Source organism: Stenella coeruleoalba (assembly GCF_951394435.1).
Source record: "Stenella coeruleoalba genome assembly, chromosome: 3".
NCBI lineage: Eukaryota > Metazoa > Chordata > Mammalia > Artiodactyla > Delphinidae > Stenella > Stenella coeruleoalba.
The window spans coordinates 132,198,997-132,328,734 of record NC_137148.1 but is presented as its reverse complement, the minus strand read 5'-3'; the positions used below and the strand labels follow the sequence as shown (position 1 = coordinate 132,328,734).

General features: G+C 39.3%; 3 protein-coding genes across 5 annotated transcripts; all 3 read left to right on the top strand.

Moving 5' to 3' along the window:
* Positions 1-6,225: 6,225 nt before the first annotated feature.
* MED7 (mediator complex subunit 7) lies at positions 6,226-13,208 on the top strand. The gene is made up of 2 exons (XM_079916841.1): positions 6,226-6,310; positions 12,118-13,208. The coding sequence occupies exon 2, from the start codon at positions 12,135-12,137 to the stop codon at positions 12,834-12,836; it is 702 nt and encodes a 233-aa protein (XP_079772967.1). The 5' UTR covers positions 6,226-6,310; positions 12,118-12,134; the 3' UTR covers positions 12,837-13,208.
* Positions 13,209-27,449: 14,241 nt separating this feature from the next.
* HAVCR2 (hepatitis A virus cellular receptor 2) lies at positions 27,450-66,624 on the top strand. Of its 3 annotated transcripts, XR_013827608.1 has the most exons (8): positions 27,450-27,523; positions 28,554-28,892; positions 29,782-29,865; positions 36,757-36,797; positions 38,484-38,610; positions 42,640-42,676; positions 44,340-48,353; positions 66,406-66,624. XR_013827608.1 is itself a non-coding variant. In XM_079916840.1 (7 exons), the coding sequence occupies exons 1-7, from the start codon at positions 27,469-27,471 to the stop codon at positions 44,497-44,499; spliced, it is 843 nt and encodes a 280-aa protein (XP_079772966.1). In that variant the 5' UTR covers positions 27,450-27,468; the 3' UTR covers positions 44,500-48,505. The 3 variants fall into 3 exon arrangements, 1 of the variants encoding a protein (XP_079772966.1); XM_079916840.1 differs by lacking the exon at positions 66,406-66,624 and having other exon boundaries at positions 44,340-48,505; XR_013827607.1 differs by lacking the exons at positions 36,757-36,797; positions 38,484-38,610.
* Positions 66,625-66,749: 125 nt separating this feature from the next.
* HAVCR1 (hepatitis A virus cellular receptor 1) lies at positions 66,750-91,411 on the top strand. The gene is made up of 8 exons (XM_079918657.1): positions 66,750-66,958; positions 68,822-69,217; positions 72,334-72,702; positions 75,844-75,942; positions 79,447-79,502; positions 82,506-82,620; positions 83,479-83,515; positions 91,137-91,411. The coding sequence occupies exons 1-8, from the start codon at positions 66,913-66,915 to the stop codon at positions 91,237-91,239; spliced, it is 1,221 nt and encodes a 406-aa protein (XP_079774783.1). The 5' UTR covers positions 66,750-66,912; the 3' UTR covers positions 91,240-91,411.
* The last annotated feature ends 38,327 nt before the right edge of the window (positions 91,412-129,738 follow it).

Here is a 129,738-nt window from a genome sequence, read left to right as displayed (position 1 = left end):
AATTAAAAGGGCTTACCTGCCTTTTTTTTTGCAGGATTCTACATCCTTTTAAAGTTCTTCAGCCTGCAAGAGATAACTGACATTGTTTCTCAGTGGGACTCATATGCGGGGAACGCATCTTTCTGTTATAAAACTAAGTGTAAACTGGGGCTAGTTCCCCAATGCCAGGGTTACTGCTGCCGCCTGCTGCTACAGAAAGGTGTAGCAGGCAAAGCAAACTACGGACATCCTCCTGGCCCACCTGCTGCACACAGGTCTGGGTTGTTGAGATTATTATTAGTGATAAGGTCATTAGTACCCATGAGACAACAGCAACAGTGAAAACAGTGATTAGGAATTAAAACTACACAGCAGACTGCAGAGAACAGTGCATTAGAGATGATTCTCACTCAAAGTGCATTGTTTAAACAATATAGATGAGCTGATAAGTCTTTTGACAGGAATAAGCAGAGGCTGGAGATGAACGATTTAATTAGCTAGCTTCCATTGTTTTTCTGTCTGGGCTTTTTAACAAGCAGAGACACAATGTAATTTACTAATAAGAGTTCAGAGATTATTATTTATGAAGCTGTCTACCAATGACAAACATAGTAAGACCAAAAAAATCAATAGGGTAAATGTGCTGGAACATTTGGACTTTCGCATGCTAAAAGAAATCTTCTAGAAGAAAACACAAGGGAAAAAATCTTTGTGACCTTGGATAGGACACAAAAAGCATGACCCATAAAAAAGAAACAATTTATAACTAGGACTTCATCAAAACTAAAAAGCTCTGCTCTTTGAAAGACACTGATAAGAAAATGAAAAGATTAGCCACAGCTTGCAAGAAAATTAAATATAAATAACAAAACACATATCTGATAAGGGACTTTTGTCCTGTGTGTGTGTGTGTGTGTGTGTGTGTGTGTGCTCTTACAACTCAACAGTAAAAAAGACAAACAAGCCAATTAAAAAATGGGCAAAAACTTTGAACAGAGAGTTCACCAAGAAAAGATATGTGGGCTTCCCTGGTGGCGCAGTGGTTGAGAGTCCGCCTGCCGATGCAGGGGACACGGGTTCGTGCCCCGGTCCGGGAAGATCCCACATGCCACGGAGAGGCTGGGCCCGTGAGCCATGGTCGCTGAGCCTGCGCGTCTGGGAGAGGCCACAACAGTGAGAGGCCCGCGTACCGCCAAAAAAAAAAAAAAAAAAAAAAAAAAAGCAAAGATATGTATGGCAAATAAGTACAAAAAAGATACTCAACACTAGAGAAATGCAAATTGAAACCACTACATAGCCATTATAATCGCAAAAAGGAAAATTGCAGAGGAGGGTACAGAGCAACTGCAACTCTTACAGTTTGCTGGTAGAAATGAAAAATGATATAGCCTCTTTAGAAAACTGCTTGACACTTTCTTATGTAGTGAAACATATACCTATTATAAGGACTTGCAATCCCTTTGCAGTGACTCGAAAAAAAAAATGAAAATCTTATGTCCATAAAGGATATGTATCTGAATGTTTATAGGACTGGAAACAGCTGAAATGTCCATCGACTGGTGAATAAATAAATGAATTATGGTGCATCCATACAATGGAATCCTCCTTCAGTGTAAAAAGGAACAAACTATTAATACACACAACAATGCTGATGGACCTCAAAACTTTTATGCTAAGTGAAAGAAGCCAGACACAAAAGTCTGCATACTGCACGATTCCATTTATATGACATTCTGGAAAAGGCAAAACTATGTAAACAAATCAGATCAGTGGTTACCAAGGGGTAGGGGTGAGGACGGGGATTGAATACTAAGGGGGCACAAAAGGAATTGCTTGGGGTGAGGCAAATATTCTATATCTTAATTCTGGTGGTGGTGGTTAGATGACAGTATATATTAATCAAAACTCACTGAACTGTTCACTTGAGGTTAATTTTACTGTATGTAACCTATACCTCAATAAACCTAACCTTAAAAAATCGACAAGGTGGAGAAAAAGTGTGACTATTTCTGCTTGCCACTTAGGATCAAGTGATAAAAATGATGTTCTCTATAATGTGCCAAGCTCCTAAAACAGGCAAGATGCTAGTTATCATGTACTCCTGCCTGTTACTGCCCCCTCATCTCCTCCCACTCTCCCTTTGCTCGTTAGTTGTGGAGCACACAGGCTCCCTTCCTGTCTCTCTAACTCAGGAGGACCATGGCAGCCTCAGACTCTTTGCACTAGCTATCTCCAAGATATTTGCACAGTCGACTCCTTCTCATCACTCATGTCTTAGCTCCAAAGACAGCTCCTAGAAGAGGCTACCTTGATCACCTTCTAGAAAGAAGCTACCTGCCAACCCACCTAGCTACCGCATTATTTTGTATTATTTTTCTCCCGATAGCCCTTATCACTATTTGAAATTCTTATTTGCTTGCATGTTGTTGTCTGTGTCTCTCCATTAGAAGGCAAGGCTTTTGTCTGTCATTTTTACCATCTAGGGCAGTCTTTGGCACAGCAGATGCAATAAAGATTTGTTGAATAGATGTAGTCCTTGTTAAACTAGAGAAGACATCTTTTTTTTTTTTGGCCACGCCACGCAGCACATGGGATGTAGGATCTTAGTTCCTCAACCAGGGATCGAACCTGTGCTCCCTGCAGTGGAAGCGTGGAGTCTTAACCACTGGACTCCCAGAGAAGTCCCTAGGGAAGGCATCTTTAAGGAATAAACTTCCTATTCAGATTCCGGAAGTATAGCCACCTAAACAAATGTTTATTATACACCATATTTTCACTAGTCCCTCCCATGATGTGAATTTCATACCATTATTCATTTGTAGTTTATTGTAAAGAACACTAGACTGAGAGTCAAGGGTCCCAAATTCTAGCCTTGATCCTGCCACTAACTAAAACACTGAAAATTTGGGTCCAAAATTCCATTTCTAGAAATTTATATCAAGGAGAAAATTACAAACATATACACGTGCACCAGGAGCCAGGATGCTCATCCAATGTATTCACAATAGCAAAGTTGGGAAGAAGATAATTTCACACAATGGTTTTGGCTAAATATACCCTGGTTTATCCATCAATGTCACACTGTGAATTCATTTGAAAATGATGATTATTCAGTATTTATTTTGCTACTTATTCAATAGATGTACATGGCGTACTTGCCAATTTCAGGTACTGTTCTAGGTGCTGAGGATGTAGCAGTGAATGAAACAAAGGCCCTCTTCTCATGAATCTTGTATTTTAATGGGGAAGAAAGACAATGAAAATAAATCAACTACATAATATGATATCAGATGATAACACGTTCTATGAAGGAAGGATAATGCATAGTAAGGGGATTGGGGACATTCCCCAAGAGAATGACTGGGGCATGCCACTTGATATAGAGTGACCACAGAAGACCTCTCTGACAAGGTCACATTTGACCAGAGACCTGTATGAAGTGAGGAGGTGAGGCATGTGAATATCTGTGGAAACAGAGTTCCAGGCAAATGCAATGGGTCTAAGGCAGCAGTAGGCTTGAAAATTTCGAGGGAAAGAAATCCTGTAGCTGGAGAAGACTGAGCATGGAAAAAAATGGTAGGAAATATTATTATTGGAGAAGTAGCTAAGGACTAGATTTTGTAGTGCCTTATATAGGCCATGGTGAGGACATTAGATTTTATTATAAATGTGATGGAAAACCTTGGAGAACTTTGAATAGAGTGGTTAGATTTTTTTTTTAATTGGGGTATAGTTGCTTTACAGTGTTGTGTAAGTTTCTGCTGTACAGTGAAGTGAATCAGCTATATGTATACATGTATCACCTTTTTTTTGGATTTCCTTCCCATTTATGTCACCACAGAGCATTGAGTAGAGTTCCCTGTGCTGTAGGTTCTCATTAGTTATCTATTTTACACATAGTAGTGTGTATATGTCGATCCCAATCTCCCAATTCATCCCACCCCACCTTTCCCTCCATGGTGTCCATACTTTTGTTCTCTACGTCTGTGTCTCTACTTCTGCTTTGCGAATAGGTTCATCTGTACCATTTTTCTAGATTCCACATATATGCGTTATTATACGATATTTGTTCTTCTCTTTCTGACTTACTTCACTCTCTATGACAGTCTCTAGGTCCATCCACGTCTCTACAAATTACCCTGAGTAATATTGCATTCTATATATGTACCACATCTTCTTTATCCATTCATCTGTCAGTGGACATTTAGGTTGCTTCCATGTCCTGGCTATTGTAAATAGTGCTGCAATGAACATTGGGGTGCATGTGTGTTTTTGAATTATGGTTTTCTCAGGGTATATGCCCAGGAGTGGGATTGCTGGGTCATATGGTGATTCTATTTTTAGTTTTTTAAGGAACCTCCATAGTGTTCTCCGTAGTGGCTCTATCAATTTGCCTTCCCACCAACAGTGTAAGAGGGTTCCCTTTTCTCCACACCCTCTCCAGCATATTCTGTTTGTAGATTTTTTTGATGATGGCCATTCTGACCAGTGTGAGGTTATACCGCACTGTAGTTTTGATTTGCATTTCTCTAATAATTAGTGATGTTGAGCATCTTTTCAAGTGCTTCTTGGCCATCTGTATGTCTTCTTTGGAGAAATGTCTATTTAGGTCTCCCACCCCTTTTTTGACTGGGTTGTTCAGATCTGTCTTATATTTTAAGACAGTGTGGTAAATAGGCTAAGGAAGGACAAAAGTGGAAGCAAGGAAACTAGCCTATTTCATAAATCCAGGGGAGATTATGGTGGCATGGACTAGGACTGAGGCAGTGGAGATGGTGAAAATTAATTATATTTAGGACTTTTACTTATTCCCAAATAGAAGTAATACAAAAGGCCGGTATGGTAGTTTTGAATGGAGTACGTAGGAGAGAAAGAAGAGTAAAGGTGAACCTTTAGATTTGAGCCTTTGCAATTGAATAAAGATGTGGGATAAGAGGGTCTGAATGCAAAGGAGAGGGTGTTTCCAGGGCCTGGATAGCATCTGGCTATTATCACCTGGATGACATCCCACTAAGAACTGATAACTGAGTCCTGGGGCAATTCAAAAGATCAAATGTGCCAAATGCTGCTGAGAGTAGAATAAGGTGAGTACTAAGAATGCCCACTGGAGGTCACAGTGTATGTCACATTGGTCTCAGTGAAGGGAGAAAAGCCTGATTGGGGTATGCTCAAGAGTGAACAGATTTCTTCAACAAATAAACTGATGGTGGGGATTGAGGTGGAGGAAGGAAACTATAGATTAAAGGATAATTAAATGATACATCATCCAGTTACAAAGGGGTGGACGTTATCGGATCCTCAGATAATTGGTATACAAATACTGACTTGATTTTGATGATATTAAATACTTATTAATTTATTTTAAAATGAGACAATAGTTCTCTGGTTCCACAAACAAACAAAACGAGTCCTTACTTTTTAGAAATGCTTGATGAACTGAAATAATGTCTATCGGTAGATAATTGTTGAAGTTGGGCGATGAATACACTATTCTCTCTACTTTCCTGTATGTTTGGGAAGTCTCCGTAATTAGTTTAAAAAAAATCAAATAATCTTAAAGAGTTAAAGTTGAGAACGTTTATCAGAATAACAACCTTATTTTTGTAAGCGCAACATGCTCTTGGAAGATTCCCATAAATTTAGAAATGTGTAACATTTCTTACGAAAATAACCTCCAAAAGAATTAAGTGTACCTTTTTTTTTACACTTGTAATTTGTTGCCTGGAAATAGAATCTGAATTCGTAAATGAAAATAAAAGTGAATAGATGGTAAAAAAAAAATGCAAAGTAAGAATATATTATTGATTCTCAATCATGTTCACAAGTACTTCCAGCTTACAAAATACTTAAACAGCGTATAGAGTCCAACCTCATATTTTTTAATGTTATTTTTGACAGTGGGGCTACAGTCGATATCATTTCTAAAAATATCTGCTTACTGTATTGTCTAACGTTTACGTAAGACGTATGGATGCCTCAATTTTAAGCGTTGAAAAAAAAAAGAAAAAGAAAGGAACGAGCTACCAGCTGCTGCTTTTATTGATACAAAGTACAGAAATCCTCCGCGGCTGCAAAAGCCGCAGCCGCAGCCAAATTGCCAGAAGGCGGCAGGCTGCTCGGGGTCGGTGAGGGGGTGGGGGTTGGGGAGGGGGGCGTGCGCAGGCGCAATAGCAAGCCATCGGTCAGAGGCGGGCCTAGAGCCTCGGTTAAAGGACAGCTATTTCAGCCAATCAAGGGACAGCGTCAGAGGCTTCTTCCTGGAAGAGGAGGTTGGAAGTTGGGTCTCGGCGGTGGTGGAGAAGGCAGCTACCAGTGTAAACCCGGGGCTGAGGTGAGTGGGCGGCGACGGTTTGGTGCCCGTTCAGTGTGCATTTCTTCTTCCGGACCCCGCGACTTCCTCCGGGCGGGCTGGGAATGGGGGAGGCCTGGTGCAGCGTACGCTCGCCCGCTTTCCTTTCCCGCGCCGCTCGGGGAGCGCGGCCTCCCCGCCGCTCGCTGAGCCCCGGGGTGAACCGCTCGGCGGAAGGTGCCTTCCTTGCGGCGGGCTCTGGGCTTCCTTCGAGTGGGGAGGCCGAGCCCGGCCAGAGGTTGGCAGACCTCAGTTCTAGTCTCTCGCGGCTGGTTTGCTAAAGTGGGTGGCCTCGGCGAGTCCTTTGGCCTCTCCAGCCTTACGGGATAACCAGCCTTGCTCTTCCTCCTCAGGGAGCAGTCCTGAAATCAGAAGAATTAATGGGAGGCGGGGAAGGAGGTAGATGCCAAGCCTAATCATTAGATCATCTGGAGAGGTTTTAAAAACAACATACCAGCGGCCCCATTCACAGTAGACAAAACGAGTCAAAAGTCTGGGGATGGGACCCTAGAATACCTTTCTTTTTTTGGTGAAATACCGCAGAACGGAACAAACACTAGAAGATGGATCTTGAGTCTGATAACCGGCTATGATGCCTGGCGCTTGTTTTACTAAAAACCTCCATCGCCTTTGACAAGTTTAGTCTAGAGAAGTGATAGGGAGATAAGCAGGATTTCTGTAATACGTCAGTTTCCTTTTGTACTGTTAGATGCTTCATAGTTTACTGATTTAAGGGAACTTGTACTGTGTACAAGAACCAAGGTTAAGAATTCCTGCAGTGCCATTTACTAGCCTTCTGATCTGGTTGCAGACACTTCCCCTTGGTGAGACAGACTTGGGATCCTCATCTCTAAAATGAAATTGAAAATACTACTTAACTCATAGAATTGGTTTGAAGATTAAGAGAGGATGTGAAACAATGGTACCTGTCACTTACTTGCCCTTTGGGGATTGGCAGCTAAAGTAGAGGATTACACATGGTGCTGGGAGGCACAAAACTGGGCTTCCAATCTAAAAAGGCTTGAGTGGGGTGAAACCTGGGCTGTCTGAAATTTATTTTGAAGTACCAGATCATTGCTAATTCTCTGATTTTGGTAATTATGTGGTCATAAGAGAACATTCTTATTTGGGGGATACCCACTGAAGTATTTGCGGGTGCGGAGATGAGAGACCAATAAGGCAAATGAGGGAAAATGTTAACATTTGGAGAGTCTGAGTGAAGAATATGGAATATTCTTTATACTATTCATACAGCTTTTCTATAAGTCTGAATTGATGTTTTTGGAAGTTTTAAAAAGTTGATTATAACTATTTGCAACTCGTGTGTTGTAAATAAATGAAATGGTACACAGTATTTATAACCCTCCATCCCATGCACTTTCACCTCTTTTTTCTTAATGGCTGTGTTGTGTGTATATATAGACACTTTATCCAGCCCTCATATTGATGAAATTATGGGCTGTTTCCAGCTTTTCCTGCTCTTTTCAAACAATGTTGCGTTAAACATCCTTAAACACACTTTTGAGTACTTGTACCAATATTTTTGTAGGATAAATTTCTAGAAGTAGAATTGTTGGGTCACACAACATTGTTGATCAACTATACTCCAGTATAAAATAAAAATTGAAAAAAAAGAATTGTTGGGTCAAAGAATATCAGCATTAAAAGTTTTGATACTGTCAGGTCAAATTCCAAGTAAACATATTCGTTTCCTTTCCTGTCAGTTGTGTCTGAGGATTCCCCATATTCTCTTGGCGGTACTGGCCTGCCACCTGAGAGTGTTATGTGGCGGCTGTCATGGTGGCTTCTGTGAGAGCTGCGGGGAATGGATGCTCTCCACCGCAGTAGGCTTCCCTGCAGGGCCAGAGGAGCTAAGAGCCTGCTTCTAAAATTGGGATGGCCACTCTGAAGAAACTGAGAGGAAGGAGAGTGTGACCTGTGCTGGAATCCAGGGCTTGCCACATAGAAGGTGTTCTAACATTTGTCAGATGATGGAGTATGTGAAATCTTGATAGTCTGTTAGATGAAAAGAATCCTTTTTAAAATTTGCTTTTAACAGTGTGTTTGTCTGAATATTTTCCTGCCTTTATTCAGCATTTGCATTTTTCTCATCATCTTTTGCCTATTTTTCTATTATTTTTTAAAAAATATATAAGTTTAAAAAAAAACTCTTTCAGTGGATCTTTATTGAGGATTTAGCACCTTCTAGGCATTGTTTAAGGTGCTGGAGGTAGAGTTGTGAGTAAGACAGGCAACTGCTGAAGTCATAGTGCTTTTCTTGTGGGGATGGAATCAGAAAATATGTTTTAAAAAAATCAAAATTAAATTTCTAATATTTGCCCTTGTTAGCTTGCAGGCATTCTTCTCCCAGAAAAATGGGATTGTCTTTTAATTTTGCTTATGATATATTTTCCTATATGGAATTTTTAGATTTATCTTTGGTAGTCAGATCTGTTGGTCTTTTGTAGTAACCTTAAAACATGTAGTTAGCTATTTGTCTGTTTTCCTTTATAGATTGTAAGCAACGCAAGGATGGAGGCCATGTTTATCCTTGAAAGATAGTATGATGTAGTGTTTGAGATCTTTAGGCTCTGGCTCCTTCCTTTACTCTGTGACTTTACGCAAGTGGATCAACTTTTGTGAGCCACGGTGATGGTGATCTCATCTCTGAAATGGAAAGAGCACCTTTCTTTTCTCAGATTTCTCGCAACCATGAGAAAAGTATTTAGCACAGTGTCTGGCACATACTATGTACTCAAGTGTTGTCTGTCATTATAATCATCATTGCCGTATATTAGACAAAGAGTAAATATTTGAAAGAGTAAATAAACATTAAAGATGTTTATACCTACTTCCAAATTCCCATTGATTTGAAGCCTTCTTGAAATGAATGGAGCTACCAACAAATACTAGAAGACAATATGCTAGGATGTAAGGGGGAAGGAATGTGGTATGAGAATTAGGCTGGCTATTATATAGAAGAACTGTAGTGAAATCAAAAAGATCCCTGGGAAGCCATTGTATTCCAGGTAAGAGGGAATGGTGTCTTGATCAGAACTGATGAACTTGAGATAGTGAGATAGCGAAGTTTTGGGACTTGATAAATTTGGCAGTGATGGTGAGGAGAGGAGATTGGTAAAAAAGGAGAATTAAGATAACCGTTAGGTTTCTGGCTTGAAATACTAGGTGGATAATGGGGACATTTTACTGAAACAGGAAAGAGTAGAAGCTATGAGAGGAACAGGTTTAGGGTATGTGTATTTATGGTAGATGGACTCAAAAGAACTTTCTTTTTTTCTTTTTTTTTTTTTTAAGTTTGAATGCCCTGTGAGACATCCAGGAGCAGCCCAGACGCAGTCTGGACTGGAGATAAAAAGTCAAGAGTCAAGAAAAGAAAGACAAATACTATATCACTTATATGTGGAATCTAAAAATAATACAAACGAATCTATGTACAAAACAGACTCACAGACAGAAAACAAACTTATGGTTGCCAAAGGGGAGAGGGAGAGAGAGAGGGGCAAATTAGGAGTATGGGATTAACGGACAAACTACTATACATAACATAGGTAAGCAACAAGGATTTACTGTATAGCACAGGGAATTATATTCAATGTCTTGTAATAACCTATAATGGAATATAATCTGAAAAAAATAACTGAATCACTTTTCTGTACACCTGAAACTAACACAATATTGTAAATCAAGTATACTTAAATTAAAAAAAAAAGTCAAGAGTCATAAATATAGACCAGGGTTTCTCCACTTTGGCACAATCTGTTGACATTTCGGGCTGGATAATTCTTTGTTGCTGTGCATTGTATGTTTATAGCATCCCCAGCCTTTACTCATTAGAAGCCAGTAGCACCCCCTCCCTGGTTGTGGCAACTAAAGGTGTCTCCAGACCTTGCATATATCTTCTGGTTGGCAAAATGACACCTGGTTGAGAACCACGGATAGAAATGGTATTAAAAGCTATGGAATTGACTGAGAGCATCCCAGGGAGAACATAAAACAGAGGCCTAAAACTAGTGGCCAGCAGACCACAAAGATTGTTGGAGATAAATATTTTTTGACCTCACAGTATTTGACAATTTCTGCAATTAATTGCCAGTATTTTTAAAAATTGAGAAATTTCACATAAAAATCTGGATTTTTTTTGCCCTTGAAAAGTCAAGACAACGGAACAATGAATCTTCATTCGCACATGAATGCTAGTGGCTGGAGGCTTTGAGGTCTGGCTTGGAGATGCTCAGTTCTCCTTCGCTCTTTATGTTGCCTGCCTTTTCCCTTTGGGTTTTGAGTTTGTGAGTCTCTGAGGCATGCCAGCATTAAAATTTGGCTAGAGAAGGAGGGGCAGTAAAGGAGACTGAGAGGCAGCGGCCAGTGTGGTAGGAGGAAGACGTAAATGTAGCATCACAGAAGCTGAGGGAGAAGGGGAGTGTGTTGAAAAGGAAGAAAATGCTGCTGAGAGATTAAGATCAGCTTAGAAAAATGTCCATTGGATTTGGTCATGTGGTGGTTGTTGATGGCCATGATGAGCAGTTTTTGTGGAGGTAGGAGGTTGACGCCAGATTGGATAGTGACAAAAATGAATGTGCAGAAGGCTAGTAAAGCAGTGAAGTGTGGGTTGATAGAGTAACTCATCATGCCCATGGCCACTGACAGACTGATTCTCAGCAGCAGCCAGTTCACTGCTGTGGGTTGGTGGAAACTCAGGGCTGTCCCACAGCTGCCCTTATTACCTCACAAATTCCAAGTATAAAACTGCCTCCAGGGTATTACTTGCTATCTCTCATGTTGGATGGTGTTATGTTATATCTTGAAAATCTGGTAAGATCCATCTAAGTGAGCACTCGGGATATTCTCATTTTATGATATACCTAAGCTTCACATGGAGTAGATGGAGGTTATTGTGGCTATTGAAGGTATAGTTGAATTTGAAATTTCTGTAGTAGATGTAGAAAAGTTAATGAGTCTATAAAAAATTGTAGAGTATATTGTAGGAAAAAAGGGAATGGATGATGTGAGTTTGTCTGGAATATAGTAATTTTAATTTTGTCAGAGTGTTCCTTAGTTATAAGTGTTTGCTGTTGGAGATCAATCTATAATATAAAACGAGTGATTGTAACGTGAGATGGGAAGGCAGCATGTGTAGTTTGGCTGTAGGGAGGGTAGAGAAGTGAGGCATAACTGGTGAGGGGTGTGGAATCCAGATGATTTAATTTATAGATGAAAATACAGTTGATCCTTGAACAACTGGGAGGTTAGGGGCGCCCACCCTCTGTGCAGTTGAAAATCTGAGTATAACTAAGAGTTGACCTTTCGTATCTGCAGTTCCTTCATATTTGCGGTTCTGCATCTGAGGGTTCAACCAACCATGGATCTTGTAGTACTCTAGTATTTACTATTGAAAAAAATCCACATGCAAGTGGACCCGTGCAAGTTCAAACCTGTGTTGCTCAGGGGTCAAGTGTATACTACAGTATATTTTTTGTGCCAATGAAAGTATTAAGTAGAGCAGGAAAAATACGATGATTGAGTATATATTGCTAATTAGAAAAGGATGCAGCCTTTCCCTGTTGTAAATGTTAGTTTTAGAGACCAGGGAGATCATTTTGTCCTGGGTGCCAAACTGCCAGGGGAGAAAAAGTAAAATGTTCTGTCATTAGTCGCTGAATGTGACAGGTTTGTTTTGTAGCTCCACTCTCAATCTTTGGTCTATTTCTGTGTGTGTGTGTGTGATTTTTTTTTTTTCTTATTTTTTGTCTGATGGTCCATTTCTGTAGGTTCTTGATCTTCCACAATGGGTGAGCCACAGCAAGTAAGCGCCCTCCCACCCCCTCCGATGCAGTACATCAAGGAGTATACAGATGAAAATATTCAGGAAGGCCTCGCTCCCAAGCCTCCACCTCCAATAAAGGACAGTTATATGATGTTCGGCAACCAGTTCCAGTGTGATGACCTTATCATCCGCCCTTTAGAAAGTCAGGGTATCGAACGGCTTCATCCTATGCAGTTTGATCACAAGAAAGAACTGAGAAAACTCAATATGTCTATCCTTATTAATTTCTTAGACCTCTTAGATATCTTGATAAGGAGCCCTGGGAGTATAAAACGGGAAGAGAAGCTAGAAGATCTTAAGCTGCTTTTTGTACATGTGCATCATCTCATAAATGAATACCGACCCCACCAAGCAAGAGAGACCTTGAGAGTCATGATGGAGGTGCAGAAACGTCAACGCCTTGAGACAGCTGAGAGATTTCAGAAGCATCTGGAACGAGTCATTGAGATGATTCAGAATTGCTTGGCTTCTTTGCCTGATGATTTGCCCCATTCGGAAGCAGGGCTGAGAGTAAAAACTGAACCAATGGATGCTGATGATAGCAACAATTGTGCTGGACAGGATGAACAACAAAGAGAAAATTCAGGTCATAGGAGAGATCAGATTATAGAGAAAGATGCTGCTTTGTGTGTCCTAATTGACGAAATGAATGAAAGACCGTGAAGGATGTTTGTTTTTCTTCTTTTTTTTTTTCCGTTTCAGTAAATAGCATATATATTAGTTAATTCACTTTTAGAGCACCTCAAAAGAGAGAGCACTAGAAGTCTTGCAAGCAGCTTGACTCTCCAACTTTCTCAATTGTTAGACGTCACAGGCAGTTTATGTCATTTCACTTTATGGCAAGCCTAGGTAAATGAGTACGCCTACATTAAGAGTAATCACCTTAATAAAAGCAGTGTTTGCCTCTATTGTGTGGAACATCCCTGTTTTCAGAGTTGCAGTAAACTTTGAAGATATCCTCAGTAATAGTGGGTTTTCATCCCTGAAAAGTAGATTTGTCATTGCTTTAAGAATGATAGATAATAAAGGATATCAAACTTTATAAATATGAAATTATGAAATCCTTAGATTTATTTCACTTAAAAATTTGGTTAATCTCTAAAAAAGAATAGTGTAACATGTTAAAAGAGAGGAACCCTGGAGAGTTATAAAACAGCAGTTTATTTTTCCTCTGGGCTGCTCCTGCAACAGTCTGTCTCAGCCTCTTGTCCCTATCCTGGATGGGTCCCAGAGCTTTTTTACAGTCACTAAGAAGTCCTTTGATCACTTTTAGTCACATTCATTATAATAATTAAAATGTCTGTGTAATTACCTATACATTTCCTAAACTCAGACTTGCTTAAGGCTGGAAGCCTGCCCTGGGAAGGGGCTTTGGTGGCAGAGACTGCTGGATGTCCACCGAGATTCTTGCTCGCCTGAGATATGCTGCCCTGCTAGGGACTATGTTCCCCCATTCCTCTTGCATCTCTGTGAGGCCATGTAACTGAGTTCTTACCAGTGGAATGTGGTGTAAAAATCCAGGCCTGCCCCATAAAAATTTCTTATCTGCTGGTTTGATGGTCACACCCAGGAAAACTTTGGAAGCCACTTGAAGATGGCAAAAGTTCAATCATTTTGGGTCCTTGAAAGCCTGAAGACTAGGCCCTCCTTTCATTAACTCCACCCTCTCCCAGTCCCCATCCCCACCCCCACTGATGTGACTTCACCACATGAATAAGAAGTCAACCTGTTTTGAGCACTGAGATTTCATTTCTGCACCTTCTCTTTTCTGTTCTCCAGCCTCTCTTCCGGCAAAATCTTGATGGACGAGTCTGCCTTGTATCTGAGGGTGGCTGCCAGCCTTTCTCTTAATAAAGGCCAGTGGTTCTCAAAGCGTAGTCCTGGACCAGCAGCATTGGTATCACTTGGGGACTGGTTAGAACTGCAAATTCTCAGGTGCACCCCAGACATCTTAAATCGAACTCTAGGGGTGGGGCTCAACAAACTGTGGTTTAAAGAGCCCTCAGGTGATTCCCATGCAGGCTCAAGATTGAGAATCACTGATAATGGTAAGGCCTTTTGCCAGATAAGCTGGCAAAGTCCAGTTTAAAGTGGCCACAGGCCAGTTCTATATGTGAAACATTCATGCATCCTTATCTTTAAAAATCTGGGGAGTGTAGGCTGTTTCCAAGTAGACAGCCCCTCTGTTAGGCACTTAGTTGGCAAGTCTCATTTGTTTTTTCCTGATATGTGTTTGGTATAGAGTTTTGGACTCCAGAGACTTCAGGAGACACAGTCCAGGCTCTCTCGAGCTTAAATTAAAGGGGGAGGGGAACCCCCTCATCTCCCGGTGGCGGGGCAAGGTAGACATTGCTCAACACTTGAGCGACTCCGCAAAGGAATCTCCTTTGTAAAGGAGACCTCAATCTTTTTACAACCTTGAGGAGGGTGCTGGGCTAAGAGGTACAAAACCAATTTTTGGCTGCCTTACAATTCGTTGCATGGAAAAAACTAACTGAATCACATTATCACATCCTTAAGAGAGTCACGACATCATTTGTATATAATGTGTGTTTGTTGGAGAGAAGGATTAAGAGATTAAAACTTCACGTGGAATCTTAAATTCTGATCTTGGGAGGACCCGATCTTGTAGGTCTGTGGGTGGGACCTGGCATAAACTCTAAAGAATTCTGACGTGAACTCCTGGTATTATAATGGGTTGAAGGAGCACTAGTGGTCTGATAGTTGTTACAAATTTCAAAGTTTATATAGAGATTCAGTCTATGAGGATGAAAATACATCTCTGCACACCTGGTCATAATGAATATTCCTGATAGATTGATTCCTCAAAGTGAAATATCTGGAAGAATAACCTGGGCAACTCTTGAGATTACCAATGCCTGGGCCCCAGACCACCAGGATTCTGGTTTCATTGTTCTGGACTGGGGCCCTGGTATTGGTTTTAAGAAATCTGTAGATGGCTCTACTGTGCAGTAGGATAAAGGAGGATTACATTAGTCAGTACTCTCTATTGAACTAGTTTAAGCAAAAGATGAATTTGTTGAAAGGATACTGTGTTACATAAGTTAAACATCCAAACCATGAAGGACTGGGAGGGTCTCTAGGGCAACTGGGACTCAAACCTGATCCAGAACCCTCTGTCTCTCCTTTCTGGCTTTTCTGTTAGCTTCATTCTCTACAAACCAAATTCTTTGATGGTATGGGTGCAGAACATGGCTGCTAACGATTCCCAAGTGTTAGGTCTTTCTATACCACTCTCTGGGAGTTGTCTCTCAAAAACGAAAAAAAAAAAAAAAAAAGGTGAAAGGCTAATTAACCAGTTCAGAGGGAGGAGTTAGGGGTGGCATACCTGATTCCAACTGGGCCATTCAGCTGGGGGCAGATTCTGTAAGAATCTGACAGACCCCAGCATGTCAGTGTGTGGGGGGAGGAGGTCCACCCCTCCCTTTAAGTTCATTTATTCCTTGCATTCATTTAGTGGATATTGTGTTCCTCTCTATTCCTGATACTGGTTTAGTTGCTGGGGGTATGAGGAATGGGAAGGAAAATGGAAGAAAGATAAACAGGAAAACAAATAGGTTAATTTTTGAAGGTATAAGTTCTTGCTTTAACCATTCAGCCATTATAACAGAAGAATCTTGCTTCCAATTATATTCCTATTTCCTGCTCAAAATGCCTTGTCCACATTATCTTCTCTTTTCAAGTTATGTTTCTATGTTCACAGTTGTTAAGGGTGTTGGAAGGCCATTTCAACTGTGCTGTGTTGTATCTGAGAGAAAAGACGTGTCCTGGGTCCTGAGGTCACAGGAAACAGCAAGTGCAAGTGTCTCATGAGACAACTAGAAGTTGGCACGATTTGGGAGGAAAGGCTATTATGGCCGCAGCATAGGGAGGGAGGAGGTTGGAGCTAGAGAAGCAGATGGAGGTCAGGTTACAGGACTTAGAAGGCCAAGGGAAGGAGTTTGTTATATCCTAAATCTGACGGGAAGTGTTGGAGAGAGAGAAATTTCCCCCTCCACCCCTCTCGAGTTCTTGTGGTTGGACTAATAATAAAATTGACGCAAGACAAATTAACAGGAGAAGAGACATTTTAATTCTTATACAGGGAGGTCTCATAGAAATGGGACCTAAGAAGTAGCCAAAGCATATATACTCTTTAGACAAACACTGAATTTCTGAGGAATTGACAGGACAAAGAAACTTAGGTTTTGGGTGCTCAATTAGTGAAGAATCTAAACAATTTGGGCTTGGGGTAGTAAATTAAAGAAGTAACAAGGTTTGTATAGGCTTCTTGGCTGAAATTCCTTCTCCCAGGCAATAAGGGTGTCCTTTTACCTTTACTGCAGGGAGTGCACCTTTCATGGGAGAGGTTTATTTTTTGCTTTGGGGGAAACAGAAAGTGGGGGTCAGAGTGTCCCTCTTGCATTGGCCATTTCTTAGTTCAGTATGCCGTCATAGCATATTTTGGGGCTGCCTGCTAGCACTTCGTTGGCACTGTTCTAATCACTTTATGTACAAAAAGCCATTTTTATCCTCAAAACAACCCATTGAAATCATTATGATTCTTACACCTATGTTACAGCTGAGGAAGCAGAGGCTCAGAGAGGTGTCATTTACCCAAGGTCACCAAGCTAGTGAGTGGCAAAGCCTGGATTGAAACATTCTAGTTTCAAAGACTAAGCACTCAACCTTCATACTCTGTCACCTCTCTACTGCATCATATAGTTAATAAATCATAGGTAATAAGTAATGGAGTCAAGTGGAATCTGATATTTTGACCCTAAAATCCATACTCTTTTTTTTTTTTTTTTTGCGGTACGCGGGCCTCTCACTGTTGTGGCCTCTGCCGTTGCGGAGCACAGGCTCCAGACGCGCAGGCTCAGCGACCATGGCTCACGGGCCCAGCCGCTCCGCAGCATGTGGGATCCTCCCGGACCGGGGCACGAACCCGTGTCCCCTGCATCGGCAGGCGGACTCTCAAACACTGCGCCACGAGGGAAACCCCTAAAATCCATACTCTTATACACTACATGATACTGGACTGAGGAAGGAGATTTGTAGACAAAGATTATGAGCTCCCTTTGAACATTTTAAAGCATTTTTGTCAGAATTCTGCTGCTATCTTAAGGAGATGCTGTGCGTATAGCACTAAACTTCCTAAAACTCCCTCTTAGTAGGTATCACCGCCACTTTATGAAAGTGGGGGTCAGTTTTGTGGTTTGCTCAGGTGGTGTTTCCAGATTAGAATCCAGGTCAGGAGTCAACAAACTTTTTCTGTAAAGAGCCAGTTAGTAAATATTTTAGGCATTATAAGTACTCTTTTATATGGTACAAAGGCAGCCATAGAAAATATGTAAACAAATGAGCACGGCTGTGTTCCAGCTTTAGATATGGACACTGAAACCTGAATTTAAATAATTTTCATGCTATGAAATATTATTATTTTGATTTTTTTCCCAATCATTTAAACATGTTAAAATAATTCTTAGCCTGTGGACTGTACCAAAAACAGGCAGCCAAATGGATTCGGCCAGAGGTTCTAATCTAGGTGATTGGCTTCTAAACCCTGGAGTGTTTTCACAAAACCACTTAATAACCACAAAATAAAAATTATAGGTTTGTTCTAGGGCCTAAGTGAGATTATGGCTACAAAGCACTAAGCCTAATTTCTGGTAGTTAGTAAGCTTTCAAAGGTTAACTGGTACCTTCCCTGCTAAGTCTTTTGCATTTGGCATTTAGAATCAAAGATTTAGGAACTGGTTTCAAACTGTAATGTGATGAGTCTAACAGTAAGTGGCAGTCTTACCTCAAGTTTAGAAGCTGCAGCCAGGTGGCAGAGGAGGAGATTAAGGTGGAGAAACTCACAGGTGCTGCTTGTAATACTGAGCTTTTTATTCAACAAGTGAGACTTGCTGCTTGTGTCTGACTGTGGCCTACAAACTCTTTTCTGATGGAGAGAATAGGGTGTAAATTTGTCAAAATAACCAGTACTGTGTTGCAAATAAGAGATTTTTGGTTAGAGCTTTTCTCCCAGGACTGCCTGGACAAGACCTGAGGAAGACCTCAGGCACTGTTGGTTAGTTCTGAGTACATGAGGACAGTAAGATGCTTCTCATATCTGCTTAGCACCAAGTTCTGTGAAGCTGCTGGTTCCCTGCCCCTGCTCTAGGTTTGGAGTAAGGGAAGACTTTGAAAGGATGGGTGTCAGGTGGGGTGATGTGACTGGCTAGGAATGCATTGTATCATAACTATAAGGAAAGATGCCTTTGGGGTCTTTATTGATTTTCACAATTATTCAGTCATTCAACAAACCTGAAGATCTATGAATACCATCGTTAAGAGCCATTAAGAATGAGAGTACTGATGTGGAAATACATTCTATATATAACAGAAGTTGCTGGGTATAGGCTGAGTCCACATTTGTGTCTCTCTGTCTCTCCATACCCAAATTGGAAAAATATATTAAAAACTATTTTATGGATGAGGAAATTGAGACTCAAAAATGTAACTTGCTACACACCGAGGACACTTGGGCTAGTAAATGGCTGTTAAAACTCAGATTTAAAAGAAAAGAAACAGAAAAAGAGTAATGCGTGGTAGAATTTGGGCTCCTGTGTTTACTAGTAGTTTCGCCTTGGTTTGACCTATTAACCTCCATGACACTCGATTTGCTTAACTATGATAACTATGGACCCATAGTATAGGGTAGGTACCATTTATGTTGGGAATGAAAGAGAAGGCCCATGCTGATTCTTTCTGAAACTTGTTTGTCCCCAGGCAACATACTCAGAATCATCTGTGCAGAAACATCTGATCTGGAAGGGCCGAGGGGGTATCTGAAAGGCTTAAGTGGTTCATAAGCCTGAGGGGTTCTGACTCACTACTACTTAAAGGGGAGAGTGGTTAAAAAAAAAAAAGAAGCCACAAATAATCAGTAGCAGAAATGAAAAAGGGATATTACTACGGATTTTATAGACAGAAATAATAAAATATTATGAATAACTTTATACCAACAAATTTGAAAATTTAGATAAATTGGACAAATTCTTAAAAAATTACCAAGGTTTAAGAGTAGGAAACTTGAATAGCTTTCTGATGATTAAAAAAAGAAAAAGTTGTCAAAATCTTCTCAGAAAGAAAACTTCAAGTTCAAATAGCTTTGCTGACAAGTTCTACCAAGCACTGTTAGAAAAAAAAAAAATCTTATACAGACTCAGGGAATAGAAAAAGAGGGAACATTCCCCAGCTCTTTTTATGGGACTGGGATGGTGAGTGAGTACCCTCACTTGTTCAACAAATGTAACTTGTTCAGCAAGTTACAGTTTTGAGTCTCAATTTCCTCATCCATAAAATAGTTTTTAATATATTTTTCCAATTTGAGTATGGAGAGACAGAGAGACACAAATATGGACTCAGCCTATACCCTTCCCTTTGGGAGGTACAAAGGACCCAGAGAGTCAAGATACCCTTTTTTTGGCCATGCCACTCAACACATGGTATCCTAGTTTCCCAACCAGGGATCAAACCCATGACCCCTGCAGTAGAAGTGCAGAGTCTTAACCACTGGACCACCAGGGAAGTCCCAAGATACCCTTGATAAAAGAACTAAGGGGAGGATTTGCCCTGCGTGACATCACCATTTCCTGTAAAGCTGCAATAATTAAAACGATGTATTATACTGACAAGAAAGATAGGAAAATATACTATTGGAACAGACTAGAAAGCCAAAAAATAGATCCATGCCTGTATGATTTTTGAAATATAACAGAGATGGCATTACAAAGTAATGGGAAAATGCTGGAATTTTCAATTGACAAAATATACAAAAATCAATTATGGGAAAATTAAAGGCCAACAGTGAAAGAAAAAACTATAAAGCCTTAAAGCTTTAGGTGAATAGGTGAATATCTTCATAATCTCTGGGTAAGAGAAGTCTTCTTAAATAAAATACAAAAAGTACAACCCACCAAAGAAAAGGCTAGTACATTTTACTACATTTGAATTAAGAAATTGTGTTCAAGAAAACATACCATAAATAAGTGAAAAGCAACGAAGTGGGAGAAAATATGACAGATTAAACCAGCAGAGGACTGGTATCCTGAGTATATAAATTATTCATATACAGCAATAAGAAAAACTGAGAAACCCAACAGAAAAATGGGCAAAAGTCTCAAACATTTGCGCTCCTCCCCTTCCCCAAATCCAAATGGTTCACAAACAAAAGAAAAGGTGCTCATTAACCTTGTTAGCAATGAGGAAAATGCAAAGTAAAGCTGTAGAGAGAGGCCATCATATCCTTTACCAGTTTGGCTAAAAAAAAAAAGTCTGGCAATACTAAGTGTTAAGGAGGATGTGGAATAAGAGAAACTTATACTCTGCTGGTAGATGTCTTGGAAGCAGGCATTATGTAATAAGGCTCAAAATATGTATACCCTCTGACCCAGTAATTGCACTGTCAGAAATATGCTCCAGAGAAACTCCTATATGTGTCCACCTGAATCCATGTATGAGAATGTCCAGGATGGCATTGTTCATGAAAACTGAAACAGAAGAAGAAATGTTCACCTGGAAATAAACAATTTGAGGCATATCCAGTCCCAGGAAAACTATTCAGTAATAAAAACAACCCACAGGGATACAAAGTAGCATGAATGGATCTCACAAATACACTGTTAAGTAAAAGAAACAAAACACAAAAGCTTATAGACAATTTGATTTCACTATATGATGTTCAAAAACAAGCAAAATTATATCTGTAACTTTAGGATGCATTACCTAGATGGTAAAACTATTAAAAAAAAAAAAGGAAGCAATTATTGCAAAATTTAGAATAGTGATTGCCTGTAGGACAGGGGGAAGGCTTTGTGATCAGGAAGGGACATGTGGTCTTGGAGTGGGGGTCAGAGGGACTTGAGGAGATAGGCCATGTTTTATTTTTTGTTTTGGGTCCTGGTTACTTGAGTGTTTGCTTTCCAAGTATTGGTAAACTATAAATTTAAGTATGCAATGTTCTGTACATCTGTGCCATTTTCCGTTAAACAGTAGTTTAACCTTAAAACCATATTGTGACATCATCATATACTCATATAGGAAAAAATTAAAAAGTGTGACAGTCCTGATACCGGCAAAGATGTGGGGGGCATCGTAAGAGTTCTTCTTACTGTCAGAATGTAAGCTGGAATAAACACTTTGGAAAACTGCTTATCATTCTCGGGTAAAGCAGATGGCCGTGAGACGAGAGAAATGAGAATGTGCGTCAAGGACAAAGTGGGGAAATAGTAAAATGAAATAAAATAAGAGAGGGACCTCACTGGGATTGATGAGGAGTACGTCCGTCAAACTGAGGATGATTAGCTTCAGTATCTGAACCTAGAGCCAAAAACTAATAAACACAAAGAATCGCCATACAGGAGAACATGCTTGGGATGAGTGACCACTCACAGCTCCCCCACCAGCGTCGCCCTGGAGGAGACAGTGGGACTGCCATTTTCAACGCCGATAGGAGTTCCCACAGTGACTCACACATAGCTCAACAGAATTTTCTTGATGGTTTTCACCCTTTTCAGTTTCGTCACTGGGAGCCTCGGGGTAAGTTATTTCACACCCCTCCCATGTCCTCCACTCTGAAAGGTTTGATTACGTGAGCAGGAGCAGCACTGAGCTGGCTCTGGCCTTGGTTTGAGTGTGGCCTCAAGCTTAATCTCTCTGGCACTCATCCAGAGTTACTCAATATAAAGACTCTCTAAAGACACGAGAGCTCCTTGGCACCACCGCAGGGTTGTGAAGAGGGCGTCCTTGTAAGTTAAAAAGCACCGTATTAGCTTCCCTGGTGGCGCAGTGGTTGAGAGTCCGCCTGCCGATACGAGGGACACGGGTTCGTGCCACTGTCCAGGAAGATCCCACATGCCGCGGAGCGCCTGGGCCCGTGAGCCATGGCCGCTGAGCCTGCGCGTCCGGAGCCTGTGCTCCGCAACGGGAGAGGCCACAACAGTGAGAGGCCCGCGTACCGCAAAAAAAAAAAAAAAGCACCGTATTAGTAAAATGTCGTTTTTGTAAGAAAAAGAACCATCCATATTCGGAGGGGCAAGTTTTCTTTCCCCATCTCCCCACCCCTTCCCTTTCTGGGAGGGGGTCTGTACTGGATATTTGCTTCTTCTGCCCAGCATCCATTTCTCCTTCTAAAATGCACCATACTTTTTGTTTGGGGAAACCACCTTTCTCTCACTTTCAGAGCATGAGATTGGGGATGTGACCCAGGGCTCACCCAATTAGTCCTTTCTGAACCTATGGACACAGATTGTTCAGGAATAAGTCTGTAACCCCGCGTGGGTGTTTGAGGGGATGTGCATCTGTGGGCTTGTGTGGGAGTGGCCAAGAGATGTTCTTGGTGTGCAGATACGTGCTCTGCAGGGACAGGAGAAGGACACTGTGTGGAATCTGCAGAAGGTGCCAACGCCAGGACAGCCAGAAACCAGGTCCCTGCTGTCCTCACTGGGGCCACTGAACCAAGTCTTGCCTGAAGCTAGACTTTTCAATAATGTCAGTCAATAAATCTGTAGTTTAAGCTAGTTTGAGTTGGGTTTTCTGTCATCTGCAACATAAGTAAAGTATAGGGTTCTTGGTGAGAGAAGAAGTCTTTGTTGGCATAAGAACACCAAGATCATGCTGTGAGAGATGGGCAGTAGCAAGGGAGAAATTTATTCATCTTGTAAGTGACCCTGAGAACCTGGAGTTTTCCACAGGGATGAAGTAGCCCTCTCAGTGCTGGGACCCAGTGCAGAGGGCAATGCTGAAAGCAACTTGATGCAAATGAGAGCACTGAGACCACACAAATAAAAGTAAAATAAAAATAAAAAGACTTGGGGTGTGTACAGAAATGTTTTGTACCTTCTCCTGGATCCCACTGAGTTCATGATGTTCACAATCATCCATGAGTAAGACTTTCTTACTAGAGATATACCCACCAGAGGTACTGGCATTAACACATTGTATATATAGAGAGGTTTATAGAAAAATATCTGAAAGGAGACCTGTTTTGGTGATAGTGGGTATTTCATGGTAGTGGGATCTGGCCTTTATTTTATTTATTTATTTTTATTCTTATTTTTTCAGAATTTTCTACAGTGACTATGACTTGTATAATAATAAAAAAAGTTTTCAAGTACTGTACAGGCACACAAGGTTACAAGCACTCTTAACGAAAGTCACATGGCTAGCTGTAATCTGTAGGTCAAGATTGAGCTCAAAGTTGCTTAACTTCTTACCCTTTATATCCAACCCCAGTGTCTACCTTTGCAAAATTTTGGGACTAATGATACATAGAACCTAACTGAGATGCTGTGATTTAAATGAGAGGATTTTTTATTCAAATTAAGTACATATAGGATTCCAGCTTTAGTGGACGTTATTGTCTCCCCCATATCCATTCCACTGTGGCTCCCCCATTGTACAGGGTAGATTCTAATTGAACTGAGTTTTTCCAGGTGATCCCATCTGTATCGCCCATGCTTTCCTGTCTCCTGAGTAAAATTCTCTCACTTCCATTTTATGAATTTTGTCAAGTGGCCCCTTAGTTATCTATAAATGTGTAATTCTAATTACACATAATTCCAGTGTTTCCATTTGGTGTTTGGAGGCTATCTGTAAGGAGTCTAAGATTTTCTCTCCCTTTTCCTGCTGACGAAGGGAGAAAAGCAAAACAATTTCTATAGTAGTATCATATGCAATAGTTTTTTTGTAGTTATCCCTCCACATAATTATAGCCAACACTCAACTGTCCCTTAAGAAAATTTATGATATGACTTTCTAAACAGAATTTAGAAACTAATTAATTACAATACAAAAGACTTCTTTACCAAAAATACATTCAAGGGCTCCTTTTAAAAAGCAAACTTCTGTTGCACATAATTAAAGAATCATAGACCTTGATGGGTCTTTTATGATCATCTTTACAAATAAATTGAGACATGAAGTATTCTTTTCAAGGGAATGATCACTTTGTTATTTTCACCCAGTGTTTTCACCCAATGGGATCTATGTAGCCATAATAAAGAACGAGGACATTCTATATGAGCTGAAATGGAGAGGTGCTCAGAATAGAATGTGAAGTTGAAAAAGAAAGTTGCAAGCTGATCAATCTTAGCATCTCTAGGTGTGGGGCAACCAGACAACTGTGATGGAATAGCACCAGCTGTGTATTCTTGCCAAAAAGTGGAACCTGAATCTAACCAAACCTCTAGAGCTAAGCTTCATTTATAGGAAATACAAAGAAAAGAGGAATACTTTAAATGATGCCACAAGGAAACAGACAAACCCAGAAAATGGAACAGTGCACAGGACAGTTGGTTTGTACAACTAGTCAATGGCAGGGGGAAAGGAGGGAAGACTGTCCTCAATTAAAAGAGACTTAAGTGTCATAACAACCAAATGCAATGTAGGGAGCTGTTTAGGTCTGGACTTAAACCTATAATAAAAGGACAATTTTGAGATAATCAGGGGAATTCGATTATGGACTGAAGAGTCAGGTGCTGCTAAAACATCATTATTAATTATGTCTTGTGTGATAATGATATTATGGTTATATATAGAGTGTCAATTTTTTGAAAACAAGATGCACACTGAAGTCTGTAAGGGTGAAATAACATGACATCTGGGATTTGTTTTAAAATGAAATTCTGATGATTTTAAATTTGTGTATTGGGAGTATGTACTATTCTCTGCTTTTGATATGTCAGAAATTTTTTTTTTTTTTTGCGGTACGCGGGCCTCTCACCGTTGCAGCCTCTCCCGCCGCGGAGCACAGGCTCCGGACGCCCAGGCTCAGCGGCCATGGCTCACGGGCCCAGCCACTCCGCGGCATGCGGGATCCTCCTGAACTGGGGCACGAACCCGTGTCCCCTGCATCGGCAGGCGGACTGTCAACCACTGTGCCACCAGGGAAGCCCAATATGTCAGAAAATTTTTATATAAATTAGTAAATAGAAAATGCAAGGTGCAAAATGTATGTATGGTATGCTCTTTTGCTTAAGAAAGGAAGGAATAAGAATATATATTTTATTTTCTTGTGTTTGCATTGGGAGGATACACAAAAGACATGACAATAGAAACCTATAGGTTGGGTTGGGGAAATTAGTGGACTTGGAGGGGTGGGAATGAGGCTTCTTAATGTAAGCTTTTTATATTGCTTTAAACTTTAGCCATTTGGATGTATTACCTAAACAGTTTAAAAAAAACAAGAAATAAAAGTTAAATGAACATGACAATGTTCAGAAACAGTCCTTTATACACAGAATAAAAGAAAGGGGTTAGAGTAGATTTCTAGGCTCCTTCATGTCTAGACTTCAATGAATTAATACATTGTTAATGTTTTATAAATTTGGACCCAGTAGCAATTCTAGAGATGAACAGAAAACAGAGTAATAATAATAAAAAAAACAAAAAACAAAAATCAGAACACAAAATCTGATGGCTAAAACTTTTAAGAGTGTTGCTTGAAGTCATGCTGTTAGTAAATCTAACATCTGACCCCGTGTTTAATCAAGTCTGCCTTACACTTGAATACGGGCATTTGTTGGTTGTTTTTAGATATGTGGGCAGACATATTAAGGGCAGATATGAAATTCATGAAACATGGTTTATAATGGAAAAAATCTGGAGCTTAGGGGACTCATGTTCTTATTTGAAATGACCAATCATGTACCTTTGGGCAAATCAATCTTTTCAGGTCTCAGTTTCCCTTATATATACAATGAAGAAATTGAACATGATCTCTTGAGTAACTGCTAGCTCTGTGGCACTATGGAAGTACACACATAGAACAAGCTGGATATTTATATTACATGCATTTAATAAGGTTTAAAGTGAATTACAAGGACTTCCCTGGTGGCGCAGTTGTTAAGAAGCCGCCTGCTAATGCAGGCGACACGGGTTCGAACCCTGGTCTGGGAAGATCCCACATGCCGTTGAGCAACTAAGCCCATGCGCCACACCTACTGAGCCTGCGCTCTAGAGCCCGCGAGCCACAACTACTGAGCCCACGTGCTACAACTACTGAAGCCCGCGCACCTAGAGCCTGTGCTCTGCAACAAGAGAAGCCACCGCAACGAGAAGCCCGTGCACCACAACGAAGAGTAGCCCCTGCTCACCGCAACTAGAAAAAAAAAAAATAAAATAAATAAAGTGAATGACAAGGAAATTCAGGCAGAGAAGACAGAGAAAGGCCACAGGGTTTTCAGAAACTATTTCATCGTGATCTCACTTCCCTTTTGTAAATAACCATTGGCTTTTAAGGTTTCCAGACAAAAGTTACTCTCCCAGGGCTGAGATTGTTTGGGTCTGAGATGTTACCTCAGTGATGGAGAGTATGGCTGGAACTCAATACTTTCTGACAGTTAATGCCCGAAGCCTGTGGGGTGGGAGGAGAGGGGACATCTTGTGTATATGAGAGGAAATAGAACATTGAGGTCCCCTCAGTTCCCCCCACAGGAGGGGGAAAGAAGCATTGCAGAAAGGAATGCATTTTTCCTAAGTGGAAGAGTTTGGAAGTTCAGGTCAAAGTCAGAATATTAGAGCAGGGAGCTGTGCATATATCACCTAGCACAATTTTCTCATTTTATAAACTTTATAAATGAGGAGGCAGACCTAACAAGGTTATATGACATAGCCCAATTCGTGTTAGAGCAAAGGCTAAGAATTAGGCTCGTGACTGGAGTGGAAAGGGCACCTAAACATGAGTATAAGGAATAGAACATTCATGGTGGTATTTCCCACCTCCTAGTCCAGTGCCTGACACATAGTAGGTGCTTCATAAACATTGGTCACAGGACTCACCAGTTGGCTGACTTGACTGAATGAATGCATGAGTGATACGTTTCTACCTGTGTTTCCAATAAATACTGTCCATTTCAAACAGAGGACTATATATTATTTCACCGGAGACAGTAGAGGGCTCACTCTACTTGCCAAGAGACACTTGATGAAGTAATCCTTTTCTTCCTCTGATTGTTGCTTCCTCTTTGTTGATGCGGACAGAATAAATGTCAGAGTCCTCACAGGATGTGTGTGGTCTGGCATAGGAGAGAAGTAGGGTTTCCTTTGCCATCATCATAGACTTGACAGTGTTAATAGAGGAGTGATTGGTCGTCAGACATCTGGTGTGCTGGGCCTGCAGTTGGGAGAGTGGCCACTGCTCCTGTGACTGGGGAGGAGAGACAGTTCCAGGAAGTACCCAGTTCAGCTGGAGAATTAAAACGGCACCTAAACAGAGCCATTCTTTGCCTTTTCTTCTTCAGAACCCATGTTTTCACATTCTTCCTTTGACTGTGTCCTGCTCTTGCTGCTACTACTTACAAGTAAGTCTGGATTTTTGGAATTAGATAGTGCAAGATGCAGATGCAAGGATGGTCATCGTAATGCTAGCAAGAGCAAAAGTTTGGAAGCAACCTAAATGTCCACCAGTAGGGTAGAGGGTAAAGAAATTATGATATATCCATGATACAAACAGTGATGCTGACGAAACATAATGATATGAGATGTCTGTAAGTCATAAGGTGAATTGAAGAAAGCAAAGAACAGAATAATGGGTATATTGGACTTCTGTGTGTGTGTGTGTGTGTGTGTGTGTTGCAGGGCAGTGGGAATACATGAATGCTTCTTAATGAATAGACTCTGGGAAAGGGAGCTGGGAAATGGAAAAGAGCAGGGAGAGGGAGTAGAGTTTTCATATACTTTTTATGCTGTTTGAATATGTGTGTGTACATATATATATATATAAAAATTAATTTTCAACCTCAGAACAGCCATACACTAACTTCTTATTCAGCCAAGGGTTTTTATTTATTATGTGCCTGGTGCTTGAAAAACAAAAGAGATTTGTGTTAGGATAACTGCGCTGTGTTGGTGAACAGACAACTAGCCCAGATGAGTGAGCTCTTTTCCTGGCCGACAATTACCCATTGTCTGATTGTCTGTTTCCATCAGCACTGCCCTTCGGTGTTCACAGGACCGGCCACAGTTCTCTCCTGGGGCACTGGTTTTCAAAGGGAGGTTTTGAGACCAGCCATATCAGCATGTCCTGGGAACTTGTTAGAAATACAAATTTTTGTCCCCCCACCCCCCGCCAAACTATTAAATCAGGAGCTCTGATTAGTATTTAATCAGATTAATTAACTCTAAACTCTGACTGTTGAGCCCAGCCGTCTGTGTTTGAACAAGGCTTCCTGGAGATTCCAGTGCCCCTCAAGTCTGAGAATCATTGCTGTAGTGAACTGTCCTCCAAACAGGATAGCAGTAGTGGTTTCCTCTTTATTCTGCAAGGCATTGCTTGCAGTTTTCTTGAAATGGAGCAGCCTCCCTCATTGCTCTCCTTCCCTCTTTCTGCAGGGTCTTTGGAAGGAGTATACGTGTCTGAGGTGGGTCAGGATGCTGATCTGCCCTGCGCCTACTCTCCACCCACCCCTGAGGATCTCGTGCCTGTGTGTTGGGGCAAGGGACCCTGCCCTTTGTTTCAATGTCACAGTTTGGTACTCAGCACTGATGGAAGGAACTTGAGCTATTGGACATCCAGCAGATACCTACTAAAGAGGAATTTCCGCAAAGGAGACGTGACCTTGACCATAAAGAATGTGACTTTAGAGGACAGTGGGACCTATTGCTGCCGGATCCAATTCCCAGGCCTAATGAATGATCAAAAATCAAACCTGGAGTTGGTCATCAAACCAGGTGAGTGGACCTTTGCATACTTTCTTTCTGAATGAGATTTCCCTGTGGATCATATTAAATACACTGATTGGTCTCACCTCTGGTCTTCCCAATTAAAGCCCTCAGGTTGGGCCCCTAAGACCTAAAGTTTAACAGGCCTCACCAGCAATGCCCAGTCATGTTTAATTCCCTCCATCTATTTTGAACCTCATGGCCAGGATCTAGAGAATGGAGGAAAGGCCTAGATCAGCGGTCTGAGTACCTGAGTGGTCATTAAAATCACCTGGGGAACCTTTTAACTCCCACAGATGCTTGGGCTCCACCCCACAACCAGAAAAATCACCATCTCTGGAGGTAGAGCCTGAGTGTGGGGGTTTTACAAAGTCTACCCCTGATGATTCTCCCCCATGTGCAGCCAGGATTGAGAACCACTGGACTCTGCATGTGTCGGGGAGAGGGGGCATGTGTACTTGCATGTTTTAACATTTATAGAGCATGTACTTGGTGGCTGATGGAGCTAAGTTCCAATCTGACACTGCTTCTTACCAGCTATGTAATCTTGGGCAAGTTATTTAAACTCTGTGACCTCCTCCTCTGTAAAATATGATACTGCCGACCCTATAGGCCACTGGAAGGATTTTATGAGGTGTTTGATGAAAAACATTTACTGTGGCTGTAAGTTCCATTATTAACAATTAGACTGTGATAATGATGACTGTAACGCACCTCTGTCAGACATTTGGATTGTCATACACTCTCAACAAAGGTGTGTTCAGGTAGGTTTGGAAGTTGAGCATGTGTTTCTCTTCTTTTGTTGTGTTTACAGTAATTTCTGCTGCCCCTTTGATTCCCTGCAACAAGCTTTCTGCTCTCAGAGAAGCCTCATCCTTACGTTGGTTTCTGTCTTTAGCCAAGGTCACCCCTGCTGGGACTCCATGGAGGGACATCACTGCAGCCTTTCCAAGGATGCTCACCACCGAGGAACCTGGCTCAGGTAATTACATATGGGGTCTAGGAGGAAGCCTTTAGTTGGTTTCTGAGTTAAGAGGATTTTGAATATGGGGAAAACATGAGAAAACAGTTTGAGTTTTCTCAAACTGTGCACCCAAGATAGTGTTTGAGGTGAGGGAGGTGGTGGAAGTAAATTTGTGCTGGGAAAAAGGAGCCCTGGGCTAGGGTTCTAAATTAGTCAGGAGTAGCCCTCAGACCTGGGCCAAAGCCTTTCGCTTCTCTGGAAAGCAACTGCCTCTTCTGTCTGAGGTATGGGTTCAGAGACTTTTGGATCTCACCACCCAGTATAATTCCCAACCCCCAAAAAAGAATTTTGATGAGCTATGTATTTTGCCAAACAAGGAAAGAAAAATTTCTACTATTGCCACCCCTGCATTAAAAAAAAGGGACACTTTTAAAGTAAATAAGTTTAATCTAATGAAAAACTCATTACGCTGTCCTTATTATTTTCTGATTTACTCCTGGACTGGTGATGTTTTCATGAACTGACCCCAGTCCATGTTTGGTGTAATCTGGATTAGGTGATTTCAAGAATCCCTTTTAACTGGAATAAAGTCCATCATCTTCCTCAGATTTTGACCTCAGAAGGAGCAGCTAAATTCTTCAACTAATTCAACAAGGACTTTTCCCTGCCGCTTTGGAAGAGAAGATAGGGTCGAAAGAGCAGACCTCAGGTCACGTTGATCAGGGAGGTTAATCTTAAATATTTCCTGTCAGAGTCCTGGTCTCCCTAAACTCTCTGGAGCTCAGTCTTTCATTCTGTAAAATGAGGTTAATAATAGGTAAATTCCAAATCCTAATCTCATAAATCTCAGATTTAAATAAGGAAGCGTGTCTAAAGTGCTTAGCCCAGTGTCTGATCATGGTACCTACTCCATACATGTTAGTTATTGTCATTATCGGTAAGATCCAGAGGCAGAATGAGATTGTGGTTAAGTATGTCAGTGACAGGCAGGATGGGTTCTAAGGTCAGCTTTTTGTATTAGTTTCATGAACTCAGTTATGTTGCTCAAACTCTGTGAGGCTCAATTTCCTTACCTCTACAATGAGGGTAATTCCAGTGCCTATGTCATAAGATTGTTGTAAAGATTGATGTGATCATGTATGTAAAGCACTCAGCATAGTGCCTGGCCCAGAGAAAGCACTCAAATATTAATTATTATTATAGATATTAACATCAGCTCTCTAGAGGTTCAATCTGTGGTGGTTCTTTAGTCACTGGTAGCCAACATCTCTTATGAAATTAGTGAGGAAATTAAATATGGTGGAAACAGATGATCGCCCACGTAGTGGGCTAACCAAAACATACATGTGTTCATCATATGCCATTGTTATATTTTAAAGAATCCTACAACTATAGACCTAGAAGAGACTTGAAGGATCCCACTTTCCCATCTCGTGTTTCAAGGTTCTTTACAACATCACTCCCAAGCTGGCATTCGCTGTATGCTTACACACCTTCTGAGATGGAGAGGTAGCTTCGTCACAACACAGTGCATGTTTTTTTAGAAGTGTCTATACCATAACCAGAAGTGTCCTTCCTTTCAGTTTTTACTTGTTTGTTCCTTCCCTTTAGGGCAACAGAAATGGAGCCATCTTTTGCATCTGAGAATATAGGCAGAGTACCTACAATCTCTGAGCTTTTCAAAGGCCTGAGAAAATACTTAAACAAAGAAAGGCAATGGCTCCAGACTATGAAAATCAAATGGAAAATTGAAATTAATTAGTATTTAATGACATGACTATAATATGTAATATTATTTCAGTTAGTTACATGCAAGTCAACTTGTGTGTAGTTACACCTTTTCTTTAGTGTGTAATGTGGGTACTTTTTTTTTCAGTTTTGCAATTCTTTTTTTTTTTTAATTTTTTATAACATCTTTATTGCAGTATAATTGCTTTACAATGTTGTGATAGTTTCTGCTGTATAACAAAGTGAATCGGCTATACCTATACATATATCCCCATCTTCCCTCCCTCTTGTGTCTCCCTCCCTCCCTATCCCATCCCTCTAGGTGGACACAAAGCAGCAAGCTGATCTCCCTGTGCTATGCGGCTGCTTCCCACTAGCTATCTATTTTACGTTTGGTAGTGTATATATGTCCATGCCTCTCTCTCACTTCATCCCAGTTTACCCTTCCCCCTCCCCGTGTCCTCAAGTCCATTCTCTACATCTGTGTCTTTATTCCTGTCCTGCCCCTAGGTTCTTCAGAACCATTTTTTTTTCCTTTAGGTTCTATATATGTGTTAGCATACGGTATTTGTTTTTCTCTTTCTGACTTACTTCACTCAGTATGACAGACTCTAAGTCCATCCACCTCACTTCAAATAACTCAATTTCATTTCTTTTTATGGCTGAGTAATATTCCATTGTATATATGTGCCACATCTTCTTTATCCATTCATCTGTTGATGGACACTTAGGTTGCTTCTGTGTCCTGGCTATTGTAAATAGAGCTGCAATGAACATTGTGGTACACGACTCTTTTTGAATTATGGTTTTCTCAGGATATATGCCCAGTAGTGGGATTGCTGGGTCGAATGGTAGTTCCATTTTTAGTTTTTTAAGGAACCTCCATACTGTTCTCCATAGTGGCTGTATCAATTTACATTCCCACCAACAGTGCAAGAGTGTTCCCTTTTCTCCACACCCTCTTCAGCATTTATTGTTTGTAGATTGTTTGATGATGGTCATTCTGACTGGTGTGAGGTGATACCTCATTGTAGGTTTGATTTGCATTTCTCTAATGATTGGTGATGTTGAGCATTCTTTTATGTGCTTGTTGGCAATCTGTATATCTTCTTTGGAGAAATGTCTATTTAGGTCTTCTGCCCGTTTTTGGATTGGGTTGTTTGTTTTGTTGATATTGAGCTGCATGAGCTACTTGTAAATTTTGGAGATTAATCCTTTGTCAGTTGCTTCATTTGCAAGTATTTTCTCACATTCTGAGGGTTGTCTTTTTGTCTTGTTTATGGTTTCCTTTGCTGTGAAAAAGCTTTTACGTTTTGTTTTTTTTTTTTTTTTTTTTTTTTTTGCGGTACGTGGGCCTCTCACTGTTGTGGCCTCTCCCATTGCAGAGCACAGGCTCCGGATGCGCAGGCTCAGTGGCCATGGCTCACGGGCCCAGCTGCTCCATGGCATGTGGGATCTTCCCGGACTGGGGCACAAACCCGTGTCCCCTGCATCGGCAGGCGGACTCTCAACCACTGAGCCACCAGGGAAGCCCACCTTTTAAGTTTTATTAGGCCTCATTTGTTTATTTTTGTTTTTATTTCCATTTCTCTAGGAGGTGGGTCAAAAAGGATATTGCTGTGATTTATGTCATAGAGTGTTCTGCCTGTATTTTCCTCTAAGAGTTTTATAGTGTCTGGTCTTACATTTAGGCCATTCACATTTAGGTCTTTAATCCATTTTGAGCTTATTTTTGTGTATGGTGTTAGGGAGTGTTCTAATTTCATTCTTTTACAAGTAGCTGTCCAGTTTTCCCAGCAACACTTATTGAAAAGGCTGTCTTTTCTCCATCGTATATTCTTGTCTCCTTTATCAAAAATAAGGTGACCATATGTGTGTGGGTTTATCTCTGGGCTTTCTGTCCTGTTCCATTGATCTATATTTCTGTTTTTGTGCCTGTACCATACTGTCTTGATTACTGTAGCTTTGTAGTATAGTCTGAAGTCAGGGAGTCTGATTCCTCCAACTCTGTTTTTCTTTCTCAAGATTGCTTTGGCTTTTTGGGGTCTTTTGTGTTTCCATACAAATTGTGAAATTTTTTGTTCTAGTCTGTGAAAAATGCCCTTGGTAGTTTGATAGGGATTGCATTGAATCTGAAGATTGCTTTGGGTAGTATAGTCATTTTCACAATGTTGATTCTTCCAATCCAAGAACATGGTATCTCTCTCCATCTATTTGTATCATCTTTAATTGCTTTCATCAGTGTCTTATAGTTTTCTGCATATAGGTCTTTTGTCTCCTTAGGTAGGTTTATTCCTAGTTATTTTATTCTTTTTGTTGCAATAGTAAATGAGAGTGTTTCCTTGATTTCTCTTTCAGATTTTTCATCATTAGTGTATAGGAATGCAAGAGATTTCTGTGCATTAATTTTGTATCCTGCTACTTTACCAAATTCATTGATTAGCTCTAGTAGTTTTCTAGTAGCATCTTTAGGATTCTCTGTGTATCCTGTCATCTGCAGTGACAGCTTTACGTCTTCTATTCCAATTTGGATTCCTTTTATTTCTTTTTCTTCTCTGATTGCTGTGGCTAAAACTTCCGAAACTATGTTGAATAATAGCGGTGAGAGTGGACAACCTTGTCTTGTTCCTTGTTTTTCTTTCTGACTTACTTCACTCTGTATGGCAGACTCTAGGTCCATCCACCTCACTACAAGTAACTCAATTTCATTTCTTTTTATGGCTGAGTAATGTGGGTACATTTAATATGCTTGCTATAAAGTGAAGAGGAGCCGTAACAAGTAGGAGTCCCAAGGGTCTTTGAAGCTCCTAAACCCACTTTGAACACAGAATAAATGCAGTCTCTCTTCCACCTGAAGAAGGCAGGACTGCATCATGGATGAATCCTTAGCTTCGGAGGTAGACTTGGTTTGAATCTCAGATTTGCCAGTTAATAGCTGTGTGATTTGGACAAAGTACTTCTCTGAGACTCAGTGTCTTTATTTAAAAATTGAGAAAATAATAGTACCTACCTATTGTGGTGAAGATTAAAAGATATTGTGCACATAAAGTGTGAAGCACCATGTCTGGCACATAATACATGCTAGATGGTAACTATTAAATTTATATACTTTTAAAATCATCACGTGCCTCCCCCATTGTTGTCTCCCCCCACCCCCCAGTCTCGGGTCCTCAAGGAAAAACATTGTAACTTTCACCAACTGTCCCACCCATCTTGGTTGATGTCTACCTATGTGAAAATAAGGTGTGATAACCCAACAGTGCTCTATTTTATTGATCATTTTCACTGTAAAATGAAATTAAAAAAAAAAAGTTAGACAGTCTTACCATTTAAGCCAAGAAAAGTAACTATAGGGAAGCAGAAACTGGATTTACACTAGAAAATGTTGTGTGTGGTTAAGATACATGTTTACTTAGTAGTTTCACCAGTGTGGTTTTTAAATTCCTTTTGGGGAATAGGAGCTAAGGAAAGTGGAAGATAATCTCTTTCCTTTCCTTTTTTTTTTTTTTTTTTAAACTTTAGGCTGAGAATGTGCTTTTATAATATTAAAATCAGAGTCTGTAAACCAGTTCTACATTAAAAGGTTTAGACTGCTAAGCTTCCAGAAAGTGACCTTGACATTTAGAAAGTTTCAGATCCTCTGACTCACACAGAAAAATACGTTGGCATGGTTAATCATCCCAAAGCTGACAAATTATTGGTTTTTAGAATGCAGTGTTTACGAGGTCAGGGCCTGTGCGCATCTTGTTCACTGTTCTGTCCCTGTCCCCCGTGCCTGGCATAGAGTGGGGGTGTAGTACATGTTCATCGAATGGATAGGCAGATGACTAACTAAATGAATAAAAAGGAAAGAAGGTGAGCTGGCAGCTGGGCAGTGTGGAGGCTTCATGATCACAGTGCCGAGATGAGCCTTGTTGGAGGCAGCACAGTTAAGAGTGTGTGCTTAAAGCCACGTGGACCTAAATTGGAAGGCCATTTCTGTTATTCACTAAGCTGTGTGACTTTGGGTAAGTCACTTAGCTTCCTAATTCTCAGCTTCTTCATCTCTGTAATGGGACTAATAGTCCCTACTTTAAGATAGTTGTTTTGAATGCTAAATGAGATACTTCCCTTGAAGAATTTAGTACAATGCCTGTTCATGGTAAATTATAGTTACAGTTATTATTATTTTCAATTTTTTAGGGAACAAAATACCCTGTCTTACTCTTAATGAGTAAATGTTAAATTTTTTTTAAAGAAAATTAACTTTCGTTACCTTTCAAATTCTAACCATGCCACATCTTCTTTATCCATTCATCTGTTGATGGACATTTGTACAATGGAATATTACTCAGTCATAAAAAAAGGATGAAATAATGCCATTTGCAGCAACATGGATGGACTTTGAGATTATCATACTAAATGAAGTAAGCCAGACAGAGAAAGGCAAATATCATATGATATCACTTCTATGTGGAATCTAAAAAAAATGATACATACGAACTTATTTACAAAACAGAAATAGATCTACAGACATAGAAAACAAACGTATGGTTACCAAAGGGGAAAGGGAGAAGGGAGGGATAAATTAAGAGTTGGGGATTAACATATACACACTACTATATGTAAAACAGATAATCAACAAGGACCTACCGTATAGCACAGGAAACTATACTCAATATTTTGTAATAACCTATAAGGGAAAAGAATCTGAGAAAGAATATATATATATTCTGAATCACTTTGCTGTACACCTGAAACTAACACAACATTGTAAATCAACTATACTTCAATTAAAAAAATGAACAAAATAAATATTAGAGAACAGTTATTTGATCTAAAAAAAGTCTAATTATAATGCCTGCCTCTGTGTCATCAGTGTTGTTGGAATTTTGAAGACCCCTTTAGGGCCCTGAGGACACAACAAACCACATATTCAAAATAGGTTTTCCTGGAAGAAGTCTCCAATTCATAGAACATAAGTAGTTAGGTACATCATCTGGACGAAAAAAATGTGGTCATCCTGAAGTTGATTTGTAAGTGTTCAGTAAGTTTTGTTTGTCTCTCAGTTAATTATTGTGAAGATAATGGAGTAGAATTAATTTCAAATAGGATTATAGGTAGCTTTTAAGATTTAAAAAAACTCATATAAAAGAAAGCATTCTTAACTGTTCTACTGGCTATTTTTCTTCTTTGTGGCAGAGACACAGACACTGGAGACCCTCCATGATAAAAATCAAACAGTGAGTAACTGTGTGTGTGAGCTGACTTTATGCTCAACTCAGAGGAAAAAAAGTATGGCTTTAGACTTCCTTCCTGCCCACTCATTCCTTGGGGGAAAATGCCTTAATCTCCCTTGGCTTCAGGTTCCTTGGCTGTAACATGTGGCTGATAACTGTTGTAACTGCAAGTCCTGTTGTAAGGATGGAGTGGGGTGATGCATGTAAAGTGCCTGTCACATAGTAGGTGCTGGAAAACCAAAAGGAAGAAGCATTAGCATTTTGTCCTTATTCTCAAATTTCACAGCTGTATACCACTGTGGAGGGTTCGGACACCCTCCATCACCCCAGAGTATGTTTCTCCTTGCTTCCATTGCAACCCTAATGACAAAGATTGTTTGTTTAAATTTATTTATTTATGATAAGACACCAGGCAAGAATATTCTAAGCCAAGAACTTAGGTATCTAACTAAAAATAAAGCACTATTTTAATCGACCACCATTTTAGTGTCTCCCACCTTCTCAGAGTAAAAGGGAAAACCACTAAAACAGGGGTCCCCAATCCCCGGGCCATGGACTGGTACTGGTCTGCGGCCTGTTAGGAGCTGGGCTGCACAGCAGGAGGTGAGCAGCGGGCGAGCAAGCAAAGCTTCATCTGCCGCTCCCCATCGCTCCCCATCGCTCGTGTTACCGCCTGAAGCATCCCCCCTCCATCCCCCCCAACCCCGGTCTGTGGAAAAATTGTCTTCCTTGAAACGCCAAAAAGGTTGGGGACCACTGCATTAGAGAACAACCTGATAGCAGTGACTGGAAAATTCTTTGAGGACATATCCAGGAGTTTGCATTCATTTAACTCAATCTCTGACTCAGTGTCAAGCATTTTTTGTTTGTCCTGTCTTCTTTGCAATCCAGGTCTGCCTTTTCAGTACCTCTGTGTGCCCACAGTGCTTACTGCAAGTGACCTTGCATGGTGCACTCCTGCAGTAAATGTCTGTTGAATAAATGGAAGACTTAATTCCTTGACGTTGTTTTAAAAGTGTTTACCATTACTCTTTTTAAAGGAGGAACATGAGGTGAAATTTTAGAAGCAGTATGTTCGCTGTGACTGAGTTAACACAATATCTAATTAATTAGAGCAATAGCAATAATAGCTACCACTGATTGAGATTTATCCTGTACCAGGCTCTGTGCCAAGCATTTTCTGGTTTTCGTCACTTAATTTTCCTGATAACTCTACACAGCTCTTCCTGATGACACAGCTCTTTGGTGACAGAACTGGGATTTGAACCCAAGACAGTCTGGCTGCAAATTCCTAGCTTTTAAATCACTGTCTTTCTGTGAAAGTTGGGGTTTCATGGCAAGACACCAAATTTAGACCACTCTGAAACTCCCTGGGAACACCAGGGAATCATCAATGAACAGGGCCCCACTTTTTATGTGAGGAAAGGGGAGTCCATTTACTAAGGCTGCTTCTCCACCCACAGCACAGACAGGCACCTGTTATTCCCTTGCTAACTCCAAAGATTCAGCTAATCCCTTTCTTTGGGTGGTTTGAGGCTTGTCTAGAAGGGGACAGATCATGAGTCATTTCAAGGTCCCTGCATTCCTGAGATACTGTGAAAGGGATGGTCCCATGCATAAGTCATGAGCCTGGCTGGGCAGACAATGGATTTCTGGTCATTTGCTGCAATTCTGTTTGTGTTTCCGTAGGAAATATCCACACTGGCTAATGAGTTACAAGACATGGGCGCCACCACCAGAATAGGCCTCTACATCGGAGCAGGGGTTTCTGCTGGGCTGGCTCTCGTTCTTATCTCTGGTGCTTTAATTCTCAAATGTAAGTCATTTGATGGTGCTTCTCTCTCCATCTGATAAGGAACTGTTAATATAGGAACCAACACAAGCCTAAGATAGAACTATTAGTTTATATTTATACCTACAGGTGATTAGAATAAATACTCTTTAGTCCTTCCAAACCTCAACAATAATAATAGCTCATTTTTATTCAGTGCTTGCCATGTAACAGGCATGTTTTATATTTATTATTGTCACCATCTTATATAAGGTAGATAGCACTGTTATTCCTATTCTTATAGCAGAGGAGAGTAACGTTTAGAGACAGTAAGCTTTCAAGGTTTTCTCAAGGTTTCAGAATCAATAAGTGGCAAAGCTGGAATTCAAATTCAAGCAGGTTGATTCTAGTACCTGTTTTTTTATCTTTTGTTAAGAAAGTAAACCTTTTTAATTCATGAACATGTCCAGTTTTATTAGGAAGCACAACAACGACAATCACTTTCTTCTGTGCATTTTTCTATCTTATTTATTTCTCAGGCATGGTTCTTTAAAGAGGGGTAGCAGGTTCCTTTAACGCTGGGTCATGCCCAGAGTCGCAGCGTTTGTATTTTCCTCCATTGTGGCACTCAGCACACATATTTTATTTCTAAGTTACTTATCTTTATTAAAAAAAATTAAGTATGATTTATATGCAATTAACTGTATATTTAAAGTGTGTTCAACTTGATGAATTTCAATAGATGGTTTCACCCAGGAAACCATCACCACAATCAATGCCCAAACACTTCCATCACCCCGAAAGCCTCACGTACTTTTATAACTGTGATATATTCTCTTCTCTTTGGTGCAGAGACCAAGGCCTTATACCACTATTATTTTATCAGCCTTTCTTACTAATACATAAACATCAACTATGTGTAGGGTTACAAACCATTCCAAATTTTCCCAGGATTGAAGGAGGTTCCTAATGTGTGGGTTTTCAGTGCTAAAACTGGAACAGTCCAGGGAAAACGGGGATGAGTTGCTCATCCTGTGTGGCTTGAAGCTGCCAAGTGCTTTCTGTGCATTAAATCCTCATTACTACCCTGTTGAGAAAGGTACTAATATTATTCTCATGTACCAGTTGGAGAACCAGTGTGCTAAAAGGTTAAGTAACTTGCCCAAAGCTACACAGTTAATTGATAGAGGATTTGAAACTGGGGCTGTCTTGCTCACCATTTTGTTACTCTGCCATTAATGGTAAATGGATTGCTGAGAGGAAGAAGCTACTCACCCCCACTTACCTGGGTTTATGGAGAGATAGCAGTGGAGTTTGGAAATTGACCACATGAATATGGAGTCTACAGGTTGATAAGGAGCAATGACCACACCCACTTTTTGAGTTTTGCCGAGTCCTGGATATTAGGGACTGTTCTGGTTTGTGTAGAGGGTATGCAAGCAGGGTGATGAGGAGTGGGAGAAGTCATGTTTTGTGCACACATATGATTACTCCCAAAACATGACTACATGGAAGAATAGATGGGAAAGTTGTATTCCATCTGCAGTCTTTTCCCTAGAAGTTGCTGGAGAAAATCATACAACCAAGGTGATAGGTTTTTAAGTCATGACATCAAAGCCATAAATTGGTACTCAGTAATGCCCAGCAATCCTGGATGTTTCTAGTGCACTGTCTGAGATGAGCATCACATACTTCATTGCTGCTCAAATCTCCCTCGCCTCTCACTGCACTGATGAAATATTAAAAGCCTGTTTCAACCACTTTGCCTCAGCCAAGACTTCGTTCTTCCTGTGATCACTTTCTCCAGAATCATCTCTCTCTCCATTCCTGTTTATGCTATTTTTATTAGTATAAAAATATGGCCTAGTTCACACATTTCTCTCCAGTGACTCCCATTTCTCTGCTCTCCTTTACAGCCGTATTTCTCGGATGCGTTGTTCCTACCTCTCACCCCTCCGCACTCTTTAACCACGCCCCCTCCCAATTTAGCTTCTACACCTGAAGTGCCATGGAAATAGTTTCAGTCAAGCTCACCAGTGACCTCCATTTTGCTAAATCCTGTAGATACCTCTGTCTTCATTGTAGTACGTCTTTCAGCAATAACTAAGTTGACTCTCACTCATTCTAAAAAGTCTTCCTTCTCTTGGCTTCTGAAACACCAGTGTCTTCACTAGCCACACCTTTCAGTCATTTTTGTTATTTTCTCTTCTTCAGCATGATCTTTAGATGTTGTGATTCCCCAGGGCTGGCCCTTTTCCTCTCTCCATGCCCTCTGGCTGATGATGACCTATATTCCCATAGACTTAAATGTCATCCTTAATTTCTCTCTCCAGCACTCAAAGGTGTTGATACTGATTGGCCAGCTGTCCAGTTGTTATCTCCACTTAGATGTGTCCCACATTGTGTCAAGAAAGGAGCTCTAGAGTCTATATTCCACCTTTTTAGAACCCAACCTCCCCCTCCCTGATCTTCTTCATCATAGTGTTTCATTATCATACATCTGGTTGCTTAAGCCAGAGAGCCAGAAGCCATCCTTGAATCCCCTCTTTCATCACTCCTAATACACAATCCAACTTCACTTTCCCACACTTTCTCCAAATCATATCTAAAATCCATTCGTAATTCTGCATCTCTCTTTCACCACCTTACTCTGAGGCAGTTCTCTACTTACCTCCTCATTTTTTCATACCTCCTTTTAATTCATTCTCCACACAGCAGCCAGAGTGATTGTCTTAAAACCCAGTCAGATCATATTTCTGGCCTTCAGTTATTTCCTATGTCTTAGAATAAAATCCAAACTCCTGATTATGACTTACAAGGTCCTATAGTATCTAGCCCAGCCTCCCTCTCAGACCTTACCTTGTGCCACTCTCTTATTCCAGCCATGCTTTCAGTTTCAGCCACTCACTACTATCTTTACCAGGGCTTTACTCGATCCAGAATGCTCACCCCGGCTTTTCATTTGGCTGACTCATTCTCTTCTTTCAGAACTGAGCTTAAAGATCATTTCTTCTGAGAATTCTTTCCTGATTACCTTCTTGATTATCTATTCCAGTGCATTGTTGTTTTTTTTAAAAATTGAAATACAGTTGATTTACAAATTGTGTTAGTTTCAGGTGTACAGCAAAGTGATTTCAGTTATATACATATATATAATATATATATATATATTTTTTCAGATTCTTTTCCATTATAGGTTATTATAAGATATTGAGGGCTTCCCTGGTGGCGCAGTGGTTGACGGTCCGCCTGCTGATGCAGGGGACACGGGTTCGTGCCCCAGTCCGGGAAGATCTCACATGCCGTAGAGCGGCTGGGCCCGTGAGCCATGGCCGCTGAGCCTGCGCGTCCGGAGCCTATGCTCCGCAACGGGAGAGGCCACGGCAGTGAGAGGCCCGCGTACCGAAAAAAAAAAAAAAAAATTGAGTATAGCTCCCTTGCTATACAGTAAATCCTTGTTGTTTATCTATTTTATATATAGTGGTGTGTATCTGTTATTACCAAACTCCTAATTTATCCCTACCCCCCCCTTCCCTTTGGTAACCATAAGTTTGTTTTCTGTGTCTGTTTTATAAATAAATCCATTTGTATTATTTTTTAGATGTCACATGTGTGCCATCATATAATATTTGTCTTTGTCTGATTTACTTCACTCAGTATGATAATCTCTAGGCCCACCCATTTTGCTGCAATACTTTTCTTTCTATTACATCACAATTTGAAATTATTTTATTTTTCCCATTTACTTTTTTTTTCTTAAATGCCTCTCTCACTAGAAGACGAGTTTCATGATGTCAGGGCTCATAGTTCACCTTTGTGTCCCTGGTGCTTAGCATACTACCAGCCACGTAGTGGACGCTCCCTACATTTGTTAAATATGAAAAATGCATCTTCATTACTTTTAGCATAGTTTATGTAATAAATCAAGACGCATATCAGTGGTTTGATTTAATTCAATCTAATAGGTAGACCAGACTTCCCTAAACAATCTTTGCCTCCAGTTAGCTCATTTTATTTATCTCATTTACTTTATGAAAGCATTTTAAATTGACTTTTCTTCACCTTTTTACCTAGGGTATTTTGATAGCAAAGAGAAGATACAAAATTTAAGGTAAGAATAATGCGTGCAGTAGTGGAAGGTGGGAATCTTGGATATTCCTACTCTAATCTGGGCTTTGATCTTTGCTCTTAAAGTCCTGCCCTGAGACTTTGGGATCTAAATTTTTACTACTTCCTTTTTGCTTTAGGCCTAGATTTATGAAATGCAAATTTAACATGCTGCTCGGTTTTATTCTTGATCCCTAATCCCTCTAGCTTCTTTAGTCCTAAAGTTAAGGTAGAGAATTTGTCTCCCATTGATAGGAAATGCTTATATATTTCTGATTAAAGGGCTTTTTCAGTGAACTGACCCTTCAGCTGATTGAGTACTTACTGCATCCGGGTTCTGGGTGGCCACTGGTTTATAGACGTGAACAAGAAACTCAGAATCTACTCTCAGGGCTTTTACAACCCAGCCCAGCTCTTCTTAACTCTGATTGCCTATTAGAATCATCCAGGGCACTTAAGCATACTATTGTCAACCCCAGAGCAAATAAATCAGAATCTTTGGAGATGAGGCCTAACCATAGGTATTGTTCTAAAAACTTTCAAGAAAAAAGTGATTCTGTCCACTGCATACTCTCTAAACCACTAATAATTTTAGACTAAATCTAGATCGTATAGTTATGAAGACAAAATAGTCTGCAGTAAAAAAGTCAAATAAGATCAAATAAAATATTTAATTATCAATGGCTTTATATTTTCTGTGTCAGTATTCTTTATTAGAGCTGAAACTTGAAATGTGGTAATATCAATAGGTAATATTTACATGCAATAATTCATTCTTTATGAAATTATTTGGTTAATGTTCATCTCCACCTATAAATGTAAACTCCATAGAAAATTAGGAACTTGTCTGCCACATTAACAACTGTATCTCCTAGCACACACCTAATTCTTAGTATGCATTTGATATTTGAGGATTGAATGAATAAACGTTCCTTACAGCAGCCCTGTGAGATAGAGTATTTATTCCCATTTTATAGATGAGGACCCTGAGACACTTAAGTTTACTAATATACAGCCTCTAGGGGATTTTTGTGTTTTGTTCACTGTTGCATCTCTTGATTCATGGAACAGTATAAACATGTTAAATAGTTCTTGAATGAATAAATGAAAAAAGCAAATCCAACTTACCCAAGATCACATGGGTGGAAAGCAACAGAGGCAGAATTCGAACTCAAGTCTCATTGGATCCATAACACATTCATTTCTTTTACTTTTTGAAATTGTTCAAGCTGACATAATAATTGAAATAATAGTGCAAGGAACAGTAGAACCCTTCACCTAAGCGTGTCATTTAATATTTTGTCACATTTGCTTTATCTGTTTCTCTATTTACATACATATTTTTTTTTCTGAACCATTTGTAAAGGTGTTTCAGACATCGTGACATTTCACCTAAACACTTCAGTCTGCACTTCCTCAGAATAAGGACATTCTCTTAGATAACACAATGCCATTTGTATACCTAAGAAAATTCAGATTAATTTGAATTTGTGCAGTTATTCCCCAGACTCTTTTCATTACTATTTTATGTTTCCCCTGCCTAGTCAGGACCTGATCAAGGGTCATATACTGCCTTGGTGGCTATCTCTTCAGCAAAGCCCATTCTTTTAACTCTATTCCATGTTGCCTGGGATGCTTAACTCAACTGCATCACTTTATTTCCACAGCCTCATCAGTTTGGCCAACCTCCCTCCCTCGGGGTTAGCAAATACAGCAGGAGAGAGGACACATCCAGAGGAAAACATCTATACCATTGAGGAGAACGTATATGAAATGGAGGATCCATACAAGTATTACTGCTCCGTCAGCAGCGGGCAGCAGTCCTGACAACCCCTGGGCTGTTGTCTTTCAACGCCACCAGATTCACCACTTCCTTTTGGGGTTTGGTGTTATCTTCTTTGAAAACTATGAGATGGCTCACCTGACTGGTTTTAGAGGTTCTGTCCTTGGCCACCGAGCAGAGTTTTTCCATGTTCTAAAGATAAGGAGCTCACCCGAGGATTGAACTGGTACCAGCATTGTACTTAGACAGGCACAACATTACCTCTGTGTTCCCGCCACCCAACTCGGAGGCTGCTAATCAGGGCATTAGAGCTCAAATGGGCTTTTATAGAGAGTAGGAATTCTTAATATGGGGTCTCTGGAATTCCAGATATTCAGTTATATGGTGTATCCATGAAGCTTCTGAAAATACAGGGGAAATTATGTGCTGAGATACGTGTGTGTCTTTTTCGGTACAGGAAGTCTAAAGGGGCCGCCGATTCTCAAAGAGCTCTGTGAACCGTAGCAGGTTCAGAAACTATTGGAGTAGGAGTAGATGGTCTTGAAGGTTCCCTTTGAGTCTCAAGGTTGATGCTTCTTTGAATGTTGACTCTGTGACAGTAAGTGCCAGTGCACAGCTCTCCTTGGCCTAAGTTAAGAAGACTGCCCAGCAAGGCCTGTGGTGTGGCAGGTGCTCCTGGAGAAAGAGGAAGTATGCTTAGTTTGTGTTGACAGGTTTTGCTTGGGGTGCACTCAGAGGGAAAGATCTCTGACCAACTTCTCCATTCATGGAGAGAACTGCAGCTGTGTTTCTCACAAAAGAAGAAGCAATGACTGGGACACAAATTCTGTTTCCTGGTGGAAAGTAGGTAAAGGGCTCCAGCCATCTGTATTTGTCCCTGTCAGATCCCCTGATGGAAAGACAATGGCCCTTAAGCTTTAGTTCCAAGATGGTAGAGAGTAGGTCTATCTTGCCTATTTGCTTCCTCCCCAGTCTTGGCACAGCTCTGACACATAATACGGATAGAAATTTACTAAATATCTTTGGAGTGAAAAAATTAAAGAAGCAGAAAGGTAGATTCCTGGGAAGACTTTTCCATTGGAGAGCTCAGATAGAGCTTCACTTGTTGGGGAACTCGAAAATACTCCTAAGCTCCCTTTTCTGCTCTTGTCAAGCATCTGCTCTTCTCAGCATCCTCTCCCTTCTCAGACCCTTGGAAGTGTGTTATTGTCTTTTTCCCCCTTTCTGCTGAATGAATCAACAATAGGGACCTGTCGCTGCCTGAAAACTGCCTTCCCCAGGTGATGACTGAGCTGCTACTGCATTGCATGCAGGAGATGTTGGTCACCAAGGATGCAGGCAGCCTGTCTGTTGCAGTGTTTGGGCTGCATCTGGGCAGTATTGGGAAGCACTGGCTTTCTACAGGGAGATCAGTTTGCAAAGTTCCAGGCAGTAGCTTTTAAACAAGCTGAAAAATTAAGTGTTTTAAATTTATGAAATTCTAGAGGGAAGGGACCACAGAAAACATATGAACCAGATTAATGATTCCCCCACAAAAGGGATTCTTATTCTGCAAAAATCTTTACACAAGGATATATATACAAGGGCGATCATTGCAATGGTGTTTGTGAGAGATGTTTTCCATCAGTTGGGGAATAATTGGTTATTGTGGTATGTCAACACACTGGCACAAGTAAAAAAAATTAGGTGGTTTCATCATTGAGCTGTTTTGCTAATGCAACAAACATTAAGTGCTTACTCTGTGCCGGGTTCTCTGGTGCTGGGATCATAGAGAGAGACCAAATAGACACATCCCTGACCCCACAGAACTTCTGATTGATCTGACAGGAAGGATGATTTCATTCAATCAGTCATTCTTTCAGTGAACATTTTTTGTCGACTACTTTGTGCCAGACACTGTTTTAGTTCCTAGAAATATAGCAGTTAAGGAAACAGACAAGATCCCGACTCTCACAGACCTTGTGTTACTTGTCAAAGGAGAAATCTATATTGCTAAGTCAAAAGAAAAAAGAGTTCTAGAATAGTATATATAGTTAATGCTAATTTTTTTTGCCTTTAAATAATCCAGAAGAATATTCCCAAATTAATATGGTTATTCCACAAGGGCAAATAGTCAAAAGATAGTTTCACTTTTTGCTTTTATGTGCTTCTATAATTTGAATTATTTTATCCATTTTTTGTAATAAAAAATAGATTTAAATACTGTAGCAATATTTTCCTGTCCACCCTCCTCCTCATAGAAAGAAATTAAGACTTGGAAAAGTTAAGTTCAAGGTCAAGGCGGGCAGTAGAGTGCGCCAGCACTCTAGACGTGTCTAGAGTGTTCCAGCAGAGATTGGAACCCTGGTTTTCAGGGTAGGATCCACTCTACATCAATTATTTGTAATACAGAAGATGGCAGGAAGGGTAACAAACTATCAAGCTACCCCAGAGGGTCTGGGCAATGGCAAGTGGTCACTTAATTAAAAACAATGTAAAAAGATTGAACGTGTGGTTTGCTCTTAGAAGTGCTTAGGATTTTTCTCCCAGAGCTCTGCCATAGAGACCCACAGTACAAGAAGAGGCTCCCTGATCTCTTCAGACTGAAAAATTAAGGTCTTACCATGTTTTAACTGCCTATCACTTCTAGTGTTAGAATTCCCCAGGCAGAAATTCCAAGTGGTTTAACCTGTCATTAATTTATTTGGGGGCATCCCTTCATGCCTAGTCCCATATAAATTTAATTCTCATTTAAGTTTGAATTAAAAAAAAACTGAATACAAATTAATTTTCTGTCCAGATTTCTACTGAGAAAGTCTTTCTAGAGGTAAGTAGAGATGCCCTTCGTGCTGTAATTTTTAAGATTTTTGTCATCCTTTTCTGGGGCTCAGTTGGAAAGTGGGAAAAAGGAGAGGGGCAGCTGGAACACTTGGTTGGAGGGTTCTCAAGCTTCAGGAGGGCTCAGATTTTGGCCTATTTTCAGTGGAAAACCTATGCAGTGGAGCAATATGAGTTTCAGGATTCTAGATCCTCTAATATCTTTTTTTTCAGTTGTATTGACTAATTATAAAGGTCATTCCAAGTCACTCTTTTATTATTAGTAGTTTTCTTTTGTAAATTCTTAGTCAAACTCCTTCTGCTTATGGTGTGACTCTTTTTCCAGAGAAAGCAGTGATGTTTAAAGAAAAAAAAAGTTATTTAAGCTATTCAGGTGTGGTGGTGGCACTGGGACATCTGTTTAAATACCCACATTATTTTAATATAATTGTTTTCTGGGTGGGTCACCTTTGGAAAATATTTTATTATAGCTTTATAGTCTATACTTAACAACCTGCTTCATGATAAGTTGACATGTCCTTTGTAATTTCTACATTTTGAAATTGTACTTTTTCATGCATTTTACACCTAGTTTGTGTAAAATAGAAATATTTCACACTCCAATGCAGTGTTATCTTCTTTTGGTCAGTTCTGAAATATCCTTATATCCATATATCTATATCGAATCTGTTTTAAATTTTATTACCCAGTTTTACTTGCCATTCCTGTTCACTTGCACGCAGAATTTAGTTTTTATTCTGGAAACCCTTAAGTAAAAAGTAACAACTGTAAAAATATAGGTGAAGGTTGCTATACTAATAATGTAGATTTTTTATTCATTTCTTTATCCCAAAGTTCACCACAAGATCTTAGCAAAAATCTCTTGACCTTAATCTGAGGGCTGAAGCAAGGAGCCAATGGTGAGGGGCTTTGAAAGCTGCCAGCTGCCCAGGCCTCAGTGAAGTCCTCAGAGGGGTGCTGCCTTTCCTGTTCTCTCCAGCAAGCCTCCTACTCCAACAAAAATTCCTGGTAGCTAAGCAGCAGCCAGACAGCTTCTAACCACCAGGGAAGAAAGGAGTTTTCTGAATAGATGGAATTTCAGGTGAGAACTAAGGAATATGACATTTAGTTATCCTAGCTGCCTTATTTCAAGCAAATGTGTTTACAAGGAACTCTGGGTGGGCAAGCTAACCTGGAGCCAATTGCTTTACAGTACGTTGAGACTCTGAGTAAGAATCTCTAAGCAGAAAATACATCTTGTTAGAGTGCTTGTTTCCCTTTTTTTTCTTTTAGGTTTTTATTTTGAAATAATTTGAGATTTGCCGAAAAATTGCAATGATTGTACAAAGAGTTCCTGTATTCAGCAGTTTTTTCAGTTAACAGCTTATATAACCATGGTACCATTTGTCAAAACTAAGATCTTAACATTGGCACGTGACTATTAACTAAACTACAAATTTTGCTTGGATTCCTACTACTGGCTTTTAAAATTATAAATTAAGTGCTTTTTGAAAAATAGAGTTTAAATTAAAGGTGAAAGTCCCTATTCCGTGTCCTCTCTATCAAAATTTCTTCCCAGTCCTACTCCCCAGGAACAATCCTTTTAGGCCAGCACTGTCCAGTAGAAATACAGTGTTGTTGTTTTTCATTTTAAGTCTTCACAATCCAGTGAGTGTTTTCCATTTAGAGCACATCTGCATTCTGACTAGTCACATTTTAAGCGCTCAACAACCACATGTCGCTATTGGCTCTAGAATTAGCAAAGTTCTTGGCCATTCTCTATTTTTTCTCTCATATACAGACACACACACACACACACGGTAACCTAATTTCTTCCACTGCTTATAGAAGGCCATTGCTCCGTGTCAGAATGGGACAACAGCCTTTACTTAGATAACTATGTAGTACTAAGTAGAACAAATGTGCATAACCTATTAAATCACTTTCGCAAGCATAGATGTTTGGTTGGGTTTTTTCCCCCCCTCATTTCAAATAAGGCTGCAAGGAACATCCTTTATTCAAAAACCTATGTGCATTTGTGTACTTCCAATGTATATGATTCTGGATATGGAAATGCTGTGTCAAGGGATGCGATTGTATTTGAAGTATCATGACAATAGAACAGTAGTATATATATATATATATATTTTTTAACATCTTTATTGGCGTATAATTGCTTTACAATGGTGTGTTAGTTTCTGCTTTATAACAAAGTGAATCAGTTATACATATACATATGTTCCCATATCTCTTCCCTCTTGTGTCGCCCTCAGAACAGTAGTATATTTTTGAACAAATATACCAGTCAGTGTATTACTAAATGCATATTATCTTTCTCAAGGCAGTCATTTTAGAAAGCAATTTATTTCAACAGTGTTCCTTTCACTCAAAGTAATTTGGTTTTGGTTTTTGAAATTTGACTTAAGAATCAGTTTAAGCTAAAATAACTAGGCCAAGTGACTCTCGTAGGCCTTATTCCTTTGTAGTCACATTTAATATTTATTCACTCATTTATTTCCTCCCTCCCTACTCCCCTCCCTACATTCCATCCATCCAGTTCCACTTTTGCTTTCCTAATAGTTTGTTCTCCTCACACAGCAGCCTAAGTATTTTCTTTTTCTTTTTTAAAACTCATCAACCAGGTTCAATTACTCTGTTATTTAAAACCTTTCAACAGCTCCACCAGGGCCTGAATTTCTTCTGACCTCACCAACCCCTCCTTTTTTTTTTGTTTCATCCACACTGGTTTCCTTTCTGCTTCTAGAACAGACCAAGTTCTTTCCGGTTCCAGCACCTTTTTTAGTGAACTTGTGTCCCTCTGTTTAGAATGCTTCTTTGAGACTGTTTGCAGAGCTGTCTTTCTCATCTTTGAGGAATATCATCTTAAATATCATCTAAGAGCTTTCCCTGAACACCCTATCAAAAGTGCCAACCTGCCCATCTCTATTCTAGTTTATTCCCTGCGTAGTTTGTTTGAATCTGAAATTCTAATTGTTTACATTTTTGTGATTTGTCTCCTCCAACCCTCAACTGGAAAGTAACTGTCACTTATCTTATATCTTAAGGACCTAGTGCAATGCTTGACCTGTAGTGGGTGCCAAATAAATATTTGTAGATGGATTGAATGAATGAATGTATGCCTGCTGTACTGCAGACTCAAGCCACAATACAGGCACCACAGATACTACAAAGATTTGTTTTTCCTTCAAGGAAGTCAGAGTCCATCAGGACAGCATGATGGCCAAGCAAATGATTATAATAAAAGGCAATAAGCTTTGGCAGACCTGCATACTAGATTCTGAGTGATGCAGAAAAGCAGTTTTTGGTGATTTCTTTTTCTTTTTCCTGAAAATACTAACTCTTGTCTTCACCACTTCTTTAATTTAGCTCTATAAAATTCCAGCTGACTCTCATTGAATAAGGATAGCCTGGCACATAGCAGACACTCAATAAATATTAATTGGGTGAATGAATTAAGTGATACAGGTGACATGGATTCCAACAGCGGACCTCCAAAAAACATATAGGGACCCAATGTATTTTCTACTTTGTAGAAAAACATGCGATTTGCAGTGTAAGCCCTTGTATATTTATTAAAGCATTATTTTATAATCGTTCACCTTTCTGGAGGCTTGGTGATGTCTGAATGTTGCTTTAGGCAACTTAAATTGCTTTCTTTTCTGTCTATCTGGGAGAAAGAAAAGGATGGTTGTAATTAGGCTGTGAAAAACATGTTACACAAATGTGAAAGACTTCCACTTTTGTAAGAACCTGCAGTTTTGGGACGTGTTTTTTGTTTTCTTTAGTCAAAACCCTTTACGTGTATTATACAAGCAGTACATTGGCACATTCTTGTTGTAAAATGCTCAAATGATACATAAATATATAGCCTTCAACTGAAAGTCCCCCTTGCCTCAGCATGCTTCCCTACCACAGAGGACACTGAATAGTCTGATAGGTATCCATATACATCTTTCCTGTGACTTTTCCATACAGGTACATATGCATGTACATACACTGTCATTCTGTCACAGTGTTTTACAAAAACGCGTTCCCATGAAATAGATTTCCCATGAAATAGAATTGTTTTTCTCACTTACTATTTATTGGAAATAGTTCCATGTGAGTGTCCCAATAAAATGTCGACATTCTTTATCAACATAGATAGTTAACAAGCAGAGGGTTCTGTCAACGTTGTGGTAAGTCCCAATGCTCACCACCAACAGGGTGCCTTGACAAAGGTTTTGACAGAGCTCAGCATACATTTTCAATAATTGCTACTAGCACAGGAGTTCAACTGGTGCCCAAGTCATGCGGTGGTCTTGGTTTGGGAGACTGCTGAGACCTTTAGAAAATTCCCCTAACCCTATCTGATAAAAGCCCAATGCTATTATGGTTTTTTGATCCACCCATCTTCCCTAAAATGGTTGTAGAGGAAATGGCTCACAATCGTGTTATTGCAGCAAGGCACACTGGCTAAAACTGAAAGTTTTCATCCCAAAACAAATCTGTTGTCAGTGTTTTTAAGTAGAAAACATTGTTTTGGTTTTGGGAAGGAAGGAAAAGGACCCATCATCTCATAAGTTCTTGGGGAGACGTTCTGCTTTACACAAGGCAGTGCCCTCTAGCTGTGTGAGCAGGAGCTCAGCTCACATTCCATTTTCTGGCATCCTTGTCACTCACAACTTCAAAACCCCAAACATCAATGGACATGGTATTAATATCTGATATGCAATTTATATCATGGTATATAAATTGTATCGGGGCACAGTGTAGCTCAACTCCATTCTTTTTTTTAAATTGAAGTATAGTTGATTTACAATATTGTGTTAGTTTCAGGTGTACAGCAAAGTGATTCAGTATATATATATTATATATGTGTGTGTATATATTTCAGATTATTTTCCATTATAGGTTATTACAAGATAATGAATATAGTTTCCTGTGCTGTACAGTAAATCCTTGTTGCTTATCTATTTTATGTATAGTAGTGTGTATCTGTTAATCTGATACTCCTAATTTATCCCCTCACTTTCCCCTTTGGTAACCCTAAATTTATTTTCTATGATGACTTCATTCTTACTGAAGGTGGTGACTTGTTTTCCTAAACTTTCAAGGGTAGAGACTCTGGGTTTTCTTTGTCTACTTAGACTGTTCCATTGCTTAGTATGCTGTGCTCGATAAATATTTGGTGAAATAGTATTTGTTGAGGGAGAAGAACCTGGCTTTCACTTCTGCATCTGCCCTGAGTGACTTCTAAGGGTCCTCTTCTCTATTCCTCTCTTTGGTCCTCAGTTTATTCACATATAAATCAAGGGGTTTGGCTCCAGGTAGTCAAAGGTCCCTTCATGTATAAACAGTCTCAAAGTCCATATGACTTTTCAGGCCTAGAGTCCGACCCCAAATTAAGACCTGTATTGAATATTTTGAGAACATCCTACATCAAAAATAATAAAAATACCTAGGAATAAAACTGCCTAAGGAGGTGAAAGACCTGTACTTGGAAAACTACTGAAGATGACACAGATGGAAAGTTATACTGTGTTCTTGGATTGGTAGAATTAATATTGTTAAAATGATCATACTACCCAATGCAATCTACAGATTCAATACCATCCCTACCAAAATACCAATGGCAGCTTTCAAAGAGCTAGAAACTATTTAAAAATTTATATGGAAATATGAAAGACCCCAAATTGCCAAAACAGTCTTGAGAAAGAAGAACAGAGGTGGAGGAATCACACTCCCTGACTTCAGACTATACTACAAAGCTACAGGAATCAAAACACTATGGTATTGGCTCAAAAATAGACACATAGATCAATGGAAGAGAAGAGAGAGCCCAGAAATAAATCCACACACTTATGGTCAATTAATCTATGATAAAGGAGGTAAGAATATACAATGGAGAAAAGACAGTCTTCGATAAGTGGTGCTGGGAAAACTGGACAGCTACATGTCAAAGAATGAAATTAGAACATTCTTTAACACCACATACAAAAATAAACTCAAAGTGGGTTAAAGACCTCAATGTAAGACCGGAAACCATAAAAGTCCCAGAGGAACACATGGGCAGAACACTCTTTAACATAAAACATAGCAATATTTTCTTGCATCTGCTCCTAAGGCAACAGAAATAAAAGCAAAAATAAACAAATGGGAACTAATTAAACTTAAAAGCTTTTGCACAGCAAAAGAAACCATTACAAAACAAAAAGACAACATAGTGAATGGGAGAAAATATTTGCAAATGATATGACCAATAAGGAGTTAATATCCAAAATATATAAACAACTCATACAACTCAACATCAAAAAAACAGCCATATTTAAAAATGGGCAGAAGACCTGAATAGACATTTTTCCAAAGAGTACATGCAGTTGCCCAATGGGCACATGAAAAGATGTTCAACATTGCTTATTATCAGGGAAATGCAAGTCAAAACCACAATGAGGTATCACCTCACACCCATCAGAATGGCTATTGGCAAAAAGAACAACAACAAAAATGTTGGTGAGGATGTGGAGAAAAGAGAACCCTCATACCCTGTTGGTGGGAATGTAAATTGGTGCAGCCTCTGTGGAAAACAGTATGGAGGTTTCTAAAAAACTAAAAATAGAACTACCATATGACCCAGCAATTCTACTCCTTAGTATAAATCTGAAAAAAAAAAAACCAATGATTCAAAAAGATAACATGCACCACCATATTCATAGCAACATTATTTACAGTTGCCAAGATATGGAAGCAACCTAAGTGTCCATCAGCAGATGAATGAATAAAGAAGATATGGTGTGTGTGTGTGTGTGTGTGTGTATATATATATATATACACACACACACAATGGAATACTACTCAGACATAAAAAATAATAAAATTTTGCCATTTGCAACAACATGGATGGACTTGGAGGGTATTATCCTAAGTGAAATAGGTCAGACAGTGAAAGACAAATACTGTATGATATCACTTATATGTGGAATCTAAAAAATAAAACAGACTAGTCAATATAACCAAAAAGGAAACAGACTCACAAATATAGAGAACAAACTAGTAGTTACCAGTGGAGAGAGGGAAAGGGGGAGGGGAAATATAGGGGCAGGAGATTAAGAGGTATAAACTATTAGGTATAAAATAAGCTACAAGGATATATTGTACAACACAGGGAATGTAGCCAATATTTTATAAGGGCTCTAAATGGATTATAACCTTTAAAAATTGTGAATCACTGCATTGTACACCTGTAACTTATATAATATTGTACATCAAATGTACTTCAATAAAAAATAAAAGCAGCCTAGCAGAGAACAAATACTATTGCAGCTCACTAAGATCTCCTGGTAATCTATTTAGTAAGCGGATCAAATCCAGCAAAAAGACTGACAGACTGGAGAAGCTTGACTTTTAAAGATACTTCCCAACATTCTTATGTAAAGGTGTGGCAAAGAGATAAGGAATAGAATTCCATCTTTATCCGTAAAGAGAAAAGAGAAGGAATCAGTGACAGACCACCAGAGGAGCTGGAAAACTACCTCCTGACTCACTGGTAAGTAAATCCTCTGGAAACTTATGCTGAAGAGAAAACTGGAACTTTGCTGCTTGAACTTTCTCGGTATTATATGGGGTCTTAGGACAATGATGACTGAGCCAATAGAAATTGGGGTAACTCATATAAAATAGATTTGGTTTTCTTGGGAGATAGGTTCTCATTTAAATGGAATCATGGACTTACACATCGGAATTGTTGAAGCTTTTCCTGGGCAACATCATTGAGGGGAGCAGAGGGTAAAAAGAAACCTCAGCATAATGGAGTGGTACCTTTGGAGGAAGACATACTTATTGAGGCTCTCTTGAAAGCTGTGTGGGGAATTCCCTGGTGGTCTAGTGGGTAGCACTCCGAGCTTCCACTGCAGGGGGCATGGAGTCGATCCCTTGTCAGGGAACTAAGATCCTGCATGCCACGTGGCAGGGCCAAAAAAAAAAAAAAAAAGAAAGCTGTGTGACTTAGAGTCAATGCATGCATTTGCTGAGCCTCTCATCTGTTAGATGGATGTTATACAATATCATGGAAATGGGAGTATGTGTGTCTGGAGCATAGCTATATTAGCAGTTTTGTTCATCGACGTCTGTGATTTGTACATTTAAAATACGTGTAAAGTGTGAAGGAGGAGCCTAGGATTGGCTTCTGACTTTTGCAGATTTGGTAGTATTCTTGTATGTGTTAGAAACTTGACCTTGCAAAGATTAGCAAGTACAAAAGTTTGACTTGGTTGGAGTTTTGTGAGGCTTGGCATAGAAGGATGTGGCCAGTTTGGGAAGGTGGGCAGCTTTTAGAGTTTGGAATTTGGCCTTGGGGAACCATTAAATGCTTGAAGGTGGGGAAGATAATTGATTGGATTATTTAGATACTGGAGAAGGTTTAAAAAATAGCTATCCTCAGATGTGGGTTCTCCCCCACAGCTGGCAGCTGCAGGTAGCTGGAGAGCGTGGGCTGCTTGGGCTGGTCTTGCTTTCATGACCCCTACATCCAGTGGCAGCTCAGTGCTTCCACATGGTCATGCTTGAGTCCCTAGTCCGATGTTCTGTTCCTGGTCATGTCAAAGCAGCATTCCCTAATTGGACTATGAATTCTGTCCCTCTATTGCTCCACACATTTCACCTATCCCAAATCAATACTTCTTCTTCCCCTGAGTCATCTCAAGATAATACAAACATGCTGTTATTTTTATCATCTTAAGAAAACTTTCTCTTGACCCTACTTCCAAACTTCCCCTTCCTTATTATTATTATTTTTTGGATGCAAAATGCCTTGAAAGAGTTCCCTGTCTTCAATTTTTAATTCTCTTTTGACTTTCACATTCCATTAAACCTTTTTCCTGAGATGTAACATACATAGGGAAAGTGAACAATCATTCAGCTACTCTTCACCGAAACTGCTTTGATCAAGGTCATTAATGATGTCCATGTTGCTCTGTCCTATAGGCACATCTCATCCCTTTTGCCTTTGCAGCGTTTGATTCGTGATCATTGCCTCTTTGTTAATGCACTTGCTTTATTTGGCTGCACAAGGATCCCATTTACTTTTTACTTTTCCTCCTGCTTCCTTGGTTTGCTTCTGTGTGTGTGTTGGCGCCTCTTCCACCTCCACCTTTTGCAGAAGGCCCCAGGACCTAGTCCCTAAGCCGAGGGCATTCCCTGAGCATCAACTCTGGTTCACGGCTTTAAAATCCCATTTCTATGCCGATGACTCTCAACTATGTACCTTGAGCCCAGACCCCTCTCCTGGACTCTTAACAGTCTCCACTTGGGTGTCTGAGAAATCTCAAACTCAACATGTCCAAAATCCACAGTGTTTCCTTCCAAACTGTGTTACACACAGCTTCCCCTGTCTCAGCTGGGGGCACCTCCAGTCTTTCCAGTTGCTCAGGCCAAAATCGCTTGCAGTCATCTTTAGGCTGCTACTCCACACCCTGCAGAAAATCCTGCTGTTTTGAAACATCCAGAGCCTGAGCTGCTCTCCCCTCCTCTCTCCTGAAATACTACAATAGCCTCCTGACAGGTCCTCATGCTTCTCACCCTAGCAGCCCCAGCATTCCTTCTCAGAGGTGAGCCTGACCCCATCACCCCACTGTGCCTGCACTGGGGCTCATTTTCCTGTGGAGTAAGCAGCTGGAAATTCATGTTTGCTGCCTGAGCCTGTGCCTCAACTGGGACGTATCCTTCTAAGGGTCACAAAATTGACTCTAAAGAGTAGCGATTGATGGAGGTTGAGTAGCTCAAATTAAAAAACAAAAAAATCCATTGTGCTGTTTGGGAGCCTTTAGGACATAGTGGGGGCTCTCGTGGGAGATGGGCTTGTCAGAAAATCCAATCCTATGGAATTGTACAGTTAATTCGCATCTCAGAGCCTTGGTTCTGTGTCCCTATCTTGGCGCTCGCTCATCATTTCCTCCACTTAAAACACCCTCTGCCCCTTCCCCATTCTCCAGCTGTGAAGCTCACATGTCACTTTTTAAAGAGATTTCCTCCCATTCCTCCCTCTCACCCCCTCAGTCAGTGAACAGTCTCTCCCCGTGCCTTTGTGCTTCCATAATTTATTCAGTCGATACCTATTGGGTCCCTAAAAAGTTTTCAGGGATAGAGCAGAGAATGAAAGGGGGAGGCCTGCCTTGAAGGGGTTTACGGTCTAGTGTTGAGTGCTGTCCAACACAGTAGCCATGTTTGGCTATTTAAACTTAAAGGTAAATCAAGTTAAATGGAAAAAAATTAATTCCTTGGTTGTACTGGCCACATTACAAGTGCTTGCATGACACCCATATAGAATAACTCCAGCATCACAGACAGTTCTATTGGATGTCACTGTACAAGAGGGAAGAGAGATGGAACTCACGCGCACACATACACACACACACACACACACACACACACACATACATACACACATGTACACAATATATATCACAGGAAACAAGGTAATAAATGTAGAGAACTGAAACAGTCACTGGTTGGCTACTTTAGATAGAGGGACCTGGGGAATGTCTGAGAAAGTGACACTTAAGCAGGGATCAGAATGAAGGGAAGAAATCTGAAAATGATGGGGTGAAGGAATGGGGATCTAGGCAGAACACTGGTCCTAAAGTAAGGATACATTTGAAGGAAACCCATGTGGTGGAGGCCTGTGGGCAGGGAGAGAGCGGTAGAAGAAATCTGAGATGTTGGCAAGGGCCAGATCACTGGGGCTTTGTAAATCTGGGTAAGGAGTTAGATTTTTTTTTTTCCTGAAAGAAACATAGGAGGGTTGTAAGTTGAGGAGTGACAGAGTCTGATTATATATTTATCGTTTACATCATTCTGCTCAATTTTATTAGTTGCTTACTTACCTGTGTCTCTGCCTGATTGCACAATTCTGGATTTTTTTCATCCTTGGTGTGTTGAATCATGCCCTGTTAGCCTCAATATATTAATAATAAGTGTGGTAGAATTGAATTAAATTAGAAAATTTTTATCACTGATCTACTGGGCTTTGGCCAAGTCTGAGAGTGTAACAAAAGTAGCCATAAAATGTTTTGTCTCCCAAATAAATAAGGCATGGCCTATTTTTGCATGAGGCATTTCAGAATTTTTCCCCCCGACCTTCGGTGGTGATTGAAGTGGGGTCAGTAGTGTCCCCTCCAAGTGTATAAAGGCAGAGAACAAGATGAAAGCAGGTATCCAGAAATATGCTTATTCCTTGGGAGAATGCCTCTTGTTACCTAGTTGAATTCAAGTGCATGGCATCGTAAAGCTAGGAGGCCTATTAAAGACATATGGTCCTACCTCTTGGTTTTATGAAAGAGGTGATTTTCAGCAAATAGTTCAGGGGACAGCCTGTGTGAAGGCCCAGCAACAGGAGGGGGCTTGTATTCAAGTAGGTGGAGGAAGGTCTAAGGCAGGGGCCTCCTCCAACCAAGGCCTTCTTCAGAGACTGAAGCTCCCCCAGGCAGGGCTGGTGCAGGGGCAAGCTGGAGAGGGCATGCGCTAAGGTGAAAGTGTGGTACAGGCCGCGTGTTGCCATCTTTTTTTTTTTTTTTTTTTGCGGTACGCGGGCCTCTCACTGTTGTGGCCTCTCCCGTTGCGCAGCACAGGCTCCGGACGCGCAGGCTCAGCAGCCATGGCTCACGGGCCTAGCCGCTCCGCGGCATATGGGATCTTCCCGGACCGGGGCACGAACCCGTGTCCCCTGCATCGGCAGGCGGACTCTGAACCACTGCGCCACCAGGGAAGCCCTGACATCTCATTTTATTTCACAAAACACAAAAAGCTGAGTTCTCACGTGAGCTCTCTGGATTTTTAATTTTGGCTATTAATTAAGAAATAAAATTTTAAACACTGTGTACAAAGTACTTCTGCAGGCCAGATATAGTCTTTGGGCCTCCAGTTTACAGCATCAGGCTTTAGGCCTCTTCCGAGTTCAGAGGCTGCTAGAGAGCAGGGTTCACGTTTCTGGGCAGTACAGGACCCATGACCACAGGATGCCAAGGCCATCGTCAGCTTCTCCAGGAAGCCTGTCATGAGCTGCGAGAAGCCTAGAAACGGAGCACCAATGCCTCCCTGAGAGGAAATTAGTGAATCTTTAGACCAGAAGGAGAGTTAATGAAACACTAGCCAGGCTTATACTTGTTTGTATGGTTTAATGATTAAGATCAAAAGTCAGAAGCCCTCATCTGGAATCTAGGCTCATTTAGCCTCTGGAAGCCTCAGCTTCCTCTTCCATGAATGGGGTTAATAACAGCACCTGCCTAAGGGGTTCTGTGAAGATTAAATTCATGTGGGTGCTTGACACAGAGGCTGCTACACAGTATATTCTCCAAAAACCTTAGCTAGTATCAGTGCATATTTAAGTTTAGTTTAAGTTCTCCCACAGCCCTTTTGCTCATAAAGAAAAGTCTCTGAGGGAGATAGAGCAAGTATTTTTAGTGCTATTTTCCAAAGGAAGAAATCAAGGCTTGGAGGAACTCCATAACTCACAGGGATACCCAGCTTTGTAAGTGGCAGAGCTGGGATCTGAACCCAAGTCTAGTCCACACTCTGCTTCCTGAAACATTCTCCTGATATCACTCAGTAAGATGTGGTCTGCGACATTGCATCCTGTAGCATGAATGGTCAGGTATAATGATTTGCAGTTTTGCTTAATTCTTGTGTCATCTAAAGAATGTCGCTCCCCACCTGGCTCTACAAGAATTGAGTCAGTAGCCACTACAATCGCTGACCTTCAACACACCCTGAAAGGAGTTTGGAGCAGAGATCAGGAATGAGGCACTCTATGCTTTGTGGAGACTGGCAGAACAGGCCTTCAGATAGATATCTTTAAGAGAAAATTTTATGAATCCAAAATTTTTTCATCTTTCCGACCTTAGAAAAGCACTAAAATCATTAACTGAAATAGCTGTTCCTTGTGACTAGCAACCTTCTACCGACTGCACGGCTCCAAAATCACAAACATGCTGACCTCCCCTCCCCCCAAGGCCACCTCTTTGGAGCAGTTCCTCAGAGCTCTCTGAGAGGCTTGTCTCCTGGTCCTCATTAAGTCCCCAAATAAAACAGAAACTCACGGGCACATTGTACATTTTTGTTTTAGTTGCCAGTTTTGAGGACCATGAAGGGAGGCAGAGCAGACTTCTGTCCTTTGCCTGCACTTAGGACCCAGAGCCCTTGGTACCAGCAGGACCCATTGCCCTTCTGTCTGTCTGCCTCCTCAGCGTCTCCAGATGAATTTGAGTAGGCCTTTCTGGTTCTCAGATCTCCTGATAATCGGTGGATGATCCTGAGTTTTATTTGGTGGTGTATAATAAGTACCTGCCCCTAACTGTCCCCACCCCCACCCAGTTGAAAGATATTGGAGGACTTTGGTTGAAAGAGACTGGAGCAGTCTGGACTAGGTGATTAGGTGGGAAGCTGGCCTAAGGGCTTTCCTAAAATAGGGGCTTCAGAATGTCAGCCTACATCTTTAAAGAATTCTGACTCTAAGGGAACAAGTCCTTCTAGGAGAACCTTGCATTTCTCTCCCTGTGACTTGAGATGTAAATGTTCTAGCAGGGCTCTCAGGATCCATTATCTTATCTAGACCATCTTCAATTCCTGAAACTGAGAAAAAAGGGGGAAAGGCTTTTTAAAATACCAGCAAGTAAACAACTTATTCCAACTGTTATTTAAAAACTAGTGAGTTTTATATTGTAATAACTGATTTGTAACTAAGTTTTTAAGATGAAGCTACATGTCTGTGTGTGCCTTATAGATATGATAGGTCTCTACCTCTGGAGAGTATTACCAAAACTAATTTGGAAATGAGCTCTATTTAATTGACTTAAAGGAAATTAAGTGCTTATATAAATTCTCAGAAATATATAATAAACTAGCCCAGATGAATTTTAGGTTCATGTGAACTGGGAAATATTCAGTATTAAATTAATATTTGGTATAAAAGTTAGAGCTTGTTGGTTTAATTAATATAGACATGTCTTTAGAGCCATCAACATAAATATAATACTTTTATTGTACCTAGATTTACTAGAATAAGTTCTTATATCTGTCAGCAAGAAAAATAACTTGGTATGATGAAATTTTTTATAAGTCTATTAAATGTAAGTGAGATAAGAACTTTTAGGTAAACTCTTTAGAAATAATTATGTTTTAGGAATGTCTACTTGAAAATAGTCTCTCTAGATATTTGGTAACTTGAAACTTTAGAATTTTGCTAAAATAAGTTAAATGATGAAAATTTATTAAATATTGATGTCCTTCCCAAATAAAATAAGGTAACTGGAACATTAATTACTGAACATAGGCATCATTTTGCAGAGAAATTAAAGATATTTAGGACTATTAATAAACATATTTGGTGCCACATACATTTGGAGACATTTTCTTTAAGAAATCACGTTTCTTAGAAATTATAAGTAGTATTTAAAGTTTGCCAATCTATAGAATGCTAATGTAAAAGACAGTTTATAATTGCTTACTTCTTAGTTTTCACTAGAAATTAAGGTTTTTAAAAGTTGAGAATTCTAATTAATATATATAATTAAACTACTAAGTTAATATGGAAAACATCTTTGTATGCAAGAAAAAAGAAGGTGTAAGAAATAGAAATGTATTTTGTTAAGGAAAAAGAAAATAATTTTGTCCTAATGCTAGTTATTTCTAAATGGGAAAGAAGAGACAAATTAATATGGGTATAGAAAATTTTAGAAGGTTTGAGAGAAAAAATAAGAAACTTTAGAGGGGAATTTTTTTGTATGGTCAGAACTAAGATTAGAATAAATTTAACTGAGCAAATGAATTTCAGTATTAAAGGTAAAATGGTACAAAACCTGATTTTGTTTTTTTCTGTATTAAGAGGGGAGTGTTTTCTTAGAATATTGATCTGCTTTTTATAACAGATTGTAAATTTTCTTTATGTTTTAAGTAATTTGTAATAACTTTCTGTATTTGCCTTTGAAATCTTTTATTGTCTCTTGATTAAGTGAATGAGTATTGTTTCACAGTGACTTATGATGCCAAGTGTTTTAAAGTCTTTTGATATTTTTGGCAAACTTCCCAAAGATCACATTCTAATTGAAGTTTATATTTGACCTCTAGCTAACTTTGAGGTCTTCCAAAAGGCCCCGGAATACCTCAAGGGAATTGTTTTCTCTCCTTAACAGAGAAATATTAAACTAATTAGGCTTATTTGGTATGTTAAATTACATGGAAAGCATTTCAAATGAATTGTGATAAACATTCTTAGGCTATATTTTAGGGGGAAATGTTATTAATATAGATATTCTAGAAATTATTGGAATTCCTAAAAACCTGGTTTGTCTTAGTAAAATGTTATCAGTCATAATTGATTATTATCTTAAAATGTTATGAAACAAATTTCTTTGCCAATTGCATCACTATCAGATCTTTTTTTTTTAACTTTTTATTTTATATCGGAGTATAGCCAATTAACAATGTTGTGGTAGTTTCAGATGCACAGCAAAGCAACTCAGCCATACATATACGTGTATCCATTCTCCCACAAACTCCCCTCCAGGCTGCCACATAACATTGAGCAGAGTTCCTTGTGTTATACAGTAGGTCCTTGTTGGTTATCCTTTTTAAATATAGCAGTGTGTACATGTCAATCCCTAACTCCCTAACTATCCCTTCCCTCCACCCTTCTCCCAGGTAACCATAAGTTTGTTCTCTATGTCTGAGTTTGTTTCTGTTTTGTAAATACTTTCATTTGTATCATTTCTTTTTAGAGTTGCATATAAGCAATATCATATGATATTTCTCTTTCTCTGTCTAACTTACCTCACTCAGTATGACAATCTCTAGGTCCATCCATGTTGCCGCAAATGGCACTATTTCGTTCTTTTTAATGGCTGAGTAATATTCCATTGTATGTATGTACCACATCTTCTTTATCCATTCCTCTGTCAATGGACGTTTAGGTTGCTTCCATGTCTTTACTATTGTAAACAGTGCTGCAATGAACATTGGGGGTGCATGTATCCTTTCGGACCATGTTTTTCTCTGGATATATGCCCAAGAGTGGGATTGTAGGGTCATATGGTTCCTTAGTTTTTTAAGGAACCTCCATACTGTTCTGCATGGTGGCTGTACCAATTTACATTCACACCAACAGTGTAGGATGTCTCTCCACACCCTCTCCAGCATTTATTGTTTGTGGATTTTTTGATGATAGCCATTTTGACTGGTGTGAGGTGATATCTCATCGTAGTTTTTGCAATCAGATCTTTAACCATGCCTTTTAAAATCTTTGTCATTCAGAAACAGTTATTGTTTGATTCTGATGTCTTTGCAAAAATGTTTCATCTTAAAGAAAATTCATAGAAAGGACTTTTGACAAGCACAGGCTTGTAAAACTCTTCATAAAACTGTTAACAAAAGATCGAAAATTACATAGGACTCAGTGAACTGATCAATATGGTTATAATTTTTTTTTTCTGAAATATTACTGCCTTTTTTTCCTGAAATATTACTGCTTTTTAATCTGTTTTCCAGATATAAGGAAACCTTTCCCTTTAAGCTAATTATGACTTACAGTAATTTGGTAAATGATACCTTCGTAAGCAGAACTGAAACATTTATCTTTTCTTTCTACCTGATTCCTCCAAAACTGTAAACCCTTATGTTACTAGCAGCCTTATCAAGTGAATAAGGGAGGCCACCTCCTGATAGATGCAGGAATCTGAAGATATTTTGGGACCTTGAGAAGAGAGGAATTCACCCAAATCTGTAGATATTGTAGGTGGGATCTGATGGCAAGCCCATGGGATGGCTTTTCTGGCCTTGAGAAGCCTTTAAAAAATTCAATCTGAGATTCTTTATAAAAAGTTCCAGCAAAGCCAATTTTAAAAAAGAGCCCGTATGATCAGTTACACTTATGTAAATAATCAGGCCAAGTTTATTGAAACCAGACTTATTTTTGCCAACAAATTACTCTTAATTTGGCTATATTTGATAGAAATCAGGGTAATTTTAGAGAGAAAAATTATGTTTCAGTGGATATTAAATTCTAGTGTTGTTAATTGAGGTCTGTGTTTACTGCCTAAGACTCACTTACCAGATAGCCCCCTGTTGTTAAGGTTACATTATTGTAAAGTTTAACTGAATTATTAAAAGGACACTCTAAGTTTGTTTCTGAAGCTTATCGCAGTAATCTATCTTTGGATGAAGATCAGATGCCCCATGAACTATAACCAGAAGATTATGCCTATTGGAAAAGGCATCATTTAAAGGATTATCTCCAACCTAGATGGAAGGACCCTTATCAGGTACTCTTAACTAGCTCATGCACAGAAAGACTGAAGGAAATTGACTCTTGGATTCATATTTTCCACTTAGAAAGGGCCCCTGCACTGGACTGGCCTATAGAGAGAACTGCTGACCTCAAACTCACCTTAAAACAATGCTCAAACAGAGGAGAAACTGCACTCACACCAAGACAAGAAGAAGACAACATCAGAAGTAGATGGCTCTTCCTAGATGCCAGACCTGACCCATATGATTATTTATCATGTTTTCAATATAATAATTACATTAGATAATAATATCATACAATTAAAATTATAGAAATAGGAATATAATTATATACTATAATTCTTTATACTAATTTCTTGGACTTTTGCATAAATCCATGTTTTTCTATCATGGGCATAAATCCTACACAGAGTTTAGAAATTAATCTAGTTGTTGGGTTTCTGGTCAATTACCTACATCCAATATTTCTGGGTTACCTTGGTGAATTTCTCCTCTCCAAGGCTCTAATTGGATGACCCTTAGGAAATTTATTTTAGAAGAAAGAAGTTATAGTTCTGTTTGAGCTATATTGGTATTACTAGATGGGACCCTCTCACTTGGCCAATCAACGGTACTTGCTCTGACCATGGCTATACATATGAATTTTCTTTTAAAGTTACTCAAGCTCAATAAGAACAAGCTAAATTTCAGTCAAAAAATATAACTTCCCATTTATTAGGAGGGACCCTCCTTCAGTTATGGGGTGGATTTATATGACTATCACCGGACTATTTAAGTCATTTAAGTTTAAAAGCTCCCTTATATTGGGAACAGTTAAACTAAGGCTAATCAACCTAATAACACTAGGAAATTAGGCCGGGTGCCTTATGAACAATACCAATGTTTCATTACTTTTAAGATAGCGATTGGTAAGGAGAGACTGAGTCAGATGAGCTGGGAATATACTGGACCGCACCTAATGGAAGCGCTTGGCTTAAATATTTACTTATGACCCTATTAATGCTACTAGCTATATTATTTGTATTCTGCGTATTTTACAAGGTGGTTGTTTCTTGCATTACCAAACGTGTGACTGAGCCTCTGATAAAAATGATGACTAGGCAACTTGAAATGATTGACACACAGATATATATATTTCTTTATGAACTCAAGATTGTAATAGTGTAACTCTCGATATGGGAAGAAGCAACAAGAGGGAATCTTTGCCTGGACCATAGCAGACTAGTAAGACAGGTGGTCCAGAGACTTTTAGCTACTATTAGCCGTGCCTAGTCCAATAATAGCAAACTGAGGATCTCAACAGAATCCTGGCCTGACTGAGGAAAGAGTATTCTTAGCACCATGGGATAAAATGGTCCTGAATTGCCTCCCAAATAATGATTGAATTTATAACCATGAGGGGGCACTGCCAGCTATACAGTGTCACTCTCCATCTGATTCTATAAGAGTTAAGTCACTAGCCACTGTAGTCCCTGATGTTCAATACACCCTGAAAGGAGTTCAGGGCAGTGATCAGGAATGGCACTCTGTGCTCTGGGAAAACTGGTTGAACAGGCCTTCAGATAGTTAGATGTTTTCAGGAGAAAATTTTATGAATCCAACTTTCTTTCATCTTCCCGTACTTAGAAAAGCACTAGAACTGAGATATCTGTTCCTTGTGACCAGCGGCGACCTTCTACCGAGATGTGTGCCTGATTGTACTTCTCCAAAATCATATATATGCTTATCTCTCCACCTCTGTCTCTTGGGAGAGGTTCCTCAGAACTCTCTGAAAGGCAGTCTCCTGGGCCAAAGACGGTCCTCAGTAAGTCCCCAAAGAAAACTGAAACTCACAACTCTCATGTTGTGCGTTTTTATATCAGTGGGCGCTTGACAATTTGACTGAGGCTGGAGACTAGCCATTGTGGCCACAGAGCAGGAAGGAAGTCCCCTGCCCTCGCCAGAAGGCCAGCTGACTCTCATCTTCGAGGCAAAGGGTAAGTGCACCTTTGCCACGGGAAGTCTGGTCTTTGCTCTGGTGTCCTTGGCTAAGCCGGCCTCTGGTTTCCTTCCTGTTTGCTCCCTTATCTCCTCTGTCAGCATCTGGAGTCAGTTTGGACTCTAAGTATAGGAAAGGAGCTGGGGAAGAGGGGACTGCTTCAGAGGACACCTTTGCCTTTCTGTTGGAAGTGTCAGAGCCCTCAGTCACCTGGAGCCAACAGACCTGAAGCCTTTGCATGGTCTTGTTTCCAGCAGGTAGTCTTATGTGATTCCCCCCATCAGGGTGAAAGGAGAAGTTGCAATCTGAGAATTAAGACTCGTTCTGATACCATCTGGTTTGGGGGCACACCAACCAGCGTGCTCTGTGTTTCCTTCAGGCCGATACCATCATGCATCCGTGGGTAGCCATCCTGGGCCTCATACTCCTTCTGACAGGTAAGTGAATAGGTGGGCTGTACTTTGGAAGCGCTGAGGAAGGGGGAGTGTGTGTGGGGGTGTGGGTGTGGTGGGGGAGGGTAGGTGTTCTTGGGGTTTGTTGGAAGGTAATGGGGTCAACTAGTGACCAAAGAACCAGGCTGACACCTTAAACCAAAGAAATTGCATAAATGCTAAGAATTACAAAATCTATGGGTAGGTGAACAAGGCACCATGCAGTACAGGATGACATGTGCTGCCATTTGTGTTGAAACCAAAAAAAGGAGTAGGTAGATGGTTGTGTATGCATGAACTACTCAAGTGTATGTAGCAAAGAGTAACAGTTGTTATCACGGTGTGGAAGGGGACGGGAAGAAGAAAAGGGGATAGGGTGGCAAGGAGACGAGTGCTTTATTGTACCATTTTGTGCCGTTTGATTTTTTTTAACCATGTGCAACTATTTCTTTTAAAAAGAAAATATTTTAACTTTCCTGGCAGTCCAGTGATTAAGATTCCGTGACTGCAAAGCAGGGGGCGAGGGTTTGATCCCTAGTTGGGGAACTAAGATCCCACATGCCTCCCGGCGTGGCCAAAAAAAAAATTTAAAAAGAAAAATATGTTAATTCAAAACATTCTGTGAGATAGGGAAAAATTTTAGAAATAGACATATCCTAAGTTTTAAAAACAATCTCTAGAGGTGGGAATGTGAGGAAAGTACATTTTAAAATTATACTTCTAAAACTTAAATTTTTATAATTAGCATGTATTACCTTTGTAGTCCAAAAATGACATTAAGCAAAATTAAATATTATCAGAATTACAGTGAAAAATATAGACTCTTAATTTATGTAACAATGAGTGTTTTATTCCCAGAGCATTTCCCAAACTCACAGCTCAGTCCTAACTATGATTAACTGTTGAATCTCAGATTTCTTTCAAGGACCACCCAGACTGCATTTGGCAATGCAGGGTTTTTTAAGCCACTGCCACAGGAGAGAGTTTTCCTGCCTATTTGTTTTTAAGAGGCAAAATTTAGTATTTGATTGAATATTCTCCAATTTTTTGGTTTCACCTGGGTAAGTGGACCTTACCACCTGCATTGCAGGGCTGTCATCAACTCACGAGAAAGGATCCCTCCTTAAATTTTTTGGATTGATCGTAAAGCATGATAAGCCTCAGTTCCTCCTGAAACTATTATAAACCCTTTTTTCTAAGAACTGATTTCTAAAGAGTTTACTAGGCTTCTGCCTTCTAGTCAATGCTGCTTTAAGTAAAACATTAGCTCTGCTTTTTTTTTTTTTTTTTAATAAGAGAGGGGTTGTGAGGTGACTTTATTTGCAATAGCAATTTTTAAAATTGCAATAAAAATTGAAAATCAAAACTTTAAATGCAATAGACTTTTTAAAACAGATTTCAACTGAGACAGTGATTGAATCTAGGGGAGAGGAAAAGCCGCATGTATGTATTACCTATTAAATAAGCAGATACCTGTCAAACACAGGATGAAGTACACACACACTCATGCATTACTGGAGTATCATTTGTTTCAAATCTTTTGGAAAGAAATTTGGTCATATTCACCAAGAGACTGAATATATTCCTGCCCTTTATCCTGATACTTTCTTTCTTGGAAATCTTTTCCTATTAGGAAATAATCCTGAATACAGGAAAACGTTTATATGATGTTTTATCTACAGATATATCTAGTAAATAGTAACGCTGCTAAAGAATATGTTAACATAGAAAAATGCTTATACTAAATTTTAAAACTCAAGATATAGTCAGATGATTACAAACCAAATAAGCTATATAAAGAAAAAAAATGAGAATGAAATTAAAGTTAAAATATTGAGACCTCATGCTCAGGTTTCTCTTTATTTACAGATGGTGTAACGTCTTACCCACGAGTGACTGGAGTGGAGGGTCAGTCTGTCAGGCTACCCTGCACCTATGGTGGAGAAGTCACGAGCATGTGCTGGGGCCGAGGGGCATGTCCTTTAACTCGCTGTGGAAGTGACATTATCTGGACTAATGGATACAGTGTCACCTTTCAGAAGGACAAACGTTATAAGCTAAACGGAAACATTGGTGAAAGAGATGTGTCTTTGACCATAGAGAATGCAGCCCAGGCTGACAGTGGCTTGTATTGTTGCCGTGTTGAGAAGAAAGGGTGGTTCAATGATATAAAATTCACCCTAGACTTGAGTATAAAGCCAGGTGAGCTTGTCTTCCTCCTTCCTTTAATTACTTCCTGTGGGTTCCCAGAGATAAGAGTTTTCTGTTTGATATTAACTGTCTTCCTTTATTAGGGAAAGAGGAGGTTCCTATAATCTTGTTTTCTAATAACTTTTGGAATAGGATAACTTCTATTAGTGTAGAATGAAGTGTTAAGACCCAACAGAGTCAAAAATAAATAAAATAAAAAATAAATTAATTAAAAAAAAAAAGACTAACCTTGATTCAAGACCATAGTCTAGAGATCTTCCCAGTCAGCAAACTATCTCCTAAAGCAGTGCTTCAGAAATGCTAGTTGGTTCATGAAAAAGCATTCACTGTTCCACAGTGAAATATAGTGAACACTTTTATGGAGGTAAATTTATTCCACTTGAAGAACTGCCATTTTCTCTGAGGTTATGTCTTAGAAGAATTCTCAAGTGTCCTGTCTTAACATTTTAAGACTTATAGAGAATTCATACATATAAAATAGGTAATATAAGGTCCTGTCAAGTAGATGTATCATTTAGCTTTAACAATCATCAACTCAGTCTTGTTGCATATATATTGTATAAGCCTATATAGTTTCACCCCCTCCCTCTGTCCTGTCTTGGATTTTTTGAAGCATATTTCACACCATATCACTAAATTGACTGTTGAAAAAATAAAATAGCTTTATTGCAGTATGAAAACATTTGCATCTCAATAACGTTCACCTGTTCCTTTTAAGAATTTCATAAAATCCAAAAATCTGGGAAGTTTACATTTTTCCATCTTGATGTAGACATCCTAATTTTTCTTGCCATTTGATGAAAGGAGCAGGTTCTTCAGGATTTCCTGGTTTCTGATGCTCTTACCTAATGAACCTTCTCCCACTAAAGTCTTCTATTGACAACAGAATCCAATACCTGTGGCCTTCATAAGCTATGACTCTTTTTTGATTTAAATGAACTTGATATTGCAATCTCCCAACTTTTGTACTTGGCTTGTGTCCTTTATAAAGGCAGGTAAAATAAGGTCAATTCTGATGCAGCAAATAGCTGACTCTGGGGAACCTATATGTAGGAGGCAATTTAAAGACACCAAAAGAGGCTGGAGCTGTAGACATGTGACGAGGCAACGTGTGGAGAAGAGATTATTCTTGGAGTTGTGAAATTATCTGATTGGTCTGGCTGAATATTTTTTAAAAAGGATAGAGAAAGAAATTAGTATGGGACTTTTTTGTTTCTTTTTGTTTTGTTTTAATTTATTTATTTTTGGCTGTGTCGGGTCTTCGTTGCTGCGCACGGGCTTTCTCTAGTTGCAGAGAGTGGGGGCTGCTCTTCATTGCAGTGCGTGGGCTTCTCATTGTGGTGGCTTCTCTTGTTGCGGAGCATGGGCTCTAGGCGCGCAGGCTTCAGTAGTTGTGGCTTGCGGGCTCAGTAGTTGTGGCTTTCAGGCTCTAGAGCGCAGGCTCAGTAGTTGTAGCGCACCGGCTTAGTTGCTCGGCGGCATGTGGGATCTTCCCAGACCAGGGCTCGAACCCTTGTCCCCTGCATTGGCAGGCGGATTCTTAACCACTGCAGCACCAGGGAGGTCCCAGTAGGGGACTTTTAGAGTGCTTAGAAATTCTTTAATAGATGAATATTTACAAAGCCACTGCTCTGTCCAGTGGGAAACGGGTCCGTAACTGAGCCAAAGTGACTCTCTGCCTCCAATCCAATTTTTTGCTTAAGTTTTCTTGCACTTTTCACAGAATCAGCTTACTTTTCAACCTTCTGTTAGGGCTCTTCCTCAGCAGCTCCTCTACCCTTAGTTTCCTAGATTCTTCCTCAGAAAATACTTACCACTGAGGAAGACACATTAGTTAAACAAGCCAGTTAGGTTTCTTCCTTTTTATAGCCTTTGATCAGACTTTTTTGCTTGCTTCCTTTTTTCTCTAGATTTGATTTCAAACTGAAGGGAGGGGATTGGATTGCACTCTTCTTAAAAACCTCTAACTACACTGTTAGAGCAGGGTCAGCAAACTGTAGCCCTAGGACCAGATCAGATTATAAAACAGGCTCACCAACAGTTTTATAAATAAAGTTTTATTGGAACACAGCCACACCCATTAGTTTATATACTGTCTATGGCTGTTTTCACACTGACACAGTTGAGCAATTACCACTGAGATCACAGGACCCCCAAAGCCTAAAACATTTACTAATGCCTTGTACATAATAGACACTCATAAATATTTGTTGAAAAAAACGTTTTTCTTCTTTAAGGCAAAAATTAGTTAGTTTCCAAACTAAATTGACGTCAATCCCTCAAAAGAGTTTTCACACCAATTGTCTCCTATTCAAGAGATTTGAGCTTCTAATTTATAGTTAGTAGAGTTGAAATTTAAGAATACTTCTTGTGGGCAAAAAAGATGCCTGGTGAGAAAAAAGTACACATTCTTGATTCAATCCTACAATTTCTGCTTTTGTGCCAGGCACTGTGTTTTGGGTTAATCCTAGTTGCAGTTCTTTCTCTGGGTAGCTCTGAGGACTTCAGTAAGTGGTTTGGAGTCCTATACCATTTCTGACTCTGGAAAGAGACAAAGTCATTACCTTTTGTTATTATCCCTTAGGAAGGAAGGAACCTTAAAAGGTCTAGTCCACCTTCAAACCAAATGCACAAGGCATCTGTGTTATCTAGCGTTTGTTAATGGTGTGAATTAATCCACATTTAGGATGCAGGTCTGTTGGGAGGGTACCCTTAGGACTGACTGAACAGAATGCTATTTGTTTGGTAAATATTCTGGTTCTTGGGAACTACTATTTAGTTCCTAGTCACACGTTACTGAGGACAAACACGGCTTCGGGCTCTAGACTTTTTTCCCTACCCCACTGACGTTTATGAAGATACATAAATCTGATATGCGGGACTAGTCTTTTCAAAGGGCTTCGATACAAATCCCAGGTGTCATTTTTTTATCTCCAAACCTCCCCATATATACTCCTTTCAATGCAGCTGTTTCCTTGTTGTGAACATGTCTTCACTCCCTCCTCAGTCACATATTCTAGTTGACCAGTGAGGAGAACTCTGAGTTCATGGGAGATAAGTGCTCACTTCTGCCTGGGCACAGTCCCAGTGGTTGTGTTGGTGCACAGGCCCAGCACATGACTCTTGTTTCCTCCTGCTTGATGAATCCTTGCTTTCATGTTGATTTCTAGCTCCACCTACCACAACAGTAATGACCACTATTACTCCACCAATGACCACCACTACTACTACTCCACCAACTACCACGACTACTACTCCACCACCAACTACCACCACTACTACTCCACCACCAATGACGACCACTACTGCTCCACCACAAACTACCACCACTAATACTACTCCAACAACAACGATCACCATTACTACTCTACCAACTACCACTACTACTACTCCACCACCAACTACCAGTACTACTACTCCACCACCAATGATGACCACTACTGCTCTACCAACAATGATGGTCACCACTGCTCCAACAACAACGAGGGCCTCTACCTCTGCTCTTCCAGTGCCAGCACCCACAGAGAACCTCCAGCCAGGTAAACAGATGTGCTTCTGAGCCCAGAAGGCTTTAAAAGGGAGGATATAGACCATCCAGGGTGTTGTGTTAAGGCAGAAGTGCAATCTGGGGTAAGGATTTGAACAGGCTTCCAAACCTGGCTTCACAGAATCTGTGAACCTCCGTCCCATGTTATATTCACCTTTTGTATGTATAAGCATCTTCAGAGTGAGGAGACCCTATAGCTTTTTATCAGATTCTCAAAGGAATTCATTAATAGCAAAAAAAAAAAAAAAAAAAAGAAAAGAAATAAAAAAGCCAGACCACTGATCTTGGACATCTAAGGAGGATGGTGGGGATTTGGCCCAGTTGAACACAGACTTATGAGGAAAAATAGGGAATGCCAGAACAGGGTCAGGTGAATGAGATCCTGTCCTTACAAGGAGCTCTGAATAGAGATCATTTAATCCATTCTGAAGTCTCACCCAACACTTGAGGATAAGATTTCAGTGAAGTTCATGTTTACTCTAGAACCATGCTAACTGCTTTACAAGTATTAAGCCACTTCATTCTTATGACAATCCTATGCCTTGTAGGTGTGATTCAATCCTATTTTACATTTGTGAGGACCGAGGCACAGAGTCTAAGTTCAGTGTTGACAGTCATACGAATAGAAAATGGTTGAGTCAAGATTGTCCCCTTTAATTTGAATGTTGGGCCTTTGCTGCCTTCTATTATGAACATAGAGCTTATGTTTGGATGAATTTGTCCTGATCTGCCATTCTCACTGGAAAAGCCTTCATACAATTACCCTGTCTTTTCAGGGTGTCAGTGACTTACACAGTTTTGCTTCTGGCATCCTTTAATTTATTTATGTAGCAGAGTAATGCTATTTATGCTGATGACAAAGTAAACATCAGATTTAAGGACTTATGGGATTTAGAGTGCACACGTTTGTTTTTTCAATTCTGGCTACATAGTTCATAGTTCAACTTTATGTTAGATTAAAGTTTAGGTTAATACAAGTGGAGAATAATTTGACTTAAAGCTGGGGAAATAGCTTGCCATTCTGAGGACATGTTTAGGTTCAAACTTTCTATTTTTTAGATTAAAAATGTAACTTTTTAGTGGAGGTTCTCAAAGCCTCCACAACCCTTTGGCACTTTAAAGTGGCTCTGGATCCTGAGGAATAACACAAATATCACAACCTTTTAGCCGAAAAAGTCTGATGGAACATATCGATTTCCCTTCATTCCCGTTGAACCATGTCTATATTCAACCAGGAGGGATCTGAAGGATTGGACTTTGAACTGAGTTTTAAAGAGACGTCTTTAGGTTAAAACTGGGATTTTAGAGCCATAAAACTTTGTAAGAAAAATAGTTTTGTTCCAGGCAGAGAACACACTAGAGCATCTGTTGACTTTCTCAATATTGAGTTAGCTTCTTAATAGTTTGTGCCTGCAGAGGCGGATGGCTTAGTGCTCCTTGTTTGGTGAACATGTGTAAGTTACGCCCTTTGTTTAAAGCAGAGTTTCAGAAGGAAAGTGTTGGTTTATGTGACCTCCTGGGGGATAGTATTAGTTGAGTCTTATAGGCATCCTGATAGTTTCCTAAAGAGTTTGAGTTTAGAGTTGAACTTTACAGTATAGAAAGGAGGTGAACACTGGAGCAGATCCAGGGCAGGGGAATTTATCTTTACATCCATTCCCTCTCTGTGCTCTGTGCCCCGTCCATGCTAGTTGCCTAAAATATTCATGCACTGGTTGGATATAAAGTTGTAGGAGCAGAGGAGAAAAGAAAGATGACCACAAAGACCCAAACTAGCAGATGAAGTTAAGCTCAAGAGGTCTTTTGCACGGATTTAAGTTGACTGAAGACGCTGATCATCTGACTTTCTGATTCATCTTGTTCTTAATTCCTATAGTTCCTAAAGAGAGCCACATACTGTTACAGATTTGAGCATTAGAGGAAAGCAAAAACAAACAAACAAACCCCACCAAAAACAAAAGACAGTTCAAAACAAGAGAAGAGATGATGTTGAAATGTGAAGACCATGGTGGGGGAGTGGAAATAGAAAGACCAGTGAGAGGCAATGAGGAAAGCCCAGGTTTGGGAACTCTTGTCCAGCCAGCACCACTAACTTGCTCTGATTTTCTGTGGTGCTCTAAGAGGAAGGGATGTAAAGATCTTATTAAGAGGCAAGTGGTCAACTCTGCAGGTAAAGTGAAATGTCTGATAGAAAATAAAGAAGAGATTTCAAGAAAGGAAAAGGAAACATAACCCTGAGAACTCTTGGTGAAGCTTTTTGGTGAGAAATGGAAGATGAATCAGATAACACAGGAAATCAGTCTTATAAAAAGAGTGACCGGAGGCTTCCCTGGTGGCACAGTGGTTGAGGGTCCGCCTGCCGATGCAGGGGACACGGGTTCGTGCCCCGGTCCGGGAAGATCCCACATGCGGCGGAGCGGCTGGGCCCGTGAGCCATGGCCGCTGAGCCTGCGCGTCCGGAGCCTGTACTCCGCAATGGGAAAGGCCACAACAGCGAGAGGCCTGCGTATCACAAAAAAAAAAAAAAAAAGAGTGACCAAAACACAACTGCAAAAGGAACCAAGGTACCAGGAACATTGCTTTGAGGCTCATTACCAAAACTCAGACATTGGACAGTACTGTCACCTTAAAGGGACCTCAAGGAATTAAATATTCTCAGTATGTTTTCCATGCTGGTCAGTGTGTGCATCTCCCTGGAAAGATGTGCGGATGGATAATTAGGAACTTGAATAAGGTGAGGAAAACCAGATTGGGGTTCTTGTGAAGCGGGGAGAGTGGATTAGTGCCCACCTCAAGGCCCTGGTCCACAAAAGTGCAACGTCATTGGTATGAATAAAAGTTTAATTGGGTGTCCTACATAAGATGCACTGTTGTAGGCTTCAGGGGGATCCTAAGAGTATAAAAAGTGAAATAATTCTGTCTACTGATAAGCTCTCCAGATCATTCTCTAGATCAGATTTATTCATGATAATGAAATACCTATGTGGCAGTATACTGCCTGAAGGCCATCCTTGAATATTTTCTAAGAAAGTCAAAGGGTAACTCCTGATTGTAGTTTTGTTTTTTATTTTTCTTGGGGGTGGAAATTTTCCTCCACAAATTGAACACCAGTCTTCCATTCTTATCATTCCAGTAGCTTCTTTATCTTCTCCTACGCAGAGAGTGGAAACCCAGCCTACCACACAGCAAGAAACAAATATAACCGGCTCCCCATCGCACTCTTGCTCAACAGGTAACTTCCGTTTCTTTCCTGAACACCTGGGAGCTTTCAAATTTTGATGAACATCGGCTCATTGTTAAGAACACATATTCTGGAATAAGACAGATCTGCCTTGAGTGGCAACACTGGCTACTCCAGTCAGCTATGCGACTTGAACAAACGTCTTACCCTCTTTGAATCAGTTTTTATCCTTTGTAAAATGGATGGAATGTTACTGATTTTGTAGAATTCTTGCAAGGATTAAATGAGATAAAGATCTTGGGACACAGTTAAAAGGTAAGTGATAGATTTAGTGGCAATTATGACTATTACTTAGAATGTCCAGAAATACATACAACTGAGCGGCATAGACAGCTTATATGATTTGGGAACATCCACATGCATATCAGTATTTTTCTAAATTAAATGAACCAGCTTTGACTTCAAACTTAGTATTGGGCTTACTCCCTTGGGCCAGAGCCTTAAAACAATTAAATCCAAACTACGCTGGTCCGGACCAAACTGGTCACCTGTGTTTATGCTTCCTCTAAGACCCAGAGGCTATGTAGAGCCAGAAGGCTCCCCTTCTGCCTTGTCAAGTTTTCATTTCACATGGACACTTTGAGATGGGTTGAGGACACATGACACTGGCACCAAAGAGGCATGCCCCGCTGAGATTCTGCTATTCCACCCCACTGCAGAAGGAGCCAAGGTACCAAGAACATTGCTTTGGGGCTCATTACCAAGACTCAGACATTGGACAGTACTGTCACCTTAAAGGGACTTCAAGGAATTAAATATTAATTTAATTAATAATTAACAAAAGTCTTCCCCACTCTCCCCAATTTGGGTAGGTACATATTCTTTTGAGATGTAAGATTGACCTGTCTTTCCTGTGATGGAGAAAGGTGATGCTGAGTCCTGTCATCTTTACCAGCTACCTCGGTTACCTATGGTGGTAAATTTGGGGAGTGCCACATGCAGAACCCCTTTGTAATGCAGAGCTAGCTTATGTGTCCTTGTGCCTGTGATACATCCAAACAAGGTGAAGCTTTGCAAGACTCCCCGTGCACATGACTCATCGTGCTCAGGAGTTGCCAATCTGTAGTGGACCCCCAGTATGGCCTACCTTTTGCCAGTCATTCCCGCAAGCTGGTTAGTTTAAAATGGAGCCAAAGTGAAACTCAGAGAGGGACCAATTCACTTGGGATTAGCTCATGGTGACATTTGGTTTTGAAAGTGGACTCCTTAGTGTGAACTGTTTCCGGGCACAGAAACAAAGTGAAAGTAGATTAAAATACAAAGTAACAGCAGTAGGAGCAGCTGCAACCCACACTTTTATGCGATGAGGAAGAAGAAAGTAGGAGTGGAGAATTGTTCTCTAAAATATGTCACTAAAACCTGATCAGGGTAGAGCTTTCCAGAATGGAACAGACATTGGAGCAGCTGTGTCCCCATGACTTCTGTGACTGCTGCCATCTTGTCAGTGTCTGTGAGGCTCTCCAGCCAAATCCTTACAGTGCCCCAGTCAGAATTCCGTGGGTTAAAGCCTCACAAAGCAAAGAATGTTAATCTGGAAGGAAGTTTGGGCATCATATGGCCTGCTACCCACCTTTTGACAGATGGATGTGCCAGCAAACTGTCATATATTACCTCATTTAATTCTTTCAGGGCAGACCTTCCTTACTGCCATTGCCAGACTGGGGAGGCTCTTTAGTTCTGCTTTGGGGATTGATAGCTTCCAATTCAACTGCCAGTTACTGGCTGCGTGCCCATGGGCAGTTGTTGCATTCCTCATTTTGCGTGTTTGTGAGGAAGGAAGGACGTGATGTTTGGAAAGTCCACTGCACTGTGTTCCTCCCCCTATTGCTCCTTTCATTATAACATAATAGTAATAGCTGATATTTGTCTAATATGGTGTTTAGTGCATCTTCCAATGTGACAACTTTATGAGACAGACAAGTGCTATCAATAGCTTGTAGTTCAAGGTTACCCCAGCTAGAAATATAAATATATATATATACATACATACATACATAAATGTATATGCAAAGGACCTGATCAAGGTCACATTGCCAAGGGACATTGTCAGCACTGAAGTCAAGTTTTATCTGACCCAAGTCCATGTTGTTTTTATTTATTTATTTTTTATGCTGTTTTTGCAACATCACCCATTCTGTACCTGAAGTACTTACTTAAGGTTATAACACACAAGTCATACACAGAGCCTAGACTGTAGATACTGTCTTTGGCTCTCTAAGAAGTAGTGTCGGAATGAATAAAATGTAGACACAGTAATGTAAAGTGTAAAAATTTGAGGGGATATAGTTAGTCCAGTTTCATTGCCACTGGACAGTGACTTTTTTTTTTTTTTTTTTTTTTTTTTTGTGGTACGCGGGCCTCTCACTGTTGTGGCCTCTCCCGTTGCGGAGCACAGGCTCTGGACACGCAGGCTCAGCGGCCATGGCTCACGGGTCCAGCCGCTCCGCGGCATGTGGGATCCTCCCGGACCGGGGCACGAACCCGTGTCCCCTGCATTGGCAGGCGGACTCTCAACAACTGCGCCACCAGGGAAGCCCAGACAGTGACATTTTTATAGCTTTGTCAGTAGTTAGAGAATTCATAAGACCTGCAGTATTTTCACCGAATGGGAATGCAATGTGTGTGGTGGTTATGAGCTGAGGCTATTGTCTTTTACTAGAGTTGGAAACTTTAACCATTTCAGATCTGTTTCCTCATCTATAAAATGGGGTTTAAAAATTGGTATAAGGATGTAAAGTGGTCAGTAAAAAGAGACCTGTATTTGACCTATAGTTGCTTAGGAGGGCCAACAGTATATGTTCTGTATGACAAACGAGATATTTTAAACACTATTAAAATTTGGATATTCAAAACTTTAAGGCATGATATCCTTTTATATTGGGGTTTTAGGTAGTATAAGATACTTTGGCCTTGGGGCTGATATAACGTATTTTCTAAAGCACTTCTGCAACAATGTCTAGGCACTGTGGCATATAATGTAGGAGTTGGATGCCACCTATTTCAGATATCTTAGTACATTTCACACACATTTTGAATATAAAACCAAGGTAACAACTATTTTGAACGGGGTGGTTCTGCTCTTTGGATGTGCAATGGCCTCTGAGCATCCTCACTGGCAGCTTCTTAGCTGTCATGAAAATATTAATTACATAACTTTAAGTGGCAATTTTTAACCTACTTCTGATAATGGGCCACTATGACTGCTCTAAAATTGTAGGTAAACTTTCTGTGTACGTGCATTTTTTTCCACAGAGAGAAAAAAAAAGGGTTCATTTTGGAAGGGTCCATGACAAAACTGTTTAAGAAGCACAACCTTACAGGTTAAATTAATAAATGTTAGTAACTTGGTATAACTCTTGCAAGCCCACAGCATTTAGCTATATGATTATTCAACTTTTCATTCATTACCAGAAGGCAATGTGAATATATTTGGTGTTTGCAGTGAAAATTCAATACTTTTTGTCTTTCTAATTCATTTTCCTTCTTGTTGAGCAGATGGGTATGGCACTGTGACCCAGTCTCCAGATGCCCTTTGGCATAACAATCAAACTGTAAGCATATTCCTTCCTACTTTATTAGCCAGATTCACTTGTATGTCTCTCTGGAAGCAAGTTACATTTAGAGATTGTTATTGTAAGACTAGTCCACACATTTCAAATAAAGGAAGAAAAGAATTTGACTCTTAAATAGGGATGCTTTAATTAACTTAAAAAGTTTATATAGATGCACTAGTTGTCAGAAATACCTGAAAAGTGATATTTTACTCTCTCTCTCCACACACACACACACACACACACACACACACACACTACAGACTTTCTCCTGCCCAGAAAATTAGAAAAAACGAGTGAATTAATTCAAGGATCGTGCGTTAACGTTACATACCAAGGACGGCTTCAGTGATCCTTAGAGAAGTAACGCGCTTTGAATTGATGTGGTGGAATGGGGGCCATCCCAACTAAAAGTATTACATAAATGAAAGTGTGCTTGCTTAAACATAGGCCCCCTAATATCGTTTTCCAACCCAATTGTCCTCCTATATAGAAATTTTGAGGCCACTTCTGAGTCTTTCTATACATAAACCTCCCCATATGATGACTTATTAAGGTCCTAACATCTTGAAAAAATTTGCGATTCTGTAGGATGTTGTCATACTTTTTCCACAGTTAGATTGAGAAAAATCTAAGGGGCTTTATTCTTATAATGTTCATCAAAACCTCATCTTCCTAAGTTAGAAGAATTTATCAATAGGTCCTTTACTTTTGGCTCCCTTGGGTGAACCAACTTTCCTTTGACCACGTGCAAATAATTCTTAGAAGCAACAAACCTAAAGAGCTTCAGGTATGAGCGTCATCCTGATCACAATTGGTGAGAAGTTGCAGCATGGCCATTGTAAGAGAAATTCAAGCTCAGGCAAGTGGGGTTATTTAGTGTGAGGTCAAATGGCCTTATGTTACATACCTTAGTGACAACGAGAGCACCACTACATAGGAATGATATTGAAGATTTTAACAGCTATTATGGTATGGGCCCTGATTGATCTGATGGATATGTGCTGAATTTGTATATGCCTGTTAAATAGCAGAACTGCCACAATGTAAATGACTGTTATATTGTTATAGCTGGATTAAGAAAAAAGAAACAAACATTCTGAACGATGAGATTGTTCTTTACCTCAGTTACCGGCAGGACAGGTATGTTTAGCAGCAAGTAGAAGCAAGTTCACAACAGGCAAAATCGTGGGCTTTTTGTGTCTTGACTCTGAAGATGTCAAGGTGTCTCCCAGGTATCCTGAAACCAAGCAGCATATATTTCGACCCAGTAAATCAACTTCCTGAACTCCATATTAGGGAGAGAATTGAACAAATACGTGAAGATGTATAAGAAAAGATGTTCATTGCTGTTATTTGTACTCATGAAAATGTTATAAACAACCTAAATGTTCAATAATAAGGGATTAATTACTTAGTCAGTTAAGCATGCCCGCTTATTGCCATTAAACATGTTGTCACTGCAGTGCATTTACTGACATGAGAAGACAGTGTTGATTGTTAAATGAAAAAACTAACTTTTAAAATAGTGTAGGGACTTCCCTGGCGGTCCAGTGGTTAATAAGACTCTGCGCTTCCAATGAAGCGGGTGCTGGTTGGGGAGCTAAGATCCCAAATGCCGTGCAGCACGACCAAAAAATGTGTGTGTGTGTGTGTGTGTGTGTGTGTGTGTGTGTAGTGTATATACTGTAGTATATATTGAATATAGTAACTGCTTCTGTTAAGAAAAACACTAGGATAAAATTCTAGAAGAGTATGTAATGAAAAATGGTAATGGTGGCTGTTTCTGGATGTTGGGATTATGGTTGATTTTTGTTTTCCTTTCTTTATGCTTAGCTGCACATTCTAAAATGAAACTGCAGTTTTCATGTAACATAATATTTTTAAAAAGGAAGCAAAGCCTGCTTCCTGTAACTCCATGTTCCATGTAACCCCTTTACCCCCCACAAGTAAGGTAATTACACAGCTTTTCCCTCCCAAGACACTGGCTGTTCCCCCTTTAAGCAAGGACAGCTCATATTGTAAGTCACCATCCTTTGTGTTCCTCATAGTGTTGATCAGGAAGTACCTAAATTGTCTTTCCCAAGAACCCTATTTAATCTGCATTTGACAGACAGAGTAACAGAGATTCAGAGAGGATAAATAACATGTCTAGGGTCACACAGCAACTAAGTAAAAGAGCTGGAATTTTGACTCCAGAGATTAAACTCTTATGCAGGAAGAGATTTGAGACTTAATCTTTTTCTCTGATCTTCACTTCCTTCCTGTTAAAATACCTACCCCATGGGGCCTCTTTAGGATTAGAGTTAAGTTATGTAAAGGGGCTGAACATGATGCGTGGCGTATTTCGGTTTTATTCTGGGAGGTGATGATCCCTTATGAACCATACTAGGAGATTTAAATAAAGTTGTATTTCTTTCCAGTTGTGCAACATTTTAATTGTTAAGCAGGGCCATGTATATGAGCATCTACTTTCAAGTCCATTTATAAATACATAGATGGAATCTTGAATTCTAGTTAAAAAAAAAGTTTTGTAATCAAGGGCCAATTTTAATAATTGAACACATTCACATAGCTTGAGATAACACCACCACGTCAACTTATATAGGAACAAAAATTGTTGTTTTCTTTTTTAATATCATAAGAGGATTATTTATGAAAATAGCTTATTAATTTTTTAAAATAGGTATAATTTACATATAATAAAGCACACTCATTTGAAGTGTACAGTTTGAGTTTTGACAAATGTATACACCTCTGTAAATACCACCGCAAGCAAGAGATAAAACATTTCCACCATCCCCAAATACATTTTGAATTCTAAATTGTCTTAGAATTTCACCACATGGTTATAACTTTAAATCATTTGGTCTTCCCCTCATGATCCGGAACTAGCCAAAGGCCAATAAAGATAAGTGTGTCTGTGTACATTACTTTCAGAAATGTTTTCTACCCATAATTCTAAGAAGATTTTTTTTTTTTGATCTGCGGATGTTTCCTTAGCTTGTGACGCTGGCACAAGATCCATGGATGAGCACCAATAAGGGAGTCTACATTGGAGTCTGTGTTACTGCCTTGGTATCATTGCTCACATTTTTGGTTTTCATGATTAGCAAAAGTAAGTCACCTCAGGACTGTGCCTGCGGGAGTTTTCTTGAGCCAAACTGCCTGTAGCCCTACACACCACATGATTTGAATTTCACATAACTTCCTTGGTTTTTACCTTGTTCTTTTTTTATTTTTTCTTTATCTTAAAATTATTGTCCCATAGAGAGAAACATGATATTTAAATTCTCCATAGGAGAAATTAAATATGGAGAAATAAGTGTTGATTGGGTAGAGTTGGGGTTTGGAAGGCAGCAAACCATTGTAATATATAAGATGTGTTCACTCCTCCTTTCCCCCTTCCCTCAAGAACCAAGTTTTGGCCCTATAGGGGGTGAAATTGTTGAGGGTGTTACAACACCCACTTAACAGAAGAAGCAAATGGGACATTGAGAGGGATACATGATTTCAGGGCTAAGAGTAGAACAAAGGGGTTCACAAGGCAGCCATCCAGGGCCTCCTGGTCTCCTTCCACCAGTTGTGCGTGTGTGTAAAACCTGTCACCTATAGAAGAAACACAATCCCCCATTTTTTTTACAGTGAAATATAATTGCATTAAAGTAAGTTGGGACATGTGGGTGAATACACTAAACTATTAGTAAACATGAGATACTTTACACTAAGGGGCTTATTTGGCTCCTACAGATTCAAAAAAAGTTACCTGGAGTTATCAGGCGAGGGTCCAGATTGGGTTTTTTCCCCTTCTTTTTAAAAATATTTTCTTGTAAATTAATTTTTTCAGCTTCTGAGGTCTGTACAGATTTTGTTCATATCAAAGTAATAACAGTAATAATATACTTGTTTGGAAAAAAAATCTCATGAACTCTGTGTCTTACATGTTTAATTTTCTCTCACTTCTTCCCCAATTTAGGATATTTTTGCCTGAGTAGCAAGGTGGAGCTACTACGGTAAGGTTGAAAGTTTATGTCAATGCTTTTTGATATTCTTACTCTAGTAAAAATAAGGATAATTTCTCTCTCCCTCTCTTTTCCTTCTGAACTCTCCATTTTATACTCTGGATCCTGAAAAATCTAGTATATAGGACACCTCCATTGCCGTCCAACCTTCCAGTGATATTTTTAGCATCTCTGTATTTCCCTGGAATTGCGCCAGAACTGCTCCAGAAACAGTACCTCAAACCTGACCGCTAGAGCAAGAGAACTAAATTGCAGATTTTGTTTGATGGGACATTTGAATGGGTTGTTTGGTTTGTTATTTGATTTCATTCAGGGCTTTGTTTATTGAGTGTTTATTGAATGCCTACTAAATTCCAAAGAGATGGACAAAACAGACAGAAACGTATAAATGAATAAGCAGGGTATTTTTAGAACTTGCAGAGAAATGCCATGGGGAATACAGAGCAAGGCAATAGGCTATGTGAGTGAGTCCCAACGGAGCAGAAGGCAGTTCTGCAAAGATCTGGAGGAAGATGACTCCAGGCTGAAGACATACAAAGGCACAGGCTAAGGCACGTGCTTCCAGCTCCCCCCCCTTCCCACCATCCCCATTGTTACATGCCCAGCCTGCTCTGTTCCTTTACATTAGTTGTTGGGCCTCATAGCACTTGAATTTTTTGCAAATCTACCCCATTGCCCAGGGAAAGTGAAATCCTCTTTATATGCATTCATGTAGTCATTTCCCCAAACACCTGTCTGTAATGGTAAGAAACATCTGCCTACTTCCAAATCCAAATAGCCTGCTTCATTTGGTCCAGCTTGGACTTTTTTTTTTTTGAGATATAGTTGTTTTACAATGTTGTGTTCGTTTCTACTGTACAGCGAAGTGGAGTTCCCTGTGCTATACAGCAGGTTCTTATCAGTTATCTACTTTATACATATTGGTGAATATATGTTAATCCCAATCTCCCAATTCATCCCTCCCCGCCCCCACTTTCCCCCCTTCGTGTCCATATGTTTGTTCTCTACATCTGTGTCTGTATTTCTGCCTTGCAAACTGGTTCATCTATACCATTTTTCTAGATTCCACATATATGCATTAATATATGATATTTGTTTTTCTCTTTCTGACTTACTTCACTCTGTATGACAGTCTCTAGGTCCATCCATGTCTCTACAAATGACCCAGTTTCGTTCCTTTTTATGGCTGAGTAATATTCCATTCTCTATATGTACCACATCTTCTTTATCCATTCATCTGTCGATGGACATTTAGGTTGCTTCCATGACCTGACTATTGTAAATAGCACTGCAATGAATATTGGGGTGCACGTGTCTTTTTGAATGATGGTTTTCTCTGGGCATGTGCTCAGTAGTGGGATTGCTGGGTCATATGGTAATATAGATTTTCTGATGATGGCCGTTCTAACTGGTGTGAGGTGATACCTCATTGTAGTTTTGATTTGCATTTCTCTAATAATTAGTGATGTTGAGCAGCTTTTCAAGTGCTTCTTGGCCATCTGTATGTCTTCTTTGGAGAAATGTCTATCTAGGTCTTCTGCCCACTTTTGGATTGGGTTGTTTGTTTTTTAGATATTGAGGTACATGAGCCGTTTATATATTTTGGAGATTAATTCTTTGTCCGTTGATTCGTCTGCAAATATTTATCTCATTCTGAGGGTTGTCTTTTCATCATGTTTATACTTTCTTTTGCTGTGCAAAAGCTTTTAAGTTTCATTAGGTGCCATTTGTTTATTTTTGTTTTTATTTCCATTACTCTAGAAGGTGGGTGAGAAAAGATCTTGCTGTGATTTATGTCAAAGAATGTTCTTCCTATGTTTCCCTCTAAGAGTTTTATAGTGTCCGGTCTTACATTTAGGTCTCTAATCCATTTTGAGTTTATTTTTGTGTATGGTGTTAGGGAGTGTTCTAATTTCATTTTTTTACATGTAGCTGTCCAGTTTTCCAAGCACCACTTATTGAAGAGACAGTCTTTTCTCCATTGTATATCCTTGTCTCCTTTGTCATAGATTAGTTGACCATAGGTGCATGAGTTTATTATCTCTGGGCTTTCTATCCTGTTCCATTGATCTAAATTTCTGTTTTTGTGCCAGGACCATATTGTCTTGATTACTACAGCTTTGTAGTATAGTCTGAAGTCAGGGAGTCTGATTCCAGATCTGTTTTTTGGTTTTTTTTTTTCTCAAGATTGCTTTGGCTATTTGGAGTCTTTTGTGTCTCCATACAAATTTCAAGATTTTTTGTTCTAGTTCTGTAAAAAATGACATTGGTAATTTGATAAGTATTACATTGAATCTGTAGATTGCTTTGGGTAGTATAGTCATTTTCACAATATTGATTCTTCCAATCCAAGAACATGGTATATCTCTCCATCTGTTTGTGTCATCTTTGAATTCTTTCATCAATGTCTTACAGTTTTCTGAGTACAGGTCTTTTACCTTCTTACGCAGGTTTATTCCTAGGTATTTTATTCTTTTTGTTGCAATGGTGAATGGGATTGTTTCCTTAATTTCTCTTTCTGATCTTTCGTGGTTAGTGTATAGGAATGCAAGAGATTTCTTTGCATTAATTTTGTATCCTGCAACTTTGCCAAATTCATTGGTTAGCTCTAGTAGTTTTCTTGTTCTTTAAAAATTGCCATTGGTAATTTGATAAGGATTACTTTGCATCTTTAGGATTTTCTATGTATAGTATCATGTCATCTGCCAGCACTGACAGTTTTACTTCTTCTTTTCCAATTCGTATTCCTCTTATTTCTTTTTCTTCTCTGATTGCTGTGGCTAAGACTTCCAAAACTATGTTGAATAATAGTGGCGAGACTGGACATCCTTGTCTTATTCCTGATCTTAGAGGAAATGCTTTCAGTTTTTCACCATTGAGAATGATGTTGCTGTGGGTTTGTGGTATATGGCCTTTATTATGTTGAGGTACCTTCTCTCTATGCCCACTTTCTAGAGGGTTTTTATCATACACAGGTGTGGAATTTTGTCAGAAGCTCTTTCTGCGTCTATTGAGATGATCACATGGTTCTTATTCTGCAATTTGTTAATGTGGTGTATCACATTGATTGATTTGCATATATTGAAGAATCCTTGCATTCCTGGGATAAATCCCATGTGGTCATGGTGTATGATCCTTTTAATGTGTTGTTGCACTCTGTTTGCTAGTATTTTATTGAGGATTTTTTGCATCTATATTCATCAATGATATTGGTCTGTAATTTTCTTTTTTTGTAGTGTCTTTGTCTGGTTTTGGTATCAGGGTGATGGTGGCCTCGTAGAATGAGTTTGTGAGTGTTCCTTCCTCTGCAATTTTTTGGAGGAGTTTGAGAAGGATGGATGTTAGCTCTTCTCTAAATGTTTGATGGAATTCACCTGTGAAGCCATGTGGTCCTGGACTTCTATTTGTTGGAAGGTTTTTAATCACAGTTTCAATTTCATTACTTGTGATTGGTCTGTTCATATTTTCTATTTCTTCCAGGTTAAGTCTTGGAAGGTTGTACCTTTCTAAGGATTTGTCCATTTCTTCCAGGTTATCCATTTTATTGGCATAGAGTTTGTTGTAGTAGTTTCTTATGCTAACTTGTATTTCTGCGGTGTCTGTTGTAACTTCTCCTTTTTCTTTTCTAATTTTATTGATTTCAGTCCTTTCAGTCTTTTTCTTGATGAGTTTGCCTAAAGGTTTATTTATCTTCTCAGAGAACCAGCTTTTAGTTTTATTGATCTTTGCTATTTTTTCCTTTGTTTCTATTTCATTTTTTTCTGCTCTAATGTTTATGATTTCTTTCCTTCTACTAACTTTGGGTTTTGTTTGTTCTTCTTTTTCAAGTTCCTTTAGGTGTAAGTTTAAATTGTTTATTTGAGATTTTTCTTGAGGTAGGGTTGTATTGCTATAAACTTCCCTCTTAGAACTGCTTTTGCTGCATCCCATAGATTTTGGATCATCGTGTTTTTGTTGTCATTTGTCTCTAGGTATTTTTTGATTTCTGCTTTGATTTCTTCAGTGATCTCTTGGTTATTTAGTAGCATATTGTTTGGCTTCCATGTGTTTGTGTTTTTTACATTTTTTTCCTGTAATTTATTTCTAATATCATAGTGTTGTGGTTGGAAAAGATGCTTGATACAATTTCAATTTCTTTAAATTTACCCAGGCTTGATTTGTGACCTAAGATGTGATCTATCCTGGAGAATGTTCCATGTGCACTTGAGGAGAAAGTGTAATATGGTGTTTTTGGATGGAATGTCCTATAAACATCAATTAAATCTATCTGGTCTATTGTGTCATTTAAAGCTTGTGTTTCCTTATTAATTTTCTGTCTGGATGTTCTGTCCATTGGTGTAAGTGAGGTGTTAAAGTCCCCCACTATTATTGTGTTACTGTCAATTTCCTCTTTTATAGCTGTCAGCATTTGCCTTACATATTGAGGTGCTCCTATGTTGGGTACATAGATATTTATAATTGCTGTATCTTCTTCTTGGATTGATCCCTTGATCATTAGGTAGTGTCCTTCCTTGTCTCTTGTAACATTCTTTATTTTAAAGTCTATTTTATCTGATATGAGTATTGCTACTCCAGCTTTCTTTTTTTTTTTTTTTTTTTTTTCAGCTTTCTTCTGATTTCCATTTGCATGGAATATCTTTTTCCATCCCCTCACTTTCAGTCTGTATGTGTCCCTAGGTCTGAAGTAGATCTCTTGTAGACGGCATATATATGGGTCTTGTTTTTGTATCCATTCAGTGAACCTGTGTCTTTTGGTTGGAGCATTTAATCCATTCACATTTAAGATGATTATCAATATGTATGTTCTTATGACCATTTTTTTAATTGTTTTGAGTTTGTTTTTGTAGGTCCTTTCATTCTCTTGTGTTCCCCAATTAGAGAAGTACCTTTAGCATTTGTTGTAGAGCTGGTTTGGTGTTGCTGAATTCTCTTAGCTTTTGCTTGTCTGTAAAGGTTTTGATTTCTCCATCAAATCTGAATGAGATCCTTGCTGGGTAAAGTAATCTTGGTTGTAGGTTTTTCCCTTTCATCGCTTTAAGTATATCATGCCACTCCCTTCTGGCTTGTAGAGTTTCTGTTGAGAAATCAGCTGTTAACCTTATGGGAGTTCCCTTGTATGTTATTTGTCGTTTTTCCCTTGTGGCTTTCAATAATTTTTCTTTGTCTTTACTTTTTGCCAATTTCATTACTATGTATCTTGGTGTGTTTCTCCTTGTGTTTATCCTGTATGGGACTCGCTGCACTTCCTGGACTTGGGTGGCTATTTCCTTTCCCATGTTAGGGATATTTTCAACTATAGTCTCTTGAAATATTTTCTCTGGTCCTTTCTCTCTCTCTTCTCCTTCTGGGACCCCTATAATCCAAATGCTGTTGCATTTAATATTGTCCCAGAGAATCTCTTAGGCTGTCTTCATTTATTTTCATTCTTTTTTCTTCATTCTGTTCCACAGCAGTGATTTCCACCATTCTGTCTTCCAGGTCACTTATCCGTTCTTCTGCATCAGTTATTCTGCTATTGATTCCTTCTAGTGTATTTTTCATTACAATTATTGTATTATTCATCTCTGTTTGTTTGTTCTTTAATTCTTCTAGGCCTTTGGTAAACTTTTGTTGCATCTTCTTGACCTTTGCCTCCATTCTTTTTCTGAGGTCATGGATCACCTTCACTCTCATTATTCTGAATTCTTTTTCTGGAAGGTTGCCTATCTCCACTTCATTTAGTTGTTTTTCCGGGGTTTTATTTTGTTCCTTCATCTGGGACATGGTCCTCTGCCTTTTCATTTTGTCTGTCTTTCTGTGATTGTCCAGCTTGGGCTTTAAACAGGTCTTTCTTCGATTCCAAATCCATCCCTCTTAAGCTGCCAGATGTTATTCCTAGTTCTCTTTCATTGGATGTTATTACATAGTCTTTCCTATGTCTGAGTTAATCATATGAGCCAATCCACAGAACATGCCTTGAACTATGCCAAACATATTGCAAGTGTTCCATAAACATTGGCTTTTATTATTGCAGTCATGCCCTTCACAGCAGTGAACCTGTAAACCCTTCATAGGCACTATTATTATTCTTAGTCTACAGATTGGAAAACAGGTTTAGAGATGTTAAGCAACATCCAAGGTCACACCCCACAGCAGGTAAAAGACTCAGTCTTATGTCTCTTAGAGTCCAAAACCTATACTTATAGAAATTTTTGACTATCTGCTTCCAGGAATGGAAGAAAAAAAATACTCCCTACAGGCAGAAAAGCATGAAAGATAGCATCCTTTTAGTTTATTTTTGTCCTTTTGCTGTTAACGGTTTTTTAAAGTTTCACTTTTTGTCATCTAATTAGAAAAGAAAATATTCATTGTAGGAAATACTGTATAATACAGCAAAGCAAAGCAAAACAAAACCAAAACTGAGCATTTCCCCATGAAGTTATTTTTGGTGCACCTATATCACATTGATTCATTTTGAGCTGCTGACACCTAAACGGTTTCCACACATGTGTGACTAATCCATTTAAAGATCAGAGCTGAATGAAGATGTAGTACATTTCATATCATTTCTGGGCAGGCTTAACTAATAAAAAGTAGTAACTGTATACACTACAAATTATAAAAGAGTAGCAATATCAAAACTCCACAAATGACCTATTCATATTGATGTGTGAGCATATGTGTTATAAAAGTCATTTAACCCATGGCTTTCTAATTTTGACCATTAAGGCATGGTAAGATTTTTGACTCCATGATCTAGTATACACTTTGATGAAACAATACTATTTTACTATACCAGTATGCTCTGATATTTTGTATACTTATATATATTTATCTTAAAAACAGGATATAGAGCACTAAATAGATTTAATAACCCTCTCTAAAGGGTCACAGTCCACAGTTGGAAAAACACTAGCCAAACCATTTCCTAGCCATCTTTGAGAATATGTATACTGGTTTAGTACTTCAATTTGATGTCTGATGTTTGTCTTCTTAGATTTTCTTTCTTTGTTTTTTTTAAAAATATTTATTTATTTATTTGGCTGCATCGGGTCTTAGTTGTGGCACATGGGATCTTCTCTGAGGCATGTGGGATCTTTTGTTGCAGTGCATGGGCTTCTTTCTAGTTGTGGTGTACGGGTTTTCTCTCTCTAGTTGTGGCACGTGGGCTCCAGAGTGTGTGGGCTTTGTAGTTTGCAGCATGAGGGCTCTCTCACTGAGGCCTGCAAGCTCAGTAGTTCTGGCACACGGGCTTAGTTGCCCCATGGCATGTGCAATCCTAGTTCCCCGACCAGGGATCGAACCTGCATCCCCTGCATTGGAAGGCAGATTCTTTACCACTGGACCATCAGGGAAGTCCCTAGATTTTCAATTTTTGTATTCTATTACATGAGACTCTAGAAGGAGACCAGTCTGAGGTTTTTGAAACTACTGCTGAGGTTTTCTACCTACTTATTAAACAGACTTTCCTGAAATTTCATATTCACAACTCTGAAAGCTATTTATTTCATAGGCTGTGTGAATGGGGTTCTGGGAAATGCAAATACCCATTCTTGCTTGAACATAAACAAATGCACTGCTCATACTTGAGAAGTGGTCTGCTTTTCTCTTACTCATGTTATTCTTTCTGTAGTGTGATTCCGTTGAGGGACTCTCACATTGGAGCTTTGAAAAATGCAGCTCTGAAGCCTGTCCGAGCAGAAGACAATATCTACATTATTGATGACCTTCATTAAGTCATGGATCCAGTGGCCTTCTAAGGCGTTATGCCCTTGACTGTGGAAGACAGTGACCAGATATCACTGTGCCAGAGTCCTTTCATGAAGCAGGACAATTTTTCCGTCAGTTTCCCATGGCATTCCAACCAGTCGGTGATATTGGGTAGAGTGAGTCTAGCTCATCTGTGTACCGTCAACCTCTGTAACATTGTCCTAATTTTTTATACTAAAACTGGTTCAATCTTTCTGGTCATTGCAGAGCTCTCTCCAAAACATGAAATTTATTCCTTAGAATTGTACATTCTCTTTAGACCCTATGAATCCTGTTTTCTATCAAGAATTCTCCTTGGGGAGACAGAATAAACACTACTACCTCAGTTACCAAAGCTGTCAAGAAGAGCTGAATACCACTTAAAATCAGCAAATCCAATTTGGGACTTAAAGGACTTAACTTGGAAGCATTTCATGATTGTCTTTTTTTTTAATCAAGTAACTTCAAATGTTATATTCCTTAGGGCCCCCAAGGGTTTCAAATCATGGGAGTGTACAGGTTTTTATTTACACAATGGGAAAATGTGAGTGTGATTTTGCCATTATAGGTAGATCTGGTTTCTCAGGGCTCTGGAAATAGAATTGCTTTCCCTGGGACCAGGATGGGTATTTTAGCAGTTAGAAGAAGCTAGCGTAGTGAGTGGACCATGGAGACACCAGGGGAAGAAAATCAATTGCCACATGATTTATGCTGTTTCTGCTACATTGGTGCCACAGTTCTAGGCACTTATGCAGACAACTGGCAGACTCTCTGATGTAATTTTTAGAATGAGGTAGGGTGGAAATAAAAGGAAAAAAGAGGGGGAGGGAGTAGTAAAAGAGGCTTTCTGACTTAGAAAAGCTAGTTTGCAAATATAATAGTGTTGTTTGAGAGTGTTACCAGTTTCAACCAAAATGCTAAATTGTCCTCGAACCACTTTGATTTTTAAAATTGTTTTGGAAGGATAAAGGGTCTTTTTCATATTGAATCAATTCCTGTGTTATATCTTTTTCACAGCTCAATTAAATTTTTGGTTTTTCCAGAAGAGTTAGAGAAAGGCTAACAGTAAGGATATTTTTAATCACTAGGAGCATTTCTACATGAACAGTTAACAAGACTGGAAATTAATTTCAATTTGAGCAAACCCTGAAACAACTCATGCTTGAGTTATTTGGGAGGTGTTCAGAGCTACTCTCACCAAAGTGGTCCATGAGGGCTGGATGCTCGTTTTTGAAGGCAATGTTTTTGACACTTCTGCGGAGTTCTGGGAAATTAACAGGACCTCTGAATAAAGGTTATGGGGCAAAGAAGATTGCTAAACATTGTATACTAGTTTTCACAAGTGGGACCAGGCTGATTTAGTTTAAAAAATTATATTCCAACTACAGGGATTTTTTTTTTTTTTAATTCAAGACAACATGCATAACCACAGTGATTTCAAATTAATGTCAAGATGGATAACTTCTCTGGAAAGAGCTAACAACATCGGGCTGCATCCCTATGCAGCCAGGGCCCCACTAGATGGCGCCACATCCCTCAGCCCCGCCCCAGCCCTTGCCTTGCCTGCAGGCTCACGTTTGTTACCTGCTTTGTGGCTTGTGGGGCTTTGAATTTTTTGATGCGTGCTCTATTCTCCATATCCTTCCTGGAGTTTTGTGATGACACATTACAGGTTGTGGGAATTTGATCGACTTTATTCAATCCAGCATTTCCAAAATTTGTTTAAAATCCCTGAGCACCATGACTACTGGCATACCCAGTAGCATTCTGTGAAACAAGATGGGGAAACTGGGAGAAAGCGGATGGTACACAGAATTAGAGATAGGACCTGAGTTCTAATCCTAACTCTTACCAGTAACATTGATGACATTAGGATAAATCATTCTTTATGCCTAAGTTTTTAATATATTTTTTAATGAAGTAGAGATGATTTACAATGTTGTGCTAAATTTTTTTTACACCTCTTAGAATTATTTCCAAACATACATTGGTGTATAGTGGTAATTCCAATGACATATTCTTTGTGAGAAAAATAAAAGTGAAAAACACTACAGAAATGCAAAGGTTTCTTTTGTGTGTGTGTGGAGTTGGTAGTGATAGATCTAGCATCAGTGCTCAGTAAATAATTTCAACGGTGTTGCATTCATAAGTCTCTTGCTATATGGTACCTTTTATTATTTTTCTGAATAATGTTTCTGTTTTTGAAAAGTTGATATTGGGTAATTTGGCTATCATTTTAAACTGTACAAAAATTTGTCAATAACTGAGAGGGAGCATGGGTTAGAGGGAAGGAAGGGGAGGTACTTAGTTAATATTAAATTCTTTTCTGTAAAAGTACCAATTTTATATAATGAATTTACTTTTGTTTTTGATCTTTTGAGACCATCGAGATTCCATTTTCTACAATCGATCTTGGGGCTTTAGGACACTGGTATAATTAAAGCTATATATTTGAACTTAGGAAATTCTGCACATCTTTAAAAGTAGAGGAACCAATCTTTCATTGATGGCTGTGAAGATAATTTTGTGAGTACATGCAAGTGTGAGGGACTCCTCATCATGAGCTTGATTTGTACATACACTCATTAATAAAACACATTTTTGTTTTCATTTTGGAAATTGACTTGTTTTCTTATTCTCATCATTTAGTCAAGGCCAGCCATCTTCAACTTGCTGTGGACTCTCAGGACAAGGGCAAATGGGGCAAGATTTGAGAGTCAGGTGTGCCTGACATTCCTCTAGGTGCTGTGGGTGGAACAGAGAACAGCGCTGAACTCCAGTTCCCAAAGAGCTCCAATTCAGTAGGAAAGAAAACCCCACACCATCAATTCTGGTGCTGGTAATGATAAGGAAAAAAAGATATACACCGGTAGAGCTGAACTTCTCAAACATGGCGTTTGGGGCCAGATAACCCTTTGTGGTAGGGAGCTGTACTGTGCATTATATGATTGTGTATCAGCATCCCTGGCCTCTACTCACTAGAGAACACTTGTGCCCCCCAGGTGGTGACAACTGCAAATGTCTGTAGACATTACCAACGTCTCCTGAGAGGCAATAATACCCTTGGTTGAAAACAGCTGTGATAGAGGATGCCTGGAGGGGAGCGCTTGTGGGGAATTGGTGTAACTTTTGCTGAGTTGGTCAGGAGCTGCCTCTGGGAAAGCAGTGACGTTTGAGTTGAAACCGAAAGAATGTGTAGGTGGCAGTGACGTGAAGAAATCCAGCAAATGCAGAGGCCCTGAGGTAGGAATAAGCTTGTATGTTAAGAGGGAGAAAGTATGGTGTGTTCCAAGGACTAAAAAAAGCCAGTGTGGCTGAAGCAGAGTGAGTGAGGAAGATTGAAAAGAAATGAAGCTGGAGAAACGGGTGCCGTTTTTAGGTGCTGATGCAAAGGGCTGTATGAACATATCCGTTTGAGAAGAATCCCATTCTTGGAAAACAAAGCACTTTTGCTACTAGGGGTTGAACCTGCAAATTTTATTTTAACATTAACGTGCTGTAGTGATACCGTCCGAAGTTCAGATGTAAAAAGCCAGTTTGGTTGGAGCGACAGGAGAGGGTAGCTGGGGGAAGGACAGGGGTGCGTCCTGGCAGTGAGGGGCTTTCCACAGGGCTGTGTGAGGGCACCCATGCCTAGGAAGAGGGGTCCTGGAAGAAGAGACTCCAAAGTTTGAATCACATGGGCCCGGATGCAGCTGAACCCACTCTTTCTAATTAGTTTGAATTAGTGGGGCGGAGCAGGGGCTGCCTTCAGCTAGTCCACAATGGGTTTTTTAAATAGTTAGGTGTTTTAATGTACATTTTTAGAACACGATGCATCAAAACCATGATTTAATGGATATTATTTAGGATGAATACAATTTTAAAGTTGACCTAAAACAACTTGAGTGAACAATAGCAAAAGGGCACTGTGACTATGGCAAAGGTTATGTAGATGCCTGAAGTCAGGGAGGCAATGAGTTAGATCAACTGGGAGCTCCTTAGAATACAGATTCCTGGGCTCTGCTCCTAGAGATTCTGATTCAGTAAGAGAGGTGGGCCCTAGGAGTTTATTTTTTGTTGGTTTAAATTACAGAAGATAAGCTACTAAAAATTTACATTTCAACAAAAACATTCAGAATTCATGAAAGAATATGTAGAAAGAAGAGCATGCAATAATCCTCCATTTCTACTTATGTGAGCAGTACATTTCATGAAATGAACATGACAACTTTATATTTAGACTGTGTGGGTATCTGATGGGCTTTTGAGGGTAAAAGAAATTGCTCGCTCTTGAGTCCCTAAAATATAGGAACACCCTAAGAAATGTAGGGTAGCATATTTTCTCTCTGGTTTTGCAGAAGTGTTTCTTCAAGATTCATAGCGCTCTCTAGGAGGAATGGAATACTCGTCAAAATTTATCATTTGTTCTCCCTCTGGTCAAGGTCTTCTGTCAGTTGGTTGTGGACAGCTTTGATGGGGGAAGTCTCAGGATACAAATCCTCTCAAGACTGTTTCTTCTTTGACTCTTGATCACCTCAGATCATCTGAAGAAGTATAGACAAAGCCATTGCTGCACCCACTGCAAAGGTACTAATAGCCAACAAAAACCCAGATGGAGCCTTTAGTAGCCTTGGTGTAGAGTGTGAGCAGGGTGTATGGAGGCTGAGGGAGGAAGAGTCGAATCCTGAGACGAATCCTGAGAATTCCTGGGGATCTAACTTTAAATTTCCCTTGGGAATTCTCAAGGCTCCTAAGGGCCTTTGCAACTGAGTTGGAGTCTTTGGTTACGTTCTTTTCCACATGGCTACCAGTGTAATCGAAGAAACCAAGGTCTGATTGTGCTACATGTGAGATGAAAATCCTCCCACTGCTCCCCAGTGGGTACAAGTCCCTACTCCATCATAAGCCCTTCACAACTTCTCCCTTGTCTGCTTGCTTCATACAGCCCCTCCGTGCGGTGCTCCGGCAGATATAAATGCCTCAGATACCCACTCTCCACTCCGTAGTTCAACCCATCTTGGGGGATGCTTGTCTCCTGTCTCCCCACCAGGCATGCCGTTCCTCAAGGTTCAGCTCAACTGTTACCTCTTCATACTTTCTCAACCTCATCCCTGTAGACAGAATTAATCCCTCTTGTGAACGCTTCTGTGCAGCCCATTGTAGTCGCTCAATGAATAATACAGAGTACCTCCCATGCACCAGGCATGGTGCTAGTGCCTGACTCAGGTCCTTCTGCATGAGGCCAGCACCCCAGCTAGCATGTGTGGTACCTTGGGTGAATTACAAAGAGGCCTCCTCCTCCTTCTGGCTGACAGAGCCCTGAGCCAGGGCGGAGACTTGTCAAATTGAATCTCTACAAACTGTCACCTTAAATAGTGACCCTAGAACTTAATCTTTTGTATAAGAGGTCTTTAGGTTGATGATGTTTTTATACTGAGCTCTTTGAGGGAAGTGTATGTAGTTTCCCAGCATCTAGCTTACACGTAGTAGGTGCTCAATACATATCCATGACGATTAGTGAATACATCAACTGAAAGAATGTTTCCTAGAGCCTTGTTGTGTGTGCTGGGGATGGGATGGGGCATGGAAGAATGTCTCTGAAACCAGAGAAAACCCCTTCCTATGGCTGGGTGGAGTGTAGGAGTCTGTGTAAACCCCACGGACCCGCTGAGACTAGTAATTTACAACCTTGACTGCAAATTAGAATCACGTGGGAACCCACTGCCACACCAATCAAATTAGGATCTCAGCAGGTGGGGCCCAGGTAGTGTCAGCCTTTTCAGCCTCCCCAGATGATTTCAATGTGTAGCCTAGGTTGAGCACCACTGACCTAGAGAGAGTTGGAGAGGGAATGGGACAGCATGTTTTCTTGTTGTGTGTGACAAGCGCTCTGGAAAAGCTTAAAAGATACAACCAAAACAGGAACACATCAACAGTGGGCTGGAGCAGGTGAACGACCAAGTAGGGAAATGGCCCGACGCCGGGTGCCAGCTGATCTGTCCTCCATCTGGCTTCCTTGGCAATGGCATGATGTTGATGGCAGCCCTGGGAACAGGAAGTCTGGATGCTGCCATGCTTTTGTAAGGCTTCTCGGAAAGCTGGCCCACAGCTGCCTCGTTTGACTGTCCCTGGGCCTCCAAGGAACTAAATGTTTTCTTCCACCAGTTGTAAAAATAAGCAAAGAAGAAAGTCCCCTTTGGCCTCTGAGGAAGTGCTCTAAGGTAACCTTCTCTGTTTTGTGCTCTCAACTGCTGACATGGGGTATGCTCTGTCTGGCGGTTCCTGCACCTGCTGGAGCCTAAACAAGATATTTGGATGATGAACGTTTCGCGTATTTCTCAATAGACTTTATTTTTCAGAGCAGTGTCAGGGTCACAGCAAAATTGAGCGGAAAGTACAGAGAGTTCCCGTATGGCCGCCTTCCTCTCCCCACAATACACAGCCTCCCCCACCATCCACATCTCTCGCAAGCGTGGTACATTTGGTACAATTGATGAACCAGCATTGCCACATCATTATCAACTGGAGTCCATAGTTTAAATTGGGGTTCACACTTTGTGAGGTGCATGCTACAGGTTTTGACAAATGTATCATTACACGTGTCCACCATTACAGTATCATGCAGAATAGTTTTATTGCCCTATTTACTGCTCTATGCTCCACCTATTCATTCCTTCCTCCCCCCAAACCTGCGACAACCACTGACCTTTGACTCCATAGTTTTACCTTTTCCGAGATTTCGTGTGGCTGGAATTATACAACACATAGGCTTTTCAGGTCGACTTCTTTCACTTACCAATATGCATTCAAGGTTCCTCTGCTTCTTTTTGTGGCTTCATAGCTCATTTCTTTTTACTGTGGAATAATATTTTATAGTTTCAATGTACCTCAGTTTGTTTGTTCATTGACCTATTGAAAGATATTTTGGTGGCTTCCAAGTTTTGGCAACTGTGAATAAAACTGCTGTAAACATTCATGAGCATGATTGATGGATTGTATGGTGAGAGTTTGTTTAGTTTTATAAGAAATTACTAAACTGTCTTCCAAAATAGCTATACCATTTTTTATTCCCGTCAGCAATGAATGAGAGTTCCTGTTGTTTCACATCCTTACCAGCAATTGGTGTTGGATTATAACCATTCTAATAGGTATGTTGTGGTGTCTCATTTTAATTAGCATTCCCCAATAACATATGATGTTGAGCATGTTTTCATATGTTTATCTACCATCTGTATATCTTCTTTGGTGAGGTGTCTATTTAGGTGTTTTGACCATTTTTTAAATCAGGTTGTTCATTTTCTTATTGCTGAGTATTAACAGTTCTTGGTATATTTTACGTAACAGTCCTGTATCAGATATGTTTTTTTGCAAGTATTTTCTCCCAATCTGTGGCTTGTCTTCTCATCCTCTTGACAGTGTCTTTCACAGAGTAGGAGTTTTTAATTTTAATGAAGTGCAACTTCTCATTTTTTTCTTTCATGGGTCATGTCTTTGGTGTTGTACCTGAAAAGCCATTGCCCTATCCAAGGTCATCTAGATTTTCTCCTATGTTATAATCTAGGAGTTTTATAGTTTGGTGTTTTACATTTGGGAGTATGACCCATTTTGAGTTAATTTTTGTGGAGGTTATAAGGTCTGCATCTAGATTCTTTTTTTTTGAGGTAGATATCCAGTTAGTCCAGCACCATTTATCGAAAAAACAATCATTTCTCCATTGAATTATCTTTGCTCCTTTGTCAAAGATAATTTTACTTTATTTGTGTGGTTCTCGTTCTTGGTTCTCTATTCTGTCCCATTGATTTATTTTTCTATTCTCTGGCCAGTAGCATACTGTCTTGATTGCTGTAGCTTTATAATAAATCTTGAAGTTGGGTAGTATCAATCTTCTGACTTTGTTCTTCAATAGTGTGTTGACTTATTCTGAGTCTTTTGCATTTCCATATATACTTTGGAATCAGTTTGTTATTATTCATAAAATAACTTTCTGGGATTTTTATTGAAATTGCATTGAGTCTACAGATGAAGTTGGGAGGAACTGACATCTTAATAATATTGAGCTTCCTGATCCATGAACATGGACTAGCTCTCCATTTATTTAATTTTGATTTCTTTTTTTTTTTTTTTTTTTTTTTTTTTTGCGGCTCACGGGCCTCTCACTGCTGTGGCGTCTCCCATTGCGGAGCACAGGCTCCGGACGCGCAGGTTCAGCGGCCATGGCCCATGGTCCCAGCCGCTCCACGGCATGCAGGATCCTCTCGGACCGGGGCACGAACCCATGTCCCCTGCATCGGCAGGCGGACTCTCAACCACTGCGCCACCAGGGAAGCCCAATTTTGATTTCTTTCATCAGAATATTGTAGACTTCCTCATATTGATCTTAACGTATTTTGTTAGGTTTAAGCCTAAGTATTTTTTCACGTGCGCTAATATAAATGGTATTATGTTTTTAATTTCAAGTTCTAATTTTTCATTGCTGTTATTTGGGAAAACAATAGACTTTGGATATTAACCTTGTATCCTGCAATCTTGATTTAATTGCTTATTAGTTTCATGATTTTTTTGGGTCACTTCTGTGGAATTTTCTATATGGGCTATCATGTCATGTGAACAAAGGGTTTTGCTTTTCTTCTGAATCTGTATACCTTTTATTTCCTTTTCTTGTCCTTTTGCATTAGCTTGAATGTCCAGTATGGTGTTGAAAAGAAGAGGGGTATCCTTACCTTGTTTCTGATCTTAGTGGAAAAGCACCTAGTTCAGGCTTTGAACAAAAGCCATGACTATGAGAATTTTATAAGATATCTTGATATATGTGCATTCCAGTCTCATCTATATCTCCAGCCTTCTGCTTTCTATTGGAATCGTCCCCTCTGCCTGTGAGCACAACAAACAATGCCCCCTAACAACTTTCCCTTGACCCTTTAATGCCTTCACAATCTCTAGCTACTCCCCTTCCTCTTTCCTTTATATCTGAGCCAAACTTTTCTGTCCCAAATGTCCACTTCCCTGCCTCCCATTTACTCCTTAAATTAATGCAACTGGCTTCTGGCTCTACTCCTCCATTGAAGCCATCAAGCAAAAGTTCAATGTTAGTGCAGTGGCTATTTCTCAATTCTTATCATATTTGACTTCTTTGTAGCATTTGACCCCACTGACCAAGCCATGCTTCTTACAACCCTCTCTTCCCTTTTGCTCTCAGGAAGTGGTACCATTTATCCTGATTTTCTTCCTATCCTTCTGCATTTGTTCTTACTACCTGTGGCTGGATCCTCTTTCTCTATCTCCCTAAGTGTTAATGTTCCCAGGACTCAATCCACTGCTTGCCTTTTTCTTGTTATCCTCTCCCTATTTACTGGCGACCCCCAGATCTCTAGTACAGTCACATGTCTTTCCTGAGCTTTAGGCCCAGTTGTGAACTGTTGACTGGGCTTTTCCACCAGGATATCTTATAGGCAACTGGAGCTTTCTATGTCCAGATCTGGACATATCATCTTTTAGCCCCACTCTCCCAAATAGCTTCTAGTCCAACAACCAAGTTCATCCTGGATTCTTCCCTCTTGCTTCACTCCTGCCTAAAGCTCTTAATCCATCCCCTATAAAAAATTAGTCCAGCCTGTGGATTATATCCCCTCATTGTCTCTGTAATCCATCACCTCCTTTCCATTCCCACAGCTGCATCCCCCGGATTAATTTCTGTATAAGGTGTGACGTTAGGGCGAAGTTCATCTTTTTGCCTATGGATATCCAATTGCTCCAGCACCATTTGTTGAAAAGCCTGTCTTTCCTCCACTGAATTGCACTTGCACCATTGTTAAAAACTCACTGAGCATATTTGTGTGGGTCTATTTCTAGGTCCTTTATTTTTTTTGATTGAGGTATACTTGACATATAACATTATATTAATTTCAGGAGTGCAACATAATGACTCAATATTTGTATATATTGCAAAATGATCAGCACAATAAGTCCAGTTAACATCCATCAGCATATACAGTTAGAAAATAATTTTCTTCTTGTGATGAGGACTTTTAGGATCTACTCTGTTAGCAATTTTCAAATAAACTGTACAGTGTTATTAACTATAGTCACCATGCTGTACATTACATCCCCATGACTTAATTATTTTATAACTGGAAGTTTGTAGCTCTTGTACTTTCACCCATTTCTCCTGTCCCCCATCCTCCACATCTGGCAACCACCAATCTGTTCTCTGTATCTGTGAGCTTGGCTTGTTGTTTTTGTTGTTGTTTAATTCCACACAGAAGTGAGATCATACGTTGTCATTCTCTGACATATTTCACTTAGCATAATGCCTTCAAAGTCCATCCATATTGTTGCAAATGGCAAGATTTCATTCTTTTCTGTGGCTGAATAGTATTCCAGTGTGTGTGTGTGTGTGTGTGTGTATAGTATATATCACAGTTATATGTAGATATATATCACATTTTCTTATACATTCCTCCATTGATGGACTCAGGTTTTTCCATATTTGGCTATTGAAAATAATGCTGCAGTGAACATGGGGGTGCATATATCTTTTCAAATTGGTGTTTTCATTTTTATCCAAATAAATTTCCAGAGTAGAATTGCTAGATCATATGTTAGTTTTATTATTTTTAATTTTTTTGAGGAACCGCCATACATTTTTCCATAGTGGCCATACCAATTTATATTCCCACCAACAGGGCTCGAGGTTTTCCTTTTCTCCACCTCCTCTCCAACACTTGTTATTTCTTATCTTTTTGGTAACAGCCATTCTCACAGGTGTGAGGTGATATCACATTGTGGTTTTGATTTGCATTATCCTGATGATTAGTAATGTTAATCTTCTTTTGCTGTAGTTGTTGGCCATTTGGATGACTTTGAAAAAATGTCTATTCAGATCCTCTGCCCATTTAAAAATTTGTTTTTTCTGCTGTTGAGTTATTATATGTTCTTTATATATTTTGGATATTAACCCCTAATCAGATATCTGAGTTCTCTATTTGGTCCCAATGGTCTGTGTTTGTATCCCTCTGTCCATACTGCACAATCTTGCTATGTAATTAATCTTGTAGGTATGTAATTAATCTTGACTAATTCCTCCCACTTTATTCTACTTTTCCAAAATCTTTTCAACTATTCTAGTTCCTTTCCATGTAAATTTTAGAATAATCTTCATTTTTACAAACATATTACTGAGATTTTGATAAGAATAGTATTAAACCTATATAGCAATTTGGGGAAGGAGAATTGACATCTTTACTATGTTGTCCAACTCATTAACACAGTATATCTCTCAATATATTAAAATCTTCTTTGATCACTTTCCTCTGCATTTTGTAGTTTTCAGCATACAAGTCATATATATATATACACATACATATACACACATATATATTAGTTAGATTTGCACCTATTTCTCTTTTTTGAGCAATTTTAAATGGTATATTTTAAATTTTGGTGTCTCTGTGTTCCTTGCTAGTAAATAGAAATAAAATAGTGTGTAGAAATAAAAACAATTTTTGTATATTTATCTTGTACTTTGCATCTTTGCTGAACTCACTTATGAGTTCTAGGAGTTCTAGGAGGTTTTTTTTTTTAAGATTCCTTGGGATTTTCTACATAGATGATCAATCATGTTATCTACAAATAGGGACAGGTTTTTTTTTTGTTTGTTTTTTTAACATCTTTATTGGAGTATAATTGTTTTACACTGTTGTGTTAGTTTCTACAGTATAACAAAATGAATCAGCTATATGTATACATATATCCCCATGTCCCCTCACTCTTGCATCTAACTCCCACCCTCCCTACCCCACCCCTCTAAATGGTCACAAAGCACCAAGCTGATTTCCCTGTGCTATGCGGCTGCTTCCCACTAGCTATCTGTTTTACATTTGGTAGTGTATATATGTCCATGCCACTCTCTCACTTCGTCCCAGTTTACCCTTCCCCCTCCCCGTGTCCCCAAGTCCATTCTCTACATCTGCATCTTTATTCCCGTCCTGAGCCTAGGTTCTTCATGACCTTTTTTTTTTTTTTTTAGATTCCATATATATGTGTTAGCATACAGTATTTGTTTTTCTCTTTCTGACTTACTTCACTCTGTATGACAGACTCTTTGTCCATCCACCTCACTACACATAACTCAATTTCATTTCTTTTTATGGCTGAGTAATATTCCATTGTATATATGTGCCACATCTTCTTTATCCATTCATCTGTTGATGGACACTTAGGTTGTTTCCATGTCCTGGCTATTGTAAATAGAGCTGCAATGAACATTGTGGTACATGACTCTTTTTGAATTATGATTTTCTCAGGGTATATGCCCAGTAGTGGGATTGCTGGGTTGTATGGTAGTTCTATTTTTAGTTTTGTAAGGAACCTCCCTACTGTTCTCCATAGTGGCTGTATCAATTTACATTCCTACCAACAGTGCAAGAGGGTTCTCAGGGACAGTTTTAATTCTTCCTTTCTGATCTGTATATCATTTGTTTCCTTGTCTTGCCTTATTGACCTGGATGGAACTTTAGGTCTATGTAGCATAAGTATGGAGAGAGTAGGCATTCTTCCCTCCTTCCCAATCTTAGTGGGGAAAATTCAGCCTTTTCCCTTTAGTATGATCTATTTGTAGGGATTTTTTTTCTTTTGTACATGCTTTTTATTAGTTGAGAAATTTCTCCTCTCTTCCTACATGTCTGAGAGCTTTATTCACACATGGGTGTTGAATTTTATCCAGTACTTTTTCTGGATCAATTGATGTGATTTTATGAGTTTTCTTCTTTAGCTTATTGATATGGTAGATTACATTCATTGATTTTTTATTGTTGAATCAGCCTTGCACCCTTGAAATTAACCCCATTTGGTAATAATGTGTAATTCCTTTTATATGTTGCTGAATTGTATTTTCTAATATTTTATGAAGGATTTGTATATCTGTACTCTTGAGTGTGGTTTCCTTTTTGTAGTCATTACCTGGTTTTGGTATCAGGGTAATACCAATTTCATGAAATGAATTGGGAATGTTCCCTCCTCTTTCATTTTTTGGAAGAGATCGTGTAGAATTGATGTTAATTCTCTTCTAAGTGTTTGGTAGAATTCTCCAATGAAAGCATCTGTGCCTGGAAATCTTTTGTAGGTATTTGTTTTTAATGGAATGCATTTCTTTTATTTATTTATTTATTTTATTTTACTTTTGGCTGTGTTGGGTCTTCGTTTCTGTGTGAGGGCTTTCTCTAGTTGTGGCAAGCGGGGGCCACTCTTCATTGCAGTGCGGGGGCCTCTCACTATCGCAGCATCTCTTGTTGTGGAGCACAGGCTCCAGACACGCCGGCTCAGTAGTTGTGGCTCATGGGCCTAGCTGCTCCACGGCATGTGGGATCTTCCCACACCAGGGCTCGAACCCGTGTCCCCTGCATTAGCAGACAGATTCTCAACCACTGCGCCACCAGGGAAGCCCGCATTTTTTTAATAAATAAATAAATAAATATTTAATTAATTATTTATTTATTTTTGGCTGCGTTGGGTCTTCGTTGCTGCACGCAGGCTTTCTCTAGTTGTGGCAAGCAGGGGCTGCTCTTCGTAGTGGTATGCAGGCTTCTCATTGTGGTGGCTTCTCTTGTCGCGGAGCATGGGCTGTAGGGGCATGGGCTTCAGTAATTGTTGAACGTGGGCTCAGTAGTTGTGGCGCTCGGGCTTAGTTGCTCTGCAGCATGTGGGATCTTCCCAGACCAGGGATCAAACCCATGTCCTCTGCATTGGCAGGCAGATTCTTAACCACTGAGCCACCAGGGAAGTCCCTTGGAGGCATTTTTAAATTATGAATTCAATTTCCATAATAGTTGTAGAGTTATTCAAATTATCTATTCCAAATTGTGTGAGTTGTGATAGTTTGTGTTTTTTGAGGAATTTGTCCATTTCATCTAATGTCAAGTTTATTTATCTCTGTAAAGTTATTCTTAGTTTGTTCTTATTATAATTTTCGTGGCTACAGGGCCTATAGTGATAGCCCTTGTTTCATTTATGTTATTGGCAATCTGTTTCTTTTCTGTTATTTTTTTGGTTGTTCTTGCTAGAGGTTTTTCAATTTTGTTGACCTTTCAAAAAACCATCTCTTTGTTTCCTTGATCTCCTCTATTGATTTTCTGTTTCAAATTTCATTGATTTCAATTCCTGTCTTTATTATTGTCTTCCTTCTTTAGGCTTGGGTTTCTTTTGCTTCCTTTGGGTTTCCCTTTCTCATCTTTTTCTATCTTCTTGAGTTTAGAGCTTAGATTACTAATTTGAGTTTTTTCCTGTTTTCTAACGTATGCGTAAAATTTCTATAAATTTCCCTCTTCATGTTGCTTTAGCTGTGTCCCACAAATTCTGACATAATTTTTATTCCGCTCAATATATTTTTTAATTTCTTTGATACTTCTTCTTTGATCCATGGTTTATTTAGAAGTCTGTTGTTTATTTTCTAAGTGGTTGAAAATTTTCCCGTTATCTTTTTATTATTGATTTCACTGTGAGTAGAGAACATACTCTATATGATTTCCATTATTTTAAATGTGTTGAAGTTCATTTTATGGCTTAGGATATAGTCTGTCTTGAAATGTGTTTTGTGGTAACTTGATGAGAATGTGTATTCTGCTATTTATGGGTTTTATAAATGTTGATTATATCCTGTTGGCTGATAGTGTTGTTGAATTCTTCTGTATCCTTGATGATTTTCTGTCTAGTTATTCTTTCAGTTATTGAGAGGTGGTGTTGAAGTCTCCAACTATAATTGTGAAATATTCTACTTCTTTATGTTCAGTCAGTTTTTGCTTCACATATTTTGCAGCTCTGCTGTTTGATGCATATGCATTTAGGATTACTATGTCTTTCTGGGCTGGCCCTTTTATCTTTATATAATGTTCTTTTCTGTGTCTGGTAATATTCTTTGGTCTGAAATCTACTTTATGTGATGGTATTAAAACAACTCATGCTTTCTTTGATTAATGTTTAGATTGGTATTTGCTTGGTATCTATATTCGTTGGCTAGGGCTGCTATAACAAAATATAGACTTGGGGGCTAAAAAAATAGAACTTTATTTTCTAACAATCCTGGAGGCTAGAAGTCTGGGACCTGGTAGTAGCATGTTTGTTTATTTCTGAGGCCTCTCTCTTTTGATTAGAGATGGCTGCAAAGTCTCACTGTGTCTTCACTTGGTCATCCATCTGTGTATTTTTGTGTTCTAATTCACTCTTCTTTAGGGACACCAGCCATATTGGATTAGGGCCAATCCTAATGATCCCCTTAACTTAGTTTTCTTTTTAAAGGCCCTATCTCCAAGTACTGTTACATTATGAGATACTGCAGATTAGAACATCAGCATTAACTTGGGGCAGTATAATTCAGCCCATAACAGTGTATTTTTCTATCCTTTTATTTTCAACCTGCTTATATTTGTATATTTGAAGCATAGACAACGTATAAATTGGTAATGCTTTTTAATCCACTTTTCCCATCTTTCTTCTTAAAAATATGTATTTAGACCATTTTCACTTAATGTAATTATTGATATGTTAAAGCCTGTCTCCCTTTGTTTTCAATTTTTATTTTATTTATTTTTTATACAGCACGTTCTTATTAGTTATCTATTTTATACATATTAGTGTATACATGTCAATCCCAATCTCCCAATTCATTCCACCACCAACCCCCCTACCACTTTCCCCCCATTGGTGTCCATATGTTTGTTCTCTACATCTGTGTCTCTATTTCTGCCCTGCAAACCGGTTCATCTCTACCATTTCTCTAGGTTCCACATATATGCATTAATATACGATATTTGTTTTTCTGACTTACTTCACTCTGTATGACAGTATCTAGATCCACCCACGTCTCAAAAAATGAACCAATTTCGTTCCTTTTTATGGCTGAGTAATATTCCATTCTATATATGTACCACAACTTCTTTATCCGTTGGTCTGTCGATGAGCATTTAGGTTGCTTCCATGACCTGGATATTGTAAATAGTGCTGCAATGAACATTGGGGTGCATGTGTCTTTTTGAATTATGGTTTCCTCTGGGTATATGCCCAGTAGTGGGATTGCTGGGTCGTATGGTAATTCTATTTTTAATTTTTTAAGGAACCTCCATACTGTTCTCCATAGTGGCTGTATCAATTTACATTCCCACCAACAGTGCAAGAAGGTTCCCCTTTCTCAACACCCTCTCCAGCATTTGTTGTTTGTACATTTTCTGATGATGCCCATTCTAACTGGTGTGAGGTGATACCTCATTGTAGTTTTGATTTGCATTTCTCTAATAATTAGTGATATTGAGCAGCTTTTCATTTGCTTCTTGGCCACCTGTATGTCTTCTTTGGAGAAATGTCTATTTAGGTCTTCTGCCCATTTTTGGATTGGATTGTTTGTTGTTTTAATATTGAGCTGCATGAGCTGTTTATATATTTTGGAGATTAATCCTTTGTCCATTGATTCGTTTGCAAATATTTTCTACCATTCTGAGGGTTGTCTTTTTGCCTTGATTGTAGTTTCCTTTGCTTTGCAAAAGTTTTAAGTTTCATTAGGTCCCATTTGTTTATTTTTGTTCTTATTTCCATTTCTCTAGTAGGTGGGTCAAAAAGTATCTTGTTGGGATTTATGTCATAGAATGTTCTGCCTATGTTTTCCTCTAAGAGTTTTATAGTGTCTGGCCTTACATTTAGGTCTGTAATCCATTTTGAGTTTATTTTTGTGTATGGTGTTAGGAAGTTTTCTAATTTTAATGTTTTACTTGAACCTGTCCAGTTTTCCCAGCACCACTTATTGAAGAGGCTGTCTTTTCTCCGTTGTATATTCTTGCCCCCTTTATCAAAGATAAGGTGACCATATGTGCATTGGTGTTTCTCTGGGCTTTCTATCCTGTTCCATTGACCTATATTTTTGTTTTTGTGCCAGTACCATACTGTCTTGATTACTGTAGCTTTGTAGTATAGTCTGAAGTCCAGGAGACTGATTCCTCCAACTTCGTTTTTCTTTCTCAAGATTGCTTTGGCTATTCAGCGTCATTTGTGTTTCCATACAAACTGAAATTTTTGTTCTAGTTTTGTACAAAATGCCATTTGTAATTTGATAGGGATTGTATTGAATCTGTAGATTGCTTTGGGTAGTATAGTCATTTTCACACTATTGATTCTTCCAATCCAAGAAAATGGTATATCTCTCCATCTGTTGGTATCATCTTTAATTTCTTTCATCAGTGTCTTATAGTTTTCTGCATACAGGTCTTTTGTCTCCCTCGGTAAGTTTATTCCTAGGTATTTTATTCTTTTTGTTGAAGTGGTAAATGGGAGTGTTTCCTTAATTTCTCTTTCAGATTTTTCATCATTAGTGTATAGGAATGCAAGAGATTTCTGTGCATTAATTTTGTATCCTGCTACTTTACCAAATTCATTGATTAGCTCTGGTGGTTTTCTGGTAGCATCTTTAGGATTCTCTATCTATAGTATCATGTCATCTGCAAAGAGTGACAGTTTTACTTCTTCTTTTCTGATTTGGATTCCTTTTATTTCTTTTCTTCTCTGATTGCTGTGGCTACAACTTCCAAAACTATGTTGATTAATAGTGTTGAAACTGAGCAACCTTGTTGCCTTGTTGCCCACTTGTTGAAAGTGAACAACCTTGTCTTGTTCCTGATCTTAGAGGAAATGCTTTCAGTTTTTCACAGTTGAGTATGATGTTTGCTGTAGGTTTGTCATATATGGTCTTTATTATGTTGAAGTAAATTCCCTCTATGCCTACTTTCTGGAGAGTTTTTATTGTAAATGTGTGTTGAATTTTTCGAAAGCTTTTTCTGCATCTATTGAGATGATCATATGGTTTTCATCCTTCAATTTGTTTATATGGTGTATCACATTGATTGATTTGCATATATTGAAGAATCCTTGCATTCCTGGGATAAACCCCAGTTGATCATGGTGTATGATCCTTTTAATGTGCTGTTGAATTCTGTTTGCTAGTATTTTGTTGAGGATTTTTGTATCTGTGTTCATCAGTGATATTGGCCTGTAGTTTTTTTCTTTTGTGACATCATTTTGTGGTTTTAGTATCAGGGTAATGGTGGCCTTGTAGAATGAGTTTGGGAGTGTTCCTACCTCTGCTGTGTTTTGGTAGATTTTGAGAAGGATGGGTGTTAGCTCTTCTCTAAATGTTTGATGGAATTCACCTGTGAAGCCATCTGGTCCTGGGCTTTTGTTTTGGAAGATTTTTAATCACAGATTCAATTTCAGTGCTTGTGATTGTTCTGTTTATATTTTCTATTTCTTCCTGGTTCAGTCTCGGAAGGTTGTGCTTTTCTAAGAATGTGTCCAGTTCTTCCAGGTTATCCATTTTATTTGCACATAGTTACTTGTAGTAATCTCTCATGATCCTTTGTATTTCTGCAGTGTCAGTTGTTACTTCTTTTTTGTTTCTAATTCTGTTGATTTGAGTCTTCTCCTTTTTTTTCTTGATGAGTCTGGCTAATGGTTTATTAAGTTTTTTATCTTCTCAAAGAACCAGCCTTTAGTTTTATTGATCTTTGCTATTGTTTCCCACATTTCTTTTGTCACTTATTTCTGATCTGATCTTTTTGATTTCTTTCCTTCTGCTAACTTTGGGGGTTTTTTTGTTCTTCTTTCTCTAATTACCTTATGTGTAAGGCTAGGTTGTTTGAGATTTTCTTGTTTCTTGAGGTAGGAATGTATTGCTATAAACTTCCTTCTTAGAACTGCTTTTGCTGCATCCCATAGGTTTTTGGTCATCGTGTTTTCATTGTCATTTGTTTCTAGGTATTTTTTGATTTCTTCAGGGATCTCTTGGTTATTTATTAGTGTATTGTTTAGCCTCCATGTTTTTGTATTTTTTACATTTTTTTCCTGTAATTGATATCTAGTCTCATAGTGTTTGTTCTGAAAAGATACTTGATATGATTTTAATTATCTTAAATTTGCCAAGGCTCGATTTGTGACCCAAGATATGATCTATCCTAGAGAATGTTCCATGAGCACTTGAGAAGAAAGTGTATTCTGTTGTTTTGGATGGAATATCCTATAAATATCAGTTAAGTCTTTCTTGTCTAGTGTGTCATTTAAAGCTTGTGTTTCCTTATTTATTTTCATTTTGGATGATCCGTCCATTGGTGAAAGTGGGGCATTAAAGTCCCCTACTATTTTGGTGGTACTGTTGATTTCCCCTTATATGGCAGTTAGCTTTTGCCTTATGTACTTTGTTGCTTTATGTTGGGTCCATAAATATATACAATTGTTATATCTTCTTCTTGGATTGATACCTTGATTATTATGTAGTGTCTGTCTTTATCTCTTGTAATTGTGTTTATTTTCAAGTGTATTTTGTCTGATATGAGAATTGCTACTCCTGGTTTCTTTTGATTTCCATTTGCATGGAATATCTTTTTTCAACCCCTCACTTTCAGTCTGTATGTTTCCATAGGTCTGAAGTAGGTCTCTTGTAGACAGCATATATACTGGTCTTGCTTTGGGATCCATTCAGCCAGTCTATGTCTTTTGGTTGGAAAATTTAATCCATTTATATTTAAGGTAATTATTGAAATGTATGTTCCTATTACCACTTTCCTAAATGTTTTTTTGTGTGTGTTACTGTAGGTCTTTTCCTTCTCTTGTGTTTCCTGCCTAGAGAAGTTCCTTTAGCATTTGTTTTAAAGCTGGTTTGGTGGTGCTGAATTCTCTTAGCTTTTGCTTGTGTGTAAAGGTTTTAATTTCTCCATTGAATCTGAATGAGATCCTTGCTGGGTACAGTAATCTTGGTTGTAGGTTTTCCCTTTCATCACTTTAAATATGTCCTGCCACTCCCTTCTGGCTTGCAGAGTTTCTGCTGAAAGATCAACTGTTAACCTTATGGGGAGTCCCTTGCATGTTATTTGTTGTTTTTCCCTTGCTGCTTTTAATATTTGTTCTTTGTATTTAATTTTTGATAGTTTGACTGATATGTGTCTTGTCATGTTGCTCCTTGGGTTTATCCTGCCTGGGCCTCTCTGTGCTTCCTGGACTTGCCTGACTATTTCTTTCCCATGTTAGGGAAATTTCAACTGTAATCTGTTCAAATATTTCCTCAGACACTTTCTTTTTCTCTTCTTCTTCTGGGATCCATATAATTCAAATGTTGATGTGTTTAATGTTGTCCCAGAAGTCTCTGAGACTGTCCTCAATTCTTTTCATTCTTTTTTCTTTATTCTGCTGTGTGGTAGTTATTTCCACTCTTTTATCTTCCAGGTCACTTATCTGTTCTTCTGCTTCAGTTATTCTGCTATTGATTCCTTCTAGAGAATTTTTAATTTCATTTATTGTGTTGTTCATCATTGTTTGTTTGCTCTTTAGTTCTTCTAGGTCCTTGTTAAACCTTTCTTGTATTTCTCCATTCCATTTCCAAGATTTTGGTTCATCTTTACTATCATTACTCTGAATTCTGTTTCAGGCAGACTGCCTATTTCCTCTTCATTTGTTTGATCTGGTGGGTTTTTACCTTTCCCCTTCATCTGCTGCATAATTCTCTGTCTTCTCATTCCATTTAACTTGATGTGTTTGGTGTCTCCTTTAAGCAGGCTGTAGGTTCCTAGTTCCCATTGTTTTTGGTGTCTGCCCCCAGTGGTTGAGGTTGGTTCAGTGGCTTCTGTAGGCTTCCTGGGCAAGGGGACTGGTGCCTGTGTCCTGGTGGGTGGGGCTGAATCTTGTCTTTCTGGTGGGCAGGGCTACATCCGGTGGTGTCTTTTGGGGTGTCTGTGAACTTAGTAAGATTTTAGGCAGCCTCTCTGCTAATGAGTGGGGCTGTGTTCCTGTCTCACTAATTGTTTAGCATGGGGCATCCAGCACTGGAGCTTGCTGGCCTTTGGGTGGAGCTGGGCCTTAGCATTTAGATGGAGATCTCTGGGAGAGCTCTCGCTGATTGATATTACATGGCGCCAGAAGGTGTCTGGTGATCCAATGTTCTGAACTCAGCTCTCCCACCTCGGAGGCTCAGGCTGGAGCACCAAGACTCTGTCAGCCACACAGCTCAGAAGGAAAGGGAGAAAAAAGAAGGAAAAAAATGAGTTAGAAAAAAAACTTTTTTTTATTTATTAAAAAAAGTAAGAAAGAGAGCAACCAAACCAATAAACAAATCCACCAATGGTAACACACGCTAAAAACCAAACTATGAGAAACATGAAAATCAGAAAGAAATCACTCACAGAGAGCAAACCCCAAGTCTACTGTTGCTCCCAAAGTCCACTGCATCGATATTGGGATGATTTGTTGTCTATTCGGGTATTCCTCAGATGCAGGGTACATCAAGTTGATTGTGGAGATTTAGTCCGCTGCTCCTGAGGCTGCTGGGAGAGATTTCCCTTTCTCGTCTTTGTTCACATGGCTCCTGAGGTTCAGCTTTGGTTTTGGCCCCGCCTCTGCATGTAGGTCTCCCACAGACGTGTGTTCCCCACCTAGACAAGAAGGGGTTAAAGCAGCGGCTGATTCGGGCACTCTTGCTCACTCAGGCCATGGGGAGGGAGGGGTACAGTAGAGATAATTCTCTACAGTGTTTCTGAGTGTGTCTCTTTGTATAGCATTTTAGTGGTTTCTCTATGTGTTGCATTATGCGTGCATAACTTATCACAGTCTACTTGTGTCATTATTTTACCAGTTTGAGTGATTGAACTTCCTTAACCTTCTTCTATTTCTAATATGATTGTCTGAAATATTTCCTCTATGTAAATTAAGAACAACAGCAGATAGTGTTATAAATTTTGTTCAACCTTAAACATGATTTGTAAAACAACAGAAGAAGTGAAGCCTGTTGTATTCACCAATATTTTTGCTTATCATCTTTCCTTTCTCTGATATTCTAAAATTCCTTCATTTATTACTTCCTTTTTGTTTAGACAACTTTGTAAGTTATCCTTTTAGGGTAGGTCTCCTAGCAACAGAGTCTCTTTCATCTGAGACTCTTTATTTTCTCCCTTGGTCCTGGAAGTATTTTTGGCAGACACAGAATTCATGTTTGACAGTTGTTTTCTTTTATCACTTCAAAATATTGTACCACTTTTTTGGGCCTCCATGCTGTCAGATGAGAAATTCTGTCACTAAAATTGGTGTTTCTCCATAAATAAACATCATATCTCTCTAGCTGCTTTCAAGATTTTTTCTTTGTAATTTCAGAAATTTGACTATGATTTTTCTTGGTGTGGAATTATTTTTTAATTTCCCTTGTTTGAGGCTTTCTCAGATTCTTAGAGAATTATTTTTCAATCTATTTTCTCTCTGTTACTCAGATTGGGTAAATTAATCTGTCATCAAGTTCTCTCCTTCTCTCCTCTATTATCTCCACCTAATATTGAGCCCATCCATCTAGCTTTTATTTCAGTTATTTTATTTGTCATATTTTTCAATCCCCTGATTGCCATTTGGCTCATTTTTGTAATTTCCATTTCTTTGCTCTTAGTTCTAGACATTTTTAGGGACAAGGATACTTTTTAAAATGATGGCCATTTACTTATTAAGTATTTCAGTATACATCTCTAAAATATAAAATAAACTTTGTGTGTAATTACCATTATTGCACCTAAGATATTAGTGGTAACTCTTTAAAATCAGTGCATATTTCTTTAATGATTTCTCTCAAGTATCTGTTTATAATTGAGTGATTCAAATCAATATTCAAATAAGACCCTTAGGTTACATTTTGTTGTTTTGTCTTTTAAGTTTCTTGTCATCTAGAACAGTGACTTCTCCCTTTTTTCATGCCTCTGACCTGTTGAAAAACTAGATGGCTTGTTCTGTGAGATGTCCCACATTGTGAGCTTTTCAGATTGTTTCATTCCCTATAAACTGGAAGTTAGAGCCAAATGCTTGATTAGATCCAATTTCAATATTTTTGTTAAAAAATAGGAAGGCAAATTGTGTTATTTTGAGGGGCATTTGAAGAAAATGGTAACTTTAACATTACCATGGAAGACTATGTATGTAAATAGGACAAATAATTATTCTGTTTATTAAAGTAAAAAATATACTTCATAAGTCGTGTTCTTAAAGTGCTATTTCTCATAGCTAAAAATTTGGAGGGGTTACCTAACTATCCAGTAAAGGAGGCTTATTTAAATGAATTATGACATATCCTTACAGTGTACAGCCAATCCTGAAGACATTAAAAAATATGCATAAAAGAGGGCTTAAATTAAAATTTGAGACTATGAAACATGTTCATGGTGCAGTAAATGATAAAAGCTGATCACCAGGGCATATATATGCTCTGGGTGATTATGACTGGCAGGATCTACAGCACAACACTATCAGTTAGTGGTGGAATCATAAGCTACTTGTCCTGTTCTCCTTTGTAGGAAATAAAGGAAAGAGAGATACCTAATGATCACGCATTGCTTTGTAATAATGCTAATATTAAATTAATGCAAATTATCTTTAAAAAGCATCCCAGAAATAGAATGGTGTAAAGAGGGTGTAAAACCCTGTGGCTTCCTGCAGGTTCCTCAGCTCCTTCATACCACCTTCTTCAAAGATGGAACGCCTGGATGGGTTCAGTGTGTTTTTATATTAGAAGCCCAGAAACCTGGGAAAGGAGGCAAAAGGCAAATTAGATACAACATGTAAAACAGCATGTATCTGCTTCTTTTCAACCCAGAGATTCAGGGAGCCCTCAGCACATGAATGCCCACCCCGTGACTGAGACACACTGGACGGTCACCCTAGGCACAGTCCAGACTGTGTCATGAGGGTACCCCTCCCCCATGCCATGGTAAGGGGCATCAGAGGCCAGCCAGGCCACAGCTGTGAAAGAGGATGTGACTTCCAGCACCTTGCTATTTCCCCTTTGGGCTTCTTGTCCTTATGTAGCCACCCTACCTTTCCCACTTCTTATTTCCAAAGGACTTCCTCCTCCCAGACCTCTCACCATTCCCGCGTTGGCTCTTACTGTATTTTTACTGGGAGCGTTTGTTTGAGGTGAGGTGGTGACCCGGTGTCCAGGCTCTAACCCGCCAGTAAAGTCTAGCTCTACCACCTGTTGGCATGTGTCTTTAGGCAAGGAATGAACAATTCTCAGACTTAGTTTCTCCAGAGTATCATTAGAAACGCAAAGTGTGGACTTGAAGGTTTTCCAAATATTTAATATAGCTGTTTTGCTAGGTTTCCAATGGCAGGATTTGGGGCTGAAGCTGAGGAAGTTTTTTCCTACTCTCCTTTCTTCCCTCTACTTTCCAACTATGTATTTAGCAGAGAACAGTATTAAAGTAATTTATAGGATATATGTTTTCCCTTGAACTGTTATGTAAAGTTTAACACAGCTAAAAGAAATCAAAGGAACAGATAGCAATTCTTTTTTCTCTTTGCTTATACACACTCCGCCGTTTATCAAAGGGAAATTGTCATTAGCTGAATGCATTCCAACGTTGTTTCTTTGTACTTTGTTTAGTTTTAATAGAAGTGCTGTTAAGAAAAATTCCTTTATTTCTATAGAGGTTTACATTTCATAATATATTTTCACATACTTTATTGGATAGTGTTTTTTCTTGAGTTCTGCTGTGTGCTTTATTGAGGTGTAATTTACATACAATAAGATTCACTCATCTTAAGCATATATCATATTGGCAACTGCATACAATTACGTAAACACCACCACATTCAAGATGCAGACACTTCCATCACACCAGTGAGTTCCCCTGTACCTCTGTGCAGGCAATACCTGTCCCCTCCCCATACTTCCAGCCTCAACTGATCAATTACTGATCTACTGATCTGCTGTCTCTGCTGTCTGTCACATGGTTTTTCTTTTTTTTCAGTCTAGATTTTTCACCGCGCATAATATTTTTGAGATTCATGTTGCCCGTATTGGTAGTTTATTCTTTTTTATTTTATCACTGATTAGCATTTTAGAATTTTAGAATATATGAATATTTCAGTTTTTGGCTACTGAGAATAATGCTGTGGGCATTTATGTATAAGTCTTTGTGTGGACGTGTTTTCATTTCTCTTGGGTAAATACCTAAGAGTGGAATTGCTGAGCTACACAGCAAACGTATGTTTAACTTATTACTAATTGTTTGTGGGAGGATGTTTTGATATCACAAAAACTCTGTGCCAGAGGAAGACAGCTCTTCCTACTTTACAGGTAAGGAAACTGAGGCATGAACAAAGTTAGGTGATTTACTCTGACTTTTCTATTAGGCTTGTGACATGCTGAGACTGGGCCATGTGTCTCCAGTACTCACTTGTCTTTGGTTTGTTTTCTGTTTTCTTTCTTTTTGAATCTTTTGCTTTAATACAAGAATATAAGCTAATTGTTACACAAAATTTTAAAATATAGATTATGAAGGGAAAAGGAACGAAAAATCGCCTGTTCCCTCTGCTCAGAGGAGGACATTGTTAACATCTTTTATATCACTTCAGGCTTGTGTCTGTGTGTGTTTCTTCTTAGAAAATGGGTTAAGACTGTGCATAATCATTTGTATCTCGATTGTCACACTCAATCATGAGTCATTTTCCTCACTTCTATCATGGAGATCATTTTACATCAATAAGGATACACCTGTAACAGTCCTGTAAATGGTTGCTGAATCTTTATATGGATGATTCAGTCTAACTCTTCATTTCAATGGCATGTTCCACTCAGGTTATTTTCAGTTTTGTGTTATTACTAGCAATAGTCTTGCATTTGTTTTTAATAATTTATTTGTATCTCCACCTATTTCTAAACTGTATTTTTGCATTTTGAGATGGTCATTTGATTTAAGATTTACTGTTCTTCAAAAGCATAACTTTGGTTTTTTTCCACGTTACACTGGAGATGTTGGTAAGGGGATTGGACCTGCTGTATCGGTGGAGGCATGGAGCTCATCTAAGTGAAAAAATATACCTGTTATTCAAGATACTCCAGTGATGGGTTTTGTACTTTGTCACAAGTATTTTTTTATTTGAATATGAAGAAAAAAAAGTCTTACCTCACAAAAGAGGAACTTTGAGTAAAATTTTGGCAGGAAAGGGTCTGAAAGAACAAGCTTTCTTCAACAATGCAACTCCAGAGGTTTCACTTCTCCATCTTCCTCTTCTCTTCCCAAGCTAGAAAACTCTTAAAATACATAGACCCTGTTGAAAAGTGCTTCAGTATTAGAGTGGGGGTAGAGCTGATGAAAGGGAAGGAGCCAGTTCAGTAACCAGCCTCAATGACAGCAATAAAAATAATCCAGTTCTCTCCCCAAGCATCCATTCTCAAATTGTCTCTGTGCAGTCACATGTACTAAACTTATTCCTCTTGAGTTTCCCATAAAGAATAACTCTTCTCAGAGGGAACCCTCTTGCACTGTTGGTGGGAATGTAAATTGATACAGCCACTATGGAGAACAGTATGGAGGTTCCTTAAAAAACTAAAAATAGAATTACCATATGATCCAGCAATCCCACTACTGGGTATATACCCAGAGAAAACCATAATTCAAAAAGACACATGTTGGGACTTCCCTGGTGGCCCAGGGGTTAAGGATCCACCTGCCAATGCAGGGGACATGGTTTCAAGCCCTAGTCTGGGAAGATCCCACATGCCACGGAGCAACTAAGCCTGTGTGCCACAACTACTGAAGCCCATGCACCTAGACCCCGTGCTCCACAACAAGAGAAACCACTGCAACGAGAAGCCCATGCACCACAATGAAGACCCAACACAGCCAAAAATAAAAAAAGACACATGCACCCCAATGTTCATTGCAGCACTACAATAGCCAGGTCGTGGAAGCAACCTAAATGCCCATCGACAGATGAATGGATAACGAAGATGTGGTACATATATACAATGGAATATTACTCAGCCATAAAAAGGAACGAAATTGGGTCATTTGTTGAGACATGGATGGATCTAGAGACTGTCATACAGAGTGAAGTCAGAAAGAGAAAAGCAGATATCGTATATTAACACATATATGTGGAACCTAGAAAAATGGTACAGAGGAAACAGTTTGCAGGGAAGAAATTGAGACACAGATGTAGAGAACAAACATATGGACACCAAAGGGGGAAAGTGGCAGGGGGGTGGGGGTGGGGGGGTGATGAATTGGGTGATTGGGATTGACATGTATACACTGATGTGTATAAAATTGATGACTAGTGAGAACCTGCTGTATAAAAAAATAAATAAAATAAAATTCAAAAATTAAAAAAAAGAAAGAATAACTCTTCTCAAAGTCTCTTTGCCAGAAAAAACAATAGAATAGGAAAGTCAATTGAGGAGATTAATTTGCACTTAAAATTATTTTTTCACTCCCAAGTTTCATTTTCTGAAAGGAATATTTTCAGAGTTTTCTTTTTTGCTCTAAAGTTTCAGTTGTTCAGTTCTTGTATTATGCAACTCTTCTTGAAAAGGGTTGTTGCCCCAGTAACTCCTTGATACACAATGACTGACCTGGGTTTTTCTAACAGAAAGGTATTTTCTTTCTTCAAGGGATGAAGTTCGAACCCATCAGGATTATTTCTATTTGAGGAATGAACTAATCAACTTCCCTCAATTAATCCACTACATTTCCCTATTTCTTTGACCTTTCTTGTGTCACTCTTCCTGATATAGAAGAAGAAATAGCCTTATTCCTACAAAGGCATACTTTTCATGTGTGTTCTTTTTCCCCCTTTTGTTTCATAAATTAAAAAAAAAGTAATCCATGTTAATTGAATGCAAAATAGAAAGTAGCTAAGATGCCAACAGCAATTCCTATCTCAGCAATAATTGTCTAGAAAATATAAGATATAAATCACATTAGCTATATAAAGTATAATGTAGTCATTAACCTAATCAAGGATGCACAAAACCTGTATGAAGAAAAATTTTAAACTCTGTCATGGAACACAAGAAAACCTGATGTACTACGTTCATGGACTGAATGACTTAATATTTATTAAGATATCATTTCTTCCTTAATCAATCAGGTCATTCAAGCTTATCAATAAAACTCTAACAGGATCTTTTTTTCCTCCAATTTTATTGGGATATAATTAACAGATACTATTGTATTCATTTTAAATGTACAACATGATGATTAGATATTTGTATATATCGTGAAATGATTACCACAATAAGTTAAGTTAATATGCATCACCTTACATTGTTAGAATTTATTTCTTGTGATGAGAACTCTTAAGATTTACTCTTTTAGCAACTTTCAGCTATACAATATTGTTAAATTTTGTCACCATGTTGTACATTACATCCTCAGAACTGATTTATCTTATACCTGGAAGTTTGGACTTCTGACCACTTTTACCCATTTTGCCCACCACCCATCTTAACAGGATCATTTTAAGTACTCAACCATTGAATCTAGAATTTTCATGGAAGTATAAAATGTAAAATAGTTTTAAAAATTTTTTTTAATAAGACCAAAGGAAGTGGGAGAGTTTAGAGTCACCCTTCTTAATATTAAGTCCTGATACAAAGCTGATATAAAAAAGAATGTACAATACCACCAACAACAAGAACAAGAAACCCCAGTGCATCAGAGTAAACAGCATAGAACACAAACACATTCACACATATTTACCTACTTGTCTAATATTCTACATAGCTTATGATAGAGATGGTGTCACCAATCATTGAAGAAAGAATGGACATTTAGCAGAAGTAGTGAGAAAACTAGCTTACTATATAGAAAAAATAATGTTGAATCCCTACCTCATACCATATATATGATGAACTCCAGAGGAATTAAAGACCAATTTCAAACGTAAAACTATACACTTAATAGAAAAAACATATAGGCAAATATTATAGTAATTTTAGAGTGGAAAAAGAACTCTTAAATAAGACCTTCTCAAGGTAGAAGCCATGAGGATAAAGCTTGATGGGTTTTAATATATCATTATTAAGGTTTTCAGTTCAATGACATATTCAATCGACAAAGTTGGCAGACGGATGATGGAGCAGAAGGAATCACTTGTAATGTTCAAAGATGACAATGCACACACACACACACACACACACACAGAGAAAGGAAACAATTAGAAAAATGGGCAAAGATAAGAGAAGTCAGCACACTGAAGGGTGTGCTGGTTTGACTCGGTTTGGAAAGTAGATGTGGAAATGGATAATCTTATGTGATGTTCTAATTACAGAGATCACATGTGCCCAGGTTGCTACTGGAGCTCAAGTGGGAACTTTGGATTCAGGAAGACTTTTTGGAGAAGATTCAGTCTGAGTGTTAAAGGGTGAACCAGTTAAATAACATTAAGGAATTCTAGACAAGTAGCTCTCTAACCTAGCTGTGTATTTGACTTAAAAAAATACCAATGCCTAGTTACAGTAAGTGAAGAGATGATTAAACTCACTAGTAATCAAAGAAATCCAAAGGGAACAAAGTAGCACATTACATCTATCAGCATGGAAAAATTATAGAAGGATTGTATTGTTAGCACAGATGTGGGGAAACAAAATTCACATGCACATCCGGTAGGAGTAAAACTGCAGCTGTGCTGGAGAGAGATTTGGCAGTATGTGTTGAAATTAAGTGTGCGACTAGCCTATAATTTAACAATCCCTTGTCTGGATACCTACCCCTAAAAAACTCTTTCTCAGGTCCATGTCAGGACATGTATGAGGTTGTTCATTGAAATGTTTTTAGTGTTAGCCGGGAGTTGGAGGTAAACTAGGTGTTCATCATTAAGAGAACGGATGACTATAATGGGGGATATGCCTACAATGGTGTATTATGCAGCAGTTAGAAACTATAAGATAAATGCACATATGGTAACACAGAGCTCAAGAATACAGGGTTGAGTAAACAAGGAAGCAGAATGAGATCTATAACAAAACATTTTGTGAGTTTGAAACAAAGTATACAAAGCAATACTATGCATCTTTCAAGGATACTTATATATCCGATGACACACAATACATTAAAGAAAAATTGGGGTAAATGTGGAGATATAAGGGAAAATATGAGAAGGCTTAACAGACCTGAGATGATATTGTGCCTTAAACTGTACAATGAACTCAACTCTGCACCTGTGAAAAAATATACATATTCACTCACACAGAGAAGTACCTATTGAGCACCTGCTGGAAGAGGAAAAGTATCACCCAAACCTCACCACATAGAAATAACCATTTTTGCCATTTTGTAGACCTGTGCTCTTTTCTCCTCCTCCTTCTCCTATTTCTGAATCCTTGACTAACAAAAATTAAACTTTTCTGTTGAAACACACTTTTCTTTTTAAAAGATATCATTCCCAATGCTACAAAATTGGCTTTTTTCCCTTCCTAAAAATGACCCATTCTCTTGACCACCATCATCTGCCTTTCTATTTCTCTTGACAAGACAACATCATCAAATAACTTTTTAACATTCACTTCTCAGTTTAGAACGGTTGTCATTTCTTCCAAGTTCTATTAAAGCTGTTTTCTCAGAGGTTGCCATTGGTTTCTTAGTTTTAATCAAGTGGTATTTTCTCTGTTTAAATAAATAAGCATTTATTGCATATATACCTTGATATATAGCATGATGCCAGGATCTAGGTGTTGGGGCTACAGGAAGATTTTAGTGCAGTCCCTGTGTTCTGGGAGGTCACACTCTGTTTGGAAAGTAGATGTGGAAATGGATAATCTTATGTGATGTTCTAATTACAGAGATCACATGTGCCCAGGTTGCTACTGGAGCTCAAGTGGGAACTTTGGATTCAGGAAGACTTTTTGGAGAAGATTCAGTCTGAGTGTTAAAGGGTGAACCAGTTAAATAACATTAAGGAATTCTAGACAAGTAGCTCTCTAACCTAGCTGTGCATTTGGCTCAAAAAAATACCAGTGCCTAGCCTCCCCCCCCCCGCCCCCCCGCCAAGACCAATGAAATCACAATGTCTGGTGTAGAACCTGGATATGTATTGGAAATTCCTCCTGTGATTTGAAGGTGCAGCCAGATCTGAGAACCACAGATCTAGGCTGATAGACGAACGTGAGCAAGGCTAAGGGGGTGTAGAGAGTTAGGCCATGGGACTAGTAAGTGTCAGTGCCTCCAATCCTGGACTGGCTCACTTCAAAAGATGTTTTTAACCCCTCCTTGTTGCTGTTTCCATACCACTGCGGTGGCCTTAGGGTACATGACATTATGCTGCAGTGAAACAGTTTAGTGGTTTAGAACAATACCGTCTTGTTTCTGCTTGCTTCCGTGGAGGGTCATCGGGGGAGGGGTTCCTGCTGGATGTGATTCTCACCCTGGGACTCAGGCTTGTGGAGCTTTCACTGTTTGGAGCCAGTTGCCCTTTCAGGCGAGGGAAAGTAGTGAATTGTACACCAATTCTTATAGGCTTCCACCTGCAGGTGACCCATGACACTTCTGCCCACACACACTGGCCAAATCAAGTCTGGTGGCGGAATCTGACACCATGAGGTGGGGCATGCTCCTTCACCATGTGCCTGAAGTTAGCTGAAATATTTGTAAAAACAACTACCTCTAAGCTCTATGGAATCAAATGGAGCTCGGTTGCCACAGGCAGCCAGCTATATGCATCTGTGGTTCCACAATACAGTGTAACCTGGAAGTAGTGATTTCACTATATTTGGACCAACTAGGAAATCCCCGGGGGAGCTGGATGCTGTACTTTTTCCTTCTTACATCTAATGTGCCCACTTTCAATTTCTCAACCCAAGTTCTGGACTTGCCAGAAAATAAGCGTTGGGTTTCCAACATACAAGCACTTCCCATATTATTCAGATGGAAACCATCTTTCATCTTCAGAGGGTAAAATCAACGTAACAATGACTTTTTGAACTAATCAGAATGAGTATCCACCCAGGCTCCATTTCTCCTTTTCTATTTGTGGAGGTCTCCCTTGTAAGAATGATTTCTAAGGCCTGTTGACTCGGGCCAGTTTCCTCCTATCTTTGTTTCCATTGCTTGTAAGTTGAAACAATATTTCCTAATTCTTTATGATTTCAAACAACTTACCCATAAGTAGTCTCATTTCATCCCCAAATCAACTTTATGGTGAATGGATTATTCAATCTTATTTTACAGATGAAGAAGTTGAGGTTCAGAGAGGTGAGACAAGGTCTCACAGAGATTTTTGAAATATTTGTATCTCCTGACAGCCACCATGGTCTTCTTTCTACTTTGTATGAGTTTCTCTCTTTCATGAGTCAAAATATTCATTCATTCATTCATTTATTCATTGACTCAACAAGAACATGTTATCTGCTGGAAGCAATGGGCCAGCTGCAGGGGCTGCCTATACAGGTCTCTTGTCATGGAGGAGTGTTCTGTTAGAGAAGTTGCTGTTCGTTGCTCAACTAACAGCCTTTCCTTTTCCTAATAGAACTCTACTACTTTTTCAGGAAATGAGCATACTGTGTCCCTTGATCTCAGAGACCCTAAGTTCCTACCCCAGGCTCAGGGGATGTCCCTGATTTGTCTAAACCAGTCATACACTTCTCATAGGTTGGATTTGAGAACTGGTTGGTAGCCTTGTTCTGGATAATAAGTTACAAGAGGAAGACTGCTTAGAAGGTCTTTCCTTCCTCAATGAAAGTCATGGAACAATGATGTGAGAACCCTCTGACTCTCCTTTCCCCTTCCCAAAAATGAACCTGACGTTCAACAGTACATCAACTCTACTGTGACCATGTTGTGACAGATGAATAAGACAGAACTGAAAGAAAAAAGCCTGGGTCCTTGATAATTTTGAATCTGTGGGTTGCCTACACCCAGATGTCTTGTTATGAGAGGAAAAAACAAACCCTTTAAGTTTAGGCTTCTGTGAATTGGATTCTCTGTTGCCCACATTTGAATGAATTCCTAAGTGATTCAGCTGACTATTTTGGTGACAAACATACGAATTCTTATTTGTGTTAGAGTTCTTAGTCATTGCTGCTTCACCCCAGCCAGTTCTGAGGGACTGTACCCCATTCATAGCCCTCATTGCTCAAATTGCAAATGGAATGATTGTATTCTGCACAGTGGGGTCTTTCTTCTCATGATCCTAGGGTGCCAACCACAGACCTGCCAGTGAACTACAACCTAAGGCCTGCCATGGGAAATGAGAAATGGAGGAACTGGAGTTCTCTTTCAGGGCTATGGAATTTATAATGGAGAGAATGAGTCAACCAACTCAGAGAGCTGAACTGAGGGTCGCAGAGAGGGCTTGGGTCTGGGGTGTGTGATGTGGACCAGGAACAAGCTGAAGTCATGAGGAAACTGGTCATGGGGAGAGGTTCAGAGTTGAGCAGAAAGAGACACCTGAGAGAAGAGCAGAGCAGGTGATGTCTTGGAGGTTCTTGATAGGGTAGGCATTCCAGACCATGAGTGCCCTTGTCAGGAGTCCCCTCTTCTCTGGGGTAATATGAATGACCCTCTGTCCTTGTCCTCAAAGAAGCTCTAGCTAATATACTCGACAACAAAAGCTATATTGTGAGTTAATTTTTTTAACGTTTCCTATCTCTCTTTCCTTGCATAAGTAGTGTGAAAGATAATACTTCTTTACAGGTTTGTGGTTGGGAATATATGTGAACAACGCAGTACTTAGCACATAGCTGCAATTTAATGAATGTTAATTCCTTTCCATTTTCCTAATAATTAGGGCTGTATGGAGGTAGAATGGACTACTTGGAAGAAAGTAGGCAAGCAGACGCTTGACCACATGTATCAGGCTTTGAAAGGATGGTAAATTAGTGATCTTTCGCTTGCCTTTCTTTTCCAAAGTTCATGATTCTCCACATCTCTGATTGAATTAGCTTCTCAAGGTAAACCTGTCTATTTTCTTTACCTTGTGCTAGTCCCTACAAAGGAGTGGGTTAAAATTATTGGCTATACCCACCCACTCAGATGCTGGACTGGATCCACACAAATTGAGGAATTGTTGGTTCCACAAAGGAAGGGATGATTCTACAAAGGAAGGGATGTTGAGCAGGCAATGACAAGATATCCACTGCAACAGGTCATTCTGCCTTCTGTGCTCCTTCAACACCACCTGAATAGCAGCTACTTGTATAATTAACATTTGTTGGGTGTTCATTATTTGCCTGGTACGCTGCTAAATGCTTTCCATGGACCATCTCATTTAGTACTCAACAGCAATCCAACATGTAGGTACTATTAACTCCATTTTATAGAGGGGTAATTGTGCGCAGAGAGGTTAAGTAATTTGCTCATAGCCACACAGCTGGTATGTGGTCAAGATGGAATCCAGGCAGTCTGATTTCCCAACCCACAGGAAATCATAGATAGTAAGGAAGCTGATGCAAGGGTCACTGGGTGAGAGGAAGCTTACTGAGTGGATCCTCATGGTTGACAATAAGCAGGAGAGGCTACCCTTCTCCTACTAAGAGAACCCATAAAATAGTCCCCTTCTCAGGCTAAAGCCATTTCCTGATCTCAAGAATCATAAGCTGTACAAGCTGGAGGAGATTTAAAGATCTTACAACGAGTCAGTTCTTGAAAATGCTCCCAATTGTGAAATTCTTTTTTTTAATAAGTTTTACTTTCAGGTTCAATTATCATACACAAAAGATAGCAATCAACTATACTTCAATTTAAAAGAAAAAAAAAGAGAAAAAGATGGGTTCCTTTTTGCCCTCAGGATGGTGCCCATACTCCTTCATGTGGCTTTTCAGGCCCTTGATGATCTGACCCCAGCCTGTGTTCCAGCCTCCTCACTTGGCACTTCCATTTCTTCCTCCTGATTTCAAGTCCAGCCATATTGAAATCCACACACACACACACACACACACACACACACACACACATGCACCAATCAAAATCCTTGGATCCCTACATGGTCTCATTGTTAGTCTACACATAGACCTGTTTTATTTTTTTAACTTTTTTTTTTGGAGAGAACATTTAAGTTCTGCTTTTATTTTTAAATACTATAATATACACTTTTAAATAGTTTTAATAATGTAATAAACACCTGAAAAGCTGAAATTCTTCACTTAGTCTGAAATGCCTTGCGGCTATCACCACTGAATTTTATAGGCTCCTCCCTCTGCCTGAAATTCTTTCTACCCCACCCCAATCCTCTCCAATGTCCTTTAGGTCTAGACTTAGAAAGTGTCCTTGACTCTTTTCTTCCACCTTTAAGACTGGGCTAGGAATCTTTTCCTAACACTCCCATAGCGTTCCATCCTTTCCCTGTCACATCTTATCAAAAGGTGCTTTATTGCCTGTTAACTTGCTTGTCTCTCACTAGGAAACACTAGCCCATGAGCTTATTGAGGACAAGAATGGCTGGTGTAACACTGCAGCCTGGCACATTGCAAGAACTCAATATATAGTTCAGAGGCTGACAATATTTTATTGTTAAGACCGGATAGTAAACAGTTTTGGCTGTGTGGACCATACAGTATCTGTTGCATTTACTCAACTCTGCCATTGCAGTGTGAAAGCTGCCATAGACAAGAAGTAAACAAATGGGCGTGGCTGTGTTGCCATAAGACTTTATTTATAAGAATGGATAATGGGCCATAGTTTGCTGACCCCTGCTCTAATGATGAAGAAATGAAGAAATAAAAATGAATGAGTGGGATTATAGTTAACCAGAGAGGAATTACTGGCTACCAAAAAGACCCCTTTATCAGGAAACATGTATTCTATTTTCTTTCTATTACTTAAAAGACTTTTATCCTCTGTGGCCTTATCTGTAGAATGGGACCTGATAATAGCGCCTCTGCCTAAAGATGAACCTATCAGGTCCTTAAGGGTAAAATCTATGAACCTATCAGGTCCTTAAGGGTAAAATCTATGAACCTATCAGGTCCTTAAGGGTAAGACAAATCTTATTTGTCTTTACTCCCAGAGCCTAGAGCCTAGCAGAGTTCCCACATGCCTAGGGTATAATAGGTGGCAGACACTAGCTGGGGTGAAGTGTTTGGTGAGGCACGTAGTTGGATCAGGTAATAGTGTAAACTCTTAAGACTGGGAAAACTTTAGTCATCCAGCCAAATTACCACTATGTAGAGGTCCTTCTAGGTTTAGACTTGGGGTCTTTTGATTCCAAATGACAAAAGACTCAACACAAATTGCTGGAGCCCTAAAGGGAATTTACTGGCACATTGATGTGCCTTGATTCAGGGACTCAAATCATGGTTTCTCTATGTCTCCACTTGCCTTCTGCCTGGTTGGTTCTCTTAACAGGCAGCCTTCACCCATTGGCTGTACGATGAGTAACATTGGTTTCAGGCTCATGTCCTCACAGTTCAAAGACCAGCGGAAAACAGGGAGAGTCCCTGTTTCTCAAAAGCTGTAGTAAATGTGACAAGACTGTGTATCCTTGGCTTTGTTTGGGTCACCTGTCCATCCTTGAGCCAATCACCACAAATAAAATTAATGCCAACTGCACCTTGTTGACTGAGAAAGAGGGAGAGAAGGTTCTCCAGAGGCAAACTCCATACATAGAAAAAAAAGGTGGCAAACACATGGAGAATCTAGGAATGCTATTGCCCCTCCCTGAAGAATACTATGCTTTAATACAATGATACAAATTAACCATCCAATATTAGGATGTTTGTGAATTCCCTGAAGCCTGTCCACTGATCCCATCTTAGGAAGAGAAGACAGCGAAGCTTAGTTTCTTTTTTCCAGTGTGTGACCCCTTCCAGATACCAAATTACTAGTAGCATTTTCATTTCTAAAATAAGCATATATGTACTTCTTTAATAATAAACTTTATGTATTTTAGAACAGCCTTAGATTTATAGAAAAATTGTTTTGCTAATACAGAGAGTTCCCATATAACCAATACCTAGTTTTCGCTATTGTTAACATCTTCCATTAGTGTGGTGTATTTGTTACAATTAGTGAATGAACATTCATAATTATTATTAACCGAAGTCCAAAAGTTTCCTTAGTTTTTACCTAATGGCCTTTTTGTCTTCCAGGATCCCATTCAGGATACCACATTGCATTTAGTTACCATGTCTCCATAGGCTCCTCTTAGCTGTAAGTTTTTTAGACCTTTCTTATTTTTGATGACCTTGAAGTTTTGAGAAAACACTGGCCAGATACTTCGTAGAACGCCCCTCAGTTGGGCTGTGTCTGATGTTTTTCTCATAACTAGACTTAGGTTGTGGGTTCTTGGGAAGAGACTGCAGAGGTAAAGCCCCGTTTATCTCACATCTTGCATCCTATTAACATGACTTATCTCTGTTGACGATGATCTGGATTGCCTGCCTGAGGCAGTGTTTGCCAGGGTTCTCCACTGTTAAGTTAGTCTTTTTTTCTCCCTCTCCATACTGTATTTTTTTGGGAGAAAATCACTGTGTCCAGCCCACACTTGAGGAAGGGAGTTTTGCTTCACCTCCTTGAGGAGGATGTATTTACATACATTACTTGGAATTCTTCTGTGAAGAAGATTTGTCTCTTCTCCCCCACATATGTATTGATTCAATTATGTATTATATCAGTATGGAGTCATAGATATCTCATCTACTTTGGGTTATAATCCAGTACTGCTTTATTTATGTTGTTGTTAAGATTGTTCTAGCTCCGGTCATTAGGAACTCTTTCAGTTGTCTCCTTTGTCCCTTTAACAGCTTTAAATTGTAGATCACCCCCCACCCCCCCAACCCCCCACCCCCACCCCACCTCACCCCCCCGCCCCCAGCGCTTCCCTACTTCCTAGCACTGCAAGATGCTCCAGACAAATCTTAAATATTTCCTGCCTCAGTCCTAGAATCAGCCGTTTTCCCAAGGAGCTGTAGTTCCTTTTGTTGGAGAGTAGTGTTGGAAACTAAGATCTGCGTGCTAGGTGTGCTCAATATGTGCATTTTAAAAAGTAAATGTATTGTAAATAACAAATAAATTCTCTAAGTTTTTTAAAATAATCTAGTTATTTTAAAAAGCTTCTTACTAGAAGTATAGTGAATTCCTTTCCTACTTCTTTCCATAAAATTCGAACCCCATGGGGTTTTCTTCAGCTTTTTACATCCATATTACTAATAATGGGCTTCTGCTGGTATTGTTTGATCAGTTTGGACACTCACTGTTGACCTCCTGTAATGGCAAATAGGGTTTGCCTCTAGTGCCACCACCCTACTTTCTGTCTGCCCATCTTCCCAAGGAAGTCATATTTCAATTTTGTGTTAAACCAGTAGCCAGAGTTCCTCTTATGATGATAGGACCATCATTTTCCCCTGTGAGTTTTGAAAGCATTCCTGCATTATTTTCTAGCTTGGCTATTTAGAAGACCAGTGCAATTCTGATCCTAAATCCTTTCAAGGCAATATGTTTTTGCTTGTTTTCCCTCTGGAGGTTTTTAATATCTTCTCCTTATGCCTAATATTCTTATATTTCATGATAATATACTATTTCTGTGGGGATCTTTTTATTCATGAAGTTTAGCCTTTGATTGGCCCTCCCAATCTGGAGACTCATGTTTTTGAGTTATGAGAATTTAGAAAAATATTTCTTTAATGATTTCCTCCTCTCAATTTTCTGTTTTAATATTCTGAAACACCCCTAGCTATTAGACTTCATAGATAGGTTATATTTTCTAGAAAATTTCCTTAACTTTATTTTTCAAATCTT

What these genes read in the sequence shown, in the direction of transcription:
- MED7 (XM_079916841.1), top strand. Translation starts at nt 12,135, where the DNA reads ATGGGTGAGCCACAGCAAGTAAGCGCCCTCCCACCCCCTCCGATGCAG.
- HAVCR2 (XM_079916840.1), top strand. Translation starts at nt 27,469, where the DNA reads ATGTTTTCACATTCTTCCTTTGACTGTGTCCTGCTCTTGCTGCTACTA. An exon ending in TCCATGATAAAAATCAAACA is followed by an intron (nt 36,798 to 38,483) that starts GTGAGTAACTGT and finishes GTGTTTCCGTAG; the next exon opens with GAAATATCCACACTGGCTAA. An exon ending in GAGAAGATACAAAATTTAAG is followed by an intron (nt 42,677 to 44,339) that starts GTAAGAATAATG and finishes TTATTTCCACAG; the next exon opens with CCTCATCAGTTTGGCCAACC.
- HAVCR1 (XM_079918657.1), top strand. Translation starts at nt 66,913, where the DNA reads ATGCATCCGTGGGTAGCCATCCTGGGCCTCATACTCCTTCTGACAG. An exon ending in ATCGCACTCTTGCTCAACAG is followed by an intron (nt 75,943 to 79,446) that starts GTAACTTCCGTT and finishes CTTGTTGAGCAG; the next exon opens with ATGGGTATGGCACTGTGACC. An exon ending in GGTTTTCATGATTAGCAAAA is followed by an intron (nt 82,621 to 83,478) that starts GTAAGTCACCTC and finishes TCCCCAATTTAG; the next exon opens with GATATTTTTGCCTGAGTAGC.